The 125,846-nt window shown below is 41.3% G+C and overlaps 1 protein-coding gene across 2 annotated transcripts; it reads left to right on the forward strand.

Annotated features, from left to right (window-relative positions):
- Positions 1 to 41,226: 41,226 nt before the first annotated feature.
- Positions 41,227 to 121,674, forward strand: krt222 (keratin 222). Of its 2 annotated transcripts, XM_061977212.2 has the most exons (11): positions 41,227 to 41,288; positions 49,617 to 49,910; positions 49,990 to 50,202; positions 66,466 to 66,548; positions 73,624 to 73,777; positions 82,108 to 82,362; positions 86,483 to 86,608; positions 97,016 to 97,236; positions 113,677 to 113,900; positions 113,977 to 114,079; positions 120,683 to 121,674. In XM_061977212.2, exons 3-11 carry the CDS (start codon positions 50,005 to 50,007, stop codon positions 120,891 to 120,893), a joined length of 1,575 nt encoding a protein of 524 aa, XP_061833196.2. In that variant the 5' UTR covers positions 41,227 to 41,288; positions 49,617 to 49,910; positions 49,990 to 50,004; the 3' UTR covers positions 120,894 to 121,674. The 2 variants fall into 2 exon arrangements, with proteins under 2 accessions (XP_061833196.2, XP_061833195.2); XM_061977211.2 differs by lacking the exon at positions 41,227 to 41,288 and having other exon boundaries at positions 49,570 to 49,910.
- Positions 121,675 to 125,846: the final 4,172 nt, after the last annotated feature.

Genomic DNA, 125,846 nt, shown 5'->3' on the forward strand with positions numbered 1-125,846 from the left:
TCCACCATGGACTGGAATCTCACACTATTTTGTTAGATCCACTATGGACTGGACTCTCACAGTATTATGTTAGATCCACTATGGACTGGACTCTCACTAGTATGTTAGATCCACTATGGACTGGACTCTCACACTATTATGTTAGATCCACTATGGACTGGACTCTCACACTATTAACTAGATCCACTATGGACTGGACTCTCACAGTATTATGTTAGATCCACTATGGACTGGACTCTCACTAGTATGTTAGATCCACTATGGACTGGACTCTCACACTATTATGTTAGATCCACTATGGACTGGACTCTCACACTATTAACTAGATCCACTATGGACTGTACTCTCACAGTATTATGTTAGATCCACCATGGACTGGAATCTCACACTATTTTGTTAGATCCACTATGGACTGGACTCTCACAGTATTATGTTAGATCCACTATGGACTGGACTCTCACTAGTATGTTAGATCCACTATGGACTGGACTCTCACACTATTATGTTAGATCCACTATGGACTGGACTCTCACACTATTAACTAGATCCACTCGACATCCTTTGACTATTATGTTAGATCCACTATGGACTGGACTCTCACACTATTATGTTAGATCCACCATGGACTGGAATCTCACACTATTTTGTTAGATCCACTATGGACTGGACTCTCACAGTATTATGTTAGATCCACTATGGACTGGACTCTCACTAGTATGTTGGATCCACTATGGACTGGACTCTCACTAGTATGTTAGATCCACTATGGACTGGACTCTCACACTATTTTGTTAGATCCACTATGGACTGGACTCTCACACAATTATGTTAGATCCACTATAGACTGGACTCTCACACTATTAACTAGATCCACTCGACGTCCATTGACTATTGTTAGATCCACTATGGACTGGACTCTCACACTATTATGTTAGATCCACTATGGACTGGACTCTCACACTTTTAACTAGATCCACTCGACGTCCATTGACTATTATGTTAGATCCACTATGGACTGGACTCTCACACTATTATGTTAGATCCACCATGGACTGGAATCTCACACTATTATGTTAGATCCACTATGGACTGGACTCTCACACTTTTATGTTAGATCCACTATGGACTGGACTCTCACACTATTAACTAGATCCACTCGACATCCATTGACTATTATGTTAGATCCACTATGGACTGGACTCTTACACTATTATGTTAGATCCACCATGGGCTGGAATCTCACACTATTATGTTAGATCCACTATGGACTGGACTCTCACAGTATTATGTTGGATCCACTATGGACTGGACTCTCACAGTATTATGTTAGATCCACTATGGACTGGACTCTCACACTATTATGTTAGATCCACTATGGACTGGACTCTCACACTATCATGTTAGATCCACTATGGACAGGACTCCCACACTATAATAGTAGCTCCACTATGGACTGGACTCTCACACTATTATGTTTGATCCACTGTGGACTGGACTCTCACATTATTATGTTAGATCCACTATGGACTGGACTCTCACACAATTATGTTAGAGCCACTATGGACTGGACTCTCACACTATTATGTTAGATCCACTATGGACTGGACTCTCACTATTATGTTTGATCCACTGTGGACTGGACTCTCACTATTATGTTTGATCCACTATGGACTGGACTCTCACACTATCATGTTAGATCCACTATGGACTGGACTCCCACACTATTATAGTAGATCCACTATGGACTGGACTCTCACACTATTATGTTAGATGTACTATGGACTGGACTCTCACAATATTATGTTAGATCCACTATGGACTGGACTCTCACACTATTATGTTAGATCCACTATGGACTGGACTCTCACACTATTAACTAGATCCACTTGACGTCCATTGGCTATTATGTTAGATCCACTATGGACTGGACTCTCACACTATTATGTTAGATCCACCATGGACTGGACTCTCACACTATTTTGTTAGATCCACTATGGACTGGACTCTCACACTATTATGTTAGATCCACTATGGACTGGACTCTCACACTATTAACTAGATCCAATCGACGTCCATTGACTATTGTTAGATCCACTATGGACTGGACTCTCACACTATTATGTTAGATCCACTATGGACTGGACTCTCACACTTTTAACTAGATCCGCTCGACGTCCATTGACTATTATGTTAGATCCACTATGGACTGAACCCTCACACTATTATGTTAGATCCACCATGGACTGGAATCTCACACTATTTTGTTAGATCCACTATGAACTGGACTCTCACAGTATTATGTTAGATCCACTATGGACTGGACTCTCACTAGTATGTTAGATCCACTATGGACTGTACTCTCACACTATTATGTTAGATCCACTATGGACTGGACTCTCACACTATTAACTATATCCACTATGGACTGGACTCTCACAGTATTATGTTAGATCCACTATGGACTGGACTCTCACTAGTATGTTAGATCCACTATGGATTGGACTCTCACACTATTATGTTAGAGCCACTATGGACTGGACTCTCACACTATTAACTAGATCCACTATGGACTGTACTCTCACAGTATTATGTTAGATCCACTCGACGTCCATTGACTATTATGTTAGATCCACTATGGACTGGACTCTCACACTATTATGTTAGATCCACCATGGACTGGAATCTCACACTATTTTGTTAGATCCACTATGGACTGGACTCTCACAGTATTATGTTAGATCCACTATGGACTGGACTCTCACTAGTATGTTAGATCCACTATGGACTGGACTCTCACACTATTATGTTAGATCCACTATGGACTGGACTCTCACACTATTAACTAGATCCACTCGACATCCATTGACTATTATGTTAGATTCACTATGGACTGGACTCTCACACTATTACGTTAGATCCACCATGGACTGGAATCTCACACTATTTTGTTAGATCCACTATGGACTGGACTCTCACAGTATTATGTTAGATCCACTATGGGCTGGACTCTCACTAGTATGTTAGATCCACTATGGACTGGACTCTCACTAGTATGTTAGATCCACTATGGACTGGACTCTCACACTATTTTGTTAGATCCACTATGGACTGGACTCTCTATATTATGTTAGATCCACTATGGACTGGACTCTCTATATTATGTTAGATCCACTATGGACTGGACTCTCACACTATTATGTTAGATCCACTATGGACTGGACTCTCACACTATTATGTTAGATCCACTATGGACTGGACTCTCACACTATTATGTTAGATCCACTATGGACTGGACTCTCACACTATTATGTTAAATCCACTATGGACTGGACTCTCTCTATTAAGTTAGATCCACTATGGACTGGACTCTCTATATTATGTTAGATCCACTATGGACTGGACTCTCACACTATTATGTTAGATCCACTATGGACTGGACTCTCACACTATTATGTTAGATCCACTATGGACTGGACTCTCACACTATTATGTTAGATCCACTATGGACTGGACTCTCACACTATTATGTTAGATCCACTATGGACTGGACTCTCAAACTATTAACTAGATCCACTCGACATCCATTGACTATTATGTTAGATCCACTATGGACTGGACTCTTACACTATTATGTTAGATCCACCATGGGCTGGAATCTCACACTATTATGTTAGATCCACTATGGACTGGACTCTCACAGTATTATGTTGGATCCACTATGGACTGGACTCTCACTAGTATGTTAGATCCACTATGGACTGGACTCTCACACTATTATGTTAGATCCACTATGGACTGGACTCTCACACTATTATGTTAGATCCACTATGGACTGGACTCTCACACTATTAAATAGATCCACTCGACGTCCATTGACTATTATGTTAGATCCACTATGGACTGGACTCTCACACTATTATGTTAGATCCACCATGGACTGGACTCTCACTATTATGTTAGATCCACTATGGACTGGACTCTCACTATTATGTTAGATCCACTATGGACTGGACTCTCACTATTATGTTAGATCCACTATGGACTGGACTCTCACACTATTATGTTAGATCCACTATGGACTGGACTCTCACTATTATGTTAGATCCACTATGGACTGGACTGTCACACTATTATGTTAGATCCACTATGGACTGGACTCTCACAATATTATGTTAGATCCACTATGGACTGGACTCTCACTATTATGTTAGATCCACTATGGACTGGACTCTCAAACTATTATGTTAGATCCACCATGGACTGGATTCTCACACTATTATGTTAGATCCACTATGGACTGGACTCTCACACTATTATGTTAGATCCACCATGGACTGGACTCTCACTATTATGTTAGATCCACTATGGACTGGACTCTCACTATTATGTTAGATCCACTATGGACTGGACTCTCACTATTATGTTAGATCCACTATGGACTGGACTCTCACACTATTATGTTAGATCCACTATGGACTGGACTCTCACTATTATGTTAGATCCACTATGGACTGGACTGTCACACTATTATGTTAGATCCACTATGGACTGGACTCTCACAATATTATGTTAGATCCACTATGGACTGGACTCTCACTATTATGTTAGATCCACTATGGACTGGACTCTCAAACTATTATGTTAGATCCACCATGGACTGGATTCTCACACTATTATGTTAGATCCACTATGGACTGGACTCTCACACTATTATGTTAGATCCACTATGGACTGGACTCTCACACTATTAACTAGATCCACTCAACGTCCATTGCACCGGTCACCCAGGGGGGGTCCCACATCTGCGGTCCCCTCCTAGGTTTCTCATTGTACCCCATTGGGTTGAATTTTTCCTTGCCCTGATGTGAGATCTGAACCGAGGATGTCGTGGTGGCTTGTGCAGCCCTTTGAGACACTTGTGATTTAGGGATATATAAATAAACTTTGATTGATTGATTGATTTTCCCGTCAAAAATAGCCCCTCTTCGTGTTAATCTTTTGGGTACCTAATGATTTGATCCGATCCCGATTCCCTGCACAGTGACTATTCAATTCGAAATCGATTCTCAATTCAACATGATTCTCGATTCAAACTGAATCTTGCAAAGTGTTATTTAGCATGGCCGAAAGTTGGTGGGCGGCCGAGGGTGGAGTCGGCTCTCTTGGTTGCTTTGTTGGGTCTGCTCCTGTCTCTGGCCACGCTCAATATCCGAGGATTTGACCGCGATGTTATTAGTCAGACTCCTCGGAATCGAATCGTCGGATAGTCGACTATTTTAAGACACACAAAAACTATAGCAGTGTTTTGTTTTGTTTTTTAACCTCAGGCTTTATTAAAAAAAAGGGTCAACCTCTGCTGTTATTCATTAATGAATATATTTTATTACAATATGACTGTACAAGTAACAATTAACCCATCTCACAGACTACAGTGTCTTAAAACATTGCAAAAGTGTCATTTTGAAACATTTGGATCATTTTAATCTACAAACCCCGTTTCCATATGAGTTGGGAAATTGTGTTAGACGTAAATATAAACGGAATACAATGATTTGCAAATCCTTTTCAACCCATATTCAGTTGAATGCACTACAAAGACAAGATATTTGATGTTCAAACTCATAAACTTTTTTTTTTTGTTGCAAATAATAATTAACTTAGAATTTCATGGCTGCAACACGTGCCAAAGCAGTTGGGAAAGGGCATGTTCACCACTGTGTTACATCACCTTTTCTTTTAACAACACTCAATAAATGATTGGGAACTGAGGAAACTAATTGTTGAAGCTTTGAAAGTGGAATTCTTTCCCATTCTTGTTTTATGTAGAGCTTCAGTCGTTCAACAGTCCGGGGTTTCCGCTGTCGTATTTTACGCTTCATAATGCGCCACACATTTTCGATGGGAGACAGGTCTGGACTGCAGGCGGCCCAGGAAAGTACCCATACTCTTTTTTTTACAAAGCCACGCTGTTGTAACACGTGCTGAATGTGGCTTGGCATTGTCTTGCTGAAATAAGCAGGGGCGTCCATGAAAAAGACGGCGCTTAGATGGCAGCACATGTTGTTCCAAAACCTGTATGTACCTTTCAGCATTAATGGTGCCTTCACGGATGTGTAAGTTACCCATGTCTTGGGCACTAATACACCCCCATACCATCACAGATGCTGGCTTTTCAACTTTGCGCCTATAACAGTATGGATGGTTCGCTTCCCCTTTGGTCCGGATGACACGATGTCGAATATTTCCAAAAACAATTTGAAATGTGGACTCGTCAGACCACAGAACACTTTTCCACTTTGCATGAGTCCATCTTAGATGATCTCGGGCCCAGAGATGCCGGCGGCGTTTCTGGATGTTGTTGATAAATGGCTTTCGCTTTGCATAGTAGAGCTTTAACTTGCACTTACAGATGTAGCGACCAACTGTATTTAGTGACAGTGGTTTTCTGAAGTGTTCCTGAGCCCATGTGGTGATATCCTTTAGAGATTGATGTCGGTTTTTGATACAGTGCTGTCTGAGGGATCGAAGGTCACGGTCATTCAATGTTGGTTTCCGGCCATGCCGCTTACGTGGAGTGATTTCTCCAGATTCTCTGAACCTTTTGATGATATTATGGACCGTAGATGTTGAAATCCCTAAATTTCTTGCAATTGCACTTTGAGAAACGTTGTTCTTAAACTGTTTGACTATTCGCTCACGCAGTTGTGGACAAAGGGGTGTACCTCGCCCCATCCTTTCTTGTGAAAGACTGAGCATTTTTTGGGAAGCTGTTTTTATACCCAATCATGGCACCCACCTGTTCCCAATTAGCCTGCACACCTGTGGGATGTTCCAAATAAGTGTTTGATGAGCATTCCTCAACTTTATCAGTATTTATTGCCACCTTTCCCAACTTCTTTGTCACGTGTTGCTGGCATCAAATTCTAAAGTTAATTATTATTTGCAAACAAAAAAAATGTTTATCAGTTTGAACATCAAATATGTTGTTTTTGTAGCATATTCAACTGAATATGGGTTGAAAATGATTTCCAAATAATTGTATTCCGTTTATATTTACATCTAACACAATTTCCCAACTCATATGGAAACGGGGTTTGTAGTATCCAACAGTTTATATGCACGTAAGCAGCTAAGCCCGTGACCTTTGATCCCTCAGGCTGTACTGCATCAACAAGCGACATCAGTGTGTAAAGGATATCACCACATGGGCTCAGGAACACTTCAGAAACCCACTGTCAGTAACTACAGTTGGTCGCTACATCTGTAAATACAAGCTAAAACTCTCCTATGCAAGACAAAAACTGTTTATCAACAACACCCAGAAACGCCGTCGTCTTCGCTGGGCCTGAGCTCATCTAAGATGGACTGATACAAAGTGGAAAAGTGTTCTGTGGTCTGACGAGTCCACATTTCAAATTGTTTTTGGAAACTGTGGACGTCGTGTCCTCCGGACCAAAGAGGAAAAGAACCATCCGGATTGTTATAGGCGCAAAGTTGAAAAGCCAGCATGTGTGATGGTATGGGGGTGTATTAGTGCCCAAGACATGGGTAACTTACACATCTGTGAAGGCACCATTAATGCTGAAAGGTACATACAGGTTTTGGAGCAACATATGTTGCCATCCAAGCAACATTACCACAGACGCCCCTGCTTATTTCAGCAAGACAATGCCAAGCCACGTGTTACATCAACGTGGCTTCATAGTAAAAGAGTGCGGGTACTAGACTGGCCTGCCTGTAGTCCAGACCTGTCTCCCATTGAAAATGTGTGGCGCATTATGAAGCCTAAAATACCCCAACGGAGACCCCCGGACTGTTGAACAACTTAAGCTGTACATCAAGCAAGAATGGGAAAGAATTCCACCTGAGAAGCTTCAAAAATGTGTCTCCTCAGTTCCCAAACGTTTACTGAGTGTTGTTAAAAGGAAAGGCCATGTAACACAGTGGTGAACATGCCCTTTCCCAATTACTTTGGCACGTGTTGCAGCCATGAAATTCTAAGTTAATTATTATTTGCAAAAAAAATAAAGTTTATGAGTTTGAACATCAAATATGTTGTCTTTGTAGTGCATTCAACTGAATATGGGTTGAAAAGGATTTGCAAATCATTGTATTCTGTTTATATTTACATCTAACACAATTTCCCAACTCATATGGAACCGGGTTTGTACAAAAAAAGCCCAACCTTGTGTGCTTATTGAAAGATATTTCTTTGTTAAGTGGCCGTCCAGTTTTGTACAAGTAAATATGCTGCAGGAATGCCTGTATCGGAGTTTACATCAATATGTGACACCTTCATATAATATTTAATAACTTTTGGGATGATACATCGACTTACAACTCGTTAAATGACACCTCTGTCATGGCCTGGGGAGGTTGTGTATTGCTTTCACTGGCACTAAGCAACGGTTCCTGCCACACAAAAAACTACTAATGTGCTGACTTGCTTTATGGAATATGTCACTTCCTTTTTCCCCATTGGGTAAAAAAACCAGACCAGGCCAGAAAACTAAGAGGAAGAAGAAGAAGGACGCCTATGTGCAATAACTGCTATTGTAGGAGCTGCAAAATAACCAAAGAAATGAAAAGTTTTGCCTGAGGAGACAAAAGTAGGAAAAAGGGAGCTTACCCCCATAGTGAATCTAACATAATAGTGAGAGTCCAGTCCGTAGTGGATCTAACATAATATTGTGAAAGTCCAGTCCATAGTGGATCTAACATAATAGTGAGAGTCCAGTCCATAGTGGGGCCAGCAGGAGACCATCCCGAGCAGAGACGGGTCAGCAGCGCAGAGATGTCCCCAACCGATGCACAGGTGAGTGGTCCACCCCGGGTCCCGACTCTGGACAGCCAGCATGTCATCCATGGCCACCGGGACCTGTGCCTCCCCCTCCACAAGGGAGAGGGGGGCAGAGGAGAAAAGAAAAGAAACGGCAGATCAACTGGTCTAAAAAGGGGGTCTATTTAAAGGCTAGAGTATACAAATGAGTTTTAAGATGGGACTTAAATGCTTCTACTGAGGTAGCATCTCTAACTGTTACCGGGAGGGCATTCCATAGTACTGGAGCCCGAATAGAAAACGCTCTATAGCCCGCAGACTTTTTTGGGGCTCTGGGAATCACTAATAAGCCGGAGTTCTTTGAACGCAGATTTCTTGCCGGGACATATGGTACAATACAATCGGCAAGATAGGATGGAGCTAGACCTTGTAGTATTTAATACGTAAGTAGTAAAACCTTAAAGTCACATGAAGCCATGTGTGGTAATCACTATTCACCTGTTTTGATGTTGGTTACTGACAGGACAAATTCTATGTAACTAAACTAGAAGAGCAGAGCTGCATTGCCTAAGTGTGTCGTTGTAGCTGCCAAGTAAAAGTCTGGCTGTGGATCAAACCCGGTGTACTATGAAACTGGAAAACTGCCATGAAACATGTTCGTTCTCATGACTGCAAAACGTCCTTTATGAGTTTGGACAACAAACCCACTCGCCAGGTTCATCCTAGGTAGACTTTTAAAGGGGAACATTATCACCCGACCTATGTAAGCGTCAATATATACCTTGATGTTGCAGAAAAAAGACCATATATTTTTTTAACCGATTTCCGAACTCTAAATGGGTGAATTTAGGCGAATTAAACGCCTTTCTGCCCTGCGATGAGGTGGCGACTTGTCCAGGGTGTACCCCGCCTTCCGCCCGATTGTAGCTGAGATAGGCTCCAGCGCCCCCCGCGACCCCAAAGGGAATAAGCGGTAGAAAATGGATGGATGGATAAACGCCTTTCTATTATTCGCTCTCGGACGTGACGTCACATAGGGAAGCAATCCGCCATTTTCTCAAACACCGAGTCAAATCAGCTCTGTTATTTTCCGTTTTTTCGACTGTTTTCCGTACCTTGGAGACATCATGCCTCGTCGGTGTGTTGTCGGAGGGTGTAACAACACCAACAGGGACGGATTCAAGTTGCACCAGTGGCCCAAAGATGCGAAAGTGGCAAGAAATTGGACGTTTGTTCCGTACACTTTACAGACGAAAGCTATGCTACGACAGAGATGGCAAGAATGTGTGGATATCCTGCGACACTCAAAGCAGATGCATTTCCAACGATAAAGTCAAAGAAATCTGCCGCCAGACCCCCATTGAATCTGCCGGAGTGTGTGAGCAATTCAGGGACAAAGGCACTCGGTAGCACGGAAAGCAATGGCGGCAGTTTGTACCCGCAGACGAGCGAGCTAAACCCCCTGGATGTCTTGGCTCACACCGTCCCTTATGCCACTGAAGATGATGAAGAGAAGAATATCGACCCTAGCTTCCCTGGCCTGCTAACATCAACTCCAAAACTGGACAGATCAGCTTTCAGGAAAAGAGAGCGGATGAGGGTATGTCTACAGAATATATTAATTGATGAAAACTGGGCTGTCTGCACTCTCAAAGTGCATGTTGTTGCCAAATGTATTTCATATGCTGTAAACCTAGTTCATAGTTGTTAGTTTCCTTTAATGCCAAACAAACACATACCAATCGTTGGTTAGAAGGCGATCGCCGAATTCGTCCTCGCTTTCTCCCGTGTCGCTGGCTGTCGTGTCGTTTTCGTCGGTTTCGCTTGCATACGGTTCAAACCGATATGGCTCAATAGCTTCAGTTTCTTCTTCAATTTCGTTTTCGCTACCTGCCTCCACACTACAACCATCCGTTTCAATACGTTCGTAATCTGTTGAATCGCTTAAGCCGCTGAAATCCGAGTCTGAATCCGAGCTAATGTCGCTATGCCTTGCTGTTCTATCCGCCATGTTTGTTTGTGTTGGCATCACTGTGTGACGTCACAGGAAAATGGACGGGTGTATATAACGATGGTTAAAATCAGGCACTTTGAAGCTTTTTTTAGGGATATTGCATGATGGGTAAAATTTTGAAAAAAACTTTGAAAAATGGGAACTGATTTTTAATGGTTTTAACCCTTCTGAAATTGTGATAATGTTCCCCTTTAAGAGATCAAACTGGTGTGAAGATCTTTACCGTGGCTCTGAACCTGTTTCTTGTTTTAGCTCCTAATCCATCTGACAGGTATGCTTTATTGTGCCGTTTCCCAGAAGGGGTTCCGTTTGTGAAAGGAAAGCGAGTTTTCCTCGTATACCCTCGACAATTGACTCATTAAGCAAATGTGGCTTTCGTCACACCGGCAGCCCCGCTGTGAGTTTCTGCTTCCAGTCCTGACTTGTTTGGCCCCAAACTTGTTTGCCTAGCCCCGTTTGACATAACATTCAGAGACGGTGGCGCACCTTGTTTAATTGTTTTGCGAAAAGCCGGCTTTATGCAACCCTGAGGTGCTGAGCAAAATATCAAAGTGTGACAACCATAACAGTTTTTGTTGAGCTACTTGACACCTGTGTGGAATGAGTCTGCTGGTAATGACTTTATATCTCCTTTCAAAGGAGACTCAGGTACTCTTATTTCAAAGAGAGATCTCTTAAAGCAGGGGTGTCAAACGATCAGGCCCGCGGACAGGTTTTATCCGGCCCGCGGGATGAGTTTACTAAGGAAGAAAATGAACCTGAAATTTTGGAATGAAAGAAACAGCTGTTCCAAATGTGTCCACTGGATGTCGCAATAGCAAGTCTTTGTATCTTTGTAGATCAGTGGTCATAAAAAAAATACAATCATCTGTGCTTACAGACTGTATTCCTGCAGACTGTATTGATGTATAATGTAGGAATCAGAAATATTAATAACAGAAAGAAACGACCCTTTTGTGCGAATGAGTGTGAATGAGTGTAAATGGGGGGAGGGAGGTTTTTTGGGTTGGTGCACTAATTGTAGGTGTATCTTGTGTTTTTTATGTTGATATAATAAAAAAATAAAAACATTTTCAATTTATTTTGTTTATTTTTTTTTCTCCAATCAATCCACGGCCCGGTGTTTGGGGACCACTGTTGTAGATGATGCTACATATGTACAAAATAATCAGAATCAGAATAAGAATCAGTATCAGAAATACTTTAAAGGGGAACATTATCACAATTTCAGAAGGGTTAAAACCATTAAAAATCAGTTCCCAGTGGCTTATTTTATTTTTCGAAGTTTTCTTCAAAATTTTACCCATCACGCAATATCCCTAAAAAAAGCTTCAAAGTGCCTGATTTTAACCATCGTTATATACACCCGTCCATTTTCCTGTGACGTCACATAGTGATGCCAACACAAACAAACATGGCGGAAAGAACAGCAAGCTATAGCGACATTAGCTCGGATTCAGACTCGGATTTCAGCGGCTTAAGCGATTCAACAGATTACGCATGTATTATAACGGATGGTTGTAGTGTGGAGGCAGGTAGCGAAAACGAAATTGAAGAAGAAACTGAAGCTATTGAGCCATATCGGTTTGAACCGTATGCAAGCGAAACCGACGAAAACGACACAGGAGAAAGCGAGGACGAATTCGGCGATCGCCTTCTAACCAACGATTGGTATGTGTTTGTTTGGCATTAAAGGAAACTAACAACTATGAACTAGGTTTACAGCATATGAAATACATTTGGCAACAACATGCACTTTGAGAGTGCAGACAGCCCAGTTTTCATCAATTAATATATTCTGTAGACATACCCTCATCCGCGCTCTTTTCCTGAAAGCTGATCTGTCCAGTTTTGGAGTTGATGTCAGCAGGCCAGGGAAACTAGGGTCGATATTCTTCTCTTGATCATCTTCGGTGGCATAAGGGACGGTGTGAGCCAAGACATCCAGGGGGTTTAGCTCGCTCGTCTGCGGGAACAAACTGCCGCCATTGCTTGCCGTGCTACCGAGTGCCTTTGTCCCTGAATTGCTCACACACTCCGGCAGATTCAATGGGGGTGGCGGCAGATTTCTTCGACTTTATCGTTGGAAATGCATCTGCTTTGAGTGTCGCAGGATATCCACACATTCTTGCCATCTCTGTCGTAGCATAGCTTTCGTCGGTAAAGTGTGCGGAACAAACGTCCAATTTCTTGCCACTTTCGCATCTTTGGGCCACTGGTGCAACTTGAATCCATCCCTGTTCGTGTTGTTACACCCTCCGACAACACACCGACGAGGCATGATGTCTCCAAGCAGGGCCGGCCCGTGGCATAGGCCGTACAGGCAAATGCTAAGGGCGCCGTCCATCAGGGGGCCCCACGCCAGTGCCACAAATGTTGGAGAAAAAAAAAAAAAAAAAAAGTTGGTACTATTATTTCTAAATACAAAAAATAATCCCACGTTAATTAAAATGCAAAGTAAAGCCTATTTAATAGAAATATTATTTGTTACAACATTACGCCCCCCCTCCCCCCGCACGGTGCGCCCCCTCCCTTCCCGTATCATGACTCTTTTTGGACGTCACCACATCAAAAAATCAACACAAGATGTCAAAACGGCCAAAACTGTCAGGTGCCCAGGGAAGAAAAAAGAGAAAAGAAGAGGAGGAGAAACGAGAAAAGACAGAGGTAGCAGGTAGGTAACGTTAGCCTACATGAAATTATTTGTCTGTTACAGAATGTGATAGTAACCTGGCTTTTTAGCATTAAGCTAATGTTACATGATTCGGCAATTGCTAATCAATAAATAGCTAGTTCTGTTTTAACGTCGGGTTAATATTGTGGAGGGGGCTAAATTGTTATGGAAAATAATAATGTAATGTTAGGTAATTACAGTACTCCCACCTTACATTCCTCAGGGACATTTGTATTAGATCTTTTAAGCAGGTGTTTTTTGTTTACATTGTTATTGCCTTCTGGTTAGCTAATGTTTGCCCTGCAGGTAATAGTCACTTTTCCACCCCTTTATATATTAGGTAATAGGTATAGTTGTAAGTAAAAAAAAAAGGTCAAAGACAAAGCTATTCGGGTTCTTGTGAGTATATACACTTCACTGCCCATGTGGGGGGGCGCCACCTAAAATCTTGCCTAGGGCGCCAGATTGGTTAGGGCCGGGCCTGTCTCCAAGGTACGGAAAACAGTCGAAAAAACGGAAAATAACAGAGCTGATTTGACTCGGTGTTTGAGAAAATGGCGGATTGCTTCCCGATGTGACGCCACGTTGTGACGTCATCGCTCCGAGAGCGAATATTAGAAAGGCGTTTAATTCGCCAAAATTCACCCATTTAGAGTTCGGAAATTGGTTAAAAAGATATATGGTCTTTTTTCTGCAACATCAAGGTATATATTGACGCTTACATAGGTCTGGTGATAATGTTCCCCTTTAATAATACCCGAGGGGAAATTAAGATTTTCAGCACAATCCCACAATGCCAGAGACAGGAGCAGACCCAATTAAGCAACCAAGAGAGCCGACTCCACCCTCGGCCGCCCACCAACTCTCGGCCAGTGTCCAGATGATGTTAGTAGTACATCAGTCGAGGAAAATGATCAAACTACATAAATAACATCCTGTAATTTGATTATGGTATATTTTTATTTTATCTTGATAGATGGAAAACTAACACCAATGAGTTGACTGATGAACATTATCACATGATTTATTCAGAAAATATAAATAACAACAAATAAAGATATAATACTATTAACCGCAACATGTACAGTCCTGGTCAAAAGTTGTAAAGAACATAATGTCATGGCTGTCTTGAGTTTCCAGTAATTTCTACAACTCTTATTTTTTTGTGATAGAGTGATTGGAGCACATACTTGTTGGTCACAAAAAAACATTCATATAATAAGTATATTCTCACTAATAACAAGTGCACTTTTCTTGGTCGAAAAAAAAAAAGTTAAAGTTAAAGTTAAAGTACCAATGATTGTCACAAACACTAGATGTGGTGAAATTTGTCCTCTGCATTTGACCCATCCCCTTGTTCACCCCCTCCGGAGGTGAGAGGAGCAGTGGTGGCCGCGCCCGGGAATAATTTTTGGTGATTTAACCCCCAATTCCAACCCTTGATGCTGAGTGCCAAGCAGGGAGGTAATGGGTCCCATTTTTATAGTCTTTGGTATGACTCGGACGGGGTTTGAGCTCACAACCTACCGATCTCGAGTGGACACTCAAATAATAATAATAATAATAATAATAGATTTTATTTGTAAAAAGCACTTTACATTGAGTAAACAACCTCAGAGTGCTACAGTGTATTAAAAAAATAAAAAATAATACAAATAAAAACTAGAACAGCCAAATAGCTAGAACTAGTATGCATATATCTAAAAAAAAGAGGCTTTTTTTTTTTTTTTAAAAGAAGGGGGTTTAAGCCTTTTTTAAAAGCATCCACAGTCTGTGGTGCCATCAAGTGGTCAGGGAGAGTGTTCCACAGACTGGGAGCGGCGGAGCAGAAAGCCCGGTCTCGAACCACTGAAAGAGACCTTTTTGCTCAATATGTTGAAAAATATTCTTAAATGAAGTAAATGCTAGTGCCATTATCTTAAAATAATGATATGCACTCGGCATCATGATTTTTTTTTTCATGCTTGAAGTAAGACATTATTACTTTAAAAAAGTAGTTTTATACTTGTGAGTGTTGATGACTTTGCAACACTTGATATTCTAGTTTCAAGCATGTTTTTACTCAATATAGGTCATCAAATCTCAGCAACAAGCTGTAATATCTTACTGAGATCATTTAGGACCAAAGCACTTAAAACAAGTAAAACACTCTAACATAAAATCTGCTTAGTGAGAAGAATTATCTTATCAGACAGAAAATAAGATAATGTCACCCTTATTTGAGATATTTAATCTTACTTAAATTTCAGTTTTTTGCAGTGCTCATGTTGGTCAGAAAAAAACCATTCATGAAGTTTGGTTGTTTTATGAATTTATTATGGGTCTACTGAAAATGTGAGGGTCAAAAGTATACATACAGCAATGTTAATATTTGCTTACATGTCCCTGACATCACATGGACAAATATAAGACCTTCTGGAGGAAAGTTCTGTGGTCAGATGAAACAAAAATTGTGCTGTTTGGCCACAATACCCAGCAATATGTTTGGAGGAGAAAAGGTGAGGCCTTTAATCCCAGGAACACAATCCTACCGTCAAGCATGGTGGTGGTAGTATAATGCTCTGGGCCTGTTTTGCTGCCAATGGAACTGGTGCTTTACAGAGAGTAAATGGGACAATGAAAAAGGAGGATTACCTCCCAAATTCTGCAGGACAAAAATCATCAGCCCGGAGGTTGGGTCTTGGGCACAGTTTGGTGTTCCAACAGGACAATGACCACCAAACCCCCTTGGCAAGTTTCACTGCAATAAGGCGCTTTTGGTAGCCATCCACAAGCTTCTAGTTGAATTTTTGACCACTCCTCTTGTGTTTGTTTTCTTACATGGACTTGTTTCTTCAGCATTGTCCACACGTTTAAGTCAGCACTTTGGGAAGGACATTCTAAAACCTTAATTCTAGCCTGATTTAGCCATTTCTTTACCACTTTTAACGTGTGTTTGGGGGTCATTGTCCTGTTGCGCCCAAGACCCAACCTTCGGGCTGATGATTTTAGGTTGTCCTGAAGAATTTGGAGGTAATCCTCCTTTTTCATTGTCCCATTTACTCTGTGTAAAGCACCAGTTCCATTGGCAGCAAAACAGACCCAGAGCATAATACTACCACCACCATGCTTGACGGTAGGTATGGTGTTCTTTGGATTAAAGGCCTCACCTTTTTATCCTCCAAACATATTGCTGGGTGTTGTGGCCAAACAGCTCCATTTGGACAAAGATAAGACTTTCTGGAGGAAAGTTCTGTGGTCAGATGAAACAAAAATTGAGCTGTAAAATTGGACCACGACTGTAGGTATAACAAAAACAACCCCAACAACGTTATGATTTGTACATTTTCAGAATGTGCTTGTTCTAGTCTTAAACAAAGAAAACAATCTTTATTTTGAAGTTATCGTGCCGTGATTTTACCAGTCCGGCCCACTTGGGAGTAGATTTTTCTCCATGTGGCCCCCCCCATTTAAAATGAGTTCTAAATGCTTCTTTTCTGCATCAAGTAACAATAATTGTATTTTGTATTAAAGTTCATCACGTTTGTGATGCAAGATTCTGTCACTTTAGGCGGAATGACCAAAGCATGTGTCAGAAGAAGAAGGACCACTCCCTTACAGTTCATTTTTTTTCACTTCTTGTGTACGGTAATCTTCCAAGGTATTTCCTTTGTGTTTATGCGCCATTTGTCTTCTTCACTGATCTATGAAATGTAAAGAATGACGCCTCGATGTCGCCATACAAATCTGAGACTGGGGTTGGTTTGAGAGATGAAATCAAAAGTGAACTTCCCGGTTCCTGCCTTTAACCACGCAACATCTTCTTCACTGATCTACCAAATGTAAAGAATGACGTTTCGGAATGATGACAACAATGTGGTTTTTATCACCACTCACATCTGAGGCTCGGTTGGTTTAAAAGATTCAATCAAAAGTGCACTTACTGGTTCCTACTAGACTAGAGATGTCCGATAATGGCTTTTTTGCCAATATCCGATATTCCGATATTGTCCAACTCTTAATTACCGATTCCGATATCAACCGATACCGATATGTACAGTCGTGGAATTAACACATTATTATGCCTAATTTTGTTGTGATGCATTAAACAATGTAACAAGGTTTTTTCCAAAATAAATCAACTCAAGTTATGGAAAAAAAAAATGCCATATTTATTATTGAAGTCACAAAGTGCATTATTTTTTTTTTAACATGCCTCAAAACAGCAGCTTGGAATTTTGGGACATGCTCTCCCTGAGAGAGCATGAGGAGATTGAGGAGGGGGTAGCGGGGGGGTGTATATTGTAGCGTCCCGGAAGAGTTAGTGCTGCAAGGGCTTCTGGGTATTTGTTCTGTTGTGTTTATGTTGTGTTACTGTGCGGATGTTCCCCCGAAATGTGTTTGTCGTTCTTGTTTGGTGTGGGTTCACAGTGTGGCGCATGTTTGTAACAGTGTTAAAGTTGTTTATACGGCCACCCTCAGTGTGACCTGTATGGTTGTTGACCAAGTATGCGTGGCATTCACTTATATGTGTGTGAAAAGCCGTAGATTTTATGTGATTGGGCCGGCACGCAAAGGCAGTGCCTTTAAGGTTTATTGGCGCTCTGTACTTCTCCCTACGTCCGTGTACACAGCTGCCTTTTAAAAAGTCATACATTTTACCTGTTTGAAACCGATACCGATAATTTTGAAACCGATACCGATAATTTCCAATATTACATTTTAAAGGGGAACATTATCACCAGACCTATGTAAGCGTCAATATATACCTTGATGTTGCAGAAAAAAGACCATACATTTTTTTAACCGATTTCCGAACTCTAAATGGGTGAATTTTGACGAATTAAACGCCTTTCTAATATTCGCTCTCGGAGCGATGACGTCACAACGTGGCGTCACATCGGGAAGCAATCCCCCATTTTCTCAAACACCGAGTCAAATCAGCTCTGTTATTTTCCGTTTTTTCGACTGTTTTCCGTACCTTGGAGACATCATGCCTCGTCGGTGTGTTGTCGGAGGGTGTAACAACACGAACAGGGACGGATTCAAGTTGCACCAGTGGCCCAAAGATGCGAAAGTGGCAAGAAATTGGACGTTTGTTCCGCACACTTTACCGACGAAAGCTATGCTACGACAGAGATGGCAAGAATGTGTGGATATCCTGCGACACTCAAAGCAGATGCATTTCCAACGATAAAGTCAAAGAAATCTGCCGCCAGACCCCCATTGAATCTGCCGGAGTGTGTGAGCAATTCAGGGACAAAGGCACTCGGTAGCACGGCAAGCAATGGCGGCAGTTTGTTCCCGCAGACGAGCGAGCTAAACCGCCTGGATGTCTTGGCTCACACCGTCCCTTATGCCACCGAAGATGATCAAGAGAAGAATATCGACCCTAGCTTCCCTGGCCTGCTGACATCAACTCCAAAACTGGACAGATCAGCTTTCAGGAAAAGAGAGCGGATGAGGGTATGTCTACAGAATATATTAATTGATGAAAATTAGGCTGTCTGCACTCTCAAAGTGCATGTTGTTGCCAAATGTATTTCATATGCTGTAAACCTAGTTCATAGTTGTTAGTTTCCTTTAATGCCAAACAAACACATACCAATCGTTGGTTAGAAGGCGATCGCCGAATCCGTCCTCGCTTTCTCCCGTGTCGCTGGCTGTCGTGTCGTTTTCGTCGGTTTCGCTTGCATACGGTTCAAACCGATATGGCTCAATAGCTTCAGTTTCTTCTTCAATTTCGTTTTCGCTACCTGCCTCCACACTACAACCATCCGTTTCAATACATGCGTAATCTGTTGAATCGCTTAAGCCGCTGAAATCCGAGTCTGAATCCGAGCTAATGTCGCTATAGCTTGCTGTTCTTTCCGCCATGTTTGTTTGTGTTGGCTTCACTATGTGACGTCACAGGAAAATGGACGGGTGTATATAATAATGGTTAAAATCAGGCACTTTGAAGCTTTTTTTTAGGGATATTGCATGATGGGTAAAATTTTAAAAAAAACTTCGAAAAATATAATAAGCCACTGGGAACTGATTTTTAATGGTTTTAACCATTCTGAAATTGTGATAATGTTCCCCTTTAAAGCATTTATCGGCCGATAATATCGACAGTCCGATATTATCGGACATCTCTACCCGATACCAATATTTTGGTACCGGTACAGGTAGCACAATTATTTCGATACTTTTTGGTACTTTTCTAAATAAAGGGGACCACAAAAATGTGCATTATTGGCTTTATTTTAACAAAAAGTCTTAGGGTACATTAAACATATTTTTTTATTGTATGTATACTTTTGACCCAGCACATTTGCTCACATTTTCAGTAGACCCATAATAAATTCATAAAAGAACCAAACTTCATGAATGTTTTTTTGTGACCAACAAGTATGTGCTCCAATAAAAAAAAAATAAGAGTTGTAGAAATTATTGGAAATTTAAGACATTATGTTCTTTACAAGTGTATGTAAACTTTTGACCACGACTGTACATCGTCAAGGAAACCAAACTTGATAAGTACGACACACTGTCACAGTTGAGCACATTTAGTTTGAATACACAGTAACGATATTGAGCTTCTATTGTGACTGCAAGTTACTGTAACTTTCTTATGCAGTTTTTTTTTCTTGTCCAAAAAGTTTGGACACCCCTGCTGTAATAAAATACAAGCGGTCACGAAAGACAAAGTATTCGAGTTCCAGACATGCGGGGTACCGCCACAAGCCTTGTGGTATATGCAGTGCAATGCAGTATCCTTGCAAAATCATGCTGATTGTCAAAGATATTGGGTAATATAACTGCGATGAGGTGGCGACTTGTCCGCCCGAATGCAGCTGAGATAGGCTCCAGCACCCCCCGCGACCCTAAAAAAAAGGGACAAGCGGTAGAAAATGGATAGATGGATGGACAACATGTGATTATTCTCCATTGATAAAAGCTTTTGCTATTCTGGAAATGGTGTTGCTCAAGGTATTTACTAGAGATGGCCGATAAATGCTTTAAAATGGAATATCGGAAATTATCGGTATCGTTTTTTTTATTTATCGGTATCGTTTTTATTTTTATTTATTTTTATTTTATTTTTATTAAATCAACATAAAATACACAAGATACACTGTGCGTGCTGCTGGTCCACTAATAGTACTAACCTTTAACAGTTAATTTGACTCATTTTCATTCATTACTAGTTTCTATGTACTGCATACTTGCCAACCCTTCCGGATTTTCCGGGAGACTCCCGAAATTCAGCACCTCTCCCGAAAACCTCCCGGGACTAATTTTCTCCCAAAAATCTCCCGAAATTCAGGCGGAGCTGGAGGCCACGCCCCCTCCAGCTCCATGCGGACCTGAGTCCGCTTTCCCACGATATAAACAGCGTGCCTGCCCAAACACATTATAACTGTAGAATGATGGAGGGCGAGTTCTTGGTTTCTTATGTGGGTTTATTGTTTGGCAGTTTCATTAACGTCCTCCCAGCGCGGTAACAACACACAACAACAGCAGTCATGTTTTTGTCTACCGTAAAGCAGTTCGTCTGCCGTAAATAGCAATGTTGTGACACTCTTAAACAGGACAATACTGCCATCTATAACATCAATAACATATACGGCTTTTAGAGAGTGCAATGCACAACTGCGCACACAACAAGGAGACGAAGCAGAAGAACGTGGAAGATACAGTCATGGCGACGCCGACGACGAGTAAGATGAAGAAATACGCTTTGTTGCACCTTTCCTGCCTGAGTCCGGCGATTAGTTGCAAATCTTGCTTTATTGATTGCTTGCACACAGCCAATCCAACACAAAACAAACTAGTCCCCGCCCGCACTCACGCTACTGCTCCCTCTCTTCTCTCGCCCACACACTCACTGACGTCACTCACCTCACATGCTCACCTATTAAAGGGCCACACACACACATACGCTACTCTCATAACAGCTTGTAAGTTCCAAGCCGCAGCTGCGATTGGACCTGGATAGCCTCCGGGAAGAAGTAGTGGACTACCAAGTGCTTGGCACTGAAGATCTTCCTCAGGTAGCAAAGATTGACCGGTTTTGGGCCATGCTAGGGAGAGATGGAAGATTCCAGACTCTAATGCATTTGATGAAAGCACTTTTGTGCGTGCCACACATCAATGCATCATCAGAGAGGGTGTTCAGCATGGTTAGAAAAATAGTGACAGAGAATAGAACAAGGATGGACAATTCACTCAACAATGAGTCGATGAGTGTTATGTGTGTGTATATGTGTGAATAAATGAACACTGAAATGTAAGTATTTCTTTTACTTATATATACATATATATATAATAAAATAAATACATATATATATATATATATATATATATATATATATAGCTAGAATTCACTGAATGTCAAGTATTTCTTAGATATATATATGAAATACTTGACTTGGTGAATTCTAGCTGTAAATATACTCCTCCCCTCTTAACCACGCCCCGGCCCCGACCACACCCACCCCACCCCCTCCCCCCACCTCCCGAAATTGGAGGTCTCAAGGTTGGCAAGTATGATGTACCGTATTTTTCTGAGTATAAGTCGCACCTGCCGAAAATGCATAATAAAGAAGGAAAAAAACATATATAAATCGCACTGGAGCCCGGCCAAACTATGAAAAAAACTGCGTTTTATAGTCCGAAAAATACGGTAACTGTTTTTATATTGTTTTACTTTCTTTTTTATTGAAAAAAATGTTTTTAATTTATTTATCTTATTTTATTTTATTAATTAAAAAAAAAAAAAGGACTTTATCTTCACCATACCATCCATCCATCCATTTTCTACCGCTTATTCCCTTCGGGGTCGCGGGGGGCGCTGGAGCCTATCTCAGCTACAATCGGGCGGAAGGCGGGGTACACCCTGGACAAGTCGCCACCTCATCGCAGGGCCAATCTTCACCATACCTGGTTGTCCAAATTAGGCATAATAATGTGTTAATTCCACGACTGTATATATCGGTATCGGTAATTAAAGAGTTGGACAATATCGGAATATCGGATATCGGCAAAAAGCCATAATCGGACATCCCTAGTAATTTCTCATGACTCCTCTTAGATTTTCACTTTTTGACCTTGGTGTTTGTCAAATACTGGTTACGGCCCTGCCCTGAGTTTGTAAATAATATTGGCCCTATTCTCCCATGTGCTCAAGTGAAAAATAGGTGCGCAACTGCACGAATTCCGGCTGATCAGCATTCTCTTCCATGACTTAAGTCTGCCGTTGCACGCCTTTATCCAAGATTTGCACTCTCAAATGTGGGCGTTCCCTGTCAAATCTGGCCTTCGCCTATCCTCCCATCAACTCAGGTACTTTTGTTTAATGCGGCTGGAATAAGTCCAGAGCCCCCAGAAGGTGAAACGTTGTATTGCACTTAAAGTTTGGATGCAGTGTACACCACACATAACACAATGATCAAATACACTTCCAGAAAACTGTCAAATCTATCCTAACTGCTTAAATTGAGACAACTGCAGATGATGAAAGGACGATAATGCCAATCTGTATTAACTATCAAAAATCTAAATTGTTGTCTTGTGAGTGCAACCACAGCGGAAGGAGACGGCAAGTACATCCTGGTATTAACGTTAGATGCGATGATTTCATCTGGACAGTGAGCAATGAGCTTTTTGACTGTTTAGTAGAAAATACAGAACATCAGTTGATTCGATTGATTTTGACAATTAATATCCAACTGTCATGCTCTCCAAGCACACACACGAACACACTCACACACATTCTTGTATTTCTTACCTTCTTGAGACCTCCGAAAAATGCCTACCTCTTTAGGACCACCCTTTCTCGATATGTAAAGATTTGTCTTTACAACATTAATAATTAATACGTACGATGCAAACATAAACAAGCTTGTTGTGAATAATGAGTTGGAATTTCACAAGAAAAAGGTCACAATTTCACAAGAAAAACTTAGAATTTTGGCAGCGTTGTAATAAAAGTCGTCAGTTTACTCACCGCAAGCAAAACTGAACATTTGTGCAATATTATGATAAAAGTTGGAATTTTACTCAATAACAGACGCAATTTTACAAGAAAAGCTTAATATTTTGGCAATTTTATGAAAATAGTCGTAAATTTACTTGACAAAACTCACAATTTTATAAGAAAACTTAAATATGTTGGCAATATTATAACAATAATCGGAATTTTACTTGGCAAAACGATGACAAATGTCATAATTTTACTCAAAAAATGTCACTATTTTACAGGAACAACAAACAATTGGCAATGTTGTGATAAAAGTCTGAATTTTATATGACAAATGTTACCATTTTGCATTAAAAAAGTCATCATTTTACGAAAAAATATTTCTATATTACAGAAACAGAAAGAATATGAGAAATTGTTCCCAATTTTTTAAGAAAAAAGTCGACACATTGTGAGAAAAAGACTGCTTTTAGTTAATTTTTTTGAATTTTTTGTTTGTAATTGGTTTTTAATCTTCATTATTTACTTCAAGTTATTACAGTATGTCTCTATATACATATTTTTATTTTATTTATTTTTTGGCCAAAGGGCGCACATTTCAATTTCTTACACACACTTGTTATTACACATGTTGGCCAGAGGGGGAGCACTTCAAATTTCTTACACACACTTGTTATTTCATATGTTGACCAGAGGGGGAGCACTTTTAAAACCGACACACAGCCTATTTGAAAAAATCCCTTCTTTTTGGGACCACCCTAATTGTGATAGATTTCACCACCAGGGGTGCAAATGAGACATTCTCTATTAGATGCAATGGTTTTCCGTATTGGGACCATGATTTATGTCCTAACTTGTTCACACCTCCTCATATGGAAGGTACTTTTCCTTGTTGATATCTTAATAGGGCTACACACACACACACACACACACACACACACACACACACACACACACACACACACACACACACACACACACACACACACACATTCTTGTATTTCTTACCTTCTTGAGACCTCCGAAAAATTCCTACCTCTGTAGGACCACCCTTTCTCGATATGTAAAGATCTGTATTTACAACATCAATAATATATACGTATGATGCAAACATAAACAAGCTTGTTGTGAATAATTAGTTGGAATTTCACAAGAAAAAGGTCACAATTTCACAAGAAAAACTTAGAATTTCGGCAGTGTTGTAATAAAAGTCGTAATTTTACTTAACGCAAGTCAAAATTTGACAAGAAAAACTGAACATTCATGCAATATTATGATAAAAGTTGGAATTGTACTCAATAACAGACGCAATTTTACAAGAAAAGCTTAACATTTTGGCAATTTTATGAAAATAGTCGTAAATTTACTTGACAAAACTCACAATTTTATAAGAAAACTTTAAAATTCGGGCAATATTATAATAATAATAATCAGAATTTTACTTGGCAAAATTATGACAAAAGTCATCATTTTACAAAATAAATGTCACTATTTTACAGGAACAACAAACAATTGGCAATGTTGTGATAAAAGTCTGAATTTTATATGACAAATGTCACCATTTTGCATTAAAAAAGTAATAATTTGACATTAAAAAGTAATACTTTTATGAAACAGAAAGAATATGAGAAATTGTTACCAAACTTGTTCACCGGTCCTCATATGGAAGCTACTTTTCCTTGTTGAAGTCTCAAGAAGGGAAGAAATACAAGAACACACACACACCCTCACACACACACACACACACACACACACACACACACACACACACACACACACACACACACACACACACACACACACACACACACAACACTCTTGTATTTCTTACCTTCTTGAGACTTCCGAAAAATACCTACCTCTTTAAGACCACCCTTTCTAGATATATAAAGATTTGTACTTACAACATTAATAATATATACATACTATACAAATATTGAAAAAAAACTTGTGAAAAATGAGTTGGAATTTCGCAAGAAAAAGGTCACAATTTAAAGTTAAAAATTAAAGTTAAAGTTAAAGTAAAGTTAAAGTTTCACAATAAAAACTTAGAATTTTGGCAGTGTTATAATAAAAGTCGTCACTTTACTCAACGCCAGTCAAAATTTGTGCAATATTATACTAAAAGTTGGAATTTTACTCAATAACAGACGCAATTGTACAAGAAAAGCTTAACATTTTGGCAATTTTATGAAAAGAGTCATAATTTTACTCAAGAAAAGTCAACATTTTTATAAGAAAACTTTCAAATTTGGGCAATATTATAATAATAATTGGAATTTTACTTGGCTAAAATATGACAAAAGTCATAATTTTACTCAAAAAATGTCACTATTTTACAGGAACAACAAAAAATTGGCAATATTGTGATAAAAGTCAGAATTTTATATCACAAATGTCACCATTTTGCATTAAAAAAAGTCATAATTTGACATTAAAAAGTAATACCTTTACGAAAAAAATATTTCTATATTACAGAAACAGAAAGAATATGAGAAATTGTTCCCAATTTTTTAAGAACAAAGTCGACACATTGTGAGAAAAAGACTGCTTTTAGTTAATTTTTTTGAATTTTTTGTTTGTAATTGGTTTTTAATCTTCATTATTTACTTCAAGTTATTACAGTATATCTCTATATACATATTTTTATTTTATTTATTTTTTGGCCAAAGGGCGCGCATTTCAATTTCTTACACACACTTGTTATTACACATGTTGGCCAGAGGGGGAGCACTTCAAATTTCTTACACACACTTGTTATTTCATATGTTGACCAGAGGGGGAGCACTTTTAAAACCGACACACAGCCTATTTGAAAAAAATCCCTTCTTTTTGGGACCACCCTAATTGTGATAGATTTCACCACCAGGGGTGCAAATGAGACATTCTCTATTAGATGCAATGGTTTTCCGTATTGGGACCATGATTTATGTCCTAACTTGTTCACACCTCCTCATATGGAAGGTACTTTTCCTTGTTGATATCTTAAGAGGGGTAGACATACAAGAACACACACACACACACACACACACACACACACACACACACACACACACACACACACACACACACACACACGCACACGCACACGCACACGCACACACACACACACACACACACACACATTCTTGTATTTCGTACCTTCTTGAGACCTCCGAAAAAGGTCTACCTCTTTAGGACCACCCTTTCTAGATATGTAAAGATCTGTATTTACAACATTAATAATTAATACGTACGATGCAAACATAAACAAGCTTGTTGTGAATAATTAGTTGGAATTTCACAAGAAAAAGGTCACAATTTCTCAAGAAAAACTTAGAATTTTGGCAGCGTTGTAATAAAAGTCGTCAGTTTACTCAACGCCAGTCAAAATTTGTGCAATATTATGCTAAAAGTTGGAATTTTACTCAATAACAATCGCAATTTTACAAGAAAAGCTTAACATTTTGGCAATTTTATGAAAAGAGTCATAATTTTACTCGAGAAAAGTCAACATTTTTATAAGAAAACTTTAAAATTTGGGCAATATTATAATAATAATTGGAATTTTACTTGGCTAAATTATGACAAAAGTCATAATTTTACTCAAAAAATGTCACTATTTTACAGGAACAACAAACAATTGGCAATATTGTGATACAAGTCAGAATTTTATATCACAAATGTCACCATTTTGCATTAAAAAAGTCATAATTTGACATTAAAAAGTAATACCTTTACGAAAAAAATATTTCTATATTACAGAAACAGAAAGAATATGAGAAATTGTTCCCAATTTTTTAAGAACAAAGTCGACACATTGTGAGAAAAAGACTGCTTTTAGTTAATTTTTTTGAATTTTTTGTTTGTAATTGGTTTTTAATCTTCATTATTTACTTCAAGTTATTACAGTATATCTCTATATACATATTTTTATTTTATTTATTTTTTGGCCAAAGGGCGCGCATTTCAATTTCTTACACACACTTGTTATTACACATGTTGACCAGAGGGGGAGCACTTACAATTTCTTACACACACTTGTTATTTCATATGTTGACCAGAGGGGGAGCATTTTTAAAACCGACACACAGCCTATTTGAAAAAATCCCTTCTTTTTGGGACCACCCTAATTGTGATAGATTTCACCACCAGGGGTGCAAATGAGACATTCTCTATTAGATGCAATGGTTTTCCGTATTGGGACCATGATTTATGTCCTAACTTGTTCACACCTCCTCATATGGAAGGTACTTTTCCTTGTTGATATCTTAAGAGGGGTCTACATACAAGAACACACACACACACACACACACACACACACACACACACACACACACACACACACACACACACACACACACACACACACACACACACACACATTCTTGTATTTCTTACCTTCTTGAGACCTCCGAAAAAGGTCTACCTCTGTAGGACCACTCTTTCTAGATATGTAAAGATCTGTATTTACAACATTAATAATATATACGTACGATGCAAACATAAACAAGCTTGTTGTGAAAAATTAGTTGGAATTTCACAAGAAAAAGGTCACAATTTCACAAGAAAAACTTAGAATTTTGGCAGCGTTGTAATAAAAGTCGTCATTTTACTCACCGCAAGTCAATATTTGACAAGAAAAACTGAACATTTGTACAATATTATGATAAAAGTTGAAATTTTACTCATAAACAGTCTCAATTTTACAAGAAAAGCTTAAAATTCTGGCAATTTTATGAAAATAGTCGTAAATTTACTTGACGAAACTCACAATTTTATAAGAAAACTTTAACATTTGGGCAATATTATAATAATAATAATCTGAATTTTACTTGGCAAAATTATGACAAAAGTCATAATTTTACTAAAAAATGTTCGCTATTTTACAGGAACAACAAAAAAATTGGCATTACATTTTATATGGCAAATGTCACCATTTTGCATTAAAAAGTAATAATTTTGCATTAAAAAAGTAATAATTTTACGAGAAAATATTGCAATATTACAGAAATATATGTTCATATTTAACATTTAACAATGAGCTTATTATAACTGTCCAGTTGTTGTTTTCTTACATTTCTCGGTCTCTTTTGCAAGTATGCAGTCATTTCAGTTTGTCTAAGCTGTGTTGTTGTAGTCCTAAAGTAGTCTTTGCCATTAAGTTAAATGTGCCACTCTGGTCTTTTGTTGAGTCTGGGTGGGACCAAGCGCCTTTTCGCGTCGTCTTTGCCATTTCCGGGTCCTCAATGGCTGTCAAAGTGTACCGACCAGTCGGAATATGTCCTCAGACTTCTTTTGTCCAGGTGAGATGCATGATTTATAATAAGGAAGCGAAGAAACACCTCGCCAGTCGATGATGTCGAAATTGTGCACAGGCTTGTGATCACAGCGCTGCTATAAATAGTTTGGCTGCGTCAGCCCTTATTATAACAATATCACTAATACTTGGTTAAAATTCAAATCATCAAATGTAAATGGAGTTTTTTTTAATGATTATTTATTTTTTAGGGCTGAATCTGTGTGAAGGGTTAGAGGGTGTCTTAGGTCTACTTAGGAGTTCTGTTCTTGAAAGAAGGATGTATGAAAAACTACAGTAATAACAATTATTAAAACATTGAGTTAAACAGTAAAAAACTACAACCGTACTAAAAGAACACCTCCAGGCAACTTTCACCCTCCCCCCACCACATCCCACCTCCCCGGATTGTAAATAATCAAATATAAATAATTATATTTATATGCTTGTTCTTATGCTTTCTGAACTCACTATGTTCACTGCTCGCTGTACATATCCTACCAAGTCAGACCTACCGTATTTTTCGGACTATAAGTCGCAGTTTTTTTCAAAGTTTGGCCGGGCTCCAGTGCGACTTATATATGTTTTTTTCCTTTTGTATTATGCATTTTCGGCAGGTGCGACTTATACTCAGGTGCGACTTATACTCCGAAAAATACGGTACACTGTTTCAATGTCCATTTCTCTGATGATGAAATTGTTGATGACTGAAGTGATGATATCAACCAAACCTAACCCCACCCCCCACACTCCTCCTCCACTACCCACCCCCCGGATTGTAAATAATGTAAATAATTCAATGTATATACTCTGATGATTAACTTGTGTTATGATGATAGTATATATTTGTACCATGAATTGATTAACGTGGACCCGGACTTAAACAAATTGAAAAACTTATTGGGGTGTTACCATTTAGTGGTCAATTGTACGGAATATGTACTGTACTGTGCAATCTATTAATACAAGTTTCAATCAATCAATACAAAAGCTCTCAGAGAGCAAATACATCTAACTCCCAATAGTAAAGAGTCCTTAAAGGGGAACATTATCACAATTTCAGAAGGGCTAAAACCATTAAAAATCAGTTCCCAGTGGCTTATTTTATTTTTCAAAGTTTTTTTCAAAATTTTACCCATCACGCAATATCCCTAAAAGAAGTTTCAAAGTGCCTGATTTTAACCATCGTTATATACACCCGTCCATTTTCCTGTGACGTCACACAGTGATGCCAATACAAACAAACATGGCGCATAGAACAGCAAGCTATAGCGACATTAGCTCGGATTCAGACTCGGATTTCAGCGGCTTAACACTGTCTTATAAGATAATTACTAACAACTATGAACTAGGTTTACAGCATATAAAAATACATTTGGCAACAACATGCACTTTGAGAGTGCAGACAGCCCAATTTTCATCAATTAATATATTCTGTAGACATACCCTCATCCGCGCTCTTTTCCTGAAAGCTGATCTGTCCAGTTTTGGAGTTGATGTCAGCAGGCCAGGGAAGCTAGGGTCGATATTCTTCTCTTGATCATCTTCGGTGGCATAAGGGACGGTGTGAGCCAAGACATCCAGGGGGTTTAGCTCGCTCGTCTGCGGGAACAAACTGCCGCCATTGCTTGCCGTGCTACCGAGTGCCTTTGTCCCTGAATTGCTCACACACTCCGGCAGATTCAATGGGGGTCTGGCGGCAGATTTCTTTGACTTTATCGTTGGAAATGCATCTGCTTTGAGTGTCGCAGGATATCCACACATTCTTGCCATCTCTGTCGTAGCATAGCTTTCGTCGGTAAAGTGTGCGGAACAAACGACTGACCATTTCGTCGGCTTTTCCACACCCTCGTATTTTGAACAAATTTCGTCCAATTTCTTGCCACTTTCGCATCTTTGGGCCACTGGTGCAACTTGAATCCGTCCCTGTTCGTGTTGTTACACCCTCCGACAACACACCAACGAAAGTGAGAAAATGGCAGATTGCTTCCCGATGTGACGTCACGTTGTGAGAGCGAATAATAGAAAGGCGTTTAATTGGCCAAAATTCACCCATTTAGAGTTCGGAAATCGGTTAAAAAAATATATGGTCTTTTTTCTGCAACATCAAGGTATATATTGACGCTTACATAGGTCTGGTGATAATGTTCCCTAAAAAATCCTGACTCCAGATGTTGATCCGGATCACTTACTATATAGCTAATCAGTTTTTCCTCATCCCATTTCTGACATTTCCTAAAAGTTTAAATAAAATTGTACCTGAACCTTTTCAGCTACTGTATTTTCCGGACCATAGGGCACACCGGATCATAAGGCGCACTGCCAACTAATGGCCTATTTTTGATTTTTTTTTTCACATATAAGGCGCACCGGATTATAGGACGCATTAAAGGAGTCATATTATTATAATTTTTTTCTAAATGTAAAACACTTCCTTGTGGTCTACATAACATGTAATGGTGGTTATTTGGTCAAAATGTTGCATGAATTATGTTTTACAGATCATTTTCCCCGTCATCTTTGTTGTAGCGGTGTAGCGTGCAAGGACGGGAGTGGAAGAAGTGTCAAAAAGATGGAGCTAACTGTTTTAATGACATTCAGACTTTACTTCAATCAATAACGGAGCAGCATCTCCTCAACACCGGAAATGTGTCCCTTAAAAAAACGTCTGACGGTAACTCTAATAACTAAAGTTCCTTGGGTGAATAATGTAAACTCACTACACCGGTTTGTTTTAGCGCTTTCTTGGCGAGTTTACTGACAGATATAAGGAAGAACTTTACACTACTTTATACTAGAAATGGCAACAGAGTATGATGAATGTCCCATGACAAGAAGATAGAGAAAAAGAAGAAGCTTATCGACTACGGTGCGGACGCGCGCAATTTTTCAGGATTCATGCAGATCCCAAATACAGATCAGCAGGTACCAGAAGGTAAGAAAAGTTGCTTTTGCATAATATTGCGAAACAAAACGCCAGATAATGTATCTTACCTTATACACACACCATAGTAATACTCCTATGTTTAATGCGACGACAATCCTTCAAGTGGTGTGGCTTCATAGAGTCATGTCTGTGTAATCATGTTTTGTTTTGTTTAGTTATTGGACTCTTTAGTTTCTGGCTTTTCACTCCCTTGTCTTGTTTCTATGGTTACCCATTAGTTTCACCTGTTCCACGTTTGGACTCATTATGCACTCATGTTTGTCACCATAGCAACCCATTAGTTTTCACCTGCCCTCACGACTCACGCACCTGTCTTTAATCATGTCACTATTATTTAAACCCATTGTTGCCAGGAAGCCTCCCTGGCGACATCATACACCTGACTCTCTGCTTCACACTTTGTTTACCTCTGCACACTTCATGCCATGTCCAAGTAAGTTGTTTCTATTCATGCCACAGTTAGTGACTTTTGTTCATGTCCTTAGTTGTTTTGCCCACGTGCAAGTATTGGTTTCATTTGTCAAGTTTGTACTTCCGCCTTGTGCGTGCCTTTAGTTTGTTCTTTTTGTAGTTATAGTGTTTAAATAAATCATGTCTTCACCTTCACGCCATGTCTGGTCCAAATGTTCATTTGCACCACGGGAGAACAAACCACGCCAAAGTCCAAGTCTTGACACATAGCTTGCCAAAGTCGTACTAAAAACATTTTGATAGATTTTTGAGCGCCGTGTGTAATGTTCTATCATACTTGCCAACCTTGAGACCTCCAATTTCGGGGGGTAGGTGCGGGGGGCGTGGTTGGGGCGGGGGCACGGTTGGGGGCGTGGTTAAGAGGGGAGGAGTATATTTACAGCTAGAATTCACCAAGTCAAGTATTTCATATATATATATATCCCCGCGACCCCGAAGGGAATAAGCGGTAGTAAATGGATGGATGGATGGATGGATAAATATATATATATATATATATATATATATATAAATAAAAGAAATACTTGAATTTCAGTGTTCATTTATTTACACATATACACACATAACACTCATCTACTCATTGTTGAGTTAAGGGTTGAATTGTCCATCCTTGTTCTATTCTCTGTCACTATCTAACCATGCTGAACACCCTCTCTGATGATGCATTGCTGTGTGGCACGCACAAAAGTGCTTTCATCAAATGCACTAGATGGCAGTATTGTCCTGTTTAAGAGTATCACAACATTGCTGTTTACGGCAGATGGACTGCTTTACTGTAGACGTTCTTTATATTGTGGGAAAGCGGACTCAGGTCCGCATGGAGCTGGAGGGGGCGTGGCCTCCAGCTCCGCCTGAATTTCGGGAGATTTTCGGGAGAAAATTTGTCCCGGGAGGTTTTCGGGAGAGGCGCTGAATTTCGGGAGTCTCCCGGAAAATCCGGGAGGGTTGGCAAGTATGTGTTCTATATTTTCAATGGAACATATAAAATGTTGGTGTTGTTTACTTGAGGCATATTGCCGTCATAGTGCAGCCTACACTTATCTCTTATGTTTGACTGCCATCTACTGGTCACACTTATCATTACACCATGTACCAAATAAAATAGCTTTGAGGTGGGTAAGCTCAACCAAAATTAGGCGCACCGGGTTATAAGTCGCACTGTCGAGTTTCGTGAAAGAAAAAAGTGCGCCTTATAGTCCGGAAAATACGGTATGTTGCCACTTTTCTATAACAGAATGAAAATAAATGGAGTAAACCCTCCTCTCAGTCATCCACTCTTTTTGTCTCTGTGGATGGAGGTGGGGCCGCTGGCATACACACACAGGGAAGTTGAGACTTGCAAAATAAACAAATGGTAATTTTGTTTAAAAAAATTATCGGAATCACCCACAAAATCAAATCCCCTGTTCCTTGTCCCATTTCCGATATCTCAAAATCCGCCTATAACATTTTGAGTTATGTTTTAAACCAACTAACAGACAAACAGATGCAGGCGAATACATGTTAGAGGTAAAAAGAGAAAGCAATTCTTTACTTCCATTCCTGTGGTTGTCTTGTCTTAGAGAGGCAGACTTATTGGGAGGAGGACGTCTCAATAATGACACCACTAAGCAGCTTTGTTATTACTGTCCATTTAATAGGAGATTATTTTACATGTCCAAGAATAACATTTCGAGCTTCCGTGAGAGTTGTGGCAGTCTGACGGCTCAGAGCGGTGTTTTCACGCCTCCCCACCCATGACCTCCGACACACACACACACACACACACACACACACACACACACACGTCTCCTATCCGCTCAGGCAAATCATATGGTCTAAAAATGCATTTTTCCATGGATAACATGACATCATCGCGTCAAGTGCGTGCTCTTTCAGTCAATTAGTGCGCATATATACATATATAATTTTTTTTTTATTGTAATTTTGAAGAACTTATCTGAATGTGCATGAACTATTTCTGTTCAAAATTGTTAGAAATGTTAAATGTTTAAATATTAACTGTCAGTTTACTGTACTGTGCCAACTGTACTACTATATGAGTACGTTCTTTCTATTGTTTCATTGGAAATAAAACAGCAAAGTCCATTTGGCTGTCATCTGTTTTAATTATGAGACACAATTGTGTCAAAGTCATCATTTTTTTTCATGCTTGAAATAAGAAATGATTACTTTAAAAAAAGTAGTTTTGATGACACAGCTTTGCAACAGTTGATATTCTAGTTTCAAGCATGTTTTACTCAATATAGGTCATCAAATCTCAGCAACAAGCTGTAATATTTTACTGAGATCATTTAGGACCAAAACACTTAAAACAAGTAAAACACTCTAACATAAAATCTGTTATGTTATAGACAGAAAATAAGCAAATATCACCCTTATTTGAGATATTTAATCTTACTTACATTTCAGTTTTTGCAGGGAAGTATGTGAGAATTTGCACACCAAACCAAACCTTGTGACTTGTGTACACACTTATTGGAAACCAGAAGATCATACCTTTGAAGTCAAGTATTTACCCAGTTAAGAGAAGTCAGACACCGCCTTGGGAAATAGTTTAGTTCTGACTGTAGCAACAAGGCACTTTTGCTTTTTTAACCACAATGCACTCCTCTTCCCGAGTCTCACACTCAGTGGAGAGAGACAGGATACAAAAAAAAAACCCACCACCCAGGACATCAACAACACCCGTGGCCTGCTGCAACTGAATACAAAAAAAATGGGGTTGCACAAAAGAGAACAAAATCAAACTCGTAAGACTGATTAATGGTTTCTCAATAATCATAAGTCAGGATTAATATAAAGATAAAGACCTTAGAACAAGACATAGAATAGGGTTAAAGAACTAAATAGTATTGCTAAAACAGGACCTGGTGATGCCTGGCAGTTAAAGAAAAATGCAGGAAGCCCCAATGGGCCCAGACCTGCCAAACCACAAAAAAGGCAAGCGGGCAATCTGGTTTAGTTGAAACCACGTTGTGATAAAGCTGTGATGAAGCTGTGATAAACATAGTGTGTTTATTAGTGTTGTCCCAATACCAATATTTCGGTGTCAGAATAATTGTATCTAAGTTATCACAAAACTTTGTGTTGCCAAGAAAAAGCTGTCTTTGATCCTACCAAGAAGAAGGCTTGTAAAACTCCACTGTGTAGGATGGGAAGCAACATGGAGGTGTTCTGTTTCTTTGATGTATTGTAATCCACAGAAAGATTTTGTCTTGACCCAAGAACTACAAAGCGGAGAGGAAGCCAGGCGACCTTTTCTTTGAACTATTTTGTAATCAAAGGCGATGGCTGTTTACGACCCCCGTGCCTTTGAAACAGCGGTTGCCATGTAATCAGGGAAAGTCCAAATAAAAGAGGAGGCGTGCCATCTCTCGAGCGTGGTGAGACTGTGCAAAGAGTACAGTCCAGACGTCTCTCCTCAATTGAGCCAAATTTAATTCTGTCTCTGTTTAATTCCTTGCTTCTTGCCTTGTTTAATAGATGTCATCAGTGTTTGAACCTGACAAAAGGGCACCACAAAAAATGTCAATATTGGCTTTATTTTAACCAAAAAAATCTTAAGGTACATTAAACATATGTTTCTTATTGGAAGTTTTTCCTTAAATAAAATAGTGAACATACAAGACAACTTGTCTTTTATTAGTAAGTAAGCAAACAAAGGCTCCTAATTTAGCTGCTGATGTATGCAGTAACATATTGTGTCATTTATCATTCTATTATTTTGTCAACATTATTAAGGACAAGTGGTAAAAAATGAATTATTAATCTACTTGTTAATTTATTGTTAATATCTGCTTATTTTCTGTTTCAACATGTTCTATCTACACTTCTGTTAAAATGTAATAATCACTTATTCTTCTGTTGTTTGATACTTTACATTAGTTTTGGATGATACCACAAATTTGGGTATCAATCCGATACCAAGTAGTTCCAGGATCAAACATTGGTCATATTCAAAGTCCTCATGTGTCCAGGGACATATATCCTGAGTTTATAAACGTAATATAAATGTAAAAAAAATGAAAGAAGATTTTGTGATGCTAAAAAATATCGATATATTCATGGGTTGTACTTGTATAGCGCTTTCTACCTTCAAGGTACTCAAAGCGCTTTGACACTACTTCCACATTTACCCATTCACACACACATTCACACACTGATGGAGGGAGCTGCCATGCAAGGCGCTAACCAGCACCCATCAGGAGCAAGGGTGAAGTGTCTTGCTCAGGACACAACGGACATGACGAGTTTGGTACTAGGTGGGGATTGAACCAGGGACCCTCGGGTCGCGCACGGCCACTCTTCCACTGCGCCACGCCGTCCCTTCATAGTAGAATCGACTTGATACGCTAATGTACGTGGTATCATTACATTAGTTTTGGCTGATACCACAAATTTGGGTATCAATCCGATACCAAGTAGTTACAGGATCATACATTGGTCATATTCAAAGTCCTCAAAAGAAGGAGATTTTCTGATTGTGGAGGGGGGGCGTGGCCTGGGGGCCTGCAGCAAAGCGGGGTGTGCCAGGACCGGCTTCGTAATCAGTCGCTCTGTTAAAAGGCAGCAACCGGGAGGAGAGAGTTGTTGGAGCTGGAGTAAGAGCGAGAGCGAGCCTGAGACGGACACAAAAGACAATTGCTGGAAAGCAAGACACAGACTTTATTGCACAGTAAAACTGTATTGTGAACCTAAACCGGGCTATCATGTCAGTGCTTGGTGGTCCGAAGAACCCCCTGGAGGGCAACTTTCACAGTGATGTTAAAAAATATAGATGATAGTAGAATCGACTTGATACGCTATTGTACGTGGTATCATTACAGTGGATGTTAGGTGTAGATCCACCAATGGTGTTTGTTTATATTGTAGCGTCCCGGACGAGTTGGTGCAGCAGAGAATTCTGGGAATTTGTTCTGAAGTGTTTAAATTGTGTTGCGGTGCAAATACTCTTCCAAAAATGTGTTTTTCATTGTTGTTTAGTGCGGTTTCACTACATGGTACATGTTTACGACAGTGTTGGCGTTCTTCATACTGCCACCCTTAGTGTGACATGTATGGCTGTTGACTAAGTATGACCTTCATTTGCTGGTGTGCAGTGTATTCAAAGTTAAAATGATTGTGTCATTAGTTTATTATCAGGCACAATGAAACCTTGGTTAGACTTATTCAATTATAGATTATTTGATTTGTGACTTTTTTATTATGTAAAATTGGACCAACCTCCCTACAAAATGAACAACAACATGAAAGTTGGCATCAATTCCACGTGGGTGCTCGGCATTGTCGGCGCCTATGGTGATAAAGATGTATTACCGGGAAGTTTTGGAATAAAAAATTAATTGGCAGTGTAGAAAAAGTTGTATTGACATTAAAACTGTCAGCACCTGTTTCCCTCACCTGCTCTTGATAAGCAATCAGTGGACTCACCTGCCTCTGATCGCTGATTAAGAGGGTGTGGAGGGGGGCGTGGTCTGCCCGCCTGCAGCGGAACGGGGTGTGCTAGGACCGGCCTCGAAGTCAGCGACAGGTGCGTAGATGGCCCGGGTAGGCCTTGTTATCTAATCACCTGCAGTATCAAAAATAAAACTGTATTGTAACCCTGATCCGAGCTCTCATGTCGGTGCTTGGTGGTCCGAAGAACCCCCTGGAGGGCAACCTCCACAGAGGGTTTATAGTCCACTATCACCTGCCTTTCAATGCTGGATCATTGTTTCGTGTATTATACAAACCCCGTTTCCATATGAGTTGGGAAATTGTGTTAGATGTAAATATAAACGGAATACAATGATTTGCAAATCCTTTCCAACCCATATTCAATTGAATGCACTACAAAGACAAGATATTTGATGTTCAAACTCATAAACTTTAATTTTTTTTTTTGCAAATAATAATTAACTTAGAATTCCATGGCTGCAACACGTGCCAAAATAGTTGGGAAAGGGCATGTTCACCACTGTGTTACATGGCCTTTCCTTTTAACAACACTCAGTAAACGTTTGGGAACTGAGGAGACACATTTTTGAAGCTTCTCAGGTGGAATTCTTTCCCATTCTTGCTTGATGTACAGCTTAAGGAAATCATTTTCAACCCATATTCAGTTGAATATGCTACAAAGACAACATATTTGATGTTCAAACTGATAAACATTTTTTTTTGTGCAAATAATCATTAACTTTAGAATTTGATGCCAGCAACACGTGACAAAGAAGTTGGGAAAGGTGGCAATAAATACTGATCAAGTTGAGGAATGCTCATCAAAAAACGTATTTGGAACATCCCAGAGGTGAACAGGCAAATTGGGAACAGGTGGGTGCCATGATTGGGTATAAAAGTAGATTCCATGAAATGCTCAGTCATTCACAAACAAGGATGGGGCGAGGGTCACCACTTTGTCAACAAATGCGTGAGCAAATTGTTGAACAGTTTAAGAAAAACCTTTCTCAACCAGCTATTGCAAGGAATTTAGGAATTTCACCAACTACAGTTCGTAATATCATCAAAGGGTTCAGAGAATCTGGAGAAATCACTGCACGTAAGCAGCTAAGCCTGTGACCTTCGATCCCTCAGGCTGTACTGCATCATCAAGCGACATCAGTGTGTAAAGGATATCACCACATGGGCTCAGGAACATTTCAGAAACCCACTGTCAGTAACTACAGTTGGTCGCTACATCTGTAAGTGCAAGTTAAAACTCTCCTATGCAAGGCGAAAACCGTTTATCAACAACACCCAGAAACGCCGTCGGCTTCGCTGGGCCCGAGCTCATCTAAGATGGACTGATACAAAGTGGAAAAGTGTTCTGTGGTCTGACGAGTCCACATTTCAAATTGTTTTTGGAAACTGTGGACGTCGTGTCCTCCGGACCAAAGAGGAAAAGAACCATCCGGATTGTTATAGGCGCAAAGTGGAAAAGCCAGCATCTGTGATGGTATGGGGATGTATTAGTGCCCAAGACATGGGTAACTTACACATCTGTGAAGGTGCCATTAATGCTGAAAGGTACATACAGGTTTTTGAGCAACATATGTTGCCATCCAAGCAACGTTACCATGGACGCCCCTGCTTATTTCAGCAAGACAATGCCAAGCCACGTGTTACATCAACGTGGCTTCATAGTAAAAGAGTGCGGGTACTAGACTGGCCTGCCTGTAGTCCATTGAAAATGTGTGGCGCATTATGAAGCCTAAAATACCACAACGGAGACCCCCGGACTGTTGAACAACTTAAGCTGTACATCAAGCAAGAATGGGAAAGAATTCCACCTGAGAAGCTTCAAAAATGTGTCTCCTCAGTTCAAAAGGAAAGGCCATGTAGTGGTGAACATGCCCTTTCCCAACTACTTTGGCACGTGTTGCAGCCATGAAATTCTAAGTTAATTATTATTTGCAAAAAAAAAAATACAGTTTATGAGTTTGAACATCAAATATCTTGTCTTTGTAGCATATTCAACTGAATATGGGTTGAAAAGGATTTGCAAATCATTGTATTCCGTTTATATTTACATCTAACACAATTTCCCAACTCATATGGAAACGGGGTTTGTACATTCTAGGGGGCGCTCGTGGCCCAACACTGGGCCCTGGCCCTATGGTTAGGAAGCACTGGTATACAGTATATGCCATCAACATGCCAGGGACCAAGTCTTTGCAAAGAAACACGCCCAGGGCTCCCACTAATTCAGTCTTATGGTGAGTTGATTTTTTATGCTCATTTTTTCGCTGTTTTTATGGAAAGCCGGTCCGTGAAAATAATGCATACTTTAAACCGGTGGAACAAGGGTTGGGGAACCCTGTGGTAGAGAAATTAACATTCAATTCAACAGCTCCAGTGGACATTCCTGTAGTCAGCATGCCAACTGCACGCTCCCTCAAAAACTGCAACATCTATGGCATTGTGTTGTGTTATAAAACTGCACATTTCAGCATGGCCTTTCACCGTGGGCAGCCTAAGGCACACCTGTGCAATAATCATGCTGTTTAATCAACAACTTGATATGCCACACCTGTGAGTTGGGATGGATTAGAAGAAATGCTCACTAACACAGATTTGGACATTTTTGTGAACAAAATTTAAGAGGAATGGGTCTCTTGTGTGTATAAATAAAAGTTCAATTCATGAAAAATGGGAGAAAACACAAAAATGTTGTGTTCATATTTTTGTTCAGTGTATATAGTTTAGTGCTGTAAAACAGGACTAACAAAAACAAAAGTATGGTCTGGAGTGTCATGTGTCGACGTAGCAATAAAAGAAGGGATCCAGTTGTCGTCTTAATAAGCAGTTTTATTTACGATCTTACAGCTACTCCGAGTGCTGACTTGTAGCTTCAGACACATGATCTTGTAACATTGAGATGGGCGGCAAGCCGTACAAGTCACAACAGCTCCATTTCAATAAGAGAGGTAAAACAAAAGAAGTAAACAGAAGAAACAAATTATAAATAAATACAGTGACCATCTTCGTCTTCAGCGGGCTCCTTATTATGGGTCGACTGAAAATGTGAGCAAATTGGTGCAGTTCAGCTACATTTGTTGGTTTTCTGACATTGACTTGTTTCTTCAGCATTGTCCACACGTTTAAGTCAGGATTTTGGGAAGGCCATTCTAAAACCTTCATTCTAGCCTGATTTAGCCATTCCTTTACCACTTTTGACGTGTGTTTGGGGGGTCATTGTCCTGTTTGAACACCCAACTGCGCCAACCTCCGGTTTGATGATTTTAACTTGTCCTGAAGAATTTGGAGGTAATCCTCCTTTTTTCATTGTCCCATTTACTCTCTGTAAAGCAGCAGTTCCATTGGCAGCAAAACAGGCCCAGAGCATAATACTACCACCACCATGCTTGACGGTAGGAATTGGTGTTCCTGGGATTAAAGGCCTCACCTTGTCATGTCTGTGTGATCATGTTTTGTTTTAGTCATGTTCGGTTTTGTTTTTGGACTTTTTGTGCACTTTTGTTTGTTTTGTCACCGTAGCAATCATTAGTTTCACCTGGTTCACATCCTCATGTCACGCACCTGTCTCACGTTTTCACACTTTGCGTCACGCACCTGCTGTCACTAATCATGTCACTGTTATTTAAGCTCCCAGTTGCCAGGCTGTCTTCCTGGCGACATCACCCTTGTTATTCATGTTGATGATCCATGCTGCTCTTTTTCATGCTCTTTTCTCGTTCCGAGTAAGTTTTCTTTATTCATGCCATAGTTTGCAAGTTTTGTTTCAGTAGTCAAGTTTGTTCTCCGCCTTTGTGTGCGCCTTTTGTTTTCATAGCCAAGTTTTTTTTTTACCTCCACTGTGAGCGCCTTTGGTTTATACCTTTTTGAGCTTTTTGAGTTAAAATATTAAAGGGGAACATTATCACAATTTCAGAAGGGTTAAAACCATTAAAAATCAGTTCCCAGTGGCTTATTTTATTTTTCGAAGTTTTTTTCAAAATTTTACCCATCACGCAATATCCCTAAAAAAAGCTTCAAAGTGCCCGATTTTAACCATCGTTATATACACCCGTCCATTTTCCTGTGACGTCACATAGTGATGCCAACACAAACAAACACGGCGCATAGAACAGCAAGCTATAGCGACATTAGCTCGGATTCAGACTCGGATTTCAGCGGCTTAAGCGATTCAACAGATTACGCATGTATTGAAACGGATGGTTGTAGTGTGGAGGCAGGTAGCGAAAACGAAATTGAAGAAGAAACTGAAGCTATTGAGCCATATCGGTTTGAACCGTATGCAAGCGAAACCGACGAAAACGACACGACGGGAGAAAGCGAGGACGAATTCGGCGATCGCCTTCTAACCAACGATTGATATGTGTTTGTTTGGCATTAAAGGAAACTAACAACTATGAACTAGGTTTACAGCATATGAAATACATTTGGCAAAAACATGCACTTTGAGAGTGCAGACAGCCCAATTTTCATCAATTAATATATTCTGTAGACATACCCTCATCCGCGCTCTTTTCCTGAAAGCTGATCTGTCCAGTTTTGGAGTTGATGTCAGCAGGCCAGGGAAGCTAGGGTCGATATTCTTCTCTTGATCATCTTCGGTGGCATAAGGGACGGTGTGAGCCAAGACATCCAGGGGGTTTAGCTCACTCGTCTGCGGGAACAAACTGCCGCCATTGCTTGCCGTGCTACCGAGGTCCTTTGTCCCTGAATTGCTCACACACCAGATTCAATGGGGTTCTGGCGGCAGATTTCTTTGACTTTATCGTTGGAAATGCATCTGCTTTGAGTGTCGCAGGATATCCACACATTCTTGCCATCTCTGTCGTAGCATAGCTTTCGTCGGTAAAGTGTGCGGAACAAACCTCCAATTTCTTGCCACTTTCGCATCTTTGGGCCACTGGTGCAACTTGAATCCGTCCTTGTTCGTGTTGTTACACCCTCCGACAACACACCGACGAGGCATGATGTCTTCAAGGTACGGAAAACAGTCGAAAAAACGGAAAATAACAGAGCTGATTTGACTCGGTGTTTGAGAAAATGGCGGATAATAGAAAGGCGTTTAATTCGCCAAAATTCACCCATTTAGAGTTCGGAAATCGGTTAAAAAAATATATGGTCTTTTTTCTGCAACATCAAGGTATATATTGACGCTTACATAGGTCTGGTGATAATGTTCCCCTTTAAACATGTCCTTACCTTTACGTCGTGTCCGGTCAAGTCGCTTTGCACCACGGGAAAACAAACCACACCACAGTCCTAGTCCTGACACACCTATTCTCCTCCAAACATATTTATGGGTATTGTGGCCAAACAGCTCAATTTTTGTTTCATCTGACATCACATGGACAAAGATACGACTTTCTGGAGGAAAGTTTGAGCTGTTTGACCCAGCAGATTTGTTCACATTTTCAGTAGACCCATAATAAATTCATAAAAGAACCAAACTTCATGAATGTTTTTTGTGACCAACAAGTATGTGCTCCAATCACTCGATCACAAAAAGATAAGAGCTGAATAAATGATTGGAAACTCAAGACAGCCATGACATTATGTTCTTTACAAGTGTATGTAAACTATTGACCACGACTGTCGATAGAATTGTCCAGGTTTTACCAGCTCCAGTCCAATCTGAAACAGGCAAAATAGAAATGAAGCAGCTGTGAACAGATAGGAAGTTTATTTGTGACAACTTAACACAATGTGTTTGGTACAGTTCATGGTATTTCTAACTATTATCAGATGATGATAATAACACTCTGAGGTACAATTTTGATTGGATGTACGGTGATGAATGCATTCTGTCCCAATCACCTGCTGGAATGTTGCCCCACTCCAATCAATGGACTGTGACGCTACCACAATGAATGGAGAAAAAAATTAGTCTCAGCTGAATAGCAGACTCTGAACAAAAGTTGATCGCGGAGATACTGAATTGTCTATATTCAAGCATTTGCCACATTATTCCTGAGCCACTGTCACATAATATCATTTTAGCTTTGTCAGAAGGCTTCAATTCATGTGACACCGTACCCTGCATTTCATACCGGGTCCTCAAATTCCATCTGACCAGTATTTTCTTGAACAACTACTTCCAACTGCAGATTGAGGTTGTGTGGTTACGTGGCCTGCGGACCTGCAGCGAAGCGGGGTGTGCCAGGACCGGCTTCGAGATCAGCGACAGGTGCGTAGATGGCCCCACCTGGCGCTGCTTATCTAATCACCTGTCGCTCTGGGAAGGAGAGAGGAGTTGGTGGTGGAGCACGAGCGAGAGCGAGAGCGAGACTGACACGACAAGACAATTGCTGAAAAGCACAAGACAAAAGACAACTTATTGAAAAACAAAACATTATTGTCAACCTGGAAGAGCCTGGCGTGTCGGTGATTGGTGGTCCGAAGAACCCAGAAGCGAGAGTCCTCCACAGAGGTCTTGATCTGTTCCAGCGTTATTCCAGCAAGCTCCCATCCCTCCAGGACTTGTTCTCCTCCAGGACCAGGAGGCGTGTGGGTCGGATCACAGCTGACTCTTCTCACCCTGGACACACATTATTCTCCCCTCTCCCCTCAGGCAGGAGACTACGGTCCATCCAGACCCACACCTCCCGCCACCTGAACAGTTTTTTCCCCCTCGGCCATCAGGCACATGAACAATAACTCCTAACAGTAGCTCCCTAGATCCGATTCTGTTCATAACTTTTATGGACAGAATTTCTAGGCGCAGTCAAGGCGTTGAGGGGATCCGGTTTGGTGGCTGCAGGATTAGGTCTCTGCTTTTTGCAGATGATGTGGTCCTGATGGCTTCATCTGGCCAGGATCTTCAGCTCTCACTGGATCGGTTCGCAGCTGAGTGTGAAGCGACTGGGATGAGAATCAGCACCTCCAAGTCCGAGTTCATGGTTCTCGCCCGGAAAAGGGTGGAGTGCCACCTCCGGGTTGGGGAGGAGATCTTGCCCCAAGTGGAGGAGTTCAAGTACCTCAAAGTCTAGTTCAGGAGTGAGGGAAGAGTGGATCGTGAGATCAACAGGCAGATCGGTGCGGCGTCTTCAGTAATGCGGACGCTGTATCGATCCGTTGTGGTGAAGAAGGAGCTGAGCCGGAAGGCAAAGCTCTCAATTTACCGGTCGATCTACGTTCCCATCCTCACCTATGGTCATGAGCTTTGGGTTATGACCGAAAGGACAAGATCACGGGTACAAGCGGCCGAAATGAGTTTCCTCCGCCTTAGAGATAGGGTGAGAAGCTCTGTCATCCGGGGGGAGCTCAAAGTAAAGCCGCTGCTCCTCCACATCAAGAGGAGCCAGATGAGGTGGTTCGGGCATCTGGTCAGGATGCCACCCGAGCGCCTCCCTAGGGAGGTGTTTAGGGCATGTCCGACCGGTAGGAGGCCACGAGGAAGACCCAGGACACGTTGGGAAGACTATGTCTCCCGGCTGGCCTGGGAACGCCTCGGGATCCCCCGGGAGGAGCTGGACGAAGTGGCTGGGGAGAGGGAAGTCTGGGCATCCCTGCTTAGGCTGCTGCCCCTGTGACCCGACCTCGGATAAGCGGAAGAAGATGTACGGATGGATGGATGGAGTAGCTCCCTAGAATTCCTTCTAAGTCTATAACAAGATCTGATAGCTCAGTTACAGCTCTTGTTATTTCTGTGTTATATGTGTTTTATGTTGCACGATTGCACCAAGAAAAAATCCTAGTTTGCGAACCCGTTCTCAAACAATGGCAATAAAACGATTCTGATTCTGATTCTGATTGCGTTGCACAAAACATCCATAAATGTACGGTTGGATGAATTTGACGTAAGAGAACGGGTTCCATCAATGTCATCGCTGTACAGAACACAGATATGAGGCACGGAAGTCATTATTGGCGTCTGTGCAGCATATCTTTGCTGTAACTACCACTTTTAAATTTGTTCCAGACACTCGGGCATTCTCAGAATAGTTTTACTGAGCGACTTAGCACAACAAAAATGATGAACAGACGTAATTGTGAACAATTTGAACACATGGAAACTCGCTCAAGCACGTCCCGCTAGGGTTCAATATGATGTCGGTCCACCTTAACTTTCTTGATGCGTCTTTTTGCACTGCTCTCCAGATCGAAACATTGGAACTATTTAAAGGGGAATATTATCACCAGACCTATGTAAGCGTCAATATATACCTTGATGTTGCAGAAAAAAGACCATATATTTTTTTAACCGATTTCCGAACTCTAAATGGGTGAATTTTGGCGAATTAAATATTCGCTCTCGGCGCGATGACGTCACAATGTGACGTCGCATCGGGAAGCAATCCGCCATTTTCTCAAACACCGAGTCAAAACAGCTCTGTTATTTTCCGTTTTTTCGACTGTTTTCCGTACCTTGCGGACATCATGCCTCGTCGGTGTGTTGTCGGAGGGTGTAACAACACAAACAGGGACGGATTCAAGTTGCACCAGTGACCCAAAGATGCGAAAGTGGCAAGAAATTGGACGTTTGTTCCGCACACTTTACCGACGAAAGCTATGCTACGACAGAGATGGCAAGAATGTGTGGATATCCTGCGACACTCAAAGTAGATGCATTTCCAACGATAAAGTCAAAGAAATCTGCCGCCAGACCCCCATTGAATCTGCCGGAGTGTGTGAGCAATTCAGGGACAAAGGTCCTCGGTAGCACGGCAAGCAATGGCGGCAGTTTGTTCCCGCAGACGAGCGAGCTAAACCCCCTGGATGTCTTGGCTCACATCGTCCCAAGATGATCAAGAGAAGAATATCGACCCTAGCTTCCCTGGCCTGCTGACATGAGGGTATGTCTACAGAATATATTAATTGATGAAAATTGGGCTGTCTGCACTCTCAAAGTGCATGTTGTTGCCAAATGTATTTCATATGCTGTAAACCTAGTTCATAGTTGTTAGTTTCCTTTAATGCCAAACAAACACATACCAATCGTTAGCTAGAAGGCGATCGCCGAATTCGTCCTCGCTTTCTCCCGTGTCGCTGGCTGTCGTGTCGTTTTCGTCGTTTTCGCTTGCATACGGTTCAAACCGATATGGCTCAATAGCTTCAGTTTCTTCTTATAAATAGAGAAATGGGTTATACTTGTATAGCACTTTTCTACCTTCAAGGTACTCAAAGCGCTTTGACAGTATTACCACATTCACCCATTCACACATACATTCACACACTGATGGCGGGAGCTGCCATGCAAGGCGCTAACCAGCAGCCGTCAGGAGCAAGGGGTGAAGTGTCTTGCCCAAGGACACAACGGACGTGACTAGGATGGAAGAAGGTGAGGATTGAACCCCAGTAACAAGCAACAGTCCGATTGCTGGCACGGCCACTCTACCAACTTCGCCTTCAATTTCGTTTTCGCTACCTGCCTCCACACTACAACCATCCGTTTCAATACATTCGTAATCTGTTGAATCGCTTAAGCCGCTGAAATCCGAGTCTGAATCCGAGCTAATGTCGCTATAGCTTGCTGTTCTATGCACCATGTTTGTTTGTATTGGCTTCACTATGTGACGTCACAGGAAAATGGACGGGTGGTTAAAATCAGGCACTTTGAAGCTTTTTTTAGGGATATTGCGTGATGGGTAAAATTTTGAAAAAAACTTCGAAAAATATAATAAGCCACTGGGAACTGATTTTTAATGGTTTTAACAATTCTGAAATTGTGATAATGTTCCCCTTTAACTGGCCTCAACGAAATTGACAAGATCTTGGGTTTGACGTGACGAAGCGGTTGTTGCTGGACACACTACGGACTTTTGGGAGAAGAAGTAGTGCCGCATGCCTGGCGACTCTTTCGTAAAGGACGTGAAGATATCTACCTATTCGGAATTATGACAACAGGACATCTGCTGATTGGAGTAAGCATTGCTCTGGTTTGTCAGACAAATTGGAAGTTGCTGGCAGTCTTCAAAGTACCCCAAAGCTGCCACAAATGATTGGAAGACGCGGGAAGAACTGTGGACACTTTGTGATTTGGGTAACATCGGACTGTCTGCCCCGCAGGATGAATTTGAGGACCAGTCATAGACAATTTAGAGTGAAAAGCAACTTTTATTTTCACTCGCATACAAAACATTCTAACTTGGATTGTTTCCCTGGCTTCGAGACTCTCCCGAAGGACAGTGCGGCGAAGACACAACAAACTCCCTTCTTGTCTCTCATGGACACACACCTGTTGTTGTTGACTTTGGACTAGCGACTGCACGACATCAAGGCCGCAGAATAGAGACACGCGGCAGGCTTACACACACACATGCATCCACAAAAAATATATACGCCACACACACATACCCCACCCCCCATCCAATGCCCTTGACGCGAATCCCTTAGGGGTGATGGACGGATGGGCAGCACCTGAAGAGCTGCAGCCTGTCACCGTGGCCCCCACTCCCTCTCCTCTTTTCCAAGATGTATGTTGTAATATGTATATGTGCTTTGCTATGGAGGTTTTTTTCCACTCCAGACTGGGCCCCCTTAGGAGCCCAGTCTAGATTGTATTTTGTTACTCATCCTCCCGCAGTGTTTACCTTTTTCCCACCTTTTACGGGGCGCCTTGTGGCGACCCATCAGCGTTCCTGTTCTGTAACCCTGTACACTGTTTGTTTGTCTAATCTTGAACGGGTTTGTGCTGAAAACAAAGTTCTGTTGTACTTGTGCAATGACGATAAAGACCTACCTACCTAAACACCATAACAATTTAGCCTGAATAGTAGCCTGACTGGCAATTGCTACCAGGTATGCCAGGCTGCCAATCAAGGACAAGTGAGGGAAACGAGCGCTCAGGGAGACATGCAGGAACTGGAACCAAAATAAGAGCGCTGACAGGAAATAAACCACAAACACAGAGGAAAAACCAAAACATAACCAAACTGTCAGTGACACGCCTGACAGTATCGTTACTATCTTAGAGACTTAGACTTAGACTTCCTTTTATTGTCATTCAAATTTGAACTTTACAGTACAGATAAGAACAACATTTTGTTGCATTAGCTCATTTTAGTGCAGGATAAAAGAGCAATAAGGTGCAGATATAAATAAATACATTACTGTACAGATAAATATATTGCACTTTTGCATATGCATCCTCGTTTATGGATGTATGTTATATTGTCTTTATATTCCAGCCAGTTAATCCATTTTTGGGGGGAATTGAGGGGGTTGTTATGATGTGTTCAAGAGTCTTATGGCCTGAGGGAAGAAGCTGCTACAGAACCTGGAGGTTCTGCTACGGAGGCTGCGGAACCTCTTTCTAGAGTCCAGCAGTGAAAACAGTCTTTGGTGGGGGTGAGAGGAGTCTTTGCAGATTTTCTGAGCCTTGGTCAGCGGCTTTTTGCGATCTCCCGGATAGGAGGAAGAGGAGTCCTGATTATCTTTTCCGCCGTCCTCACCACTCTCTGGAGAGACTTCCAGTCTGAGGCACTGCCGGCTCCAGTCCAGACAGAGATGCAGTTGGTCAGTAGGCTCTCTATAGCGCCTCTGTAGTATGTGCTGAGAATGGGGGGAGGGAGCTGTGCTTTTTTCATCCGACGCAAAAAGTGCATGCGCTGCTGAGCTCTTTTTTTCCGGTGTGTAGGGACCAGGTCATATAGTCAGTTATCTGCACCCCCAGGAACTTGGTGCTGCTCACAATCTCCACTGCTGTGCTGGCTGGACTGGTGCCTCCTGAAGTCGACGATGATCTCCTGGGTCTTGTCGACGTTCAGGACCAGGTTGTTGGTTCTGCACCAGTCAACCAGATGTTTCACCTCCTCCCTGCAGTCCATGTCGTTGTTGTCACGGATGAGGCCCACTACTGTTGATCGCAACTGGGATCGACCCGCCCGGCTCTAACGCACAATGTCAGAGGACATTGTGTGGCTGCAGGTTTGAAAGCGGCTCAGTAATCCAGGATCAGAGAGGACAAAGGGCCCCAGAGTGCTGGTGATGTAAGCACCGTGCTTGACCCCCCACTACTCTACCCTCTCCTGGTTTCTGTTTGTTTGTTTGCTCAACAGCACGGTTGAGAGACCACAGGCCAAACAAGCACCGATTGACAGTCTGCTCTGTCTCAGGGGGCCAGCTGATGATGACCTCCGACACAGTGGGAGAAGAATGTGTCGAGCAGCTCTGTGGAGTGGAATGTGGCTAAGCTGTGAGGAGAAGTTGTTTGGATTCTTGTGACCGAGTGACTCGGGAGACTATTGCTGGCTTTTTCTGAACCACGCTTTATCTTGCTTTATTCACGGAAGGCCAAGTCAGCTCACGTGAGTAAGACTGGGTAAACATTTACTTAGTTAACGCCTCTGAAAGCACTAAAATGAGCTCTCACTGTAAAAACCTGCAGATGTACAGTAGACTTACTTCAGGTAACTTTGGAAGTACGTGGTGTTTTGTTTTTTTCGAATATTCCAATTATTCTGAATGTTTGTAACTTCTTGTTCGCAGATATCTAAGCGCACCATGGATTCGCCGCAGAACTCCGATCAGATCATGTGGGGACTAAACACTCGTTTGAAAGGCTTTCTGGACCAGGTGAACAGGCTGCAGGAGACCAACAAGCAGCTGGAGGCTCGCATAGTCGAAGCGGGCATGAGAAACGCGTCTTGTTCTCGGGGCTGGTCCGAGCAGGAAAACGCTGTGAAAGAACTGCGCGCTCAGGTGAGAAGAACTAACGATTATTCAGGACGGAAAAAAGATCCAGTTGAACTGCATTGTTTGCCAATCATGCTGAGGTATGTCAAAGCATAACATTACCGTGAAGGCCGCCGTGGATAATAGTCAACTACGACTGTGTGACTGCTGTAATAAAAGTGAGCAGAGGTGACATTTAATAACGCATGGCATGAACAGTATGTTTTCCAATAAGTCTCGACAGGAGAAGTATGTCATGTTTGTCACAAACAGCTAACTAGTGTTGTCCCGATATCTATATTTTGGTACTTTTCGATATTCTTCTAAATAAAGGGGACCACAAAAAATGGCATTATTGGCTTTATTTTAACCAAAAAATCTTACGGTACATTAAACATATGTTTATTATTGCAAGTTTGTCCTTAAATAAAATAGTGAACATACAAGACAACTTGTCTTTTAGTAGTAAGTAAACAAACAAAGGCTCATAATTTAGTCCGCTGACGTATGTGTCATGATCCGTGGTCCGGATCATGTTTTTGTTATGTTCTGTTAGTTTTAGACTCCATAGTTCCTGTTTTTGTGCACCCTTGTTTGTTTTAGTTACCACTTATGATTTTCACTTGCCTCTGGTTGGGGAGGAGATCTTGCCCCAAGTGGAGGAGTTCAAGTACCTCGGAGTCTTGTTCACGAGCGAGGGAAGAGTGGATTCTGAGATCAACAGGCGGATTGCTGCGGCGTCTTCAGTAATGCGGACGCTGTATCGATCCGTTGTGGTGAAGAAGGAGCTGAGCCGGAAGGCAAAGCTCTCAATTTTCCGGTCGATCTACGTTCCCATCCTCACCTATGGTCATGAGCTTTGGGTTATGACCGAAAGGACAAGATCACGGGTACAAGCGGCCGAAATGAGTTTCCTCCGCCAGGTGGCGGGGCTCTCCCTTAGAGATAGGGTGAGAAGCTCTGCCATCGAGAGGAGCCAGATGAGGTGGTTCGGGCATCTGGTCAGGATGCCACCCGAACGCCTCCCTAGGGAGGTGTTTAGGGCACGTCCGACCGGTAGGAGGCCGCGGGGAAGACCCAGGACACGTTGGGAAGACTATGTCTCCCGGCTGGCCTGGGAACGCCTTGGGGTCCCACGGGAAGAGCTGTACGAAGTGGCTGGGTAGAGGGAAGTCTGGGCTTCCCTGCTTAGGCTGCTGCCCCCGCGACCCGACCTCGGATAAGCGGAAGAAGATGGATGGATGGACCTGCCTCTGGTGTTCGGGACGCGCACCTGTTTCCAATCTAGAGACATTATTTAAGCCTGCCTTTGCCAGTCAGTCGTTCTGGCGTCATTGTTTGCCTCATGCCTGGACTACGTAAGTCGTGTTTATTTCATGCAACAGTTTCATAAGTTCTCTATGTCCATAGTCAATGCTAAGTATTTACTTTAACTCCAAGTGCGATCAGCGCGTTGTGCTTTCGCCTCGTTTTCCGTTTTTGTACCTTTTTGAGTTTTTGAGGATTAAATCATGTTTTTACCTGCACGCCTTGTCCGGAATAGTCCGTTTGCATCCTGGTAGAACAAACCTCGCAGTAAGCTGCAAAACCCCCGCCGTGACAGTATGCAGTAACATATTGTGTCATTTATAATTCTGTTATTTTGTCAACATTATTAAGGACAAGTGGTAGAAAATTAATTATTAAAGGCCTACTGAAACCCACTACTACCGACCACGCAGTCTGATAGTTTATATATCAATGATGAAATCTTAACATTGCAACACATGCCAATACGGCCGGGTTAGCTTACTAAAGTGCAATTTTAAATTCCGCGCTAAATATCCTGCTGAAAACGTCTCGGTATGATGATGTCAGCGCGTGACGTCACGGATTGTGGAGGACATTTTGGGACAGCATGGTGGCCAGCTATTAAGTCGTCTGTTTTCATCCCAAAATTCCACAGTATTCTGGACATCTGTGTTGGTAAATCTTTTGCAATTTGTTCAATGAACAATGGAGACAGCAAAGAAGAAAGCTGTAGGTGGGAAGCGGTGTATTGTGGCCGACTGCAGCAACACAAACACAGTTTCATTGTTTACATTCCCGGAAGATGACAGTCAAGCTTTACCATTGGCCTGTAGTAAACTGGGACAACAGAGACTCTTACCAGGAGGACTTTGAGTTGGATGCGCAGACACGGTACCGTGAGTACGCATGTAGCTGCGGCTTCCAAACATTTTATCGCTTGCCCGTACGTGCGTGCTGCTATGTCCATGTCACGTACGTAACTTTGGGGACTTTGGGGAAATATATGTACTCTATGAACTTTGGGGAGGTGAACGATACTTTGGGCTGTGGGATTGAGTGTGTTGTGCAGGTGTTTGAGTTGTAGTGGCGGGTTATATGGACGGGAGGGGGGCGGTGTTTGTTATGCGGGATTAATTTGTGGCATATTAAATACAAGCTTGGTTGTGTTGTGGCTAGTAGAGTATATATATGTATTGTGTTTATTTACTGTTTTAGTCATTCCCAGCTGAATATCAGGTCCCACCCGCCTCTCACAGCATCTTCCATATCTGAATCCTCCACAACCTGTGACGTCACGCGCATATCGTCTGCTACTTCCTGTACAGGCAAGGCTTTTTTATCAGCGACCAAAAGTTGTGAACTTTATCGTCGATGTTCTCTACTAAATCCTTTCAGCAAAAATATGGCAATATCGCGAAATGATCAAGTATGACACATAGAATGGACCTGCTATCCCCGTTTAAATAAGAAAATCACATTTCAGTAGGCCTTTAATCTAATTGTTCATTTACTGTTAATATCTGCTTACTTTCTCTTTTAACATGTTCTATCTACACTTCTGTTAAAATGTCATAATCACTTATTATTCTGTTGTTTGGATGCTTTACATTAGTTTTGGATGATACCACACATTTGGGTATCAATCCGATACCAAGTAGTTACAGGATCATACATTGGTAATATTCAAAGTCCTCATGTGTCCAGAGGACATATTTCCTGAGTTTATATATCCAAAAGCCTATTCAAACTAAGTTACTGTAAGGCTTGTTACAGTATGGCATCATTTACTAGGAGCTATGGTCCTAACGCACTTCTTGTCGGGATCCCCAGCAATGCGGAAATACGACCATATCACACCAATTCTCAAATCCCTTCACTGGCTTCCTGTTCCACTCAGGATTGAAAACAAAGTCTCCCTACTAACCCACCAGTGCCCTCATGGAAATGCCCCCCTCTACCTCAAAGAACTGCTCACCCCCAAATCCTCCACATGACACCTCCGCTCCGGACAGACTAACCTCCTCCAACCGCCGAGGACAAAGCTACGAACAAAAGGAGACCGGGCTTTCTGCTCCGCCGCTCCCCATCTGTGGAACACTCTCCCTGACCACCTGAGGGTACCACAGACTGTGGATGCTTTTAAAAAAGGCTTAAAAACCCTTCTTTTTAAAAAAAGCCTTTTTTTTAGATACTACTAGTTCTAGCTATTATGCTGTTCTAGTTTTTATTTTTATTTATTTTATTATGTTTTTATTTTAATTTTTTAATACACTGCAGTACTTTGAGGTTGTTTACTCAATGTAAAGTGCTTTTTACAAATAAAATCAATTATTATTATTATTATTATTATTATTATTATTATTATTATTATTATTATTATCACTTGACCTCACAACAGCAAGAAAGGCTGAAAAGACAGCTGAATAATGTCATTTTGCCTTATAATATTCTGGAGTGTGCCTCCAAGCTTCTCCTGATGTTGTTGCAAGCACAGATGCAAATATGTTTTTTTTCTTTGTAAAATGCATCAGATTGTTTGTGCTTTTAGTTTCAATACAGCACCGTACGAATCTATAATCTTGCCACTAAGACATTAAATACTTTTGATCCATTGAGCTCACAGGCGCTCAAGAAGGCTCAGCAGTAATGAGCGTATTGAAACCCACACATCACAAAGCGCGGTGTAGTTCCAATCCTTTAATTGATTACGGTATTTCCGTGATATATTTTGCTTCCCGCAAACACGGGTGTGCTTTGTCCTGGAAACGTTCAACGTTTTACGCTTGAGCGAATGGAAATCGTTTCGTATTGACACTTGATGTGTGCAGTGAAGTCGAGGGCACACCCGTTGGAGACGCTGGAACTTGTTTGATGAAAAAATTATGTCATGCAGGGGAAATAGTATTCCACTTCAGTCCTGTATGATGCACATTACAAAACCCAAAACCAGTGAAGTTGGCACGTAATCGTGAATAAAAACGGAATACATCTATCCATCCAGCCATTCATCTTCTTCCGCTTATCCGAGGTCGGGTCGCGGGGGCAGCAGCCTAAGCAGGGAAGCTCAGACTTCCTTCTCCCCAGCCACTTCGTCCAGCTCCTCCCAAGGGATCCCGAGGCGTTCCCAGGCCAGCCGGGAGACATAGTCTTCCCAAAGTGTCCTGGGTCTTCCCCGTGGCCTCCTACCGGCCCGAAACACCTCCCTAGGGAGGCGTTCGGGTGGCATCCTGACCAGATGCCCGAACCACCTCATCTGGCTCCTCTCGATGTGGAGGAGCAGCGGCTTTAGTTTGAGCTCCTCCCGGATGACAGAGCTTCTCACCCTATCTCTCTGGGAGAGACCCGCCACCCGGCGGAGGAAACTCATTTCGGCCGCTTGTACCCGTTGATCTCCTTTCGGTCATAACCCAAAGCTCATGACCATAGGTGAGGATGGGAACGTAGATCGACCGGTAAATTGAGAGCTTTGCCTTCTGGCTCAGCTCCTTCTTCACCACAACGGATCGATACAGCGTACGCATTACTGAGGACGCCACACCGATCCGCCTGTCGATCTCACGATCCACTCTTCCCCCACTCGTGAACAAGACTCCGAGGTACTTGAACTCCTCCACTAGGGGCAAGATCTACTCCCCAACACAGAGATGGCACTCCACCCTTTTCCGGGCAAGAACCATGGACTCGGACTTGGAGGTGCTGATTCCCATCCCAGTCGCTTCACACTCAGCTGCGAACCGATCCAGTGAGAGCTGAAGATCCTGGACAGATGAAGCCATCAGGACCACATCATCTGCAAAAAGCAGAGACCTAATCCTGCAGCCACCAAACCGGATCCCCTCAACGCCTTGACTGCGCCTAGAAATTCTGTCCATAAAAGTTATGAACAGAATCGGTGACAAAGGGCAGCCTTGGCGGAGTCCAACACTCACTGGAAATGTGTCCGACTTACTGCTGGTAATGCGGACCAAGCTCTGACACTGATCGTACAGGGAGCGGACCGCCACAATCAGACAGTCCGATACCCCATACTCTCTGAGCATTCCCCACAGGACTTCCCGGTGGACACGGTCGAATGCCTTCTCCAAGTCCACAAAGCACATGTAGACTGGTTGGGCAAACTCCCATGCACCCTCAAGGACCCTGCCGAGAGTATAGAGCTGGTCCACCGTTCCACGACCAGGACGAAAACCATACTGTTCCTCCTGAATCCGAGGTTTGCCTATCTGGCGTATCCTCCTCTCCAGTACACCTGAATAGACCTTACCGGGAAGGCTGAGGTGTGTGATCCCACGATAGTTGGAACACACCCTCCGATTTGATTTGCAAATCCTTTCAACTTATATTCAATTGAATAGACTGCAAAGACAAGATATTTAATGTTCAAACTACTGACAGAGGTTTTCTGAAGTGTTCCTGAGCCCATGTGGTGATATCCTTTACACACTGATGTCGCTTATTGATGCAGTACCGCCTGAAGGATCCAAGGTCACGGGCATTCAATGTTACGTGCCGTGTTTTCTCCAGATTCTCTGAACATTTTGATGATATTGCGGACCGTAGATGGTGAAATCCCTAAATTCCTTGCAATAGCTGGTTGTTCTTAAACTGTTCGACAATTTGCTCACGCATTAGTTCACAAAGTGGTCACCCTCGCCCCGTCCTTGTTTGTGAATGGCCATGTCTACACTAAGTCGTTTAACCCCTTAAACGAATAATTATTTAGCTAAAGCCCCGTTTCAGCCACGCTAAACCAGCGTTTAAGGTCCCCCTCCTCGGACACATTTTTACACGGGTAAGTCAGCCATGTAATTCTTGAATCTCCGGCTCTTAGCTTTGTATGGACTCATCGATTGTTCACAAACTGAGTTCGGAGCGGAAGTGACGTCAGAAAGACCGCGCCACAGCCAGGTTCATAATAAAGCGGTTTTGTAACTCGAAGCGAACCACTGGAAATATCAATCAATCAATCAATCAATGTTTATTTATATAGCCCTAAATCACAAGTGTCTCAAAGGGCTGCACAAGCCACAACGACATCCTCGATTCAGAGCCGACATAAGGGCAAGGAAAATTTCACAACCCAGTGGGATGTCGATGTGAATGACTATGACAAACCTTGGAGAGGACCGCAGATGTGGGTGACCCCCGGACCCCATAGGGGAGACCGGATGCAATGGACGTCGAGTGGGTCTGACATAATATTGTGAAAGTCCAGTCCATAGTGGATCTAACATAATAGTGGGAGTCCAGTCCATAGTGGATCTAACATAATAGCGAGAGTCCAGTCCATAGTGGATCTAACATAATAGTGAGAGTCCAGTCCATAGTGGATCTAACATAATAGTGAGATTCCAGTCCATAGTGAATCTAACATAATAGTGAGATTCCAGTCCATAGTGGCTCTAACATAATAGTGTGAGTCTAGTCCATAGTGGATCTAACATAATAGCGAGAGTCCAGTCCATAGTGGATCTAACATAATAGCGAGAGTCCAGTCCATAGTGGATCTAACATAATAGTGAGAGTCCAGTCCATAGTGGATCTAACATAATTGTGTGAGTCCAGTCCATAGTGGATCTAACATAATGGTGAGAGTCCAGTCCATAGTGGATCTAACATAAAAGCGAGAGTCCATTCCATAGTGGATCTAACATAATAGTGAGAGTCTAGTCCATAGTGGATCTAACATAATAGCGAGAGTCCAGTCCATAGTGGATCTAACATAATAGTGAGAGTCCAGTCCATAGTGGATCTAACATAATAGTGTGAGTCTAGTCCATAGTGGATCTAACCTAATAGTGAGAGTCCACTCCATAGTGGATTAAACATAATAGTGAGAGTCCAGTCCATAGTGGATCTAACATAATAGTGAGAGTCCAGTCCATAGTGGATCTAACATAATAGTGAGAGTCCAGTCCATTGTAGATCTAACATGATAGTGGGAGTCCAGTCCATAGTGGATCTAACATAATAGCGAGAGTCCAGTACATAGTGGATCTAACATAATAGCGAGAGTCCAGTCCATAGTAGATCTAGCATAATATTGTGAAAGTCCAGTCCATTGTGGATCTAACATAATAGCGAGAGTCCAGTCCATAGTGGATCTAACATAATAGTGAGAGTCCAGTCCATAGTGGATCTAACATAATAGTGAGAGTCTAGTCCATAGTGGATCTAACATAATAGCGAGAGTCCAGTCCATAGTGGATCCAACATAATAGTGAGAGTCCAGTCCATAGTGGATCTAACATAATAGTGTGAGTCTAGTCCATAGTGGATCTAACCTAATAGTGAGAGTCCACTCCATAGTGGATTAAACATAATAGTGAGAGTCCAGTCCATAGTGGATCTAACATAATAGTGAGAGTCCAGTCCATAGTGGATCTAACATAATAGTGAGAGTCCAGTCCATTGTAGATCTAACATGATAGTGGGAGTCCAGTCCATAATGGATCTAACATAATAGCGAGAGTCCAGTACATAGTGGATCTAACATAATAGCGAGAGTCCAGTCCATAGTAGATCTAGCATAATATTGTGAAAGTCCAGTCCATTGTGGATCCAACATAATAGCGAGAGTCCAGTCCATAGTGGATCTAACATAATAGTGAGAGTCCAGTCCATAGTGGATCTAACATAATAGCGAGAGTCCAGTCCATAGTGGATCTAACATAATAGTGAGAGTCTAGTCCATAGTGGATCTAACATAATAGTGAGAGTCCAGTCCATAGTGGATCTAACATAATAGTGGGAGTCCAGTCCATTGTGGATCTAACATAATAGCGAGAGTCCAGTCCATAGTGGATCTAACATAATAGTGAGAGAGTCCATTCCATAGTGGATCTAACATAATAGTGAGAGTCCAGTCCATAGTGGATCTAACATAATAGTGAGAGAGTCCATTCCATAGTGGATCTAACATAATAGTGAGAGTCCAGTCCATAGTGGATCTAACATAATAGTGAGAGTCCAGTCCATAGTGGATCTAACAAAATAGTGAGAGTCCAGTCCATAGTGGATCTAACATAATAGCGAGAGTCCAGTCCATAGTGGATCTAACATAATAGTGAGAGTCCAGTCCATAGTGGATCCAACATAATAGTGTGAGTGTAGTCCATAGTGGATCTAACATAATAGTGAGAGGCCAGTCCATAGTGGATCTAACATAATAGTGAGAGTCCAGTCCATAGTGGATCTAACATAAGAGTAAGAGTCCAGTCCATAGTGGATCCAACATAATAGTGAGAGTCCAGTCCATAGTGGATCCAACATAATAGCGAGAGTCAAGTCCATAGTGGATCCAACATAATAGTGAGAGTCCAGTTTATAGTGGATCTAACATAATAGTGAGAGTCCAGTCCATAGTGGATCTAACATAATAGCGAGAGTCCAGTCCATAGTGGATCTAACATAATAGTGAGATTCCAGTCCATAGTGGATCTAACATGATAGTGAGATTCCAGTCCATAGTGGCTCTAACATAATAGTGTGAGTCTAGTCCATAGTGGATCTAACATAATAGCGAGAGTCCAGTCCATAGTGGATCTAACATAATAGCGAGAGTCCAGTCCATAGTGGATCTAACATAAGAGTGTGAGTCTAGTCCATAGTGGATCTAACATAATAGTGAAAGTCCCGTCCATAGTGGATCTAACATAATAGTGAGATTCCAGTCCATAGTGGATCCAACATAATAGCGAGAGTCCAGTCTATAGTGGATCCAACATACTAGTGAGAGTCCAGTCCATAGTGGATCTAACATAATAGCAAGAGTCCAGTCCATAGTGGATCTAACATAATAGTGTAAGTCTAGTCCATAGTGGATCTAACATAATAGTGAGAGTCCAGTCCATAGTGGATCTAACATAATAGTGTAAGTCTAGTCCATAGTGGATCTAACATAATAGTGAGAGTCCAGTCCATAGTGGATCTAACATAATAGCGAGAGTCCAGTCCATAGTGGATCTAACATAATAGCGAGAGTCCAGTCCATAGTGGATCCAACATAAGAGTGTGAGTCTAGTCCATAGTGGATCTAACATAATAGTGAAAGTCCCGTCCATAGTGGATCTAACATAATAGTGAGATTCCAGTCCATAGTGGATCCAACATAATAGCGAGAGTCCAGTCTATAGTGGATCCAACATACTAGTGAGAGTCCAGTCCATAGTGGATCTAACATAATAGCGAGAGTCCAGTCCATAGTGGATCTAACATAATAGTGTTAAGTCTAGTCCATAGTGGATCCAACATAATAGTGAGAATCCAGTCCATAGTGGATCCAACATAATAGTGAGAGTCCAGTCCATAGTGGGGCCAGCAGGAGACTATCCCGAGCGGAGACGGGTCAGCAGCGCAGAGATGTCCCCAACCGACGTACAGGCAAGCGGTCCACCCCGGGTCCCGACTCTGGACAGCCAGCACTTCATCCATGGCCACCGGACCTGTGCCCTCCCTTCCACAAGGCAGAGGGGGGTAGAAAAGAAAAGAAACGGCAGATCAACTGGTCTAAAAAGGGGGTCTATTTAAAGGCTAGAGTATACAAATGAGTTTAAATATGAAGGCGAGTCAACTAGAAAAGCCCATGTTTCTCCTTCCTCTACATGTACAGACGCTTGTGGAAATCACACATGAATACCTTAAGAGAAAGCGATTGCAGCTATTTAGGATACAACACTTCTCAGACGGCAAGAGAACTTTCGAATGTCCGGGTCAGCTGTGATTCTACTTACCGGAAAACTTCATCCATTTGTTGAAGGGGAGACAATGAGAATGCGGGCTCCCGTGGATGTGATTAAAAAAGGTAGCGTGTGCTTTGTATTACCTGGCCGTAGAGGAAAACGGCGAATGATTTTGGACTGTATCAGTTATTGTCCGCCATGTATGTCGCGGACTCAACATCTAGGTCCAGAGTATATAAAGTCCTGTCAGTCAGTCAGTCAGTCAGTCAGTGTCCTGACCAGATATCTAGATCCCTAGTTTGATTGATGTAAAATGTTCTTTATCACATTGTTTACTTGTCTAATAAGGGTTTGATTAATTAATGATGGCTCAGGTGTGATTCACTACCATAGGGCCCCACTGCACACTGGATTCCAGTTCATTGAAATACCACAACACTGGATATCGTTCACAAAGCACATGTAGACAGGTGAACCTGTTCACCTGTGGGATGTTCCAAATAAGTGTGGACTTGGAGAAGGCATTCAACCGTGTACCCCGGGAAGTCCTGTGGGGAGTGCTCAGAGAGTATGGGGTATCGGACTGTCTTATTGTGGCGGTCTGCTCCCTGTATAATCAGTGTCAGAGCTTGGTCCGCATTGCTGGCAGTAAATCGGACACGTTTCCAGTGAGGGTTGGACTCCGCCAAGACTGCCCTTTGTCACCGATTCTGTTCATAACCTTTATGGACAGAATTTCTAGGCGCAGTCAGGGCGTTGAGGGTATCTGGTTTGGTGGCTGCAGGATTAGGTCTCTGCTTTTTGCAGATGATGTGGTCCTGATGGCTTCATCTGGCCAAGATCTTCAGCTCTCACTGGATCGGTTCGCAGCCGAGTGTGAAGCGACTGGGATGGGAATCAGCACCTCCAAGTCCGAGTCCATGGTTCTTGCACGGAAAAGGGTGGAGTGCCATCTCCGGGTTGGGGAGGAGATCTTGCCCCAAGTGGAGGAGTTCAAGTACCTCGGAGTCTTGTTCACGAGTGAGGGAAGAGTGGATCGGGAGATCGACAGGCGGATCGGTGCGGCGTCTTCAGTAATGCGGACGCTGTATCGATCCGTTGTGGTGAAGAAGGAGCTGAGCCGGAAGGCAAAGCTCTCGATTTACCGGTCCATCTACGTTCCCATCCTCACCTATGGTCATGAGCTTTGGGTCATGACCGAAAGGACAAGATCACGGGTACAAGCGGCCGAAATGAGTTTCCTCCGCCGGGTGGCGGGGCTCTCCCTTAGAGATAGGGTGAGAAGCTCTGTCATCCGGGGGGAGCTCAAAGTAAAGCCGCTGCTCCTCCACATCGAGAGGAGCCAGATGAGGTGGTTCGGGCATCTGGTCAGGATGCCACCCGAACGCCTCCCTAGGGAGGTGTTTAGGGCACGTCCGACCGGTAGGAGGCCGCGGGGAAGACCCAGGACACCTTGGGAAGACTATATATCCCGGCTGGCCTGGGAACGCCGTGGGATCCCCCGGGAGAAGCTGGACGAAGTGGCTGGGGAGAGGGAAGTCTGGTCTTCCCTGCTTAGGCTGCTGCCCCCGCGACCCGACCTCGGATAAGCGGAAGAAGATGGATGGATGGATGGATGGATGGATGGATATCGTTCCGATAAGTGACATTTAAGAACTTGCACACAAAGCAACACTGGAGGTGTGCAATTTCCACGCATGCGTATTAGGTCGCGTTGCACCGGCGGACGGAGGCGGTAGGGGGTCTTAAACGGTGGCATTGTTGTGTGCGGACACGGATAAGGTTAGGTGGGATTTACCCTGGATAACCTTAAACGGGGCCTTATACCCAATCATGGCACCCACCTGTTCCCAATGAACCTGTTCACCTGTGATATGTTCCAAATAAGTGTTTGATGAGCATTCCTCCACTTCCTCAGTCTTTTTTGCCACTTGTGCCAGCTTTTTCGAAACATGTCGCAGGCATCAAATTCCAAATGAGCTAATATTTGCAAATAGTTTACCAATTTGAACGTTAAATATCTTGTCTTTGCAGTCTATTCAATTGAATATAGGTTGACAGGGATTTGCAAATCATTGTATTCCGTTTTTATTTACCATTTGGGTTTTGTAAATTGTATGTTGGGGCGGAAACGAGCATACGGATGCGGAAGCCATTTGGAGCCAATGCACACTGACTGTAACAATGAAAAAGTACGCTATTTAGCACAGTCGGATTCTTAATCCGGATAAAATAATGACATTGATTACAGAAGGATAATAATAGTCAGGATATTAATAACATGTAAACACTAATAGGCCTAAAGTAGGAAGGGGATTCATATGGCCACATTCGTCGTGGTTTACCTGACACATGAAACGTGACTGGTGCACATTACACTTTAGCCGCCAGAGTGTTGAATACTTTAAAATATGCTTAGGTGACCATTCCACATTTGATTACAGCGTCAGTTGCTGTGTAGAATGCCGTTTTCCATCACTTTCAGCAGACTGCATTGCACAATGATCAACCTTCCACCTTCCTCCCACGCACGACCCACCCAGGAATGGGGCCTTATGAATCATTCCCCTACTGTATTTGTGCGATGAGCTGTGTTGTAAATGTATACTTGTACAGAAACCTGTTCTTAACTTAGCGTCTGGTTGTGCAATCCTTCATGAAAAGGGTCGTATGGCGCTTGCCTGGTTTGGTTTGTCAGCATGTCACCGATATGATGTTTGCGGAAACATTGATGAGTATCCGACGATAAACTGCAGAGAAATGTCATTCGACGAGGCGCACACGAAAAACGAACAAGTCAGGAAAGTCACTTGGAGCCATTTCAAAGCAGCTTAAGGTCCCAAGAGCAACTGTGCAGACAAATGTTTATAAGTATGAAGTGCATGGCACAGTTTTGTCACTGCCACGATCAGGAAGAAAACGAAAGCTATCACCTGCTGCTGAGTGAAAATCGGTCAGGGTGATCAAGAGTCAACCAAGAACCACCAAAAAGCAGGTCTGCAATTAATTGGAAGCTGCTGGAACACAGGTGTCCACAGTCAAGCGTGTTTTGGACTGAGAGGCTACCATGCAAGAAGGAAGCCTTGATCTAGAAGCCACACCTTAAGGCTTGTCTTACGTTGGCTGCTCATCACATTGACAAAGATAAGACCTTCTGAAGGAAAGTTCTGTGGTCAGATGAAACAAAAATTGAGCTGTTTGGCCACAATACCTAGTAATATGTTTGGAGGAGAAAAGGTGAGGGTTTTAATCCCAGGAACACCAATTACTACCGTAAAGCATGGTGGTGATAGTATTATGCTCTGGGCCTGTTTTGCTGACAATGGCGCACACGAAAAAGCGAATCACTGACTCGAACAAGTCAGGAAAGTCACTTGGAGCCATTTCAAAGCAGCTTAAGGTCCCAAGAGCAACTGTGCAGACAATTGTTTGTAAGTATGAAGTGCATGGCACAGTTTTGTCACTGCCACGATCAGGAAGAAAACCCAAGCTATCACCTGCTGTTGAGTGAAAATCGGTCAGAGTGATCAAGAGTCAACCAAGAACCACCAAAAAGCAGGTCTGCAATGAATTGGAAGCTGCTGGAACACAGGTGTCCACAGTCAAGCGTGTTTTGGACTGAGAGGCTACCATGCAAGAAGGAAGCCCTTGATCTAGAAGCCACACCTTAAGGCTGGTCTAACGTTGGCTGCTGATCACATGGACAAAGATAAGACCTTCTGGAGGAAAGTTCTGTGGTCAGATGAAACAAAAATTGAGCTGTTTGGCCACGATACCTAGTAATATGTTTGGAGGAGAAAAGGTGAGGGTTTTAATCCCAGGAACACCATAACTACAGTCAAGCATGGTGGTGGTAGTATTATGCTCTGGGCCTGTTTTGCTGCCAATGGAACTGGTGCTTTACAGAGAGTAAATGGGACAATGAAAAAGGAGGATTACCTCCAGTCATCAGCCCGGAGGTTGGGTGTTCCAACATTACAATGACCCCAAACACACGTTAAAAGTGGTAAAGGAATGGCTAAATCAGGCTAGAATTGAGGTCTTAGAATGGCCTTCCCAAAGTCTTGATTTAAACCCCATTGAGAACATGTGGACAATGCTGAAGGTCTTTTTTTCAGTGGCCTAGTGGTTAGAGACCAGTCTGTGGGACGCTCTCCCTGACCACCTGAGGGCACCACAGACTGTGGACGCTTTAAAAAAAAAGGCTTAAAACCCCTTCTTTTTTTTTAAAAAAGCCTTTTTTTTTTTTTTAGATATATGCATACTAGTTTTAGCTATTTGGCTGTTCTAGATTTTATTTGTATTATTTTTTTATTACCTTTTTATTTTATTTTTTTAATGCACTGTAGCACTCTGAGGTTGTTTACTCAATTTAAAAGTGCTTTTTACAAATAAAATCTATTATTATTATTATTATTATTTGAGTGTCCACCCTGATATCGGTAGGTTGTGAGTTCAAACCCCGGGCCGAGTCATGCCAAAGACTATAAAAACGGGACCCATTAGCTCACTGCTTGGCACTCAGCATCAAGGGTTGGAATTGGGGGTTAAATCACCAAAAATGATTCCCGGGCGCGGCCACCGCTGCTCCCCTCACCTCCGCAGGGGGTGAACAAGGGGATGGGTCAAATGCAGAGGACACATTTCACCACATCTAGTGTTTGTGACAATCATTGGTACTTTAACTTTAACTTCTTTTTTTTTCTACCAAGAAAAGTGCACTTGTTTTTAGTGAGAATATACTTATTTTAAGGTATTTTGGGGTTTATTGAGGTTAGCTAATTTGACTTGTTTTGGAAAGTGTTGCATTTTGGACCAGTTGTTCCTCCCAGGGAATTCAAGTCACAAGTCGCTCCCAAGCTCTTTACGACACTTAAAGCTGAGTTGAAAAACCACCAGAGACAGAATAGGTATTTTGTAATATATTTCCAAAGCTTTGCATAGACATTCAGACCAGTCCAGCATAGAACATTCTATCGCGTCGCCAAGATAGTCTGCCCCCCCCGACCAAACCCTCTCCCCTCTTAAGTCGCAAGCAGTCATGTCTCTCTAGCCAAAACAAATGCCCATTATCGCTCTTTCTAACATTCCAAAGCTTCAAGGTTAACACACACAGTTTACTTGCAGACAAACAGAAAGAGAACAAATGGAAAAACACGAGCTGTTTTCAAATATGACTATGAAATAAAAGAAGTAACACTTAAATTCGGATATATGTAAAAATCTGCCTCCGAGAATTTATGTGTTACTTCTTTCTTCTTTGGAACAACTGGTCCAAAACGCAACAATTTGGGGGCCTCGTCCGGTGCGACACGCTGAGAATTGGACACCTCTTACATTCTTCTGGACAGACTCAAGAGTGGCCAAACATAAAACAAGGTAAGCAGAGCCTTTTTCTAAAATCTGCTTTAGGAGTCTGTCTTGAAGTATGTAAGTCAAACACTGTTTGTACCCTAGACACAGAGTGGACACTTTGATGGATTGATTGCATTTTTGCCTTGTCCGCCATTACATCAAAAGTTGTAAATAAGTGGTCAACTCGTGTCATTGTGTCTCGACTACCGTGACGGGCAGTTTCATTGACGAATAAACTAATAGTTGGGTGTAGCTCACCCTGGGTCATTGGTCGTCGCCTAAACGAGAAACGGGTTCGAGGCCCTTCAAACGGTACGAAAAATTCTGAAGTAACGGGTTCGAGAGCCTTCGTACGGTACGATAAATTCTGAAGTAACGGGTCTTGACAAGCCGAATTTTCTTGTTCTATTGGCAGATAATTTTGCTGAGTTCAAATAAAATACCCCTCATTTTTGTATTTTTTGTTCCTGTTTTCGCAGTGTATGTGCTCCAATCACAAAAAAATAAGAGTTGTGGAATTTATTGTAAACTCATTATGTCCTTCACAAGTGTATTTTAACTTTTGAACACAAAAGCTTACCACAAGTGTGTTTCATTTTTATAAATAAAGACAAAAAATGTGGGGTTAAAAGGTATTTGATTTTGACCTGAATGTATCCATTATTTTATTTTTCTTGCTATGCTCTGATTAAGCAACCTTTATTAAAATGTATTCATGCACAATGATTTGAATTGAGTAAAGTCAGTGTCTAACCACTCGTCATTTTATTACAGTGAGTGTATATAATTAAAAAATGTGTATATCAGCGCCGCTAGTGCTGCTCTCAGCAACATTCTACAAATATTTGACTGGTTTGACAACACTTCCTGCTCAAGTATTTTCAGAGCCTACCGAATTGTCAAGAGACGACGTAGATGGGATGCAACCACCACTTTGCATCTGAGTTTTGTTTTGTTTTGCTAGGTTGGTCAACTGCTGATGGAGAATGCCCAGTTGGCCTTACAGTCTGACAACATGAAGTCCAGAGCTGCAGCCATCCAGGCCAGGTCAGCTGTGTGCGCCTCATTTAGCTTAAACCTTCACCACAACAAAGATCGTATGATTAAAAAACTGTAATTCATATTGTTCTACTGGATGTATGCAAATGTGCAGTCATTGAGGTAGAAGACATACACTATATAGCCAAAAGTACAAACCCCGTTTCCATATGAGTTGGGAAATTGTGTTAAATATAAACGGAATACAATGATTTGCAAATCATTTTCAACCCATATTCAGTTGAATATGCTACAAAGACAACATATTTGATGTTCAAACTGATAAACATTAACTTTAGAATTTGATGCCAGCAACACGTGACAAAGAAGTTGGGAAAAGGTGGCAATAAATACTGATAAAGTCATCAAACACTTATTTGGAACAATCCCACAGGTGTGCAGGCTAATTGGGAACAGGTGGGTGCCATGATTGGGTATAAAAACAGCTTCCCAAAAAATGCTCAGTCTTTCACAAGAAAGGATGGGGCGAGGTACACCCCTTTGTCCACAACTGCGTGAGCAAAATAGTCAAACAGTTTAAGAACAACGTTTCTCAAAGTGCAATTGCAAGAAATTTAGGGATTTTAACATCTACGGTCCATAATATCACCAAAAGGTTCAGAGAATCTGGAGAAATCACTCCACGTAAGCGGCATGGCCTGTAACCAACATTGAAAACCGTGACCTTCAATCCCTCAGACAGCACTGTATCAAAAACCGACATCAATCTCTAAAGGATATCACCACATGGGCTCAGGAACACTTCAGAAAAGCACTGTCACTAAATACAGTTGGTCGCTACATCTGTAAGTGCCAGTGTTGGGTTAGTTACTGAAAAGCAGTAACTAGTTACAGTTACTAGTTACTTCATTTCAAAAGTAACTCAGTTACTAACTCAGTTACTTACACCAAAAAGTAATGCGTTACTGTGAAAAGTAACTATTTAGTTACTTCTTTTTTCTTTCTTTTTTTAAAACTCCAATTAATGCCCTTTTAGCCTTCATTTCAGTACTGTTATTGCACTGGAGAATAATACAATCTGTTGATCAACTTGACATGCATTTGCATCACTCAACTCTGCTAAGCCATGTGGTCTACATACAACACACAAAGACAAAGATATGTTACAAAGGCCAATTTGTTTCTGGCCAGAACAAATTGACAAAACTATTTTAAATAGCTGCAACATAACATACATAAGTAACAAACAGCATAATAACAGCATAGATGTAAAGCAAGAAAGGCACACACTACATACACAAAGTCTAACCAGGCATTTTCTTCCTCAAGTAATTCTGATACAAAATCATGTCTGAAACCCAGAACACTACACATTTCCCCAGTTTTAGTTTAGAGATAAGGAAAGATTGGCCTGGCCCACTAGGATCCCTCTTTATGTTTGTGAACTTTATAGTCTATACATTTAGAGTGATGTGATAATCAAACACTCTAGAAGTCTAGAATGAAAGAGTATATAAGAGAATTGACAGCAACGTTCCATCTCAGGAGCGCGCATGTGCAATTGTGCACTGCTCAAGCGTCCTCTGCGCACGGCAAATCTATGCCATGCACAAAATCAAATAAAAAAATAAGCGCATAACAATTTTCGACACGACACGGACACGACGGAGAAAACCGTTTTCGTCATCATTGTTCAAATATTGTAACGTCTGTCGAGACGCTTTGAGGACATGAATTCCATCCATCACTTTACTGAGCAAAACTCTTTACTGTCGGCCATAAACACATCACCAAAACATTAGTAAAAAAAAAAGATATCTAGCAAAACTGGTCATTTTCTGCAGTACAAACCAGACCAAAAGCAACTTTGTTATATCAACAGCAGCCGCTCGCTCTCTCACGTGCGCCAACACTTGCACATATGGCACTTAGCCAGTGATGCGTTTACAGCCACACAAAAAGTCGGACAACTCCAACACCACACATAAAGTGTCATTCCAGGTCGTTACACTATGATTTACCAATCAAATGTGTGCTTATTCTAGTGTCATTTATTAGGAATCTTAATTTATAAATATTAATCATTAAATGCTGTTAGTATATTAAATAAATACTAATAAAAATATATTTTTTACAAACAGGAAGTTGCAGGAATGTACACATGATCCCCTGCTTACATCTCATTGTGCAACATGTGAATGTTTTAATGGGAACTAAATGCAATGTCTGAAAGGGGTACAAATGATTTCCAAAGCAGGACCTCCACCCAGACAAACAATACAAGTACACAGTTCATGAAAAACAATATTTGTTGTTATTGTCATTATAAGTGGGCCTAAACACTTATATTAGAAATGGAAATGACTGCTGTCATTTGATTATAATAATAAGAGAATGTTGTCTGTCTATCTGTGTTGGCCCTGTGATGAGGTGGGGACTTGTCCAGGGTGTACCCTGCCTTCCGCCCGAATGCAGCTGAGATAGGCTCCAGCGACCCCGAAAGGGACAAGCGGTAGAAAATGGATGGATGGATGGAGATGTAAGTTGTTATTTAGTGAGGTTTGGGACAGGTGTGCTGCTGGTGTAGCCACAGTGTGCACGTCTAAAGTTGCTCACATGGACTCCACTCAATGCTCAGGGACTTTTTGCATTTGCTCACACATGAACAATTAGAGGGAACATTGATTGACAGAGTGTGTACCTTCAGCGGTGAATGGTGGTGGTGGTGGAGGTGAAGTGGCATCAGAGTCTCTGTCTCTCTTTACTAGCTTCGTCGAAGCATGTTGCTATGTAGCTTGTTTCAGCAGATTTGAATTGCTGTTTTGGGCAGTAGATGGCATCTTTAATAATAACTGGGTTTTATATAGCGCTTTTCTAAGTACCCAAAGTCGCTTTACATGTAGAACCCATCATTCGTTCACACCTGGTGGTGGTAAGCTACTTTCATAGCCACAGCTGCCCTGGGGTAGACTGACGGATTATCTTTGATCCAAAGCACAATTTACATTTAACTAAAATGTTATTTTCTTTGTGCTCGACAAAAGAAAAGTAGTGAAAATATCTCCATGTTAGCAAACTCGACTTCTGGCTCCGCCATGATCAGACACGCCCCCCCCCCTCGCTCCCCACACTCACACTCACACACACCCACACAGAGCGCATGTCTCTCTCTCTTCTCCGGCTTGTGACACAAGAAGAATAAAACACACTTTATACTACATAAAAAGTAACGTAAAATAACGCAGTAACGCATCATGTAGTAACGGTAACGGAGTTACTGAATATAAAAAAATAACGCGTTAGATTACTAGTTACCGCCGAAACTAACGGCGTTACAGTAACGCGTTACTTTGTAACGCGTTAGTCCCAACACTGGAAAGTGCAAGTTCAAGCTCTATTATGTGAAACGAAAGCCATTTATCAACAACATCCAGAAACGCCGCCGAGATCATCTAAGATGGACTCATGCAAAGTGGAAAAGTGTTCTGTGGTCTGACGAGTCCACATTTCAAATTGTTTTTGGAAATATTCGACATTGTGTCATCCGGACCAAAGGGGAAGCGAACCATCCAGACTGTTATCGACGCAAAGTTCAAAAGCCAGCATCTGTGATGGTATGGGGGTGCATTAGTGCGCAAGCCATGGGTAACTTACCATTAATGCTGAAAGGTACATACAGGTTTTGGAACAACATATGCTGCCATTTAAGTGTCATCTTTTTCATGGACGCCCCCTGCTTATTTCAGCACGTGTTACAACAGCGTGGCTTTGTAAAAAAAGAGTGCGCGTACTTTGCTGGGTCGCCTGCAGTCCAGACCTGTCTCCCATCGAAAATGTGTGGCGCATTATGAAGCGTAAAATACGACAGCGGAGACCCCTGACTGTTGAACGACTGAAATTCTACATAAAACAAGAATGGGAAAGTATTCCACTTTCAAAGCTTCAACAATTAGTTTCCTCAGTTCCCAATCGTTTATTGAGTGTTGTTAAAAGAAAAGGTGATGTAACACAGTGGTGAACATGCCCTTTCCCAACTACTTTGGCACGTATTGCAGCCATGAAATTCTAAGTTAATTATTATTTGCAAAAAAAAATAAAGTTTATGAGATTGAACATCAAATATGTTGTCTTTGTAGTGCATTCAACTGAATATGGGTTGAAAAGGATTTGCAAATCATTGTATTCCGTTTATATTTACATCTAACACAATTTCCCAACTCATATGGAAACGGGGTTTGTATTTGGCCACCTGCCTTGACTCACATATGAACTTGAAGTGCCATCCCATTCCTAACCCATAGGGTTCAATATGATGTCGGTCCACTTTTTGCAGCTATTACAGCTCTTCTGGGAAGGCTGTCCACAAGGTTGCGGAGTGTGTTTATAGGGATTTTCGATCATTCTTCCAAAAAGCGCATTGGTGAGGTCACACACTGATGTTAGTGGAGAAGGCCTGGCTCTCAGTCTCCGTTCTAATTCATCCCAAAGGTGTTCTGTCGGGTTCAGGTCAGGACTCTGTGCAGTTTAAGAGACTGTTCAAACTTCAAGTGTTCACAAAGTACAAGTATGATGAACATCTTGAACCCTTTGTTTTGTTTTGTTTTTTTAGATTAAGATTATTCATGTATTTAATATTTGTTTACTTACTATGGTATATTATTTATTTATTTGTTCACTGTTCTGTTACAGACAACAAGGAAATGGGATAAAACTGCTATGGTATGAAAAAGGGGTAGAATTAAATAAGCTCAGCTTCTTCTTACTCCTTTTCGGACGTGCTGTAATGAAAAAACTGAAAATGCATGTTCAAAATAAACTGAAACTGAACTGAACTGAAGATTGTGAATACTTATGTATATGTGACTGTTTTAGTTTTCTATTTCTTAAGAAATGTACTACAACAAAAAAAATCACATTATCATTATGGATTATTGTCTGTAGAATTCTGAGGACAAAAATAAATATAGTCAATCTTGGAATAAAGCTGTAACATAACAAATAGTGGAAAAAGGTGAAGCGCTGTGAATACCTTTTTGCATTAAACTTCTTTTCAGCTTATATTCAATTGAATAGACTGCAAAGACAAGATACTTAACATTCAAACTGGTAAACTTTGTTAATTTTTGCAACTATTGGAATTTGATGCCTGCAACATGTTTCAAAAAAGCTGGCACCAGTGGCAAAAAAGACTGAGAAAGTTGAGCAATGCTTATCCAACACTTATTTGGAACATCCCACAGGTGAACAGGGTAATTGGGAACAGGTGGGTGCCATGATTGGGTGTAAAAGCAGATTCCATGAAATGCTCAGCCATTCACAAACAAGGATGGGGCAAGGGTCACCACTTTGTCAACAAATGCGTGAGCAAATTGTCCAACAGTTTAAGAACATTTCTCAATTTAGGTATTTCACCATCTACGGTCCGTAATATCATCAAAAGTTTCAGAGGATCTGGAGAAATCACTGCACGTAAGTGACGTCAGTGTGTAAAGGATATCACCACATGAGCTCAGGAACACTTCAGAAAACCACTGTCAGTAACTACAGTTTGTCGCTACATTTGTAAGTGCAAGTTAAAACTCTACTATGCAAAGCGAAAAAGCCATTTATCAACAACACCCAGAAACACCGCCGATCTCATCTAAGATGGACTGTAGGAAAGTGGAAAAGTGTTCTGTGGTCTGACGAGTCCACATTTCAATTTGTTTTTGGAAACTGTGGACGTCATGTCCTCCGGAACAAAGAGGAAAAGAACCATCCGGATTGTTATAGGCGCAAAGTTGAAAAGCCAGCATCTGTGATGGTATGGGGGTGTATTAGTGCCCAAGGCATGGGTAACTTACACATCTGATTCATGCTGAAAGGTACATACAGGTTTTGGAGCAACATATGTTATGTAACCCTAACCCTAACCCTAACCCATTTAAAAAATAAAAAATAAAATAAAATTAAAAAAAAGGAGTAAATTTGACTAAGTGTCTAGGTGCCTGTCCCTTTAAGAAGGCCGTGCTGCCTTGGTTCTCCACCTGGGTCCGAAACTCAAAATTAGTCCCTCTCCTAGCTGGAAGTCACAAAAAAAAAAGGAGTAAATTTGACTAAGTGTCTAGGTGCCTGTCCCTTTAAGAAGGCTGGCCTGCCTTGGTTCTCCACTTGGGTCCGGAACTCAAAAACTGTCCCTCTCCTAGCTGGAAGTCACCCTAAAAAAAGGCGTAAATTTGCCTAAGTATAAATTTAGGGTAAAAGCAGGGAGTAGAAATGACTCTCTTGTCATTTCAGAATGGTGGGATTTTTTCAAAGTTAAAGAAAAGAAGAGAAAAATAAGAAGAAGGAGAGAAGAATAAGAGTTTTGGGTGGTATAGCTCGGTTGGTAGAGTGGCCGTGCCATCAACCTGAGGGTTGCAGGTTCGATCCCCGCTTCCGCCATCCTAGTCACTGCCGTTGTGTACGTGGGCAAGACACTTTACCCACCTGCTCCCCAGTGCCACCCACAATGGTTTAAATGTAACTTAGATATTGGGTTTTCACTATGTAAAGCGCTTTGAGTCACTAGAGAAAAGCGCTATATAAGTATAATTCACTTCACTTCACATCCAAGCAACGTCTTTTTCATGGACGCCCCTGCTTATTTCAGCAAGACAGCGTCAAGCCATATTTTGTACGTGTTAAACAGCGTGGCTTCGTAGTAAAAGAGTGCCCGTACTTTCCTGGTCCGCCTGGTCCAGACTTGTCTCCCATTGAAAATATGTGGCGCATTATGAAGCCTAAAATACCACAATGGTTGAACTGTTGAACAACTTAAGCTGTTCATCAAGCAAGAATGGGAAATAATTCCACCTGAAAAGGTTCAAAAATGTGTCTCCTCAGTTCCCAAATGTTTACTGAGTGTTGTTAAAAGGAAAGGCCATGTAACACAGTGGTGAACATGCCCCCGTGCCAACTTTTTCGCAATGTGTTGCTGCCATTAAATCCGACACTGTAACATTTAGAGGTCACAAAGGGGAAAAGCATATAAGTCCATTATTATGGCATTTTTTTCACATCACCTGCTGTTTATATTTTACGAACGATTAAAATGAGATATCATGTGATTGTTGGCTAGTAATCCTCTCTATGCATGTTGCAGATGTGAGACGGAGGAGTGTAACACCAGGCTTCTGGAGCAGCAGGTGGCCGTGCTGAGGGAGTCTAAGAAGACCACTGAGAAGAAGTGCATGATACTGCAGACTGACATCGACAACTCCGTGACAGAGCTGCAGGATGTGCACCAACAATACCAGGTCGCTACATTTCTGCACAATACTGACATTTGGGGTATTTTGGGGAAATATAACACATACAGTCGTGGTCAAAAGTTGACATACACTTGTAAAGAACATAATGTCATGGCTGTCTTGAGTTTCCAATCATTTCCACAACTCTTATTTTTTTGTGATTGGAGCACATACTTGTTGGTCACAAAGAAAAATCATGAAGTTTGGTTCTTTTATGAATTTATTATGGGTCTACTGAAAATGTGCTGGGTCAAAAGTATACATACAGCAATGTTAATATTTGCTTACATGTCCTTCGGCAAGTTTCACTGCAATAAGGCACTTTTCGTAGCCATCCACAAGCTTCTGCTTGAATTTTTGACCACTCCTCTTGACAAAATTGTGTTGGTTTTCTGACATGGACTTGTTTCTTCAGCATTGTCCACACGTTTAAGTCAGGACTTTGGGAAAGGCCATTCTAAAACCTTCATTCTAGCCTGATTTAGCCATTCCTTGACCACTTTTGACGTGTGTTTGGGGTCATTGTCCTGTTGGAACACCCAACTGCGCCCAAGACCCAACCTCCGGGCTGATGATTTTAGATTAAAGGGGAACATTATCACAATTTCAGAATTGTTAAAACCATTAAAAATCAGTTCCCAGTGGCTTATTATATTTTTTGAAGTTTTTTTCAAAATTTTACCCATCACGCAATATCCCTAAAAAAAGCTTCAAAGTGCCTGATTTTAACCATCGTTATATGTTGGCCCTGCGATGAGGTGGCGACTTGTCCAGGGTGTACCCCGCCTTCCGCCCGATTGTAGCTGAGATAGGCTCCAGCGCCCCCCGCGACCCCAAAGGGAATAAGCGGTAGAAAATGGATGGATGGATATACACCCGTCCATTTTCCTGTGACGTCACATAGTGAAGCCAACACAAACAAACATGGCGCATAGAACAGCAAGCTATAGCGACATTAGCTCGGATTCAAACTCGGATTTCAGCGGCTTAAGCGATTCAACAGATTACGCATGTATTGAAACGGATGGTTGTAGTGTGGAGGCAGGTAGCGAAAACAAAATTGAAGAAGAAACTGAAGCTATTGAGCCATATCGGTTTGAACCGTATGCAAGCGAAACCGACGAAAACGACACGACAGCCAGCGACACGGGAGAAAGCGAGGACGAATTCGGCGATCGCCTTCTAACCAACGATTGGTATGTGTTTGTTTGGCATTAAAGGAAACTAACAACTATGAACTAGGTTTACAGCATATGAAATACATTTGGCAACAACATGCACTTTGAGAGTGCAGACAGCCCAATTTTCATCAATTAATATATTCTGTAGACATACCCTCATCCGCTCTCTTTTCCTGAAAGCTGATCTGTCCAGTTTTGGAGTTGATGTCAGCAGGCCAGGGAAGCTAGGGTCGATGTGAGCCAAGACATCCAGGGAGTTTAGCTCGCTCGTCTGCGGGAACAAACTGCCGCCATTGCTTGCCGTGCTACCGAGGTCCTTTGTCCCTGAATAGCTCACACACTCCGGCAGATTCAATGGGGGTCTGCCGGCAGATTTCTTTGACTTTATCGTTGGAAATGCATCTGCTTTGAGTGTCGCAGGATATCCACACATTCTTGCCATCTCTGTCGTAGCATAGCTTTCGTCGGTAAAGTGTGCGGAACAAACGTCCAATTTCTTGCCACTTTGGCATCTTTGGGCCACTGGTGCAACTTGAATCCGTCCCTGTTCGTGTTGTTACACCCTCCGACAACACAGCGACGAGGCATGATGTCTCCAAGGTACGGAAAACAGTCGAAAAAACGGAAAATAACAGAGCTGGTTTGACTCGGTGTTTGAGAACATGACGGATTGCTTCCCGAGAGCGAATATTAGAAAGGCGTTTAATTCGCCAAAATTCACCCATTTAGAGTTCGGAAATCGGTTAAAAAAATATATGGTCTTTTTTCTGCAACATCAAGGTATATATTGACGCTTACATAGGTCTGGTGATAATGTTCCCCTTTAAAGGCCTCACCTTTTTTCCTCCAAGCATATTGCTGGGTATTGTGGCCAAACAGCTCATTTTTTTTACCAAACTAGTGAAGTTATCACTTTGTGTAAATGGTAAATAAAAACAGAATACAATGATTTGCAAATCCTTTTCAACTTATATTCAATTGAATAGACTGCAGAGACAAGATGCTTAACGTTCGAACTGGAAGACTTTGTCATTTTCTTGCAAATATTAGCTCATTTGGAATTCGATGCTTGCGACGTGATTCAAAAAAGCTGGCACAAGTGGCAAAAAAGACTGAGAAAGTTGAGGAATGCTCCTCAAACACTTATTTGGAACATCCCACGAGTGAACAGGCTAATTGGGAACAGGTGGGTGCCATGATTGGGTATAAAAGCAGCTTCCATGAATGACTACATAGCACACCGGTATTTGAGCCGCACCTGTCAGGTTCAAACGCTGATGACATCTATTAAACAGACAAGAAGCAAGGAATCATGCAGAGATTTAGCTCATGAGGAGAACGCATGGATCTGCACACTTAGTCACAGTCTCGCCCTACGCACTAAGGTACAGTTCCCGCGTCCCTCTATTTATTCAGGAGTTCCCCAGTCAACATCACTGAGGCCGGCTCTAAAAGGAGTGGTCACATATATCATGCAAAGCAGGTCCAGTACGCACCATACGTGACGGAATGTGCTGGGGGCCTTGTGATTTCGCCTTGTCTCTGCTTCGTCTGCGTGCTGTCGTCTTATCTGCATTGAGGTCCTTGAAGTCCTTGGCTGTTAGCGGGCTAAAACAAAGATAAACATCTGCGGCTGAGGCCACCCCTCAGACAAGAAGTTCTGTCCTTGCACTGATAGAAAAAATACTGCTTGAGCACAATAGCTAATAACTATAGCAACAGACTTTAAGCACACTAAAGTTGTGTGATAATATATACATGATTATTCTAACAGCACCCACCAAATAAAAAATACCTTTTTTTTTTACATTAATTAGCTGCACGATATATATATATAGTAACGGAACATATTTGTAAATGTTTATTTACATACCTTAATTGGTTCCAAACAGTGGCTGTCACACAGCAGTAAAAAGGCAGATCAAACAAAACAAAAGTCATCGCTACAATCAATCAGCTGAACAGACTCAATAACTCCACGGTGACGTTTTGAATTTACAAAACTGAAACAATACAAAAATATGCCGTGGTAAGTCAATAATACCAACGCAGACACTTGTGAACATGTTAGCATGCTTGCTAACGGCGCTAGCTTGAGTACATTGGGAAACCACAGAGAAATCTGCATGAAAACACTCCTCCAGACCGCACCCATGAGACGGTTTAGTGAGTATGAATTGTTTGAGTTATTTTGTCGAACTTACAAACGTTGTTAGGAGTGGTGAATGAAGAATCCTTTCAAGCAGAAACACAATGGACGATTAATTCCGGTTAAAGGAACAAAACATGAAGTGCGTGTTCAACCTGCAGCACCTGCGGTAATTCAGAATGCTTTATTATTGTCCATTCTTTAACATGTACAAGACATATAAGAACTGAAATTACATTTTCGGCACAGTCCCACTAAGAGCAGACATACGTTACAAGGGGACAAGACGGGACCGCCAGCGGATCAGCCACTTATGGCACTCCTTAAAGGCCTACTGAAATGCGATTTTCTTATTTAAACGGGGATAGCAGGTCCATTCTATGTGTCATACTTGATCATTTTGCGATATTGCCATATTTTTGCTGAAAGGATTTAGTAGAGAACATCGACGATAAAGTTCGCAACTTTTGGTCGCTGATAAAAAAGCCTTGCCTGTACCGGAAGTAGCAGACGAGTAGCGTGACGTCACAGGTTGTGGAGCTCCTCACATCTGCACATTGTTTACAATCATGGCCACCAGCAGCGAGAGCGATTCGGACCAAGAAAGCGACGATTTCTCCATTAATTTGAGCGAGAATGAAAGATTTGTGGATGAGGAAAGTGAGAATGAAGGACTAGAGGGCAGTGGGAGCGATTCAGATAGGGAAGATGCTGTGAGAGGCGGGTGGGACCTGATATTCAGCTGGGAATGACTAAAACAGTAAATAAACACAAGACATATATATATACTCTATTAGCCACAACACAACCAGGCTTATATTTAATATGCCACAAATTAATCCCGCATAACAAACACCTCCCCCCTCCCGTCCATATAACCCGCCAATACAACTCAAACACCTGCACAACACACTCAATCCCACAGCCCAAAGTACCGTTCACCTCCCCAAGGTTCATACAGCACATATATTTCCCCAAAGTCCCCAAAGTTACGTACGTGACATGCACATAGCGGCACGCACGAACGGGCAAGAGATCAAATGTTTGGAAGCCGCAGCTGCATGCGTACTCACGGTACCGTGTCTGCGTATCCAACTCAAAGTCCTCCTGGATAGAGTCTCTGTTGTCCCAGTTCTCCACAGGCCAATGGTAAAGCTTGACTGTCATCTTCCGGGAATGTAAACAATGAAACACCGGCTGTGTTTGTGTTTCTGCAGTCGGCCGCAATACGCCGCTTCCCACCTACAGCTTTCTTCTTTGCTGTCTCCATTGTTCATTGAACAAATTGCAAAAGATTCACCAACACAGATGTCCAGAATACTGTGGAATTTTGCGATAAAAACAGACGACTTAATAGCTGGCCACCATGCTGTCCCAAAATGTCCTCCACGATCCGTGACGTCACGCGCTGATGTCATCATACCGAGACGTTTTCAGCAGGATATTTTGCGCGAAATTTAAAATTGTACTTTCGTAAGCTAACTCGGCCGTATTGGCATGTGTTGCAATGTTAAGATTTCATCATTGATATATAAACTATCAGACTGTGTGGTCGGTAGGGGGTCCAGACTGAGTCCAAGGGGAAAAAAACCTAATTTGCCATAGTGCACATAAACAAGTTACATATAATCACAACAACTCGCAACAGAGACTGCTACTATAAAGCGCTACTCAGCTGTCCATCACCCTGAAAAAGAATCATGCTGTGGTGAAGGCGTTGGGTGGGGTTGGGGTGTGTGTTTGTGTATATGCCCATTGTCTTTGGGTGTAGTGGTGTTGTGTACATAGACCCGGGGCCGTTTTGCATGCAATGCAAGCAAAGTTCGACTTCCAGGTGTCGTTGAGGAGGGAGGGAGGTCAAAAGCGTCCATCTTTGACAGTCCTCGGGGATGTTTACAGAACAGTCTGCTCCTGTTGTTGCAGTGTCAAGGCCATTCGAGGGAGTCAAAATCGTGGATTAGGATTTTTGTTTTTCCGCGAGCAGACATTACAATGGCTTGTCTGTTCTATTTGTCCATGTTGGCTCTCATATCCAATGTTTCCCTTTCACCAAGCTTCTCCATGATGTGATCCATCTTGCGATTAAGTTCAGAAATCTATTTATAAATGGTTGATTTATATAGCCTAGTAAGGTAAAGTTTTGTACCTGACAAGTTTCGGCTATCTTGCTTCTGCAGCCTTCATCAGAGGTGTCACGTGATGTTAGCATGATGTCATCTGTGACGTGTTATATGGATTGTTCCTCTCAGTCCTTTCAGGGCCGCCCCCGGCCGTTTGGTAGACATCCAGACGACAGGGGCCGCCCTGCCCTACCCCCGGCGCACACCAGGGGACACCGCCATCCCACCACTTCAGGTGGGATGGAACAATCCATATAACACGTCACAGATGACGTCACGCTAACATCACGTGACACCTCTGATGAAGGCTGCAGAAGCAAGATAGCCGAAACTTGCCAGGTACAAAACTTGACCTTACTAGCCTATATAAATCAACCATTTATAAATACACATTAGTAGGCTAAATAAACCTCTTCAACATAAAGTTCAGAAATCGCCCAAGACTGTGATCCCACAGCCCGACCCAATCCTTCCATTGCGACGAACAGCCTTTGGGCTCCTTGAGTGGCTGCCATCGTCTTACGAATTTCACGATAAACCAGAGCAATGCCCAGCCCAATCTGCAGGTGCCCCGCGATCACAGTTCCAAATAGGTAGATGTCTTCCACGTCCTCGATGGAAAGGACTGAGAGGCACATGATTCCCCATTATTTAACTTGTCCAAAAGATGGCGCCGTAGCACAAACGATGGCACATCTTTTCAGTCTCTGCGTCGGTGTAATATACCAACTGCTTGTTGAATGCAAAACATTGTGGCCCTTAGCAAAGAACAATCCAGAAATTAGCCGCACCGTTTTATAAGCTTCAGGGTGCAAAGCGTTGGAAAAAAGTAGCGGCTTATAGTCCAGTAAATCTAACTAACCCATAAATATCAACACAAAATGTTGCAAAATTTCAAAAAAAATTCTGCAGCTGTTACATGTACTGTAATATTGTACATGGTAATTGGGATTTGTTATATATTGTATATATTATATAAAAATATAATATAATATTATAATATATCAGTATATATGACATACTGTGTATATATAATATGTAAATACTAAATATGTATGTTATGTTTGATATTGCTACTATGTTACATTTTTAGTCTGCTTTGTACCTGCGTTAACCTTTCCATCTTCTCATCCTTTCCATCCTTTGTAACTGAGCTGCTGTGTGGAACAATTTCCCTTGTGGATCAATGGAGTTTGTCTAAGTCCAAGTAGCTTTGATAGCAGAAAACAATGTGAAATACAAAACTTTATAAAACCTGTTCTAATACTTCTGTAACTGGTCACAGTGGCGAAGAGCAAATGGACTATTTAATATCTGTTGATTATTTTTTTAGTTTAATTTTATTTTTTTCATTTAATTTTTATTGACATCCAGCATCTGCCCTTAATGTCAAAATATTTTTTTTGTTTATATCCCAACGATGCCACCCCAAAAAGAAAGAAACAGCAGGAAAACCAAATAATAATAATATTTACATCCATCCATCCATCCATTTTTTACCACTTGTTCCTTATATTATATTATATATTATATTTACAGATAAATCAATTCCATCCATCCATCCATTTTCTACCGCTTGTCCCTTTTTGGGGTCGCGGGGGGTGCTGGAGCCTATCTCAGCTGCATTAAATAAAGAAAAAAAGAAATAATAATAATACATTATTAATAATAATAATCAGAAATAATTATTCATATTATCCATCCATCCATCCATTTTCTACCGCTTGTCCCTTCCGGGGCGGCGCGGGGGTCGCTGGAGCCTATCTCAGCTGCATTCGGGCGGAAGGCGGGGTACACCCTAGACAAGTCACCACCTCATATAATATTATTTTATATTATATATAATATTTACAGATAAATCAATTAAATAAAGAAAAAAGAAATAATAATAATGCATTATTAATACTAATAAGATGAAATAATTATTCATATTATCCATCCATCCATCCATTTTCTACCGCTTGTCCCTTTCGGGGTCACGGGGGGTCGCTGGAGCCTATCTCAGCTGCATTCGGGCGGAAGGCGGCGTACACCCTGGACAAGTCGCCACCTCATATAATATCATATTATATTGTATATAATATTTACAGATAAATCAATTAAATAAAGAAAAAAAAAATAATAATAATGCATTATTAATAATAATAATCAGAAATAATTATTCATATTATCCATCCATCCATCCATTTTCTACCGCATGTCCTTTTCGGGGTCGCTGGAGCCTATCTCAGCTGCATTCGGGCGGAAGGCGGAGTACACCCTGGACAAGTCGCCACCTCATATAATATTGTGTTATATTATATATAATATTTACAGATAAATCAATTAAATAAATAAAAAAATATCAAAATAATACATTATTAATAATAATAATCAGAAATAATTATTCATATTATCCATCCATTTTCTACCGCTTATCTCTTTCGGGGTCGCGGGGAGGTCGCTGGAGCCTATCTCAGCTGCATTCGGGTGGAAGGCGGGGTACACCCTGGACAAGTCGCCACCTCATATAATATTGTATTATATTATATATAATATTTACAGATAGATCAATTAAATAAAGAAAAAAAGAAATAATAATAATACATTATTAATAATAATAATCAGAATTAATTATTCATATTTTATTTTATTTTATTTCTGATCTGTTGCGAACTTCATCCGTCATTCTTACTCCCTATTCCTTTTCTAATAGCGAGACTACCATTTTTCCTTTCTTCCTAAGTAACCTCAGTCAGTCTTTGCACACCCAATCTGGACTCGGATGTTTTTTTTAAATGCAAGGCATGTCTCATACATATTTAACGTAAGTACTGTACTACCACTCTGTCTCTCCCTCTCTGACGTCCTACCCCTTCCCCCACCTCTGTGGTTGGCTGCTGGCAGGCTGCTCGGGTGCTGCAGCTGCGGCGGGCCGCCTCATGTGATGCTCTGTTAGCCAGGACCACGCAGGAGGAGGATGGCGCAGCGATGGAGCTCCCCAGACTCCTCGACCGAATCAAGTCTCGGTGCAACCGGGACGGCTTCCCCCAGGATGAGAGAAAACTCAGCCGGGGCTCGCGTTCGGTTCCCGGCTTTGCCGGGGTAAGCCGATCCGAAGCCGGAGCGACTGCAGCATCAACAAGAATGACACTCAGTGAGGTACACGTCTCTTCCTGCATCCTCACAATTTGCCTTGGTGTTGTTTTGGTCCACGGCGAGCTAGACCCCTAATGCAGGCCGACTGATTTAGAGAAACAGCCCTTTTGGTTAGGGACTCACTACGCTTCAACCCGCTGTGTTGTCTTGAAGTACAGGTGTACAGTCGTGGTCATGGTTTCCAATCATTTCTACAACTCTTGTCTTTTTTGTGATAGAGTGATTGGAGCACAAAAAAAAAATTCATGGAGTTTGGTTCTTTTATGGGTCTACTGATGGTTACATGTCCCTTGGAAAGTTTCTCTGTCACGTTGGGGTCGCATCTTTATGCGGGGTTGTTCCTCCCAGATGCAGAACGGACAACTCCGGATGAAAGCGCGTAGGTAGGAGATGATTTATTTCTCATAAATCATACACCGTAGATACAAGCAAACAAAAACAAGAATAAACAGAAAAGCGGGCCGACAGCATGGGAAGCTATGGCGAAGCTTAGCGCAGGAACAAGAATCCAGAATCAAAGGAATAACCAATGGAACTTGTTGCGTGGAGCAAACAACCCCCCATAAAGATGCGACCACAACGTGACAGAAGGAAGCCAGCATTCCGTTCCCCCGCAGCGGACGCCGAGGAGATCGTTGAAGGTACATGGGAGGTGTACCTCCGCCATGCCCCCATGGAGCGCCAGGACCTGATGTGGGGTCCTAACGGCATGCTGGCTTCCTTCTGTCACGTTGGGCTCGCATCTTTATGCGGAGTTGTTCGCTTCATGCCTTAATTACGTAAGTTGTGTTTATTTCATGCCACAGTTTCGTGAGGTTCCATGTCCAGAGTTCCATGTTTCCTGCGCTAAGTTTTTGCCTTAGCTTCCAGCCTTTGTTTTGTAAGTCGGATGATTTATCAAGATTAAATCATGTTCCTACCTGCAAGTCCTGTTCTGAGTCGTCCGTTTGCATCCCGGGAGAACAAACCGCCCAGTAAGCTGCAACCCCGTTATGACATTCACTGCAATAAGGCGCTTTTGGTAGCCATCCACAAGCTTCCGGTTGAATTTTTGACCACTCCTCTTGACAAAATTGGTGCAGTTCGGCTAAATGTGTTGGTTTTCTGACATGGACTTGTTTCTTCAGCATTGTCCACACCTTTAAGTCAGGACTTTGGGAAGGCCATTCTAAAACCTTCATTCTAGTCTGATTTAGCAATTCCTTTACCACTTTTGACGTGTGTTTGGGGTCATTGTCCTGTTGGAACACCCAACTGCGCCCAAGACCCAACCTCCGGGCTGATGATTTTAGGTTTCTCGATCGTTAAAGCGGTTTCCATCCATGAGTTGACTCCACAAGTCTTACTATAAACTAGTTAATCAATATATCAATAATTGTATAATTATATGGTGTCATGATCCGTGGTCCGGATCATGTTTTGTTATGTTCTGTTAGTTTTGGACTCCATAGTTCCTGTTTTTGTGCACCCTTGTTTGTTTTAGTTACCATGGTTACTTATTATTTCCACCTGTCTCTGATTAGTGTTCTCCCGAGCACTAATCAGAGGCATTATTTAGGCCTGCCTTTGCCGGTCAGTCGGCCTGGCGTCATTGTTTGCTGTATGCAGCAGTCACATAGGTTCATGTCTTGTTTCGAGTGTATGCTAAGTGTTTGCTACATGCACCTGTTACGTACGTTTTGTTTGTTTCTGCCAAAGTTACGTGAGTTTTGCCTTGTCAATAGTCAATGCTAAGTATTTGCTTTAACTTCGAGCGCGATCAGGCACGTTGTTCTGTCGGCTCGTTTTCTGTTTTTTTTTTTGTAATACTTTGAATTTAGGAATAAATCATGTTTTTACCTGCACGCTTTGTCCGTAGTAGTCCGTCTGCATTCCTGGGAGAACGACCCTGCAGTAAGCTGCGAAAACCCCGTCTTGACATATGGTAGCGTGCGCATATATGCTGTTTTTGTACGGCACACACTTTGTATGATTCCGTTTTTAATTAGGGACCGCAATGTCCCTTTGGGACAGAGGACCCTATTGTATTTGTAAGGTTTTATTATTATTATTCCGCCGCCTCTTTGAGCTGTAATTTGACCCCCTTAACATGCTTCAAAACTCACCATATTTGACACACACATGAGGAATGGCAAACATTGCCATTTAATCAAAAACCAAACCCCAAAACTTACAATTGCGCTCTAGCGCCCCCTATGAAAAAACACAGACAAAACTGCTTGTAACTTCCGGTAGGAATGTCGTAGAGACATGAAACAAAAATCTATATGTAGGTCTGCCTTAGACCTAGATTTCATATTTTGACATTCTTCAGCAAAAATCAACAGGAAGTTGGCAATTCCCCCTTCAAAACAAAAAGTTAGTAAAAACAGTCACTTTTGCCTCTTTGAGCTGTAATTTGACCCCCTTAACATGCTTCAAAACTCACCATATTTGACACACACATCAGGACTGGCAAAATTTGCCATTTAATCAAAAACCAAATCCCAAAACTCAAAATTGCGCTCTAGCGCCCCCTATGAAAAAACAGAGACAAAACTGCTTGTAACTTCCGGTAGGAATGTCGTAGAGACATGAAACAAAAACCTATATGTAGGTCTGCCTTAGACCTAGATTTAATGTATTGAATTCTTCAGCAAAAATCAACAGGAAGTTGGCAATTCCCCCTTCAAAACAAAAAGTTAGTAAAAACAGTCACTTTTGCCTCTTTGAGATGTAATTTGACCCCCTTAACATGCTTCAAAACTCACCATATTTGACACACACATCAGGACTGGCGAGATTTGCCATTTAATCAAAAACCAAACCCCAAAACTTAAAATTGCGCTCTAGCGCCCCCTATGAAAAAACACAGACAAAACTGCTTGTAACGTCCGGTAGGAATGTCGTAGAGACATGAAACAAAAACCTATATGTAGGTCTGCCTTAGACCTAGATTTCATATATTGACATTCTTCAGCAAAAATCAACAGGAAGTTGGCAATTCCCCCTTCAAAACAAAACGTTAGTAAAAACAGTCACTTTTGCCTCTTTGAGCTGTAATTTGACCCCCTTAACATGCTTCAAAACTCACCAAACTAGACACACACATTAGGACTGGAAAAAATTGCGATATAATAAAAAAAACCAACCCCAAAACTCAAAATTGCGCTCTAGCGCCCCCTAGGAAGAAAACACAGACACAACTGATCCTAGGAAGAAAACTCAGACAAAACTGCCTGTAACTTCCAGTAGGAATGTCTTAGAGACATGAAACAAAAACCTCTATGTAGGTCTGACTTAGACCTAAATTTCATGTATGACAACTCCCAGCAAAAATCAACAGGAAGGTTGCAATTCCCCCTTCAAAACAAAAGTTTTGTAAAAAACGGTCACCTCTTTTCAAACATTATCTCCTCTGAGCGCGTTTGTCGTGTCGGCTTCAAACTATAGCACAGGAGAGAGATTAAATCAATCTGATTAAAAGCTGAGCAAAGAGTTTTAATTACTGCTCCGGTTTGGATTTGATGTGCCGTCAAAGTCAATGCCGTCCATCGCTGCTTGCAGCTTTAATTAAATTAGTTTTTTTGTTAAACGTCTGAATTATCGCATGCGTGAGGATATTGTTTGCCTGCAGACTCAGTCTGTGTGCTTTTGTTTTGATTAAGCATATGACTGCAAAGCAACTCACAACGAGAGCAAAGAAAGGTGTAGATGCTAGCCCTTATATTTTGAAAGCAAGAAACATGAGAACCTTCACTAAGAAGAAGTGATAAGCTTTTCGAGGTGGCATCGTTTAGATTAAGGACCTTTTCACTATCCCGGGGGGTAGGGCCTGGTTGAGGTCTCCATCTCCGGGTGCTTTCCTAGTCATGTTTTTACTTTCAAATGTGCTGCCTGAGACAAAACACGAGTGCTTTAGCCGTTTAAAAGGGTGTGAAAATGATGTCAGCTGTAGACTGTGTCAACACAGCTGGTACTACTTTGTGTACATGCAAACTGGAAGGTCATCTACACAATCAAGAGCAGAACCTGTGCTGACTTGCACTTTTTACTCAGTTGCCAGAGGGAACTGTTTGGTGTTTTTTGGTTTCTTTTTGCATTACCTACCGTTTTTACCCTTATTTACTTTCATCTCACCCAGGAGGAAGCGGCATGGGCCCAGATTAACCTGGGCAGCAATGCTCTGAGGGAGGCACGGGCTGAGCTGGCTGAGGCCCGGAGGCAGTGGCTCTCCCTTCAGGTGGAGATGGAGACCCTGTATGCCTTGGTGAGGAAACACAAGCACACGACTTCACTTTTCTCTCCCTTGTGGTTGGTGAGCTCTGATTCTGGAGTTGAAGCCGGCAGCGGCATCGTTGCACCTTGGCGTTAATCTGGTCGTCGTCAATGGTGATGAGGCTTGTTGCTGTGGTTGTGGGACTGTAAAATGGCAAAAAATAAATAAATCCAATCCACTTTATTTATATAGCACATTTAAACAACATACATGTTTCCAAAGTGCTGCACAACAATATTAAAAACAATATTCAAATATTATCCTTCGCTCCACTGAATAAAAACAAAAAATTAATCAATATAAAACCAATATAAAAACAATATAAATATAAATATGATTAAAAACGATTTTAAAGGGTAAAACCAATTACCGTATTTTTCGGAGTATAAGTCGCACCGGAGTATAAGTCGCACCTGCCGAAAATGCATAATAAAGAAGGAAAAAAACATTATGCAACTTTCATAAACTATGGAAAAAACTGCGACTTACAGTCCGAAAAATAAAGCAATAAATAGAAATCAACATTTTAAAAACACAGAGGACCACCTGCAAAAAGTCAGTGTTCAAAAACAAGAAAAAAATAATACAAAAATTAGGGGTATTTTATTTGAACTAAGCAAAATTATCTCCCAATAGAACAAGAAAATTTGGCTTGTCAAGACTTTCCAAAACAAGTAAAATTAGCAAACCTCAATGAACCCAAAAATACCTTAAAATAAGTATATTCTCACTAATAACAAGTGCACTTTTCTTGGTAAAAAAAAAAAAAAAAGGAGACCTTTTTGCTCAATATGTTGAAAATTATTCTTAAATTAAGTAAATACTCGTGCCATTATCTTGACATAATGATATGCGCTCGGCATCATGATTTTTTTTTTCATGCTTGAAGTAAGAAATGATTACTTTAAAAAAGTAGTTTTATGACACAGCTTTGCATCAGTTGATATTCTAGTTTCAAGCATGTTTTACTCAATATAGGTCATCAAATCTCAGCAACAAGCTGTAATATCTTACTGAGATCATTTAGCACCAAAACCCTTAAAACAAGTAAAACACTCTAACATAAAATCTGCTTAGTGAGAAGAATGATCTTATCAGACAGAAAATAAGCAAATATCACCCTTATTTGATATATTTAATCTTACTTAGATTTCAGTTTTTGCAGTGCACAGAGGACCACACAACTCACGTAGTGTTAAAAGCCAAAGAATAAAAGTGGGTCTTAAGACGAGACTTAAAACACTCCACTGCGGGAGCAGTTTGAACATGGAGGGGCAGAGTGTTCCAGAGCATAGGGCCGACCACAGAAAAGGCCCTGTCTCCCTTGGTTTTAAGTCTGGTCTTGGGCACCCAATATAAAAACAATATAAATATAAATATGATTAAAAACGATTTTAAAGGGTAAAACCAATTACCGTATTTTTCGGAGTATAAGTCGCACCTGCCGAAAATGCATAATAAAGAAGGAAAAAAACATTATGCAACTTTTATAAACTATGAAAAAAACTGCGACTTATAGTCCGAAAAATACGGTAAAACAATAAATAGAAATCAAAATTTTAAAAACACCGAGGACCACACTGCAAAAAGTCAGTGTTCAAAAACAAGAAAAAAATATATAAAAATTAGGGGTATTTTATTTGAACTAAGCAAAATTATCTCCGAATAGAACAAAAAAATTTGGCTTGTCAAGACTTTCCAAAACAAGTAAAATTAGCAAACCTCAATGAACCCAAAAATGCCTTAAAATGAGTATATTCTCACTAATAACAAGTGCACTTTTCTTGGTAAAAAAAAGAGACCTTTTTGCTCAATATGTTGAAAAATATTCTTAAATGAAGTAAATGCTAGTGCCATTATCTTGACATAATGATATGCGCTCGGCATCATGATTTTTTTTCATGCTTGAAGTGAGAAATAATTACTTTAAAAAAGTAGTTTTATACTTGTGAGTGTTGATGACACATCTTTGCATCAATTGCTATTCTAGTTTCAAGCATGTTTTGCTCAATATAGGTCTTCAAATCTCAGCAACAAGCTGTAATATCTTACTTAGATCATTTAGGACCAAAACCCTTAAAACAAGTAAAACACTAACATACAATCTGCTTAGTGAGAAGAATGATCTTATCAGACAGAAAATAAGCAAATATCTCCCTTATTTGATATATTTAATCTTACTTAGATTTCAGTTTTTGCAGTGCACAGAGGACCACACAACTCACATAGTGTTAAAAGCCAAAGAATAAAAGTGGGTCTTAAGACGAGACTTAAAACACTCCACTGCGGGAGCAGTTGGAACATGGAGGGGCAGAGTGTTCCAGAGCATAGGGCCGACCACAGAAAAGGCCCTGTCTCCCTTGGTTTTAAGTCTGGTCTTGGGCACCCAATATAAAAACAATATAAATATAAATATGATTAAAAACGATTTTAAAGGGTAAAACCAATTACCGTATTTTTCGGAGTATAAGTCGCACCTGCCGAAAATGCATAATAAAGAAGGAAAAAAACATTATGCAACTTTTATAAACTATGAAAAAAACTGCGACTTATAGTCCGAAAAATACGGTAAAACAATAAATAGAAATCAAAATTTTAAAAACACCGAGGACCACACTGCAAAAAGTCAGTGTTCAAAAACAAGAAAAAAATATATAAAAATTAGGGGTATTTTATTTGAACTAAGCAAAATTATCTCCGAATAGAACAAAAAAATTTGGCTTGTCAAGACTTTCCAAAACAAGTAAAATTAGCAAACCTCAATGAACCCAAAAATGCCTTAAAATGAGTATATTCTCACTAATAACAAGTGCACTTTTCTTGGTAAAAAAAGAGACCTTTTTGCTTAATATGTTGAAAAAGATTCTTAAATGAAGTAAATGCTAGTGCCATTATCTTGACATAATGATATGCGCTCGGCATCATGATTTTTTTTTCATGCTTGAAGTGAGAAATAATTACTTTAAAAAAGTAGTTTTATACTTGTGAGTGTTGATGACACATCTTTGCATCAATTGCTATTCTAGTTTCAAGCATGTTTTGCTCAATATAGGTCTTCAAATCTCAGCAACAAGCTGTAATATCTTACTTAGATCATTTAGGACCAAAACCCTTAAAACAAGTAAAACACTAACATACAATCTGCTTAGTGAGAAGAATGATCTTATCAGACAGAAAATAAGCAAATATCTCCCTTATTTGAGATATTTAATCTTGCTTGTATTTCAGTTTTTGCAGTGCACAGAGGACCACACAACTCACGTAGTGTTAAAAGCCAAAGAATAAAAGTGGGTCTTAAGACGAGACTTAAAACACTCCACTGCGGGAGCAGTTGGAACATGGAGGGGCAGAGTGTTCCAGAGCATAGGGCCGACCACAGAAAAGGCCCTGTCTCCCTTGGTTTTAAGTCTGGTCTTGGGCACCCAATATAAAAACAATATAAATATAAATATGATTAAAAACGATTTTTAAAGGGTAAAACCAATTACCGTATTTTTCGGAGTATAAGTCGCACCTGCCGAAAATGCATAATAAAGAAGGAAAAAAACATTATGCAACTTTCATAAACTATGAAAAAAACTGCGACTTATAGTCCGAAAAATACGGTACAACAATAAATAGAAATCAACATTTTAAAAACACAGAGGACCACACTGCAAAAAGTCAATGTTCAAAAACAAGAAAAAAATATATATATAAAAATTAGGGGTATTTTATTTGAACTAAGCAAAATGATCTGCCAATAGAACAACAAAATTTGGCTTGTCAAGACTTTCCAAAACAAGTAAAATTAGCAAACCTCAATGAACCCAAAAATGCCTTAAAATGAGTATATTCTCACTAATAACAAGTGCACTTTTCTTGGTAGAAACAAAAATATGAGACCTTTTTGCTTAATATGTTGAAAAATATTCTTAAATGAAGTAAATGCTAGTGCCATTATCTTGACATAATGATATGCGCTCGGCATCATGATTTTTTTTTTCATGCTTGAAGTAAGAAATGATTACTTTAAAAAAGTAGTTTTATACTTGTGAGTGTTGATGACACAGCTTTGCAACACTTGATATTCTAGTTTCAAGCATGTTTTACTCAATATAGGTCATCAAATCTCAGCAACAAGCTGTAATATCTTACTGAGATCATTTAGGACCAAAACCCTTAAAACAAGTAAAACACTCTAACATAAAATCTGCTTAGTGAGAAGAATGATCTTATCAGACAGAAAATAAGCAAATATCACCCTTATTTGAGATATTTAATCTTGCTTGTATTTCAGTTTTTGCAGTGCACAGAGGACCACACAACTCACGTAGTGTTAAAAGCCAAAGAATAAAAGTGGGTCTTAAGACGAGACTTAAAACACTCCACTGCGGGAGCAGTTGGAACATGGAGGGGCAGAGGGTTCCAGAGCATAGGGCCGACCACAGAAAAGGCCCTGTCTCCCTTGGTTTTAAGTCTGGTCTTGGGCACCCAATATAAAAACAATATAAATATAAATATGATTAAAAACGATTTTAAAGGGTAAAACCAATTACCGTATTTTTCGGAGTATAAGTCGCACCTGCCGAAAATGCATAATAAAGAAGGAAAAAACCATATGCAACTTTCATAAACTATGAAAAATACTGCGACTTACAGTCCGAAAAATACGGTACAACAATAAATAGAAATCAAAATTTTAAAAACACAGAGGACCACACTGCAAAAAGTCAATGTTCAAAAACAAGAAAAAAATATATATATAAAAATTAGGGGTATTTTATTTGAACTAAGCAAAATGATCTGCCAATAGAACAACAAAATTTGGCTTGTCAAGACTTTCCAAAACAAGTAAAATTAGCAAACCTCAATGAACCCAAAAATGCCTTAAAATGAGTATATTCTCACTAATAACAAGTGCACTTTTCTTGGTAGAAACAAAAATATGAGACCTTTTTGCTTAATATGTTGAAAAATATTCTTAAATGAAGTAAATGCTAGTGCCATTATCTTGACATAATGATATGCGCTCGGCATCATGATTTTTTTTTCATGCTTGAAGTGAGAAATAATTACTTTAAAAAAGTAGTTTTATACTTGTGAGTGTTGATGACACAGCTTTGCAACAGTTGATATTCTAGTTTCAAGCATGTTTTACTCAATGTAGGTCATCAAATCTCAGCAACAAGCTGTAATATCTTACTGAGATCATTTCGCACCAAAACCCTTAAAACAAGTAAAACACTCTAACATAAAATCTGCTTAGTGAGAAGAATGATCTTATCAGACAGAAAATAAGCAAATATCACCCTTATTTGAGATATTTAATCTTGCTTAGATTTCAGTTTTTGCAGTGCACAGAGGACCACACAACTCACGTAGTGTTAAAAGCCAAAGAATAAAAGTGGGTCTTAAGACGAGACTTAAAACACTCCACTGCGGGAGCAGTTGGAACATGGAGGGGCAGAGGGTTCCAGAGCATAGGGCCGACCACAGAAAAGGCCCTGTCTCCCTTGGTTTTAAGTCTGGTCTTGGGCACCCAATATAAAAACAATATAAATATAAATATGATTAAAAACGATTTTTAAAGGGTAAAACCAATTACCGTATTTTTCGGAGTATAAGTCGCACCTGCCGAACATGCATAATAAAGAAGGAAAAAAACATTATGCAACTTTCATAAACTATGAAAAAAACTGCGACTTATAGTCCGAAAAATACGGTACAACAATAAATAGAAATCAACATTTTAAAAACACAGAGGACCACAGTGCAAAAAGTCAGTGTTCAAAAACAAGAAAAAATATATATAAAAATTAGGGGTATTTTATTTGAACTAAGCAAAATGATCTGCCAATAGAACAACAAAATTTGGCTTGTCAAGACTTTCCAAAACAAGTAAAATTAGCAAACCTCAATGAACCCAAAAATGCCTTAAAATGAGTATATTCTCACTAATAACAAGTGCACTTTTCTTGGTAGAAACAAAAATATGAGACCTTTTTGCTCAATATGTTGAAAAATATTCTTAAATGAAGTAAATAAATAAAAAAGAAAAGGCCCTGTCTCCCTAGGTTTTAAGTCTGGTCTTGGGCACCACGAGCTGGAGCTGGCTCTCGGTCCTCAGAGCACGCGGAGGAGTGTACATTTGGATGAGGTCCGAGATATACTGAGGTGCCAGTCCATGTAAAGCTTTAAAAACAAACAGCAAGGTTTTAAAATCAATTCTAAAATAAACAGGGAGCCAGTGCAAACTCTCAAGAATTGGGGTTATTTGCTGGCGTTTCCTGGCCCCTGTCAAAAGTTGTGCTGCCGCGTTCTGGACTAACTGCAACCGGGAGAGAGCTTTTTGGCTAATGCCAGCATAAAGTGCATTGCAGTAGTCCAGGGGACTTGAAATAAAAGCATGCACGACTTGTTCAAAAAGGTTAAAAGATAAAAACGGCTATACCTTTGCTAAAAGACGAAGGTGATAAAAACACGATTTTAAAACGCCATTGACTTGTTTGTCAAGTTTAAAATGGCTGTCTATAGTGACGCCAAGGCTGGTGACTTTGGGACGCACATAATTTTGCAATGGTCCCAAGTCAGTGAGGGCTGGACCAAAAACAAAAATTTCCGTTTTTCCCTCATTCATTATTAAACATTTCTGGGCTAACCAAGCCTTGACGTCGCATAGAAAAGGTGTCATTGCGCGTACACGCTCAGACTCATTTTACTCTTGTGTGGACTCTGTTTTCACTTGCGAGGCATCTTTTTGATAGCATTGTGTTGTATTGTATCTTTCTTTTTCTCTACACGCTTCTGTCAATCCTTTTGGCACTTAGCACCAGGCATTCAATTCACTTTTCTGATCGGTCACTTTAAACGTCTACTGCAGGGGTGTCAAACTCATTTTCATTGAGGGCCACGTCCATACTTGCCAACCCTCCCGGATTTTCCGGGAGACTCCCGAAATTCAGCGCCTCTCCCGAAAACCTCCCGGGACAAATTTTCTCTCGAAAATCTCCCGAAATTCAGGCGGAGCTAGAGGCCACGCCCCCTCCAGCTCCATGCTGACCTGAGTGACGTGTTGACAGCCTGTTCACACGTCCGCTTTCCCACAATATAAACAGCTAATGATCGAGGGCGAGTTCTTGGTTTCTTATGTGGGTTTATTGTTAGGCAGTTTCATTAACGTCCTCCCAGCGCGGTAACAACACACAACAACAGCAGTCAAGTTTTCGTCTACCGTAAAGCAGTTCGTCTGCCGTAAACAGCAATGTTGTGACACTTTTAAACAGGACAATACTGCCATCTACTGTACATGCATATGTGACCCACCCATAATGTGTCACATTTTTGTGTTGATTTATTTATTTTATTTTGTGGTTTGAATTCGTTTTTGGAGCTGTCATTACACATTTATCAGTATTCACATTGGTCAGTAGGGGGCAGTAGGGCGTTTCTTCCCAATTGAATGCTATCACCTGCAGACCGGAAGTGTCTTGTCATTCTGATGAGAGCGACCAGTCTGTGAACAATTGAAACGTCCTGTGTGCTTTTTCCTCCTGTATAACAGGTTAGTTTTGGTGAATCAACTCACTGAATAATATCCGTGTGGTCTTTATAAGTTTAAGTACACATTCTGATGGTGGAGCCTAACTCTAAAGTGTTTGTGAGTTGTAGTTTGTATTTGTGAATGAATCCAGTGCACAGCTGCAGTAATCAATACAAAAAGGCGACGTGAGTGCGCAATGTTTATATAGGAACTTCTGATCCTAATTCAGACTCCCAAATTAGAGCTCCCGTTTTCTTATTGATTTTATTATGTATATTTGTATAATGTGTGTGTTCTGAAATAGTGACAGAGAATAGAACAAGGATGGACAATTCAACCCTTAACTCAACAATGAGTAGATGAGTGTTATGTGTGTGTATATGTGTAAATAAATAAACACTGAAATTCAAGTATTTATTTTATTTATGTATATATATATATATATATATATATATATATATATATATATATATATATATATATATATATATATATATATATATGTAATAAAATAAATATATATATATATATATATATATATATATATATATATATATATATATATATATATATATAGCTAGAATTCACTGAAAGTCAAGTATTTCTTATATATATATATCTTAACCACGACCCCCCGCCCCACCCCCGACCACGCCCCCCACACCCCACCTCCCGAAATCGGAGGTCTCAAGGTTGGCAAGTATGGCCACGTCGCAGGAATGGAAGATTTCACAGGGCCGCTTTTTTACAATGAATTTACATTAGTGTTTTTCAACCACTGTGTCTAGTGTGCCGTGAGATACAGTCTGTGTATCTAATTTCACCTATTTGGGGTAAAAATATTTTTTTTGAAAACCAGTGATTTTATAGTCTGCAAATAATGTGCCGTTGTTGAGTGTCGGTGCTGTCTAGAGCTCGGCAGAGTAACCGTGTAATACTCTTCCATGTCATTGTCCTGTTGGAACACCCAACTGCGCCCAAGACCCAACCTCCGGGTTGATGATTTTAGGTTGTCCTGAAGAATTTGGAGGTAATCCTCCTTTTTCATTGTCCCATTTACTCTCTGTAAAGCACCAGTTCTATTGACGGGAAAACCGGCCCAAAGCATAATACTACCACCACCATGCTTGACGGTTGGGAATGTGTTCCTGGGATTAAAGGCCTCACCTTTTCTCCTCCAAACATATTGCTGGGTATTGTGGCCAAACAGCTCCATGGACAAAGATAAGACCTTCTGGAGGAAAGTTCTGTGGTCAGATGAAACAAAAATTTAGCTGTTTGGCCACAATACCTTTGTCCCTCAACACTGTCCCTCTGTCGCCCCGCAGAGCCTCGACCTGCTTTATATCTCTTGAAATAAACCTTGAATTGGTGCGATAAAAATAAAATTGACTGGACTTGGGTAAGTGGAGGAGTTCAAGTACCTCGGAGTCTTGTTCACAAGTGAGGGAAGAGTGGATCGTGAGATCGACAGGCGGATCGGTGCGGCGTCTTCAGTAATGCGGACGCTGTATCGATCCGTTGTAGTGAAGAAGGAGCTGAGCCGGAAGGCAAAGCTCTCGATTTACCGGTCGATCTACGTTCCCATCCTCACCTATGGTCTTGAGCTTTGGGTCATGACCGAAAGGACAAAATCACGGGTACAAGCGACCGAAATGAGTTTCCTCCGCCGGGTGGCGGGGCTCTCCCTTAGAGATAGGGTGAGAATCTCTGCCATCCGGGAGGAGCTCAAAGTAAAGCCGCTGCTCCTCCACACCGAGAGGAGCCAGATGAGGTAGTTCGAGCATCTGGTCAGGATGCCACCCGAACGCCTCCCTAGGGAGGTGTTTCGGGCACGTCCGACCGGTAGGAGGGCACGTGGAAGACCCAGGACATGTTGGGAAGACTATGTCTCCCGGCTGGCCTGGGAACGCCTCGGCATCCCCCGGGAGGAGCTGGACGAAGTGGCTGGGGAGAGGGAAGTCTGGGCTTCCCTGCTTAGGCTGCTGCCCTCGCGACCCGACCTCGGATAAGCGGAAGAAGATGGATGGATGGATGGATGGATGGGTGGATGGATGGACTTGGGTAGTGAAGTGAATTATGTTTGTATAGCGCTTTTCTCTAGTGACTCAAAGCGCTTTACATAGTGAAACCCATTATCTAAGTTACATTTAAACCAGTGTGGGTGGCACTAGGCGCGGGTGGGTGAAGTATCTTGCCGAAGGACACAACGGCAGGATGGCGGAAGTGGGGATGGAACCTGGAACCCTCAAGTTCCTGGCACGGCCGCTATACCAACCGAGCCACGCCTCCCCTACCAGGGTTTTTTTTACATGGTTCTCAATAGACTTAATAACCTAAAGACACAAATATTGTATGCAATACTGAGGTTAATTATATCGTGTACAATTTTCTTATATGATTGGAAATAGCATGTGTTTGAATCCTTTGGTGGAATATTCTACTAAGGTCAACAGTGCATATGTCTAACACAGCTTGTCCAGAGAGGGGGTTTACGACCCCAAGACATTGAGGAACTTAAGGGACAACAGCAGTTGGGTTTTAGGAGAGATAATAAAGACATTAGCAACATTTGGTAGGAAGCGCCACAGATAGGGGCTTAGGATAGGGATCGGAGGTTTCACCCGACTCAAACTGATCACAGAAAATAGGCTGATTGGTGAAGCAACAAACTGGGTGTTGGCCAGACTGCCCGGCACCAAGACTAGACCCAGAAAGAGTTGAGGTCTACAGGAAAGACATTCGGCTGTCTGAGGCTCGCTGAAACAAATAAAGCTTTTTGTTCGACGATTTCTCTTGGCATCTCCTTGGCTCATCACCCATAACACAACCACACTACAAAAGTATATGTTTATTGACTCTTTCTTCTTGTCCAGGAGAAAGGCCTGGAAAACTCTCTGCAGCAGAGCCAGCAGCTGTACTCCACCCAGCTGCAGGAACTTGCCCAGGTGATCACTGGGCTGGAGAGCGAGCTGGAGCAGGTGAGGAGCGGACTGGCCACCCAGCGCCAATGCCACAGCCAGATGCTAAACACCAAGATAAGACTGGAACGAGAGATTTCCACTTACAGAAGACTGCTGGAAGGGGAAGAAGGCAGGTAAGGTGGAGACTGTGGTAACCGCTCTAACAACAACAATGCTGCGCCCGCAACAAATCAAGCATGCACACACTCGTACACACACACAAAGAAATCCAACCTTTGAATTTGATTATGTGATGCTTAGGGTTGCAAAGGGGTGGAAAGTTTCCGGTATATTTCCGGAAACTTTCCGGAAATTTACCACGGGAAGTTAAGCTCTGGAAGTTTGGAATTTGTGACCATTTTTTGATTACTCAAAGTTGGACACTGTCCATCTTATTCTGTAGAATAAGATGAGACGCTTGTAAAACACTAATGCAATGCCACGCACAGATATAAATAGTCAGCTAAACAATTAGAGTAGTCTTTAAAAATATTTGACTGATGGACAAAAAACCTTTACCACTCAAAGAGCCATTTTGACCAGTTTCACAAATTAAAGAAGACAATGGGAGCCACAAAAATCTTTTGCAATTTAAAATGAAATAACACTGCATACAACGTTTTCTTTTGCTTTGTGCTATGTATAAACCAAGGGTCTCAGACACGCGGCCCACACCTTAATATGAAAATTGGCCGCATCAGAGTGATCAAAGAGCCGCATGCGGCTCCGGAGCCGCGGGTTGCCGACCCCTGGGCTAGATGAATAAATGAACACTCAATCAGCATGCTAAATCAAACTATAACCTACATTCTTGTATGACACCAGAATGGCTAGCAGACCAGAAGGCAGAGGAAACTACACGTTTTGATTTAGTATTTGCTAGTTGAACTTTACAGATCACAAAAAAGGTAAATTCCGATCGCTGACGTTGTTAGCATAACTGAATGGCATTTAACATAGAGAAAATTAGCATCACGGCTAACGGAGAAATATTTTCGGTTCATTATGAGACTGTGGTGGTACATAAACCTAGCTATAGCTAGAGATATTGGCCCCAAAATCATTTAACAAGCACAGGAACAGATAGCTAGCTTGAGTGGAAGTGTGCTGGAGTAGTCTACAGTCATACAGGAACAAGCAATTACACCTCTATTGCACTTAAATACCATAGATCAAATATATTTACCCCAGTAATATCATCAACACTTACCTGACTGGATGAAGTCCTTGGGCTCAAATACTAGTGTGGCCTCAATAGCCCTGCTGTAGTGTGTAGCATATGCTGGGAATTATCTGCACATGTGATGGAGGAATGCACAGTCAAGGGTTGGAATTGTACTGAATTTGCATTAAATCAGGTTGTTTTAGCTAATAATCATGCTGCAAGATCTAGCATGTTGCATTCAATGTTTATTCCCATTAATTCCCCGTTAATTCCGTTAATTCCCATGGAAAGTTTCCAACTTTGAATATTCCCGGAATTTTGCAACCCTAGACACAACACACTTGTTGACAAACATATCCCACCAGGCTGGCGTTCTTCCAGGGCATATCCAAAACCGTTGCTCAACATTGCTTTGTTGCCGTCTGAGATGTGTTGTATCCCAAATAGCTGCAATCGCCCGTTTCCTTCTCTTAAGGCAGGGGTCGGCAACCCGCGGCCCTAGAGGCTCTTTAGCGCCGCCCTAGTGGCTCTCTGGAGCTTTTTCAAAAATGTATGAAAAATGGAAAAAGATGAGGGGGATAAAAAATATTTCTTTGTTTTAATATGGTTTCTGTAGGAGGACAAACATGACACAAACCTCCCTAATTGTTATAAAGCACACTGTTTATATTAAACATGCTTCACTGATTCGAGTATTTGGCGAGCACTGTTTTGTCCTACTAATTTTGGTGGTCCTTGAACTCACCGTACTTTGTTTACATTTATAACTTTCTCCGACTTTCTAGGACGTGTTTTATGCCACTTCTTTTTCTGTCTCATTTTGTCCACCAAACTTTTTACGTTGTGCATGAATGCACAAAGGTGAGTTTTGTTGATATTATTGACTTGTTGGAGTGCTAATCAGGCATATTTGGTCACTGCATGACTGCAAGCTAATCGATGCTAACATGCTATTTAGGCTAGCTATATGTACATATTGCATCATTATGCCTCATTTGTAGCTATATTTGAGCTCATTTAGTTTCCTTTAAGTCATCTTATTTCAATTTATATCTCATGACACACTATCTGTATGGAATATGGCTTCTAATTTTTTGCGGCTCCAGACAGATTTGTTTTTGTATTTTTGGTCCAATATGGCTCCTTCAACATTTTGGGTTGCCGACCCCTGTCTTAAGGTATTGATGTGTGATTTCCACAAGCGTCTGTACATGTAGAAGAAGGAGAAACACGGGCATGTCTGGATGATTCACCTCCATCTTTCTAGTGGTTGCCGCCGAGTTACCGAACGGGTTGTTATGAAACTGGCTTTCTGACGTCACTTCCTCTCCGAACTCAGTTTGTAAACGATCAATGAGTCCATACAGAGCTAAGAGTCGGAGATTCAAGAAATAGACGGCACACTTACCCGTGTAAAAAATTGTCCGTGGAGTGGAACCTTAAACGGTGATTTAGTGTGGCTGAAACGAGGTTTAGGCTAAATAATTATTCGTTTAAAGTCCTACTGAAATGTGATTTTCTTATTTAAACGGGGATAGCAGGTCCATTCTATGTGTCATACTTGATCATTTTAGCGATATTGCCATATTTTTGCTGAAAGGATTTAGTAGAGAACATCGACGATAAAGTTCGCAACTTTTGGTCGCTGATAAAAAAGCCTTGCCTGTACCGGAAGTAGCAGACGAGTAGCGTGACGTCACAGGTTGTGGAGCTCCTCACATCTGCACATTGTTTACAATCATGGCCACCAGCAGCGAGAGCGATTCGGACCGAGAAAGCGACGATTTCCCCATTAATTTGAGCGAGGATGAAAGATTTGTGGATGAGGAAAGTGAGAGTGAAGGACTAGAGGGCAGTGGGAGCGATTCAGATATGGAAGATGCTGTGAGAGGCGGGTGGGACCTGATATTCAGCTGGGAATGACTAAAACAGTAAATAAACACAAGACATATATATACTCTATTAGCCACAACACAACCAGGCTTATATTTAATATGCCACAAATTAATCCCGCATAACAAACACCTCCCCCCTCCCGTCCATATAACCCGCCAATACAACTCAAACACCTGCACAACACACTCAATCCCACAGCCCAAAGTACCGTTCACCTCCCCAAAGTTCATACAGCACATATATTTCCCCAAAGTCCCCAAAGTTACGTACGTAACATGCACATAGCGGCACGCACGTACGGGCAAGCGATCAAATATTTGGAAGCCGCAGCTGCATGCGTACTCACGGTACCGCGTCTGCGCATCCAACTCAAAGTCCTCCTGGTAAGAGTCTCTGTTGTCCCAGTTCTCCACAGGCCAATGGTAAAGCTTGACTGTCATCTTCCGGGAATGTAAACAATGAAACACCGGCTGTGTTTGTGTTGCTGCAGTCGGCCGCAATACACCGCTTCCCACCTACAGCTTTCCTCTTTGCTGTCTCCATTGTTCATTGAACAAATTGCAAAAGATTCACCAACACAGATGTCCAGAATACTGTGGACTTTTGCGATGTAAACAGACGACTTAATAGCTGGCCACCATGCTGTCCCAAAATGTCCTCTACAATCCGTGACGTCACGCGCTGACGTCATCATACCGAGACGTTTTCAGCAGGATATTTCGCGCAAAATTTAAAATTGCACTTTAGTAAGCTAACCCGGCCGTATTGGCATGTGTTGCAATGTTAAGATTTCATCATTGATATATGAACTATCAGACTGCGTGGTCGGTAGTAGTGGCTTTCAGTAGGCCTTTAAGTAGTTAGTGTAGACAGCCTAAATAACGCTGACTTTACCCTGAAGGGACAAACATGGCCTGTTGATGCTTGAAGCAACATACAAACCCAACAAAACAGGACCCATCAATCAAAGTGTCCCCACAGAAGACTTTTAGCTGGAAACGGTGAATATATGTACCGTTTCAGCATTTTATTCCCACAAAAACGGCGTTTCTAGTGGTCATAAACAAAAGTTTTTGGGAAAAGCCTCCAGAGTGGGAAGGGCTTAGAACTCCGGCGTTGTTGTTTCATTGGGGCGAAAGAAGCCGCCAGAGTACCCGAGAATGATGACGTCGGCGCCTCCCTCCCGCTCTGTCCTCACATGACAGAGAGAAGGCACGCGCAACAGCTGTCAACAACAAAGCTGTGATTGTGTTGAATAGTACCGGGTGGTAGTTACTACTGTTACCATCAGGTAACCAAACCTTGTCTTCATCTATCAACTCGACATGCAGTACAGACACTTAACACATGTCAAGTGCTCCACTTTGGGCATGCCTGGTCTAAGTAAACAAAGTGAACAATTTAGAATGTTTCATCACATCATTTTAAACACTATGTTAGCTAACACAAGTTATCTCGTCAAGATAAAAGTATGAATAAATCTATAGAATATAATAAAATAAAAAGTACTTTATTGATCCCTGGGGGAAATTCAGCACCACAGTTCGCTCACAATAAACAATAAACATATGGGTATTTTTTTACATGTGAATAATATAAATACAGTCTATTATACAGCATTATTCACATGTGAATAATATAAATACAGTCTATTATACAGCATTATTCACATGTGACTAATATAAATACAGTCTATTATACAGCATTATTCACATGTGAAAAATATAAATACAGTCTATTATACAGCATTATTCACATGTGAATAATATAAGTACAGTCTATTATACAGCATTATTCACATGTGACTAATATAAATACAGTCTATTATACAGCATTATTCACATGTGAATAATATAAATACAGTCTATTATACAGCATTATTCACATGTGACTAATATAAATACAGTCTATTATACAGCATTATTCACATGTGAATAATATAAATACAGTCTATTATACAGCATTATTCACATGTGACTAATATAAATACAGTCTATTATACGGCATTATTCACAAGTGAATAATATAAATACAGTCTATTATACATTATTATTCACATGTGACTAATATAAATACAGTCTATTATACATAATTATTCACATGTGACTAATATAAATACAGTCTATTATACGGCATTATTCACAAGTGAATAATATAAATACAGTCTATTATACATTATTATTCACATGTGACTAATATAAATACAGTCTATTATACAGCATTATTCACATGTGAATAATATAAATACAGTCTATTATTTATTCAAGTACAGTCAAAAAGGAACACATGCATTATACAGCCTGATGTATAATGCATATTTAGCAGCACATTTTTGCTTTAGTCTAGCGGTGTCAAACATACGAACAGGTTTTATCCGGCCCGCGAGATGATTTTGCCAAGTATTAAAATTAGCTGAAATTTTTGATTGAAAGAAACTTGTCAGGTTCAAACACTGATGACATCTATTAAACAAGACAAGAAGCAAGGAATTAAACAGAGACAGTATTAAATTTGGCTCAATTGAGGAGAAACGCATACACCTTTACCCTTGTACAAGATTGTATGCCTCCTCTTTTATTTGGACTTTCCCTGATTAGTTTAGTTTATTATTCTTCGGTCAATCGTCAACAACGCCAACAGCTGTTTCTAAGGGACAAGGTCGGTTCAAAGAAAATGTCGTAAAACAGTTCAAAGAAGAGGTGCCTGGAGCTTGGGCAGGTCATGCTTTCTCTCCGCTTTGTAGATCTCGGGTCTAGACAAAATCTTTCTGTGGATTACAATACATCAAAGAAACAGAACACCTTCTTGTCGCTTCCCATCCTACACAGTGGAGTTTTACAAGCCTTCTGCTTGGTAGGATCAAAGGCAGCTTTTGTCTTCTCGCCGGGCGAGCTGAACTCAATGTACAAACCCCGTTTCCATATGAGTTGGGAAATTGTGTTAGATGTAAATAAAAACGGAATACAATGATTTGCAAACCCTTTTTAACCCATATTCAGTTGAATATGCTACAAAGACAAGATATTTGATGTTCAAACCCATAAACTTTATTTATTTTTTGCAAATAATTATTAACTTAGAATTTCATGGCTGCAACACGTGCCAAAGTAGTTGGGAAAGGGCATGTTCACCACTGTGTTACATGGCCTTTTCTTTTAACAACACTCAATAAATGATTGGGGACTGAGGAAACTAATTGTTGAACCTTTGAAAGTGGAATTATTTCCCATTCTTGTTTTATGTAGAGCTTCAGTTGTTCAACAGTCCGGGGTCTCCGCTGTCGTATTTTAGGCTTCATAATGCGCCACACATTTTCGATGGGAGACAGGTCTGGACTGTAGGTGGACCAGGAAAGTACCCGCACTCTTTTTTTACGAAGCCACGCTGTTGTAACACGTGCTGAATGTGGCTTGGCATTGTCTTGCTGAAATAAGCAGGGGCGTCCATGAAAAAGACGGTGCTTAGATGGCAGCAGATGTTGTTCCAAAACCTGTATGTACCTTTCAGCATTAATGGTGCCTTCACAGATGTGTAAGTTACCCATGCCTTGGGCACTAATGCACCCCCATACCATCACAGATGCTGGCTTTTCAACTTTGCGTCGATAACAGTCTGGATTGTTCGCTTCCCCTTTGGTCCGGATGACACGATGTCGAATATTTCCAAAAACAATTTGAAATGTGGACTCGTCAGACCACAGAACACTTTTCCACTTTGCATCAATCCATCTTAGATGATCTCGGGCCCAAAGAAGCCGGCGGCGTTTCTGGATGTTGTTGATAAATGGCTTTCGCTTTGCATAGTAGAGCTTTAACTTGCACTTACAGATGTAGCGACCAACTGTATTTAGTGACAGTGGTTTTCTGAAGTGTTCCTGAGCCCATGTGGTGATATCCTTTAGAGATTGATGTCGGTTTTTGATACTGAGGGATCGAAGGTCACGGTCATTCAATGTTGGTTTCCGGCCATGCCGCTTACGTGGAGTGATTTCTCCAGATTCTCTGAACCTTTTGATGATATTATGGACCGTAGATGTTGAAATCCCTAAATTTCTTGCAATTGCACTTTGAGAAACGTTGTTCTTAAACTGTTTGACTATTCGCTCACGCAGTTGTGCACAAAGGTGTGTACCTCCCCCCATCCTTTCTTGTGAAAGACTGAGCATTTTTTGGGAAGCTGTTTTTATACCCAATCATGGCACCCACCTGTTCCCAATTAGCCTGCACACCTGTGGGATGTTCCAAATAAGTGTTTGATGAGCATTCCTCAACTTTATCAGTATTTATTGCCACCTTTCCCAACTTCTTAGTCACGTGTTGCTGGCATCAAATTCTAAAGTTAATGTTTATCAGTTTGAACATCAAATATGTTGTCTTTGTAGCATATTCAACTGAATATGGGTTGAAAAGGATTTGCAAATCATTGTATTCCGTTTATATTTACATCTAACACAATTTCCCAACTCATATGGAAACGGGGTTTGTAACACAAAGTTTTGTGATAACTTAGATACAATTATTCTGACAAAACTGCTCTTTTAAATGTGTCCACTGGATGTCGCAATAGCAATTATTTGTATCCCCTGCTGCAGGAGTGCGCATTACATCAAAGGGGGCGGAACTATGTGCCCGGTTAAGATAGAGGACTGGGGACACATTATCTGGCCGCACATAAATATGCTGAAATAACATGTATCCCCTTCTAACTTCATGTGTGATTCATGAAATGAGTGCAAATTCACAAGTTTTGTTGTAAATGATGTAGGGCTGAAACGACGCGTCGACATAGTCGACGTCATCGGTTACGTAAATACGTCGAGGACGTTTTTGTTCGTCGACGCGTCGCATATATACGTCACACTACCGTCATGGCGGAGCGCAAAGCAGACGATGCGAGCGGTGCGAGCGAGGGGAAAAAAGCACGCCAAAAGTCGTCAAAAGTGTGGGAGTATTTCAATAAACGGCCTAAGAAGAAACGCTACTTTTACTCCGCTACTTTTATCTACATTCAGCTCGCTACTCGCTACTAATTTTTATCGATCTGTTAATGCACGCTTTGTTTGTTTTGGTCTGTCAGACAGACCTTCAAAGTGCCTGCCTTACTGGTGACGTTTCACTTCGTTCCACCAATCAGATACAGTCACTGGTGACGTTGGACCAATCAAACAGAGCCAGGGGTCACATGACCTGACTGGCTCCGAGCTAACTTCGGGTGTTACCATTTAGTGGTCAATTGTACGGAATATGTACTGTACTGTGCAATCTACTAATAAAAGTTCCAATCAATCAATCAAAAGTGTGAAGGAAAAAAGACCCTTTTTTTATTTCAACCGTAAAGACTGACTGCACAGTTCCTGTCTTCACAATAAAAGTCCCGCTCCATCGCGCCTGCGCTTTCAAAATAAGAGTCTCCGAAAGCCAGCGCAAACAAGCTAGCAAGCTACGGAGTTTGCCGCCAATGTATTTCTTGTAAAGGGTATAAAAACGAATATGGAAGGTGGACAAATAAGATGCCAAATAACAACCACTTTCATGTGGTATTAGACAGGAAGGAGGAACTTTTTTTCTCCTCCATTTGAAAACGTGGACGTTACCAGCACTGCTTCCTGATTACAATCAATGCAAGTCATCAGAATCAGGTAATACACCAACTTATATTCTTGTCTTCATGAAAGAAAGGAATCTATATGTTAAACATGCATGTATAATTATTAAAACACCTTTAACATGTAAACAAAAACGGCAAAATAAATAAATATAAATTATATACTGTATATATCAATGTATATGTATATATATATATATATATATATGTGTGTGTGTGTGTGTGTGTGTGTGTGTGTGTGTGTGTGTGTGTGTATATATATATACACACATATATATATATCTATATATATATATATATATATATATAGATATATATATGTATATATATATATATATATATATATATATATATATATATATATATATATATATATATATATATATATATATATATATATATATATGATATGTGTGTGTATGTTACTCAGTACTTGAGTAGTTTTTTCACAACATACTTTTTACTTTTACTCAAGTAAATATTTGGGTGACTACTCCTTACTTTTACTTGAGTAATACATCTCTAAAGTAACAGTACTCTTACTTGAGTACAATTTCTGGCTACTCTACCCACCTCTGCTAATAATGTTGTTGTATGCACACTGTGTCGAGCGGAAATGGCCTATCATAGCAGCACAACGGCAGCGTTCTTGCCATCACCATCAACTAGTCAATCGTCCGCGTGAGTATACGTTGTCATCATTACACAAAAACATGAATGTGTCATTTGTATCTGCGTTGTAAATTCATAAACTAAAGCCCCGTTTCGCTCTGAGAGGAGCGTTTGGCGTGCCTGTTCAGTGTTTACAAAGATGCGCTCCTCTTTAACGCTAACGTTAATTAGTTGTGCAAATACCTTTTACAACATTAACAATTACGTATACTATGTACAAACGAACAATTAACTTTCACTTTAATCATACTATCATTGTTGTGTTATTAAGCAAAATAAGCAAAAGTTTTACTTTTGTTGAAATGTTTACACTGTTGTTACAGAATATTTCGTTTTGCACTTTTTTGTATTGGATGTTTATCTTTATTTTTGCACATTTTAGCAAATAAGCAATACTTTTACTTTTGTTGAAATGTTTACACTGTTGTTACAGAATATTTCCGTTTTGCACTTTTTTGAATTGGATGTTTATCTTTATTTTTGCACATTTTAAAGCAGAATAAGCAATACTTTTACTTTTGAAATGCTTATACTATTGCAGAATATTAAGATTTGCACTGGATGTTTACTTTTATATTTGCACATTAAAAGCAAATAAGCTACTTTTAATTTTGTTAAATGTTTACATTGTTACAGAATATTTTGTCATGTTGTTGTCAATGTTGACTGAGTGGCCATACTTTTTTTTTTGTAAATAAAAGCCATGCCTTTTGAAAAAACTGGCCTACATTTATTTTTTCATCTTCATTTTAAATAAAAAAAATAATCGGTAAAAGGAAAAATAATCTATAGATTAATCGAAAAAATAATCTATAGATTAACCGATTAATCGAAAAAAATAATCTATAGATTAATCGATAGAAAAATAATCGTTAGCTGCAGCCTTAAAATGATGCTACATGTGTACAGAAATAAACCACATGATGCTAGTACATCAGTTGAGAAAAATGAGTAAATTACATTAAAGAGGAACATTATCACCAGACCTATGTAAGCGTCAATATATACCTTGATGTTGCAGAAAAAAGACCATATATTTTTTTAACCGATTTCCGAACTCTAAATGGGTGAATTTTGGCGAATTAAACGGCTTTCTAATATTCGCTCTCGGAGCGATGACGTCACAACGTGACGTCACATCGGGAAGCAATCCGCCATTTTCTCAAACACCGAGTCAAATCAGCTCTGTTATTTTCCGTTTTTCCGACTGTTTTCCGTACCTTGGAGACATCATGCCTCGTCGGTGTGTTGTCGGAGGGTGTAACAACACCAACAGGGACGGATTCAAGTTGCACCAGTGGCCCAAAGATGCGAAAGTGGCAAGAAATTGGACGTTTGTTCCGCACACTTTACCGACGAAAGCTATGCTACGACAGAGATGGCAAGAATGTGTGGATATCCTGCGACACTCAAAGCAGATGCATTTCCAACCATAAAGTCAAAGAAATCTGCCGCCAGACCCCCATTGAATCTGCCGGAGTGTGTGAGCAATTCAGGGACAAAGGACTTCGATAGCATGGCAAGCAATGGCGGCAGTTTGTTCCCGCAGACGAGCGAGCTAAACCCCCTGGATGTCTTGGCTCACACCGTCCCTTATGCCACCGAAGATGATCAAGAGAAGAATATCGACCCTAGCTTCCCTGGTCTGCTGACATCAACTCCTAAACTGGACAGATCAGCTTTCAGGAAAAGAGCGCGGATGAGGGTATGTCTACAGAATATATTAATTGATGAAAACTGGGCTGTCTGCACTCTCAAAGTGCATGTTGTTGCCAAATGTATTTCATATGCTGTAAACCTAGTTCATAGTTGTTAGTTTCCTTTAATGCCAAACAAACACATACCAATCGTTGGTTAGAAGGCGATCGCCGAATTCGTCCTCGCTTTCTCCCGTGTCGCTGGCTGTCGTGTCGTTTTCGTCGGTTTCGCTTGCATACGGTTCAAACCGATATGGCTCAATAGCTTCAGTTTCTTCTTCAATTTCGTTTTCGCTACCTGCCTCCACACTACAACCATCCGTTTCAATACATGCGTAATCTGTTGAATCGCTTAAGCCGCTGAAATCCGAGTCTGAATCCGAGCTAATGTCGCTATAGCTTGCTGTTCTTTCCGCCATGTTTGTTTGTGTTGGCTTCACTATGTGACGTCACAGGAAAATGGACGGGTGGTTAAAATCAGGCACTTTGAAGCTTTTTTTAGGGATATTGCGTGATGGGTAAAATTTTGAAAAAAACTTCGAAAAATATAATAAGCCACTGGGAACTGATTTTTAATGGTTTTAACAATTCTGAAATTGTGATAATGTTCCCCTTTAACAACATCCTGTAATTAGATTTTGATATTATTATTTACTACATCTTCTGATAGATAAACATTTTACACCAATAAGAGCATTTTAAAACCTATTTGACTGATGAAGATTATCACATCATTTATTCAGAAATGATAAATCACTACAAATGAAGATAGACTACTATGAACAGCAACATGTAAGTGTAAGAAATTAAAACATTATGATTTGTATGTTTTCAGATTGTGCTTGTTCTATCTATTTTTTTAAACAAAGCAAACAATCTGAAGTTGTCTTTATTTTTAAGTTATCATGCCGTGATTTTACCAGTCCGGCCCACTTGGGAGTATATTTTCCTCTTTGTGGCCCCTGGGCTAAAATGAGTTTGACACCACTGCTTTAGTCCACTCCAAGAGGCAAATTATCGCATATGTGAAAGTAAGAATCCGAGGGAAGCGGTAGGATGAGGCGAGTTCCAGTGAATGAAGGATATTCGGGACTCCCGGTCAACATTCTCTTGCTATTGAATGTGGCTTGGCATTGTCTTGCTGAAATAAGCAGGGGTGTCCATGAAAAAGACGGCGCTTTATTCGGGACTCCCGGTCAACATTCTCTTGCTATTTCACAGTTTTGTAATTAAGTGTGAAGCCTAGTCGTCTGTCCAAACACAAGAGTCACGTTCTTTAAACGCATCTCACTATTGATGGGGCACTTTGGGGACACATTTATCTTTTTTTTAAACCAAAAAAAACCAACAAAAAAACACAAGCGTTTCTATGGGGACATGACCCAATTGCTGATCAGTGTTTCTGCAGTAAAGTGACTCAGTGAAGATCCTGTATAATCTTGCAAGGTTGATGATCTCAGAATACCTCCGACATGCCACAGCAAGCGTAATTAATGAAGAAAGAGAATGATCACAGTTCTATTGCTAGTTTTTATACCGCAGGTGTTAAAACGGAAGTACTTGGGCTCGACAATCGACTTGTTCCAGTCTTATCTTGAATGCCTCGATACAATGGAATTGCGTGGTCTGGAATTGGCAGCTCTTAGTGAGTGGGCAAACACATAAATCCTGACAGATCGCAGCATGGAAAGTTAAAAGGGTAGACCCCGAACACACCCCTTTGTTTATGACTATACAGACTTGTTTGGACTTGGTTTTTACCTTTGCAACAGTCTTTTGGAAAGACAACAAAAGCTGCTTTGTTAGGTTTTCAACATCCAGTTGTGTTTCTTTGTCACATTTCCAGCCAAAATGACAATGAGAAGTGAATTTGCGGTTGGCTTCAACTCAATTCGAACGAGTCTTTGGGATTGGATAGGCAGAGTATGTTTTGAATGAATGAGAAGTTCTTAACCCCTTCAATCTCAACAAAGAAGTCAATGTTTTGTTTGGATATCGTAGCATAGAGATGTGTCAGTCTGTTCCTAGGCAGCTATGTGCTCCAATCACTCTATCCATCCATCCATTTTCTACCTATCTAGCCTATCTCAGCTACAATCGGGCAGAAGGCGGGGTACACCCTGGACAAGTCGCCACCTCATCCCAGGGCCAACACAGATAGACAGACAACATTCACACTCACATTCACACACTAGGGCCAATTTAGTGTTGCCAATCAACCTATCCCCAGGTGCATGTTTTTGGCGGTCGGAGGAAGCCGGAGTACTCGTAGGGAACCTTCGCAGTCACGGGGAGAACATGCAAACTCCACACAGAAAGATCCAGAGGCCGGGATTGAACTCACGACTACTCGGGACCTTTGTATTGTGAGGCAGACGCACTAACCCCCTTGAGTTGTAGAAATTATTGGAAACTCAAGACAGCCATGACTAGGGATGATGTTCGAAACCGGTTCTCCCGGTTGTTCGATAAGAAAAGAACCGTTCGATAAGAAAATAACCAATTCAATGGACTCGAATCCCTTTTTGAGAACCGGTTCCCGTTATCAAGGTCACTATAGTAAAGAAAAAGAGTTGGTTCTTTATTCGAATCCTTGGGAACGAATCCCGTCCCACAAGAAATGCCCTGTGGGACATCACACAAGCAGCAAAAATAATGGACCGGAAAAAAACGCTTCAAGGCATGGCTATTCACCTATAGTGATCACAGAGACAGATTATTTTTGTGTTACTGTATATATTTGTTTTTCTGAAAAATCCCACTTAATATACTTTGGGTAATAACACTCAATATTTATTTTATTTTATTTTTTTAGTGGGGTAACAGTCAATATTTATTTATTTATTTTATTTTTTTCTTATAAAATAAAAGTGAGCTTTTGTTAAACCAAATATTGTGTTTTTTTCCATATACAACAACCTATCTGGATTCGATAAGAGAATCGATAAGGAATCGTTTCGATAAGAGGATTCGATAATGGGCTCGAACTCGATAATTTCTTATCAAACATCATCCCTAGCCATGACATCATGTTCTTTACAAGTGTATAGAAACTCTTGATCACTATGTTCATCGCTCGCTGTACATATCCTACGAAGTGAGACCTACACTGTTACAATCTCCATTTCTCAGATGATAAAATTGTTGATGACTGAAATATGCTGATAGGAACCTAACTTAACCTATCTCCCTTCGACCCCCGCCACATCCCACCCCCCGGATTGTAAATAATTCAATGTACAGTATATACTCTGATGATTCACTTGTGTGATGACTGTATATATTTGTACCATGAATTGATTAAAGTGGACCCCGACTTAAACATTATCACCAGACCTATGTAAGCGTCAATATATACCTTGATGTTGCAGAAAAAAGACCATATATTTTTTTAACCGATTTCCGAACTCTAAATGGGTGAATTTTGGCGAATTAAACGCCTTTCTAATATTCGCTCTCGGAGCGATGACGTCACAACGTGGCGTCACATCGGGAAGCAATCCGGCATTTTCTCAAACACCGAGTCAAATCAGCTCTGTTATTTTCCGTTTTTTCGACTGTTTTCCGTACCTTGGAGACATCATGCCTCGTCGGTGTGTTGTCGGAGGGTGTAACAACACGAACAGGGACGGATTCAAGTTGCACCAGTGGCCCAAAGATGCGAAAGTGGCAAGAAATTGGACGTTTGTTCCGCACACTTTACCGACGAAAGCTATGCTACGACAGAGATGGCAAGAATGTGTGGATATCCTGCGACACTCAAAGCAGATGCATTTCCAACGATAAAGTCAAAGAAATCTGCCGCCAGACCCCCATTGAATCTGCCGGAGTGTGTGAGCAATTCAGGGACAAAGGACTTCGATAGCACGGCAAGCAATGGCGGCAGTTTGTTCCCGCAGACGAGCGAGCTAAACCCCCTGGATGTCTTGGCTCACACCGTCCCTTATGCCACCGAAGATGATCAAGAGAAGAATATCGACCCTAGCTTCCCTGGCCTGCTGACGTCAACTCCAAAACTGGACAGATCAGCTTTCAGGAAAAGAGCGCGGATGAGGGTATGTCTACAGAATATATTAATTGATGAAAATTGGGCTGTCTGCACCCTCAAAGTGCATGTTGTTGCCAAATGTATTTCATATGCTGTAAACCTAGTTCATAGTTGTTAGTTTCCTTTAATGCCAAACAAATACATACCAATCGTTGGTTAGAAGGCGGTCGCCGAATTCGTCCTCGCTTTCTCCCGTGTCGCTGGCTGTCGTGTCGTTTTCGTCGGTTTCGCTTGCATACGGTTCAAACCGATATGGCTCAATAGCTTCAGTTTCTTCTTCAATTTCGTTTTCGCTAACTGCCTCCACACTACAACCATCCGTTTTAATACATGCGTAATCCGTTGAATCGCTTAAGCCGCTGAAATCCGAGTCTGAATCCGAGCTAATGTCGCTATAGCTTGCTGTTCTATGCGCCATGTTTGTTTGTGTTGGCATCACTATGGGACTGTCATGATCCGTGGTCGGATCATGTTTTGTGTTATCGGTTTGTTTTGGACTCCTTTTTAGTTCCTGGTTATGCACTTTCTGAGTTTAGTCACCATTGTTACTTATGATTTTCACCTGCCTTTTCGCGCACCTGTTGCTCATCAGAGACTCTATTTAGTTCTGCCTTTTCCGGTCACTCATTGTAGCTTCATTGTTTGCTGTATGCAACAGTCACGTTTGTTTATTCCTGGTCTTGATTCCTGATTCCGGTGCTAAGTAAGTTTTTGTTTTAGCTTCTCGTGCGAACGGCACGCTTTCCTTTTGTTTGTTTTTTGTCTGTTTGTATCCATTTACTATTTAAGTTAAATAAACCAACTCCTACCTCACGCTGTCGTCCGGAGTAGTCCGTGTAGCATTGGAGGAACGATCCCGCAGCAAGCTGCACAAACAAAAGGAAAGCGTGCCGTTCGCACGAGAAGCTAAAACAAAAACTTACTTAGCACCGGAATCAGGAATCAAGACCAGGAATAAACAAACGTGACTGTTGCATACAGCAAACAACGAAGCTACAATGAGTGACCGGAAAAGGCAGAACTAAATAGAGTCTTTGATGAGCAACAGGTGCGCGAAAAGGCAGGTGAAAATCATAAGTAACCATGGTGACTAAACTCAGGAAGTGCATAACCAGGAACTAAAAAGGAGTCCAAAACAAACCCATAACACAAAACATGATCCGACCACGGATCATGACAGTGACGTCACAGGAAAATGGACGGGTGTATATAACGATGGTTAAAATCAGGCACTTTGAAGCTTTTTTTAGGGCTATTGCGTGATGGGTAAAATTTTGAAAAAAACTTCAAAAAATAAAATAAGCCACTGGGAACTGATTTTTAATGGTTTTAACCCTTCTGAAATTGTGATAATGTTCCCCTTTAAACAAGTTGAAAAACGTATTCGGGTGTTACCATTTCGTGGTCAATTGTACGGAATATGTACTGTACTGTTCAATCTACTAATAAAAGTTTCTTTCAATCACTCAAACGTACTTACATCATTTGGCAGGTACACAGGCCGCACCAGGCAGCCGATGAGTCTACAGACCTGGAGCTCATCTTTGGCAGAGTCTAAGGAAAACGGGCTGGAGACAAGTTTTAGTGACGCCACAATCACCCCAGATGAACCAAAGTCAGAGCCACTGCCTGAAACTACTTCAATTCTACCAGGATGCCACAAATCAAAGGACGGTTCAACACTCCAACGGCCACAAAGCCTTGTCATACTCACAGGTAAGACTTACACGCACAGAGAAACACAAATTTTACTCATATCTCGCCATGATTCACCCTCAATGTGTTTTCTCAGAGCCGGAGCAAGACAGGGAATTAGCGATTTCCACTGTGAAAACTCAGGAGGTTCTCCAAGGTAACGTGGTGCAGGAAAGTGCAGAGGGCCACGGCACTGTCGAGTAAGTACCGATGTCGACCGGACGTCAGCACTTGGGGTACCAAACAGCTCACTCTACGAATAAGAACTCTTCTTTTAGCTTTTTTCATTTAAAACGTGGTTTTCTGCTTGCCTCGCAGATTAAAGTTCTAATACTTCGAAGTTAGACTGGCACTATGTTCACTAAACTCATCAACCATCTTTCCCGCCTACACGTTAAATTATTTCCTTGGCGTACACACATAGTCTGCTGCTTAAGATTCTTCAGGGTGAGTCATCCTCCATCTGCATGGGAACTTTTCTATCCTTTAATTACTTCTGTTTGATGTTTCGCTACCCACGGGGTGTGGTTTCTTCAAGGTGTGGCACGTACTGTTGTCAGACCAGACATGGGTGGAATTGTTTTGTGTAAATACCTCACGCATCGGCACAGTCAACTCACATGACCTCACACATGTTCTCGACTTGACGGCAGATAATGATTATGGTATGCCTGTTGCCCCGACTGAGTTGATTTAAAGGGCTGTCAGTTCCCAGCACATATGAGTGTCATTACCCTGAACATACAGTACAGAATCTGCAAAAAAAACTCTGCTGCTTAATAAACACATGTTCCCTGACATAAAATGTACAAATCGGTCCTGAAAAATTGTTATGACTAGTATAAGTTGAAAATAGTGTTTCCTAACACAGTGTTTTTCAACCTTTTTTGAGCCAAGGCACATTTTTTGCGTTGAAAAAAATCTGGAGGCACACCACCGGCAGAAATCATTAAAAAACAAAACTCAGTTGACAGTAAAAAGTTGTTGTCGCAATTGTTGGATATGACTTTAAAGCATAACCAAGCATGCATAATATAGCTCTTGTCGCAAAGTAGGTGTACTGTCATGACTTATTATGAGTTGTTTGCTGTTTTCCTGTGTGTAGTGTTTTAGTTCTTGTCTTGCGCTCCTTTTTTGGTGGTGTTTTCTCTTTTTTTGGTATTTTCCTGTAGCATTTTCATGTCTTCCTTTGAGCGATATTTCCCGCATCTACTTTGTTTTAGCAATCAAGAATATTTCAGTTGTTTTTATCCTTCTTTGTGGGGACATTGTTGATTGATGTCATGTTCGGATGTACATTGTGGACGCCGTCCTTGCTCCACAGTAAGTCTTTGCTGTCGTCCAGCATTCTGTTTTTGTTCACTTTGTAGCCAGTTCAGTTTTAGTTTCGTTCTGCATAGCCTTCCCTCAACTTCAATGCCTTTTCTTAGGGGCACTCACCTTTTGTTTATTTTTGGTTTAAGCATTAGACACCTTTTTACCTGCACACTGCCTCCCGCTGTCGCCTGCATACTGTGATCACGACAAACTATGTTCCCGACATCTACAAAGCAATTAGCTACCTGCTGCCACCTACTGATATGGAAGAGTATTACACGGTTACTCTGCCGAGCTCTAGACAGCACCGACACTCAACAACAACACATTATTTGCGGATTATAATTACTGGTTTGCAAAAAATATTTTTAACCCAATTAGGTGAAATGACAATCTCCCACGGCACACCAGACAATATCTCACGGTACACTAGTGTGCCGCGGCACAGTGGTTGAAAAACACTGTCCTAACATGTCTCACTTCTACAGCCAAACACAATATACTGGTCCTTAAGAGTGTAACGGTATGATTAGATCAGGGGTCTCCAAACTTTTTGACCCGGGGGACGCATTGGGTTAAATCAATTTGGCCGGGGGCCGGGCTGTATATACTGTATATATACATATATATATATATATATATATATATATATATATACATATATATATATATATATATATATATATATATATATATATATATATATATATATATATACTGTATGTATATACCGTATTTTTCGGAGTATAAGTCACACCGGAGTATAAGTCGCACCTGCCGAAAATGCATAATAAAGAAGGGAAAAAACATATATAAGTCGCACTGGAGCCCGGCCAAACTATGAAAAAAAACTGCGACTTATAGTCCGAAAAATACGGTAGTCATGGTCAAAAGTTGACATACACTTGTAAAGAACATAATGTCATGGCTGTCTTGAGCTTCCAATATATTTCTACAACTCTTATTTGTTTCTGTTATGGAGTGATTGGAGCACATACTTGTTGGTCACAAAAAAACATTCATGAAGTTTGGTTCTTTTATGAATTTATTATGGGTCTACTGAAAATGTGCTGGGTCAAAAGTACACATACAGAAATGTTAATATTTGCTTACATGTCCCTTGGCAAGTTTCACTGCAATAAGGCGCTTTTGGTAGCCATCCACAAGCTTCTGCTTGAATTTTTGAACACTCCTCTTGACAAAATTGGTGCAGTTCAGCTAAATGTGTTGGTTTTCTGACATGGACTTGTTTCTTCAGCATTGTCCACACGTTTAAGTCAGGACTTTGGGAAGGCCATTCTAAAACTTTAATTCTAGCCTGATTTAGCAATTCCTTTACCAGCTCTATACTCTCGGCAGGGTTCTTGAGGGTGCATGGGAGTTTGCCCAACCAGTCTACATGTGCTTTGTGGACTTGGAGAAGGCATTCGACCGTGTCCCTCGGGAAGTCCTGTGGGGAGTGCTCAGAGAGTATGGGGTATCGGACTGTCTTATTGTGGCGGTTCGCTCCCTGTACGATCAGTGTCAGAGCTTGGTCCGCATTGCCGGCAGTAAGTCGGACACGTTTCCAGTGAGGGTTGGATTCCGCCAAGGCTGCCCTTTGTCACCGATTCTGTTCAGAACTTTTATGGACAGAATTTCTAGGCGCAGTCAAGGCGTTGAGGGGATCCGGTTTGGTGGCTGCAGGATTAGGTCTCTGCTTTTTGCAGATGATGTGGTCCTGATGGCTTCATCTGGCCAGGATCTTCAGCTCTCACTGGAACAGTTCGCAGCCGAGTGTGAAGCGACTGGGATGAGAATCAGCACCTCCAAGTCCGAGTCCATGGTTCTCGCCCGGAAAAGGGTGGACTGCCATCTCCGGGTTGGGGAGGAGACCCTGCCCCAAATGGAGGAGTTCAAGTACCTAGGAGTCTTGTTTAAGAGTGAGGGAAGAGTGGATCGTGAGATCGACAGGCGGATCGGTGCGGCGTCTTCAGTAATGCGGACGCTGTATCGATCCGTTGTGGTGAAGAAGGAGCTGAGCCGGAAGGCAAAGCTCTCAATTTACCGGTCGATCTACGTTCCCATCCTCACCTATGGTCATGAGCTTTGGGTTATGACCGAAAGGACAAGATCACGGGTACAAGCGGCCGAAATGAGTTTCCTCCGCCGGTTGGCGGGTGTCTCCCTTAGAGATAGGGTGAGAAGCTCTGTCATCCGGGAGGAGCTCAAAGTAAAGCCGCTGCTCCTCCACATCGAGAGGAGCCAGATGAGGTGGTTCAGGCATCTGGTCAGGATGCCACCCGAACGCCTCCCTAGGGAGGTGTTTAGGGCATGTCCAACCGGTAGGAGGCCACGGGGAAGACCCAGGACACGTTGGGAAGACTATGTCTCCCGGCTGGCCTGGGAACGCCTCGGGATCCCCCGGGAGGATCTGGACGAAGTGGCTGGGGAGAGGAAAGTCTGGGCTTCCCTGCTTAGGCTGCTGCCACCGCGACCTGACCTCGGATAAGCGGAAGAAGATGAATGGATGGATGGATTTACCACTTTTGATGTGTGTTTGGGGTCATTGTTCTGTTGGAACACCAAACTCTGCCCAAGACCCAACTTCCGGGCTGATGATTCGGTTGTCCTGAAGAATTTGCTTTTTCATTGTACCATTTACTCTCTGTAAAGCACCAGTTCCATTGGCAGCAAAATAGGCCCAGAGCATAATACTACCACCACCATGCTTGACGGTAGGAGTGGTGTTCCTGGGATTAAAGGCCTCACCTTTTCTCCTCCAAACATATTGCTGGGTATTGTGACCAAACAGCTCAATTTTTGTTCCATCTAACCACAGAACTTTCCTCCAGAAGGTCTTATCTTTGTCCATGTGATGTCAGATGTCTTATATTATAGTGTGGTATTTGTCTATTTTTTTATATTAAATTGTGGTAATGGGTAAAGATTTTCACCCATCAAGACTTCCGTTTCGTGGGTTAAGGGTGAACAATGCTGACAACAACATGGCGTAATCTTGGCACTATCTTGACCGCAACAATCACGGTGACCATTTTTTGACAGATCTACTTTTTGAGGCACTTCGACTCTCGCCTCATCAATCACCGATCTCCACATTGGTGAGCCTTTGGTGCGAGAAACAACGGCGCTTAGCGGGACTCGATGGGACCCGCCATGCCACTTAATGCTAACAACGGTATGCTTCATCTTCGACTTCAATAACACAGCTCTACATGATACTGTAGAATTTTGACCTATTTAACTTATACCTACTGTATATGTTACATGTATCAATATAAAAGTATATTGTTTTGCTAGCATCAAGGCTAACAACTTGCTAATAACAATCTAAACGGTAGCTTTCCCTTCACACTTTTTAAGGCTTATGATTGTTTCGTGATAAAACCCCTGAGTCAAACAATACTGTGGAGCTGGATGTTTACAATTTGACATATATACATATTTTAATATGGTTTCTGTAGGACAAACATGACACAAACCTTCCTAATTTTAATAAATCCCACTGTTTATGTTAAACATGCTTCACTGATGAGAGTATCTGGCGAGCGCCGCTTTGTCCTATTTTCGGTGGTCATTGAACTCACCGTAGTTTGTTTACATGTACAACTTTCTCCGACGTTGCCACAGAAAGACGTGTTTTATGCCACTCCTTCTTTGTCTCATTTTGTCCACCAAAATGTTGTTGCTGTGCGTGAATGCACAAAGGTGAGCTTCGTTGATGTTATTGACTTGTTGGAGCGCTGTCATGACTTGGTCCTGGGGTTTAGCTTTTCTAGAAGGCAACGGAAAGTTGGCTCGGGCGAGACGGGAATGTGAGAACATATTTATTTAATTTTATCAAAAAAAGTACAAACGAAAAGCGTGCACAGTGGCGGAGAAACAACTTGGCTATGAAAACAAATACTTGCACAAAGGCAGAAACTATGAACAACAAAAAAACACTAACTGTGGCATTAATAAACAAACTTACTTGGCATAGATAAAAGGAGCAGCGTGAACGATGGACATGAAAAAAGTGTCAGAAATGTGCAGAGCATAAATGTGGGATGTCACCAGACAGACAAACTGAAAACAATGAACTTAAATACTACAGACATGATTAACGAAAACAGGTGCGTGACTCAAAACGTGAAACAGGTGCGTGACGTGACAGGTGAAAACTAATGGGTTGCTATGGTGACAAACGAGAGTGCACAATGAGTCCAAACGTGGAACAGGTGAAACTAATGGGTAATCATGGAAACAAGACAAGGGAGTGAAAAGCCAGAAACTAAAGAGTCCAATAACTAAACAAAACATGACTAAAACAAAACATGATTACACATACATGACAAGCGCTAATCGGGCCTATTTGGTCAGTGCATGACTGCAAGCTAACTGATGCTAACATGCTATTTAGGCTAGCTGTATGTACATATTGCATCATCATGCCTCGTTTGTAGGTATATTTGAGCTCTTTTGACGTGTTTTTGGGGGTCATTTTCCTGTTGGAACACCCAACTGCGCCCAAGACCCAACCTCCGGGGCTGATGATTTTAGGTTGTCCTGAATAATTTGGAGGTAATCCTCCTTTTTCATTGTCTCATTTACGCTCTGTAAAGCACCAGTTCCATTGGCAGCAAAACAGGCCAGGAGCATAATACTACCACCACCATGCTTGATGGTAGGTTTGGTGTTCCTGGGATTAGAGTCCTCACCTTTTCTCCTCCAAACATATTGCTGGGTATTGTGGCCAAACAGCAACATTTTTGTTTCATGTCAAAAGTGGTAAAGGAAGTTAGGCTAGAATGAAGGTTTTAGAATGGCCTTCCCAAAGTCCTGACTTAAACGTGTGGACAATGCTGAAGAAACAAGTCCATGTGCAGAAAACCAACAAATTTAGCTGAACTACACCAATTTTGTTAAGCGGAGTGGTCAAAAATTCAACTTGTGGATGGCTACCAAAAGTGCCTTATTGCAGTGAAACTTGCCAAGGGACATGTAAGCAAATATTAACATTGCTGTATGTATACTTTTGACCCAGCACATTTGCTCACATTTTCAGTAGACCCATAATAAATTCATAAAAGAACCAAACTTCACGAATATTTTTCTTGACCAACAAGTATGTGCTCCAATCACGCTATCAAATAAGAGTTGTAGAAATGATTGTAAACTCAAGACATTATGTTCTTTACAAGTGTATGTAAACTTTTGACCACGACTGTATATAAGACTTTTTATTTTTCTTGTATTTGTGGTCTAATATGGCTCTTTCAACGTTTTGGGTCGCCTACCCCTGCTCTGGTGAATACTGTGTAGGTGAGCTCTGATTCTAATATACAGGTACAGTATATACCACAATTTAAGAGAGTGCACCCTCTAGTGGCGAGATGTAAGGAGTGCACCAACAAGCCCTGTTCTCCTGTATACTGCATGTGTGTTGAAAGAAGTATTGGGTCATATGTCGTAATCAACATTGATTGACATCTGTGTGCACGCAGGACGGAAAACATTGACAGGGTCATCAAGCAGTGGGAGAGCTCTTTCTTCAGGGGGAATCCCAACCTCCGAAGGAAGTCCGTGTCCCTGCGCTTCGACCTGCACATGGCAGCGGCAGACTTGGGCTGTGCTCAGACCAAACAAGACAGCCTCCCCGACGTCGAAGTGCGTCTCATCATGAAAAGATCCCGCAGCGCCGCAACCACACCCTAACTGCTGATTGGTACGGCGCCCGACGACCGCATCTCCTGCCTTGTCTGATGTTTTCATAGGCTGGATTCCGAAATTGTGACATTGACGCTGAAAATGAAGGTTGGATGTGATTTCTTTCCACAAAACTTCACTCACGTTGGAATAGCATGAGCCATACCTTTTTTTTGGGGGCTAATATTTAAAGCTTCATACACCCCAGTGACTTCTAGCAAGTTCGATTTTTGACCACTCCTCTTAAAGGGGAACATTATCACAATTTCAGAATGGTTAAAACAATTAAAAATCAGTTCCCAGTGGCTTATTATATTTTTCGATGTTTTTTTCAAAATTTTACCCATCACGCAATATCCCTAAAAAAAGCTTCAAAGTGCCTAAATTTTAACCATCGTTATAACACCCGTCCATTTTCCTGTGACGTCACATAGTGAAGCCAACAAAAACATTCATGGCAGAAAGAACAGCAAGCTATAGCGACATTAGCTCGGATTCAGACTCGGATTTCAGCGGCTTAAGCGATTCAACAGATTATGCATGTATTGAAACGGATGGTTGTAGTGTGGAGGCAGGTAGCGAAAACCAAATTGAAGAAGAAACTGAAGCTATTGAGCCATATCGGTTTGAACCGTATGCAAGCGAAACCGACGAAAACGACACGACAGCCAGCGACACGGGAGAAAGCGAGGACGAATTCGGCGACCGCCTTCTAACCAACGATTGGTATGTGTTTGTTTGGCATTAAAGGAAACTAACAACTATGAACTAGGTTTACAGCATATGAAATACATTTGGCAACAACATGCACTTTGAGAGTGCAGACAGCCCAATTTTCATCAATTAATATATTCTGTAGACATACCCTCATCCGCGCTCTTTTCCTGAAAGCTGATCTGTCCAGTTTTGGAGTTGATGTCAGCAGGCCAGGGAAGCTAGGGTCGATATTCTTCTCTTGATCATCTTCGGTGGCATAAGGGACGGTGTGAGCCAAGACATCCAGGGGGTTTAGCTTGCTCGTCTGCGGGAACAAACTGCCGCCATTGCTTGCCGTGCTAGCGAGGTCCTTTGTCCCTGAATTGCTCACACACTCCGGCAGATTCAATGGGGGTCTGGCGGCAGATTTCTTTGACTTTATCGTTGGAAATGCATCTGCTTTGAGTGTCGCAGGATATCCACACATTCTTGCCATCTCTGTCGTAGCATAGCTTTCGTCGGTAAAGTGTGCGGAACAAACGTCCAATTTCTTGCCACTTTCGCATCTTTGGGCCACTGGTGCAACTTGAATCCGTCCCTGTTCATGTTGTTACACCCTCCGACAACACACCGACGAGGCATGATGTCTCCAAGGTACGGAAAACAGTCGGAAAAAACGGAAAATAACAGAGCTGATTTGACTCGGTGTTTGAGAAAATGGCGGATTGCTTCCCGATGCTCCGAGAGCGAATATTAGAAAGGCGTTTCATTCGCCAAAATTCACCCATTTAGAGTTCGGAAATCGGTTAAAAAAATATATGGTCTTTTTTTCTGCAACATCAAGGTATATATTGACGCTTACATAGGTCTGGTGATAATGTTCCCCTTTAACAAAATTGGTGCAGTCCAGCTAAATGTGTTGGTTTTCTGACATGGACTTGTTTCTTCAGCATTGTCCACACCTTTCAGTCAGGACTTTGGGAAGGCCATTCTACAACCTTAATTCTAGCCTGATTTAGCCATTCCTTTACCACTTTTGACGTGTGTTTGGGGTCATTGTCCTGTTGGAACACCCAACTGCGCCCAAGACTCAACCTCCGGGCTGATGATTTTAGGTTGTCCTGAAGAATTTAGAGGTAATCCTCCTTTTTCATTGTCCCATTTACTCTCTGTAAAGCACCATTTCCAGTGGCAGCAAAACAAACCCAGAGAATAATACTACCACCACCATGCTTGACGGTATGAATGGTGTTCCTGGGATTAAAGGATTGATAGGGATTAATAATTGCAGCTTCATACACCTCAGTGACGGTTATTTCTGGATTAGAAAACATGACATAATGTGTAAGCAATGAGTACACGCCGCTCTTTTCTTTTGACACGCATGTGTTTGTCAAACGAGCAACGTGGGCGCTATTCTGTTAGTTTATTTTAAATCAAAACTGTATTATAAGATACATTAAAGTTAAAATCCCAACGATAGTTACACACACACTAGGTGTGGTGAAATTACCCTCTGCATTTGACCCCATCCCCATGTTCACCCCCCTGGGAGGTGAGGGGAGCAGTGAGCAGCAGCGGTGGCCGCGCTCGGGAAATAATTTGGTGATTTAACCCCCAATTCCAACCCTTGATGCTGAGCGCCAAGCAGGGAGGCAATGGGTCCCATTTTTAGAGTCTTTGGTATGACTCTCTGGACACAAAGCCGCTGAGCAGGTTTATACATTATACATAGTCTGTGGTAATTACCTCCCTGGGGAGGTTATATAGTCATTGCCCTTGGTTTGTCTGTCAGTTAGTTAGTTAGCTAGTTAGTTGACTAGTTTGCTGGTCTTTCAAGTCGGGGAGGCTCATTTTTAGCTGATCTACAAACCCCGTTTCCATATGAGTTGGGAAATTGTGTTAGATGTAAATATAAACGGAATACAATGATTTGCAAATCATTTTCAACCCATATTCAGTTGAATATGCTACAAAGACAACATATTTGATGTTCAAACTGATAAACTTTTTTTTGCAAATAATCATTAACTTTAGAATTTGATGCCAGCAACACGTGACAAAGAAGTTGGGAAAGGTGGCAATAAATACTGATAAAGTTGAGGAATGCTCATCAAACACTTATTTGGAACATCCCACAGGTGAACGGGCAAATTGGGAACAGGTGGGTGCCATGATTGGGTATAAAAGTCGATTCCATGAAATGCTCAGTCATTCACAAACAAGGATGGGGCGAGGGTCACCACTTTGTCAACAAATGCGTGAGCAAATTGTTGAACAGTTTAAGAAAAACCTTTCTCAACCAGCTATTGCAAGGAATTTAAGGATTTCACCATCTACGGTCCATAATATCATCAAAGTGTTCAGAGAATCTGGAGAAATCACTGCACGTAAGCAGCTAAGCCCGTGACCTTCCATCCCTCAGGCTGTACTGCATCAACAAGCGACATCAGTGTGTAAAGGATATCACCACATGAGCTCAGGAACACTTCAGAAACCCACTGTCAGTAACTACAGTTGGTCGCTACATCTGTAAGTGCAAGTTAAAACTCTCCTATGCAAGGCGAAAACCGTTTATCAACAACACCCAGAAACGCCGTCGGCTCCGCTGGGCCTGAGCTAATCTAAGATGGACTGATACAAAGTGGAAAAGTGTTCTGTGGTCTGACGAGTCCACATTTCAAGTTGTTTTTGGAAACTGTGGAAGTCGTGTCCTCCGGACCAAAGAGGAAAAGAACCATCCGGATTGTTATAGGCGCAAAGTTGAAAAGCCAGCATGTGTGGTGGTATGGGGGTGTATTAGTGCCCAAGACATGGGTAACTTACACATCTGTGAAGGCACCATTAATGCTGAAAGGTACATACAGGTTTTGGAGCAACATATGTTGCCATCCAAGCAACGTTACCATGGACGCCCCTGATTATTTCAGCAAGACAATGCCAAGCGACGTGTTACAACAGCGTGGCTGCATAGTAAAAGAGTGCGGGTACTAGACTGGCCTGCCTGTAGTCCAGACCATTGAAAATGTGTGGCGCATTATGAAGCCTAAAATAGCACAACGGAGACCCCCGGACTGTTGAACAACTTAAGCTGTACATCAAGCAAGAATGGGAAATAATTCCACCTGAGAAGCTTCAAAAATGTGTCTCCTCAGTTCCCAAACGTTTACTGAGTGTTGTTAAAAGGAAAGGCCATGTAACACAGTGGTGAACATGCCCTTTCCCAACTACTTTGGCATGTGTTGCAGCGTGGAATTGTCCAAAATTTTTAGGTATCCTGGGGCATTCAAAGTTCTTTTCACTGGAACCAAGGGGCCAAGCCCAACACCATAATTCCTCCTCCACCAAATTTCACACTCGGCACAATACAGTCCGAAATATACCGTTTTCCTGATTCTGATTTGGATCTTTTGTCAATATAGTGTATTTCTTTGCTTCACTCATCTCACATTTGTTAAAATTGTATGGCTTCCTCTCATAGTCTTGCCATAAATTACAACCCAAATGACTCATTTGGAAAGAACTATTATTTAAAATGTACATTTTGGTTGACCTGTGTTTTAAAATATTGTTGCATTAATACTGCGATCATCCTTTAGTTGTAATTCATTGCGGGAGAGTCTCTGCTTTTTCCTATGTTCATCTAGAAATTAAACATCCCGTCCTTGTGCAATTATTGTCATAGAGGGCCTCGGTGTTTGCTCAGCTAAAATACACAGCACTTAAGATAAGGTGTGCATGTGCTTTTACAATGCATTGCTCATGGCTACATCTTGAAGTCACATCCTTCGGCTCATGATCACTTTGAAAACATTACAGTATTTATCGAGATAATGGTATAGTGCAGTGTTTTTCAACCTTTTTTAAGCCAAGGCACATTTTTTGCCTTGAAAACAATGCGGAGGCACACCACCGGCAGACATCATTAAAAAATAAAACTCAGTTGACAGTAAAAAGTCGTTGTGGCAATTGTTGGATATGACTTTAAAGCATAACCAAGCATGCATCACTATAGCTCTTGTCTCAAAGTAGGTGTACTGTCACCACCTGTCACATCACACCCTGACTTATTTGGACTTATTTGCTGTTTTCCTGTGTGTAGTGTTTTACTTCTTGTCTTGCGCTCCTATTTTGGTGGCTTTTTCTCTTTTTTTGGTATTTTCCTTGTAGCAGTTTCATGTCTTCCTTTGAGCAATATTTCCCACATCTACTTTGTTTTAGCAATCAAGAATATTTCAGTTGTTTTTATCCTTTTTTGCGGGGACA

The sequence above is a fragment of the Nerophis lumbriciformis genome, linkage group LG16, assembly GCF_033978685.3.
Source record: "Nerophis lumbriciformis linkage group LG16, RoL_Nlum_v2.1, whole genome shotgun sequence".
In the NCBI taxonomy this organism is placed as follows: Eukaryota; Metazoa; Chordata; class Actinopteri; order Syngnathiformes; family Syngnathidae; genus Nerophis; species Nerophis lumbriciformis.

Excerpts from the sequence above, each read along its gene's own strand:
- krt222 (XM_061977212.2), top strand. The coding sequence starts at position 50,005 with ATGGATTCGCCGCAGAACTCCGATCAGATCATGTGGGGACTAAACACT. Across the intron at positions 86,609-97,015 it reads TGGAGACCCTGTATGCCTTG|GAGAAAGGCCTGGAAAACTC; the intron begins GTGAGGAAACAC and ends CTTCTTGTCCAG. Across the intron at positions 114,080-120,682 it reads GAGGGCCACGGCACTGTCGA|GACGGAAAACATTGACAGGG; the intron begins GTAAGTACCGAT and ends GTGTGCACGCAG.